The sequence below is a fragment of the Atractosteus spatula genome, chromosome 3 (assembly GCF_055471065.1).
Source record: "Atractosteus spatula isolate fAtrSpa1 chromosome 3, fAtrSpa1.hap1, whole genome shotgun sequence".
Lineage (NCBI taxonomy): Eukaryota > Metazoa > Chordata > Actinopteri > Semionotiformes > Lepisosteidae > Atractosteus > Atractosteus spatula.
Genome location: NC_142708.1, coordinates 39,032,002 through 39,176,180, shown reverse-complemented (window position 1 = coordinate 39,176,180; position 144,179 = coordinate 39,032,002). Strand labels below are relative to the sequence as shown.

Here is a 144,179-nt window from a genome sequence, read left to right as displayed (position 1 = left end):
TTCGGAACTCACGTTCCTCTGAATCATCCTTTCCATCGCTATCTCCAGCCGGCCCAGCAAACTATCCTCTTAGGGATCGCCCCTCGAACTCTCAATTCTTACTGCACTGCCTGGAAGGGCTTCCAATCCTTCCACCTCTCCGCGAACAAGATTCCGTTCTTTCGACATTCTCACCGTATCATCCTTCGTTTGCTATCGTAGAAACTCACTCAAGGTACGAGCATCCACCGCCAAAGTATACCTGTGCGGCATCCACTCCTTTTCGGCACGATCTGTCCATCCCTTATCCACCCTCAAATTACTCTCCTTAAAGGCTTTCAGTGGCTTGAAAAAACCACTTCCGAACCTACGCGCACCACTTACCTCAGACATCCTTGAATCCTGCATCTACGTTGTCAGGTCAGGTTACCACTCGCCCTGGGTCGACCGCCCTCTTGAATCTTTATTCTCGTTAGCCTTCTTTATCTTCCTAAGGTGCTCCGAAATTACCGTTAATTCCACATCCTTCGATCCTTCTTCTCAACCCTGCTTATCCAACATCTCCATCTTATCTTCCGAGACACTGACCTTCTATCTCAAGAAAAGCAAAACCAACCAACTCGGATCCGCCACTCTCATCTATTATTTCAAACTCTGTTCCTACATAAGCCCTTTCGAGCCTCTATCCCATTACGCACATCTTCGCACCTCCGCCGGAGCTTCGCCTACTGTCCCTCTGTTCGCAAACGAGACGGGCCGTATCATGATACCCTCCTAAACAATTCTCCGGATCAGGGGCCGCATCCTCCGCCGCTCGCTAAGGCATACCCGAGTATCTCATCAAGCAACTCGGCCATCGATCCTCTGAGGCTTACCATGCATACATTAAAACTAACCCCGGTATCCTCAAGCAGGCACTTTCTCTCCTCAGCTGAACTGGCCCAATAATCTTTTGTTTTTGTTTTTCTGCACTGGTGACTGGGGGTCCCGCTTGTTTCTTTTGAGGGGTCCTATCCTCCCCGTCCGACGGCCGGGAGGTTGGCCCTCAGCCAAGCGGGTTACGCCAAATCTCCACATCACAATAAACGATTCTAATTTCTCCCAAGCTTTCGGCTGCTGTCATTCCTCGTGAAATCAATATAAATGTTTATATTGTAACGCATAGGTGACTATTCATTGTTATTAAAATGACTTAAATTCGATCATGTAGTGATATTTAGAAATATAAATTTGTTTGGTGCAAGTGAAGTTTTATTTACAGCCACCACTCCCGCAGAGAGGGGGGTTGTACTTAAAGTGCATCGGTATAGATGGGAAAGCCAGAGCCGACCGCTACGCCGCCCCCGTGTTATGCTCTTCGTTAATGTCTAAGCCGGAACACATCATTATATCTCATTTTGTATTTCTTTAAAAAAAAAATCGTTTGCCCAGCCTAACAGTATTGTTGTTATCGTTTTTATCCTGTAAAGCGCTTTGAGGAGCCACCTTTAAACGCGCCATATACAATAAAGTTAATTATTATTACTATTGTTAATTTGCTGGACAGAGAGGTGAACATTATTACGCAGAAGACAAAGATAGTGATTTACGTTGCATTGTGCATTGTGCTGCTGTAATACAGTTTTAAATAATTAAAAGTCTAAATAGTATCAGCTTTATTTATGGGTTTTAAATAAAGGCGATTTAAACGCGATTTAAATCAATATAAATGTTTATATTGTAACGCATAGGTGACTATTCATTGTTATTAAAATGACTTAAATTCGATCATGTTGTGATATTTAGAAATATAAATTTGTTTGGTGCGAGTGAAGTTTTATTTAATCTCTGAGCCAGGGAAACGTTTTATTTTTTCAAAGAAATGTCTGTTAAAAAAAAAGTCATGGCTTTAGCTGGATTCAAACACCCAACATGTAATGTGGGAGTCAGGAACCTAACCCACAGCGCCACATGAGGAGTGTTGAAAAAGCCCTACAAACATTATCAACAGACATCGTACAGCGTGTACTATTCTTGTGTTGCGGTACATGAATATAATTATATCGTTATTAATTTCTTTAGATACGTGATTCCATATTATATTCCCTTTTAATCAAATTCTAAAAGTATGCTTGTTGACTCCGGTATCACGTTAGTTAAAGACTTTGATGCTTAAAATGTTTAGGGAGAAATGGAATACTGGTGTGTATGTTTTCTTTAAAGTACCGAGACCAGCCATATACTGTATGTTAATGTTCCAAAATTAATATCGTTTATGGCCTTCACACGCGTTACAGTATGCTCCTATTCTTTTTATGCTCAGCTACTAAGATTTCCCTTCAGTGGTAAAATTCCATATAAATATTCAATACTAAAACGGGCACAGTAAAGACATTAAATATACATATACATACTGTATACAGTACAGTTTGCATACAGTAATATGTTTATGTTCCAAAATCAATCTCTTTTATTAGCATGTGAAAGGCACGGTGAATCTGAGATTCTCAAAAATTACTGTACTTTGCATGATTGGAAACAAATGCGTGATTGCGAAATGCTGTGATGTTACTTTTACAAAGACGGTCAATGAAAAAAAGAATGTGGACCAGGGCAATACTTTGAGTTTACAGCTTGTCCAAGGTCATTCAGCATGAGAGGTTGAGCTTTATTAGCTCCACCTTGCGGAAATTCCGGATACTATTATTTTTCTTGAGGTACTATACGAGAATTTACGGTAACTCGCGGCAGACTGCGTAAAGCGCACCGCAAAATAATACGGTATCACCCGCTTGTTTTGAATGGCTGCATCTGTAAGTGTAATGTTTAAAAATGTTGTTCATTACTCACACTGCAAGCTTTCATTCATTGCTGATTTTTATTTCAGTTTCTAGAATGTTTCAGACAAGGTTTATGCATTACATTGGAATGATTAATAGGAAAGTAATCATTCTGTTTTTATACAAATATGTGGATATTCTGCTTATAGACAGAAAATATTAATGTACACTATCATTTACTTACGTTGTCATGTCCTGGTCCCTATTACAGTTGAAATACATTGATTCTTATGGAGAAATATGTTGCATTTAAAGTCCTTCAGGGAATACTTATACCCTTCTGTTTCCTTTCTACCAATTATTTATAATAGGAAATAATTCCTTGCTTAACATCCATGTTTTAAGTACTGTAGTTCAGGCGGGTAGCTGTATCAGCATGTGTAAGCTTCAAAGGAACAAGCAATAGGTATATTCCATGCTGAAAAGAGAAGAACAAAAACAACATTTCGGCTGTAAAGCCTTCTTCGGGTGTGATGTATCCATGTTTTAAAGTCCCTATTAAGGATGTTAAACAAGATCCCCGTATATTGTTATATTTAAGATACAAATAAACCATTCCTTTTCATCAAAAGTCAAGGAACAATTTAACTCTACATGCCTTTTCTGAGATATGGAAAAATCTCCTGGATATAGAATTAGTGTAGCTAATGTGTCTTTGACTCTGGTGCACCTCTATTACAATAGGATAATAACAATTGGAATTATAAATGGTATTTATCAAAAAGCAAAAAATAGGGGAATTTTAGTTTTTACAGACATATATTTTAAATGGATAAAACATAACATCTGATTTCTTTTAGATAAAATGTCTACTTAAAAAAACAAGTTAAATGGTAATTATTTGTAATTGCATAATCACCATTGATCACTGAACCAATTCAACCATGCACAGAAATGGAAGGAGGTTTGTGCACCTTCAGCAAATTATATTTAAAAAATTACTGTGAAAAAAATATCTACTTATCAAAAATATCTACTTCATCAAAATATTTATATATCCATGAAGATACAAGCGTTATCTTCAAATTAAAGTAAATTCCAGAATTTCCCATTTTGAAAAAACAAAACTCATGCAACAAAAAGGATGCATTAACTTTTAAGCATTTTTTGTAAAATAAGTGGTTTCACCACTGAAGGCCTTTCACAACATAACAAAACCACAGGACTGAATGTAAAAAATAAAAATAAAACTGAAACCTATTTCTGAAATCTTCACGTAAATCAAATGCAGGAAATCAAGATCATATCCTAATGATTATTAAAATGAATATGGGCAAATAAAAACAAAAACAATAATTTAAAACACAGAAGTTAAATGATATAACTACCATACCTTTTACTACCTACCAGTTGAGATACTTTAATGTATAGAATTGTAATACCCAATTCATTGAAGGTCTACAAATAATCACATCTCTTCTGTTCAGATTTTTCTTCAAAATAAGGTACATCCTGAGAAGTATCTCCATTCTTATGTCTACATGCACTTCCTAAAAATAATTAAATCAGTTATAATGTACTTACAGTACTTACAGACAAGGGAAACTACAGATGCAGCCATTCAAAACGAGCGAGGTATGCTGCGGTACAACGCGGTGGGCGTGTCACATCCAAACGCGTCATATCACGTCAAACCGCATTATACCACATGCAAAGTTATAGAGGAGACACGTATCACCTCTTTTTACACTTGTAAATGAGAACATTACACTCAGTGGGTGATGCATTGTTATCTCAATCACCTGCTAATTTGTTTTACACCACGGAAAGACAGAAGAATGTGATTGTACTGTATCTGTACGGAATGTGTGTTGCGTTTACAAAATTAAAGTGTATAATTAAAAAGTTTTAAAAAACCAAAGCTTACACAAAGATTTTAAGATGATCACGAGGAAGTGTATTGCATGTCTAATGGTCTAACCCCATTACCCCCTATTTTAATTAAAATCGTAAACGCGTGTTTAATTAAATGCCTTTATTGATTAACAAACTGACAATGCAAACCAAGGTAAAGTTAGCTTGAAGTTCGAAAAAGATTTTGGCATGCCTGTAGCATTTTCACGAAACCTCCCAGAATTGTGAGAACACTTGATTTGTGTATGAAGTACATTGTGAATGTTTTCACAACCTTTACTTTGTCATATTTATGCCATTTTTTTGACCACGCACGAATATTCTTATTTCCATATCTTCGCAAGGGAAACACAGAAAGCCTTCAAACCAAATGCATTTTAAAGACCACGCGTTGTGAAACTTTTCACAACCCCTACATAAACGTATCAGTGAGCTAATTATTTTTTTCTGACACTCTGGGAAATTCTGGGTTTTGATTGATGCACAATTATGCACCATCTGGAACATACTGGGGTAAAGTTAGCTTGAAAATGATTTTGGCACGCCTGTAGCATTTTCACGAAGCCTCCTAGAGTTACGAAAACAAAGTACAAAGTGTGTACAAAGTATATTGTGAATGTTTTCACAGTCTTCCTAATGTCATTTTACATTTATACATTTATACGTTCATTTATATGTTATTCTTATGTCCATATCTTCGCAAGGGAAACAGTGCGAATTGTAATACTAATTAAATGACCGCGGGCAATTTCCACCCCCTCTACATTCTCAGAGTAGAATAGGCTAACCTTCTAATGAAAGACAGTCCATCCTCCCCCACCACCACCAACAGGAAAAGTGCCCGCAGGCACTTAAACTTAATATGGTTAGCAACAGTAAACAGTAACATGGTCAGAAGGAGCACGTAAAAACGTTTCCGAAATAACCACATGTAAGACTTTGATGCTTAAAATGTTCAGGGAGAAAGTGGAATACTGGTGTATATTATTTCTCTAAAATACCAATACCAGTCATATACAGTTTACATAATATGTTTATGTTCCTAAATTCATATTGTTTATGACCATTAGATGCGTTATGCTACTCTTCTTTTTATGCTCAGCTACTAAAATTTCAATTTAGTTGTAAAATTCCATATAAATATTCAATACTAAGTGGATTAAAATGTGCACAGTAAAGAGATTAAATGATTAAATCTTTTCACTAACAACCAATGCACCACGAGTGCCCCTGTCGGTCATTTTGGCCAGCCAATCACGTACCGCTGTACGCCACGGTGGCTTTTGGGTAGTTGCATGTGGTAGGGGTTTGTACCGTGCAGTTTGAATGGCTGCATCTGTAGCTGAATGTTATGCACAGCAATGAGTAATATTGCAAGCTTTGAAACAATTAATAAAAAAACTACATATCTAAAATACATTAATGACAACCAAGCATTGTGTCAGCACAACCTTTTAACAATGAAGAATGAAGAGATAAGAGAGATGCCCAGGAAGTGGGATAATAATATCATTTTCATGTTTTTGTATGTTTTTTGCAAACTATGCAGTCTAGTGGCTTGACGTAGGCTTTGTGCTCAAATGTATATAAAGATGCTGCCTGTCCTTGGTCAGTAAGATAAGGGCATGTATTTGGTAAGCTGGCTGTATGCCCAGAATATGAAAAGAACTAACTGTTGTCTAGTCTGCAACAGGTGTTGCTGTTTTATCATTTGTTTAGAATATGTCATAGTAACTCTTTGTGTTTTAAGGTATAAAGGACCATCTTCAGCTACTTATTTTTTAAGTCTGGTGGTCGCAAGCTGGACTTCCATATGCATATGAATAACGGGACTTCTGCTTCACAGACACCTGAACTTTGTCATTTGTTTGACACTACAATTTGGCGCTGCGGAGCAGGGTACTCCCAGCTGAGGGAACTCTGACAGAGAGGTGGAGAGGAAAAGCTAGGCGGCCGCTTCTAAAAAAAGGTAAAGACTCCTCTTTTCTAAAAAGTCCCTTATCCTCTCCATGCTGCTGTCGAGGGTTTTTTCTGAAGCTGAAGCGAGTACAAAAGAAAAATGAGTTTATGGTGTATGTGTTTGTAGACGCCTGTTTTGTGAAGGTGGGGTAAAAAAAAAAGAGAGGGATTGCTGAAGGAATAGCGTGTTGCCCTGCCTGTGCGGAAAAATCCAGGTGTTGTATCGTGGTCAGGTGTTGTATCCCGATACGCGGAAATCCAGGTGTTGTATCCTGGTCGGGTGTTGTATCCCGATACGCGGAAAAAAATCCGGGTGTTGTATCCTGATACGCGGAAATCCAGGTGTTGTATCCTGGTTGGGTGTTGTATCCCGATACGTGGAAAAAAATCCAGGTGCTGTATCCTGGTCGGGTGTTGTATCCCGATACGCGGGAAAAAAATCCAGGTGTTGTATCCTGGTTGGGTGTTGTATCCTGATGTGTTCTTAAAGCCAGGACTTGGAACCTGGTCCGTGTTCCTGAATTGTGATAGTTCGTCAGTTTGTCTCGACTGGAGGTTTTCGCAGGGCGCGTGGGAGACGAGAGAATGGTCTGGTGTGAAGAAAAATTAGAAAAAGAGGTGTCTGACTGGGTGTCAGAAAAAAAGAAACTAGATTAATGCAAAGTGAACCTTAAAAAAGAAATATGGACTGTCAGACGGAATTCAGTCTGAACAGGAATGTAGAAAAGTGTATGAACATTGGGATAGGAATAAACAGAAGGGTTTTATTTTAGAGGAATATTTAAGAATTCAACAGTTATATATGCAGAAAAAGAAAAAGCAAAAGAAGTAATAGAACGCCTTAAGAGAGAATCTGGGAGAAGGGTGGGAATTAGTGTGGAGATTTTTGAAAGAGCATTACCCACCGAAAACTGATTGGAGAAAAGAAACAGCATGTCAGCAGAAGGAAGTGAGGATGTTTCAGATTTTACAGAAAGGTTTATAACTTTATGGATAGTATACTCGGGGTTAGCCGATGAGAAGGAAGTGAATGAAGATACTTCCACAGTAATAAAACAAATTTACTTGAGTGGGTTAAAACCTGATGTTGCCAAGAATGTACAACTATGCTTTCCTGATATTACGGAGAGCGGAGACAGATTTGATTTAATAACTCACGAAGCATGTATGCAGAAGTGCGAGCGCTGCAAATGGGAGGTAAAAGGAGCCGCCAGTTTGTCGCAATTATACCTATTATTATTATTATAATACCAATTTGATATTATACCAAGATATAGATATTATACCTTCAAGAAAATAATGAGGACTTGGATAAATCTCCTGATTGGGCATATCCAGAAGGGGGGTGAGTTAACTAGCCCTGGGGGAAAGGGGGGCAAAACCCCAAAGACAAAACTACTAATAAGCTGGTGTGCAGTTACTAAAAAAAAAGAGGGTGTTTTTTGGAGAAATTGTAAGAAAGAGGCTTGATTTCATGTTTAAAGAACATGTCAGAAGCTGTAACGTGAAATAATAGATTTAATCTAGTAAGCCCCTTTGTAGCCTTCCTAAGTTTATCTCAGGATTTAAATAAAAGTGAAATAATCTTACAGTGTGCAGTAACTGGGGGACACAGGACACAGGAACACAGCTGTCCTGTTTTTAGACTAAAACAGCATAAAGATGTGATATAAAGTTTTTTAACAGGTAACAGGAGAAGGGGGGCAAGGGTTGTGTTTAAAGCAAATACAAGCTGTCACAGTATGCTTGGGAAAAGATGTACAGTTTCAACTACTGATGTGGGTTGGGGACACCCCAGACCTATTGGGCTAGGATGCCCTGCAGCATTTATAAGGAATTCCTGTATGAAATAGCATTTATGTGAACTACCTCAATAGAGCAACAGTATGTGATATTGTGATTGTTTTACCTAATGAGGGAATCCATAAGGCCAGGCTACTCCAAGTATTAGATCTTCGGATGGAAAAAAGGGTATAAATCCAACTACATGATAAAGCCAGGGTGAATGCTTTCTCAGAACAAGCTCGCCTGGTGACGAACTGGCTAAAGGGAGGTAGTGCAGTCTAAAGACAAAACTGCCTTGACCCCTGCAGCAGAAACCGTTTTTTAATGTTTTGAAACAAGCTTTCTTGCAGGCACTGGCTCTGGACTGGATTCCCTCAGACAGATCATCTGTATGTAATCTGTATGTAAGTGAAAGAAATGGGTTGTGAGCTGCTGTGCTGGCTCAGGAGCATGGAGGTAGGCATCGTCTGGTGGGTTATTATTCGATGCGGTGGCCACGAGGCCGTGTTTATGTGTTGTGCAGGCTACCTGCCTGGCTGTATAAACTGTGAATAAACTGGAGTAGAACCAGCAGACCGAATGAAAAGATTTAATTGAAACTTGTAAATATGCTAAATGGAAAATTGTATCAATCTATCTATAGACTGTATATATACATTTGGTGTATGCCACAATTTTGGATGGCGGTGGAGGAATAGGGACTTCCTCAACATGGCAGGGACTCCAGTTAAGAATGCTGGGTTTGTCTCTGAACTGTTAGAAGCTTTGCAGCTGCTGACTGAAGTAGCTGTGGTAAAGTGTAAATCACATAATAATGAAATGTTTCCAGTAACTCGAGGGAACAACTTTGCAGATGCAGCTGTCAGGTGAGCAGTCCTGGTAGAGCTGCAGTCAGAGACCCCTGTGAAACCTTTGTTGGTGAAAAGGGGACAGCTACAGGACATTCAGGCTGAGACCTCTAAAGCAGAGAAAAGGACATGGTTAGAAAAGAATGTGGGGCTGCATGATGATTGGGTGTGGTGCTGCCAGCACACTGGATGCCCTGCATGCCCTCACAGCCTAATGCCCTTTGTAGCCTGACAAAGGCACTCTGTCGGACACCCAGGTGTGAGTCAAATGGTGTGACTTTTACCCAAAACTGGGTGGGGACCTGGTTTGAAGCAGTATCCACTTATGCGGTATCTCGATGTGGTGCTTATCAAAGGAACTCAACTACAGTTCAGGTGCGGGTACAACAGCTCAAAAGGCCTGCTCCTGAGGAACCTTTCAAACCTGGCAAATTGACAATTGTAAAGGGCTCTTATAATCTGTTTTCCCAGTGTGTTGATGCTTATCTCCATCATCAAGTGTGGAGATGCTTATCTCCATCATCAAGTGTTTGGTAGACACAGAGGCAGTCTCTGTGTCTACCAAACACTTGATGATGGAGATAAGCCCTCGGTGGGCACTGCCCTGCCGCTTGTATTATGATCAAGGGACACACTTCACAGGGAAAGTGTGTCAGGCTTTGGCTGCATTGTTCAGGGTGAGATGGACTGAGATCACCCTCAGACTGCTGGAACAGTGAAACGAAAGGAAATGACCTCTGAAAGATCAACTAAACATCAGACTATAGGAACACCATGGGTAGATGCTCTGCCTGCTGTCCTGTGTAGCCTGCGGGCTGGATCAAACAGAACTGTGTAACAGAGCCTGTTTGATATCATCACGGGCCAACCAACGGAACTTCCTGGAGGGCCAAATCTGCTAATGGATCATTGAATTTGCTATCTCATTCTCTATTGTAGTATTGTAGGTTGTTAATTGAAGCAGTGCATGGGGCTGGTGAATAGGTGCTGGACATTTGGGGACCTCCAGTAGAGGGAAGACACGACCTGATACCTGGTGAGTGGGTGTGGGTGAGGAAGATATACCCTGCCAGATGTTGCAACCCCGCTGGAGAGGGACCATATCAAGTGCAACTGACTACCGACTCTGCCATCTGAGTGACAGGATGAGATCGCTGGATCTACATGTCGCACTGCCACCGAACCACTTCACCAGAGACTGAGTGAACATTATTATGTTGTTACTGTTTCTGTTTGTTGAGTTTCCTGAGGGAGGCCGACGGTGTGCCTGTTAAGTGTTAAATGGGGATATGGAATCAATACTTTATCAATCAGCCACAAATAATAATCAGAGCTCATGTTGGGTTTGTATTAATATAAAAGATGCTCATGGGAGTAATCCCCTTTGATAGAGGTGATTATTTAGGTTTATTGGCATGGGTAAATAGTTCTGCTTTTAGTCTGACTGTAACTTAAATGTATTAGAATGGAACGAACCATATGCTTCCTGCTATAATCACAGTTCTAGACCATCCTCTATTAAGGTGATAGACAGCTGTTTAGGTGAGCGAAGACTAAGCAGTACTTGTATTCCAGACAATTCTGAGCACATTAATGACTTAGCACAGCACATTTATGATGGAGAACAAAAAAATAATCATAATTATAACCCAGAGGATTGGGGCATTGGTGCGTGGCTACAGTCTGTGCTGTAGATGGGGAGGGTCTCTGGTTCAATACATATTTGTGGGTCTGGTATTATTCATAATGATCATATTGTTAATATCCTGCTTGAAAACATGTGGACTAAAGCTGCTGCTTCTGTGGTAATTGTACACCATGAAGGGAACAAAGAGGTCAAGAATGATTTCCTGGGAAAGGTTTCTACATCTCTTATCTAGAGGTAGAACATAATTGGTAGAACAATAATGTTCTAAGGGAGGACTGAAGAATGAAGAGATAAGAGAGATGCCCGGGAAGTGGGATAATAATATCATTTTCATGTTTTGGATGTTTTTTGCAAACTATGCAGTCTAGTGGCTTGACATAGGCTTTGTGCTCAAATGTATATAAAGATGCTGCCTGTCCTTGGTCAGTAAGATATGGGCATGTATTTGGTAAGCTGGCTGTATGCCCAGAATATGAAAAGAACTAACTGTTGTCTAGTCTGCAACAGGTGTTGCTGTTTTATCATTTGTTTAGAATATGTCATAGTAACTCTTTGTGTTTTAAGGTATAAAGGACCATCTTCAGCTACTTATTTTTTAAGTCTGGTGGTCGCAAGCTGGACTTCCATATGCATATGAATAAAGAGACTTCTGCTTCACAGACACCTGAACTTTGTCATTTGTTTGACACTACAACAATAAACACTATCAGAGAATCAACAGAATGAACAAGGTTGAAATTTTTAAGTTTTTCTTTTTTTCAATTAAAAAATACAGATTTGTTTCAATGTACAAAGCAGACAGTTAAAATTCAATGAGCGAGGTATGCTGCATTGCAACACGATGGATGTGGCACAATATACCGCATCATACCGCATGTTTTTTAAAATAGAATAATAGCATCCGGAAGCACCTTGTAAAACTGCTAGGTTTCAAAGCATTCCAACAAAGCCTAAAAAGGCATTATTATACTTGGGAGGTCTACAAACCATAACAAGGATAGTAGAGTGGGGAGCACAGACATTTAAAACAAGGTACTGAAATGAAGAGGGCAGAGGTACAGTAACAGGACTCATGCAGAAAAAGAAATTATAAATAATAATTATGCACTCACCACAGCCAGAAGGGTGAGATTGCTCAAATAAACCATAATATGGAGGGGCAATCTTGTTAAACAAGAAACTGTCATTGGGTCTGTGCCAGGCTTCAGTCAAGCATGGGAAATCAAGTTTTTTTTATCGTTGATGAAGTTGATTAGTATGACTGCCTTGTTTATTGTTTATAGACTGGGTGTTGTTGGAAGGCAGCATAGACTGGTTAAGTCAGCAGCATTGTGAGACATTCTAGCAGCCTGGCATTGAAAGACAGGCTAGAAGAGGTAGGCAGAAATCTGTCTCTGGAGGTGCGGTGGATGTATTGTGTGGGTCCAAATATCCCAGTAATGCTCAAAGGTAGATTTTTCAAGGAAATAATTACTTCTGAGATGCAGTAATTGCAACAAGGTGTACCTTACAAGCATTATGGTGAAATCCAGGAGATCAAGACAAAAACTGGGAAAAATCCTGGATCGGGAGATTGCAGGTAGTTTCGAAGAGCACCTTGATTCAGCTGTGTGGTATGTAGGAAGTCAGCAGCGGAGATGAGAATCACAGTCCATTTGCAGAGAAACACCAATAAACAAATAATGTAATATTTAGCAGTGAATGTAAAGATTTAGTGGTAGGAAAATGAGGAAGAAAATAATAGTATAAGTAAATAAAACAAGAGAACAGAAAGTGGTGAAAGCTGCAGCAGCCAAAACAGGCCAGCATTTCCCCTCAACCAGAACTGGAATTAGTGTTAAATCATTTAAGTACTACACCTGTAGTAACTGATGGCAACCTGACAGCGTGGCACAACATTATGGACTCATCCAGTAATGACAAAATTCTAGCAGAACACTGCATATCTTTATTTTGCTTACGTCACCAAGGCTTTCTTGTAAATTAAGAACTTGAAAATTATGCTGTGGATGCTTCACTCGTCAGACTAGTTATTAAGAGAACTTTGGAAGTTTGTGGAGTGTAGCGGCCAAACTTAATTCATGTACTTTAATAAGCCTGGCCGCTACATTTCCCCCCTTTTTGAAGGTCATGAAGTCCAGAGACGTTGTTGTCTTCAAACCAAAACAGGGTTAAATGATGTCCCTTGTTTCATTAGAACATTAACCTTAAATGTCCACATTACTCCTCGAGAATTCATACAGGAACCAGCATTGGATACAAACATGATGAATAACATCTGGAGTAAGTATAAACAAGGTAGGAGTCATCGTCTCCGTCTAGGCATTACACATCAGGAAGTTCACTGTCAATATCTGATACCTCTGTAGCAGGCATATTTGGGAAGAAGTCACTTCCTTTCTTTGACATGCTACCTTTGACTCATTCATGCTACCCAGAGTACATTTTCATGTAAGAGTATAGCATTCAGAGTACCCCATCAGTCATGATCCAGCTACCCAGCAGCAGTGTTAGAATAACCACAGTTCCTGTTCCCAGCCCCCTGATGAACCACAACACTGTATTTGGTACCTACCAGGGTGGTTTGGAGGTTTGTTCCATTAAAAGCAAACTACCTGTACCTCTTCAAGGCTTACTGTTTCTTGGATTTCTATCCAATTCAATAGGGTGGCACCTGAAGGCATCCACAACCTCAAGTTTGGTCTTATTTGTCTGGTTCCAGACCGTACAGTGTTAAGTTACCAAGCTGCACTGTGGCCTCCTCGGGAACTTACAGGCAACTGCATTGTGGTAGCTGTATCATGCCTGTCATAAGTCATAGTGACAGTTAAATGTGGTGTGCTGACCAGCCATTTACTTCCCACCTGCTCTCCATGGGGTTCATTAACCTCCCTCTGTTAGTACCTTTACACCCTTCATTGGTGGATCAGTTAGACACAGCCAATGGATAGCTTTGGAAGCCATACCCATCTCAAGATTTGGAACCGAATTCAATCTTGGATCGCCTTCTGGGTGAGCTACGAGAGGGGGTGGTTAACGTCACATGCTCCTCTACTGAGAAGAGTGGAATCAAGTGGGTTGGGAATTGTGCCATGGCTAGACTGGCTACAGTGGCACTAAACTCCCTTAACAGGTCTTGCGTCAACATTCTGGCCTGTTGCACACAAGCGTAAACCCACTGTATAACACCGACAATCATGTCCACTGGGTGGAGGATAAGATTCAACCCTGTTGCATAGAAAGTTGCCTGTAGGGTTTTCCCTAGGCTTTCCAGCTTTTGCTGCTGTTGTTACAGCCTGTCACTACCCTCTGGCATCTCTGACACCTGCCTTCTTGGGGCAGGGTGAGAGTGCCAGTAGAAAAAAACCCTACCAAAAATAGCAAACACACAACAGTGGCGGCAGCAATCAGTCCTCCCAAAAATCTTTTAGGGTGCCTGATCCCAGTCATCTCCTTCTGAGTGACTGTCACCTTTCTAAGGTGGCCCAGCGTTTACATGGTGTCTTTCTCAGTATGCCATGTGGCATCCTGGGCAACAACATCCTGGAAATCTGGGGAGATCTGACGCAGCTGCTGATGCTGCTCCTCCATTTCCAGGGCATCTGCTTTTCCGATCTGTTCATGCCTGTGCTCTAGGAACCCCGCTGGGGGTGGTGCAGCGGTGGAGCACGCCTGACCCTCGGCTGAGTGGTCATCTGGAGCACCTGAGTGATCTGGGATTGTTACCCCATTCTCGCTGTTCAGGTCCATCCTGCATACCTCCTGATTGAGGAATCCCTCTATCGGCATGTTTGCAATCGTTCGCTGGGCGTAGGTGTAGGACACCTGCTCGCTCCCCCTTTCCCTCACTAGGGGTTCAGGGAGCTGCCCCAGCACTGGGATAGCTAGTTCACAGTCTTTGAACTCGCTATCACCCTCCAGGCCCATGTCAGTGCGGGCGGGGATTCTGACACTCCCCTTTGCCATGTTCTGTACTGGCAGGCGGGTGGCTTGACCATCCAGCTCCAGTCTGCGTGAGCCAATGTTGGTCAGTCTCAGACTGACAAACTGAGCTGGTGGCTGGAAGAAAACCTGCTTGGCTTTCATTCTCTGTCCCTTCATGGGGACTGGGTGTATTGGAAACCCTGCTGTCGAGGTAGGAACAATCAGGTCAATCTCATTCACTACCTGGTAGTTCTGAGAAATAATGTTACCTGACTGCAGGTTCCCTGGGTCGCAGCAGAGGGAATCGGCATCTGGGATCAGGTGTGTCCACAGCGCAGTAGTCCCAGCGTCCAGCTGGGCTCTCTGTCTAACCTGTGAATGTTGCACCAAGGGCACCTGGCGGTGGCCCTGTGACAGCTGCTCAAGCAGATCCTCACTAATAGAGGACCTCTCAGAGCTAAGGGTGAGGACTACATCACCAACCTGATCTCCTGCCATCTGGATCCCTTCCACCACTGCGGGGTGGTGGTCCTGACCCCTCTTGGGTGCCAGGGTGCACAGGGAAAGCTCCTTTTCATCACCAGGTGGGGAGATCCGATCCTCTTTAGGGATGTAAAAGGGGTGTGGTTTACCTGGTGGATCAGGCAGCTGCTTGGCAGGGAGGCTGTTGGGATCTTGGCCGGGGCCGGACATCCCTGTATATCCGGGGAACAAGAAAATATTTTTTTTTCTTGTCCAGAGGGAACAGAAGGGATCTCCGCATCTCTTCTGTGTTCGGTGGGCACTCTGTGAGCACAGTATGCCTCTTGGCCCCCCTTTCCTTCTGTACAGAAGACTTAGGGGCCTTGACCTGATCCCACAATTTACCTCGCTGGTGATCCACCAAAGGTTCCACTCTGAGTCGCATGCCCTTTTCTTTTTCTATCCGTTTGAGCTTGCCGTATGACATCAAACACCTTTCAACCTCAGTGTCAATCAGTGTCTCACTGGGTAAGACATCTCCCATGGCAACCTTGAGGTAAAAGCTTCCTGCTTTTCCTCTTTGTTTTAACTTCTCCAGAAGTCTGGAGCCTGCCTGCTCTCTGACTTCAGGGGTGGAGTCAGCACTCACTTGGGAGTGGCTGACCTCATCCAGGCAGGAACCCTTCTGCTCAATCAGATAGACTGAGAGAGGGGGCGGGTCTCTGCCTCCTCCAGTGGAGAGGGGCGTGGCCTGCTCTCCTGAGGTGAAGAGTTCTAGCTCATTCATGTTTCCGGCAGCCTTGGGGAGTGTTTGTCCCTGTCCTAATAAAGCCTGTTCAGGCCTGGCCAGGCGGGCGGCTATTGAGTCTTTTTGCTTAGCCTTTTCGCTAGCTTTCTCTAGCCCTTTCCCTCCCCCAGTGTTCTCACTGCATTTAGGATGCTGGGTGCGGTGCTCTGTGCCTGCTTTGGACCGGGGCTTAGCCAGCTCAGGAGCTTCTGCTCCTTCGAGCAGGTGGGAATTAACCCTGCTGGCTCTGACGGCGAACACAGCCGCTTTAACACCTTTTTGCTCAGAGCGATTTTGAACATCATACTCCCAGGCTTTCTGCGCTAATCTCCTATCATCAGTCATTTTCATGGTCTGTGCATAAGATCATCTTTCTGACTGACAAGTGGAGATTGGCAATGAATAAACCCTTGAAATTTGTGTTCTCTTCGCAACCCTCATCATTTTGCCCTGAAAAATAAGTTCGTCTAAGCCTCTCATAATATTCGTGAGGGGACTTGGCTCTCTCATGCTTAACGTTAAGGGCGGCGGCTACGGCAGCCGTCAGGTCAATAAACGCACTGTGTTCTTGGATAAGTGCTTGACACAGCTCCTCAAAGTCATTACAGACTTCTTTCATCTGCCTAGCCATCCACTCATGTATGGCTCTGCTGGTAGTTTTTCTGACCAGAAACACTTTCTCCTGTTCTGTGGTGTCTGGCATGAACTGCAGTGTGTCTCTGAGGTCCTAAATATAACTCTCGGCATTATTCTCTGACACTGCGGGGTCAAATCTCTCTATGTCCTTCGCTAGCTGTCTCAAAGAATGGAGGTTTATTTTTCTAGCTTCTCCGCTGACGGAGAGATGGTGGAGATCGTGGTCTGGGGGCACACGCCTTAATTGACTCGGCTCTCTACCCCGCAATGACCCAGTTACAGATCCCGGCCGGGAGAGCTCTCGCTCAGGTGGAACCTTTTTCTCCCGGCTAACTGAGCGCTCCGGACTGCTTGGCGGTGAGGAACACCTGCGTTGCAGCTGCTGTCTAAGCAAGTTTTTATCCTCACTGACACGCAACAAGCCCTTGCACATTTTATGGTTACGTTCGCATAAACTCTCCAATTCCCTTTCTTTTTCATGCAGGCTAGCTTCTACCCTTCTCTGAGTTCTCTCAACGCTATGCCAGTAGTCAGACTTTTTAACTATCATCGTTAAACTTAAAGAGTATTACTTTTAAGTACGAAATCACAGTTCTACCACAGAAAACCACAAGATCAAATATGCAATCAACACGTTAGATCACAAAAATCAAGCAGAGTAACTTAAAGAGCAAGGGGAACCTTTTTTCTTTCGGCTTTAAGCACACTCCGTATTGTCGTGCATGGAAACCCGCGGCGTTTTCTTTTTGAATTATTCCGCTTGGTCGACACATTTCATTCTAAACCATCTTCTCACATGGGGCACCAATAAATGTAGGCATCTTCTCACGAGGCAACGGTAAATGTAGGGGTTTGTGCATTTACTGGGACAATTATTAATTGTAGTAGTAAGTCACAAAATGATTCTTTTGATGGCTATTATAATCAACCTTGCGGGATAACTCAAACAACGCACACACATGGATACTAATACACGAGAATACATTTATTAATACATAAAATGTGCATATAAACATAAAAGATCTTATCGTGAGGATTAGCAGAATACAAAAGGCATATATTCAGTCACAAAGAGTTACAAATACTAAGAGGGACATACGTTCAGTTAATGACCTTAAGACACGTTTTGCATTTAGACCATTTCGTAAATGAACTTCGATTACAACTTGTACACTAGATACTCAAAAGCAAGTACATCACTCATAGGAATTAAATTGATATCAACTCAGGTTGAGGTAACAATTGAATTCTCGAGCTGTAATGCAGAATGTTGAATACTCATCCAGTCTGTGTGGATTCAGATCTCCTGGAGACACAAAGAAGCAGTGGCAGACTTGTTGCTTTCCAATCAGCACTCTAGCAGAGTTTGTGCACAGGAGAAAAGTGACTGCAGGTCCCACCAGGTCACGCTCTTTAGGCAGGAAGAAAACCGGTTTGTTCCCGATGAAGCGCTAGTTCTGAATACTTATATTCAGCTGTCCACAGTTCCGACCGTAGTTCACTTGTTGATCAGGTGAGCTTTCGTGGTGGGTTCACGAGGCTTTGCTGCTGGCTAACCTCGGGTGGATCCTTTGGTTACGCGCTGGCAACCTCCGTTCTCGACTCTTAGAACAAAGTAACGTCCTGGCACTCGGACACACTGGCCGTTACGTGGTTGTCCGGGCTGAGTCTGAGGATGTTCAGGAGGAGCTCTGAGGCTGATGTGTCTCAGCCTTGGAAGTTGTTCCTTATCAGGACACTCTATCAGCTAGAAAAACACCTTAATTGTGAACCAAATGGAATGCCCTCTCTTTATCAAGCACCACTAAGATGAAGGAGAGAGGGAATGGCAAGGGAGCAGCAAACTTAATTCCTGTACTTTAATAAGCCTGGAGTATGCTGGAATGACTTGTTGCATCTAGGCCTCAGAAACCCACTGCTCTACATTCACTAACGTACATGTTTGTACAGGCTCTACAAGAGGAATAGGACAAAATCCTAAGACCATCTGCAGCCTGGTGCAAAGTAGGAATTTGAAGATGTGCAGTTTGTTTTGCTTGTAAGAGTAGTTGCAGACTCGACTTATGTGTTGTTTTTACAGTACACAATCTTCTGATTAACCCTGCTGATGACAAATGTTAATCAAAACAATGATTTACTAACATCATGTCTATTCAACTAAACATCACTGCATCTGCTAGAAAAACAATAGTCATTCTCTTGATAACTTCTGTTACAATTATAAGGGATGTTTCTTTGGATGCTTACTAAACATTAAAAACCCTTTCCTAGAGATACGCATTTGGGAGAGCTTTGAACATTTGATAGTTGTAGTATCTATTGGATTTGAGCAGTGAGTTACACATACAAGGTACTCTACCTGAAAGGTTATATCATCCATTATGTGGAACCTGTCCTCTTAATCTCAGATTTAAGAGGTAGACTAAATTCCTAAATCAAGACCTTAAAATGAATTATTTCACGGATGGAAGAAAGATACCCTTGTGATATTCTAACATCTGCTTGAAATTATAACACAGGGTCAAAAGTACATAAAACATAGATATCCAGATATCCAGTCATGGATAGATATAACATAGATATCCAGAATGACCTTTTAACATTCTTCAAAGGTCTGATTTCAGCACAATCAGCAACACCAAATTCACCAACGTTATGAAGCTGTTGGGAGCATATGAGCAAAAACCATTACAGTTTAGCTTAAGAAGGTTCTTTTGCGTCCACATCTTAATGTGAGACAGACATGCATGATGTACAGAAACATCAGCAATAGTATCTGATCTGCAAATAAATCTGGAGTGTCAGCAGCACAGTAGAGAAACCCAGTTCTATGATGACAAATTAACTAACAGGTGGTATGTAAATATTACCTGGCCACAGGACAGAATTTTTCTGACAAAGTGGGATGACATCAGATTTTTGAGAGAATTTGAAACAGAATGATATTTGTTAAATAGTGTTTTTTTAAAACAAATGTGATTTAAAACAGCAAGAAGCAGACTTTAAACCAACTGGAAGAAGACAACATTTCATGGTGTTATTTCAGGTCTTATTTTATCTATTAACTGAGTTAAACAGATGGCATAAACAGCTGTAAAATTATCAAACTCAAACTCGTGAAAGTGGAAGAGGATTAGGTTGTCATGTTTCCAGGAAGTGATGTCAGTAACTGCATAATTTTATATACTGTATTATGTTATGAAATAACTGCATGGATGTATTACACTATTTAGTCTTTACTGGAATGCAACGTTATTAGCAGGTTGCTGCATTTTACTGATGAAGAAGAATTAGTACAATCCCCCCCCCCACCAGGACTCAGATATAGAATCAACAGAATCCTCAAGCAAAAAATAACTACACAAGGTGAAATTTTTTAGACTGGCACTACAAAACCTTTTAAATTCACCAAATTCATTCTACAGGGGGCATTGCCTATTTTCTATTAGTTGAAGGGACAGTGAGATCTAGGAAGTCTACTTTGTGGTCAGAAATGCCAAATTCAAATACTTGATATTTCCAATCTTTCACACCACAACAATTACTTAAAATCTAATGTTTAGCCATACTTTATGTGTTAGGAAATTAACATGCTTAAAAAAGACAAATCACTTCAGGGAAGCTAGAAAATCACCAGCAATGAAGAAGTTAGGAGAATCTACTTATATTCTAAAATCATCAAGAAGTAAAATACTTGTATAGGCTGGGCAAAGCACAGTTAGACGAGTTAGCAGCTCTGCAATCTCAGGAAGACACCCATTATTATGTTTATGAAGATGGTAAACCTAAGCTACTAGTAAAGTCTGAAATCCATCCATTAATTTTCTCACCACTTTATCCATTACAGTTTCGCAGAGAAGCTGAAGCCTATCCTGGCAAGCAGGGACAATTTTCCCAGAAGCCAATTAAAATTACAGTAATATTTGTAATCTTTACAGTGTCTTTGGACTGTGGGAGGAAACCATAGCACCTAGAAGAAAATCACTCCATCTAAACCTCTCTCTGCTGAATTGTATGCCCAAATGTTGGTAAGAGCAAAAATTTGTCATACATGACCAAGGGTCAAAGCACTTCCTGAAGCACATTAATATTGTTATTGGTTGTTATTATTTGATACTGCTTTAAGTTTATAGTATAAAAATGTTTTGTTGTTGTAAAATTGTCATTTTAAATATGAAGAGTCCTGAAACAGCATGGCCAATTTTCAGAACTGCTGTGAAAATGTGACTTGTTTTTTAATGTAATTTACATGTGCTTAATGGTCCATTACGTCACTGTGTATTGGAGTAGCAAGGCAACATGGGAAAAAAAGGTTACATCATAAACATTTATCTCTAAGACTGCAACCCAAAGGCTGTGACCAACCACACAATGACAAAGGATTAGCTAAATTCTTATTTTAATATTTACATAGGGATGAAGCTCTGAAGGTGGAAGTGTACATGGAAGCTAAAGAAAAATTAACTGCATCTGCTTGCACTGTCCTGCATAGATAATGACACATAATCAAGTTCACCTCTTCCCTAAAACAATCTTAATATGAACATAATGGAACATCTTTAATCATATAAGAATCCTCATAATATAAGAATCATATAATACTGACTCTGAAAGAAAATGTATTTTCTGATGTTCTTGTTGGAGACATCCGATTAAATATGATGAATGCCTTGTAACTAGTAATTACATGCCTTCTGCTGGTTTAGCGGCAGCTAAATGTGAGCAGAGCCTCTCCCAGCATTGTTTGAATGAAAAACATACTGTCACTGTCAGCGCAAAGCAACTCACCACATGTCAGCCTGTTGGATTACTGGCCCATTCCCACTAAATCTGCACTGCATCTTTCCAGACAGCCAGGTCAACAGCTGCCCTACTACAGTGCAAGTGTCTATTTTTTATTGAGAACAAAGGGAAATGAGAGATTAAGAGTCATTTCCTGTCCAATGCATAAACATCAATAATAAATCACAGAATTAGGTTAAGACCTTTCACTTGTTAATCATCTATGAGCAGTATTTTATTTTTACATTATCAAGAGGCTTAGAACCCTTCTTAGTATACTCTTTACACCTAGATAAGAGAAAACTAGGTTAGATGTCACAGCAGCTGTTTTTTGCAACAATTTTAAAGCATTGTAGCTCTAAAGAATTTAATTATCAGTATTAGTAGAATAAAAGCTAACCTGTTTAGACTGAAAGCTTTTTATAAATGGTTTAACTGTACTAAATGACAAAAGGACAATGTTAAAATTCTATACACAATGATCGTAAGCATTTATATAAAGAAACCAGTTGTCTTATTTTTGTATTATTTTTGATAACTGGTTTTGGAAAATCAGAACAGTGAGGTCTTCACAGCAGTGACAAGATTTTTAAAAGCTGCATAAGTTACTTTGTGATCAACTGCAAATATTAAGCATGGAGCATTTTCAATAAAATATCTACATTAGATGGCTAGTGCACACCTTTCTGGTGGGTATTTGACTTTTTTACAGCACAAATGTAAAATAAATTGTTGTGTCAGAAAAAAGAAAGAACACTCTCATGTGTTAAAATAAAATTACACTTATCTTAAACCAAAGAACATTTTAAAGCAGAAAAACATGCATCAATACAATGGTCAGCCACCATGACCACAGCATCAAAATGTTCACATACTTTTGTATTTGAGGTTTTACCGCTGCTTAAAATGAAGACACTAAATGCCTCATCCTACATCACTGTTTACTTGTTTTCAGAATCTGTGCACAGCCATGGTGCAGTCTAATCCATATTTTAATCATGCAACTCTAGCCAGATAAACTTTTTAAGTAGAATACTATGATAATGGATAAAAGTTCATCAGTAGACCATTAGGACTAATTCCTTTTCGTCCAAATCAATCGTAAAGACCAAATCAATCTTTATGACCGGTAAAGATTGGAGGAAGTTATTTTCTTTGAACAGCTTTTTGATGGTTCAAAGAAGTTGGTTTCAGTCAAAAGTCATTTAACATATCAAGGTATATAAAATATATTCCCAAATAATTATTTCTCATAAAGCGAAAATATGCTCACAAACGATCTTAAAAGTTTCCAACAGTTCAAAGTGAATCAAAATGACCTAACCAAATTTTCCTAAATGTACATTAACACTCCCAACATACAGTAGCTAGTGCTTATAGTTCACTTCTAGATAAAATTGTTTTGCCATCTCATTACAAAACAATGGTACTCTGTTCAAACCAGGGGTGCAATCTATTTTATGTTGATGTTCTCCCCGTGTTTGCATGGGTTTCCTCTAGGAGCTCTCATTTCCTGCCACAGTCCACATATTGATAGTTTAATTGGCTTGGGAGAAAAAAATAGCCCTGGTGTGAGTGTGTGCATGTTTGTGTGTGCCCTATGATGGACTGACGTCCCATCCACGGGTGTAACCCACCTTCCACTCATTGCTTGCCATGATAGATTACGGCTGCCTTGTGATCCCATATTGCATTAAGAGATGGATGGATAAATAATATCTAGAAATTCAAAGAAAATATTATACTGAATGCTCTTTCAGAAGAACAATAAGCTGCTTGCTAGGTGCTAAAGAACAAGTAAAATTTAACTGCATGCAAAACAGAAAAAGGCTGTTTTGACTCTGCAGCTTTTAACACAATGTGTGGAAGAGAGAAAAGAGATAATGACAAAAAAGAAGCCACGAGAATGGGTAGAGTAAAAGTGAAAAGGGGGGCTAAAATGATGGATAACTTTGTGTCAAAGTAAAAGACAAATGTGAAATTATAATCTGCAAATGAAATCTATAAAAGGAGAGATATACTCAATGTTGGTCAAGTACTTGGTCAATGTGTGAATCAAATTTAAGAATAATTGTGGCTTCTGACAACTTTCTAATATAGGAGTCCTTCAATCTCTGTGAACATAGGTAAAAAGAAACGTCAATTTAATCACTGTCAGGTAAAATAGAAGACTATCGGTTTAGAGAAAACTTTTGATTCTCACTGCTTGTGTTTGCTGTATTACTTGACACTTTCGGTTTATCTCTTAACATTTGTCATACCACTGTTTTTACCTCCCACTACCTCACAGTTTCACATTTTTCGTCTTTCCTTTCTCTATCCTTTGCTTCATTTCCTGCTGTCCTTCACGCACCGGACAAAAGTTCCACAACTGGTCCATTTTTTAGAATGTTTTGTTCCTTTTATAAAGATATGAAGAAAAATACACAAAATATATACTTAAATTAGCCTATATCAACATATTATTGCATGTATAAATGAACACATGCATTCATCTGTACACTGACACAAATCTATTCACATACAGATGCAGCCATTCAAAGTGCGCGGAACAAACCCGTACCGCGGGCAACTCACTATGTCATAGCGCGTCTTAACGCGTCATACCGCGGTACGTGATTGGCTGGCCAAAATGACCAACAGGGGCACCCTTGGTGCGTTGGTCGGTCGTGGAAAGATTTAATCATTTAATGTCTTTACTGTGCACGTTTTAATCCGCACGTGTGTAATTTTTCTTTAAATTACCAAGACCAGCCATATACAGTACAGTTTACATACAGTATTATGTTTATGTTCCTAAATTAATATTTTTTATGAGTATGTGAAAGGCATGGTGAATAGGAGATTCTCAAGACTTACTTTGTATGATTGGAAACGAATGCGTGATCGGATCAACGAAATGCTGTGGTGTTACTTTTTGTGAATGTCTTTTCGTTTACAAAGATGGTTACAAAGAATGTGGACCAGGGTAGTACTTTGAGTTTACAGCTTGTCCAAGGTCATTCATTATTAATACTATTAGTAATATCTTCGGTAAAGACTTTGATGCATAAGATATTTCTGCATAATTAAAATATTTATGATAAAGGTGGTAGGTTGTGTACTTTTGTCCAACTGAGCAATCTTACTTTCACAAAATATACCAACTTTTTAATGTATAATGAGTAACATGCTGTAATACACAGTTTAAATTTAAAAGTCTGAAGAGTATACAACTTAAATTCTTAATTGAATAAAGATTGTCCCTCAGCAGTGATCGGGATTCAAAACCGGATGTTTTCTGGTGACAGCTCAAATGCTGTACAGGAGAGGTTAAGCTTTATTAGCTCCACCTGGCGGTTTTACAAGGTGATTCTGGATACTGTTAACATAATCTAATTTGCATACGATATGATGCGGTGACATGCCCACCGTGTTATACCGCAGCATACCCGCTTGTTTTGAATGGCTGCATCTGTACATATACAAACCTTAAGATTCAGAATACTGCAACAAGTGTTTGCACAGCTTAGGGAAAGGGTTAGTAACATTTATATTTTTTTAACAGGCATTTATATCATAGTTGAATACAATTATATCTATAAATGTTTCATTTCTGAAATATTTATTCTGTTTATGTTTAATTTGACATTACAATTTTTAATATTATCTGAATTGTACTTCAGAAACGGTATGTATTTGAAGTATTTAGCAGTTTACACTATAAAATGTTTCTCTTCCTTTTGACAAGCTATACCTGAATCTCTGTACATTTGCCGTGTTGTAATGCGTCACAATTCTTTTGATATCAATATTTACTATAGTGAAATAGGCAACCAAAAAAATTACCTTGTACAAATAATGCAGTGGTGGTCAGATACCGGAAGATCCTCAAGTCAGTTCTCTCTCCAAAATAACCCTTTTTCAATAAAATAAAAAAAACCTCACTGTTTTGGAATATTTTTATTTATTAAAAAAACATTCAATAAGACATTTTCATACAGCTTCAATTACAAATGTTATTGTTTAAAGCATATAAAACATATATGTATATAGTTTAAAGTAATAAGATGCTACTCAATGTTCTTATATACAGTGGTGTGAAAAAGTGTTTGCCCCCTTCCTGATTTCTTATTTTTTTGCATGTTTGTCACACTGAAATGTTTCAGATCATCAAACAAATTGAAATAGTAGACAAAGATAACACAAGTAAACACAAAATGCAGTTTTTAAATGAAGGTTTTTATTATTAAGGGAAAAAAAAATCCAAACCTACATGGCCCTGTGTGAAAAAGTGATTGCCCCCCCTGTTAAAACATAAATCAACTGTGGTTTATCACATCTTTGGAAAGCTGAGTTCAATTTCTCTAGCCACACCCAGGCCTGATTACTGCCACACCTGTTCTCAATCAAGAAATCACTTAAATAGGACCTGCCTGACAAAGTGAAGTAGACCAAAAGATCCTCAAAAGCTAGACATCATGCTGCGATCCAAACAAATTCAGGAACAAATGTAAAACAGAGTAATTGAGATTTATCAGTCTGGAAAAGGTTATAAAGCCATTTCTAAAGCTTTAGGACTCCAGCGAACCACAGTGAGAGCCATTATCCACAAATGGCAAAAACATGGAACAGTGGTGAACCTTCCCAGGAGTGGCTGGCCAACCAAAAGAGCGCAGCGACGACTCATCCAGGAGGTCACAAAAACCCCACAACAACATCCAAAGAACTGCAGGCTTCACTTGCCTCAGTTAAGGTCAGTGTTCATGACTCCACCATAAGAAAGAGACTGGGCAAAAATGGCCTGCATGGCAGAGTTCCAAGACGGAAACCACTGCTGAGCAAAAAGAACATAAAGGCTTGTCTCAGTTTTGCCAGAAAACATCTTGATGATCCCCAAGACTTTTGGGAAAGTACTCTGTGGACTGACAAGATAAAAGTTGAACTTTTTGGAAGGTGTGTGTCCCATTACATCTGGCATAAAAGTAACACAGCATTTCAGAAAAGGAACATCATACCAACAGTAAAATATGGTGGTAGTAGTGTGATGGTCTGGGGCTGTTTTGCTGCTTCAGGACCTGGAAGACTTGCTGTGGTAAATGGAACCATGAATTCTGCTGTCTACCAAAAAATCCTGAAGGAGAATGTCCGGCCATCTGTTCGTGACCTCAAGGTGAAGCGCACTTGGGTTCTGCAGCAGGACAATGATCCAAAACACACCAGCAAGTCCACCTCTGAATGGCTTAAGAAAAACAAAATGAAGACTTTGGTGTGGCCTAGTCAAAGTCCTGACCTGAATCCAATTGAGATGTTGTGGCATGACCTTAAAAAAGCGGTTAAGGCTCGAAAACCCTCCAATGTGGCTGAATTACAACAATTCTGCAAAGATGAGTGGGCCAAAATTCCTCCACAGCGCTGTAAAAGACTCATTGCCAGTTATCGCAAACGCTTGATTGCAGTTGTTGCTGCTAAGGGTGGCCCAACCAGTTATTAGGTTTAGGGGGCAATCACTTTTTCACACAGGGCCATGTAGGTTTGGATTTTTTTTTCCCTTAATAATAAAAACCTTCATTTAAAAACTGTATTTTGTGTTTACTTGTGTTATCTTTGTCTAATATTTCAATTTGTTTGATGATCTGAAACATTTTAGTGTGACAAACATGCAAAAAAATAAGAAATCAGGAAGGGGGCAAACACTTTTTCACACCACTGTACATGTGCACAACAAGACATAAGTAGTAAAGCTATTTGGTAAAGAAGATAAAGGAAACGAGGCACTCTTGCTCAGCCCACCACCCATGGATGAAATGCTAAGAATTAGAAAATGTAAACAAGAAAATAAAAGGTAATATTGTATACAGCTGTCTGATCTAAACCATGCACATACTTTATTTCCCTGTTTTCATGTACATAAATTCTGAGTGTTGTAGCGGCAAGGCTTATTAAAGTACAGGAATTAAGTTTGCTGTTCCCTTGCCAGTCCCTCTCTCCTTCATCTCAGTGGTGCTTGATACAGAGAGGCCAGTCCCTCTCTCCTTCATCTCAGTGGTGCTTGATACAGAGAGGCCATTCCATTTGGTTCACAATTAAAGGTGTTTTTCTAGCCGATAGAGTGTCATGATAAGGAACAACTCCCAAAGCTGAGATTCTCCAGCAACCCTAATAAATGGTCATCTCTGGTGCCTCACTGTCTGGGAGATTCCAAGGAAAGTCTCATCCCAAGTTGTTTACAACTCTAAGGTCAGAGTGCATTGTTACTCATCGTCAGCCAATCAGGAACAGGTAGGGCAGGTTAACCCCACGTGGGTCTCGGATGCCCATGAAACTTTCAACCAATGAACGACCGTGGTTCCTCCAGGTAAAACATGCGGCACCGAGCTAGAGAGCGCCTCCTGGACATTCTCAGACTCAGATCGGACAATCACATAACGGCCAGTGTGTCCGAGTGCAGGACTTAACTTTTGTTCTAAGAGTCGAGAATGGAGGTTGCCAGCGCGTAACCAAAGGATCCACCCGAGGTTAGCTCTAGCAGCAAGCCTTGTGAACCTTTGATCTATGATCAACAAGTGAACTACAGTCGGAACTGTGGACAGCTGAATCTAAGTATTCAGAACTAGCGCTACATCAGGAACGAACCGGTCTTCTTCCTGCCTAAAGAGTGTGACCTGCTTGGACCCGCAGTCACTTTTCTCCTGTGCACAAACTCTGCTAGTAAAACCAGAACTAACTAGCCGGTCTTCAGAGAGCATCAGCAGCGCATCGCAGCAGAAATCTCTCGTAATCCACCACGTCGTAAGCCGCAATAGCACTGCATGGCACCGAGCCAGAGAGCGCCAATTGGACACAGCAACAAGCCTGCCACTGCTTTGTCTGCAGGAGATCTGAATCCCCACAGATTGGATGAGTATTCAACCTTCTGCATTACAGCTCGAGAATTCAATTGTTACCTCAACGCCAGTTGAGATCAATTTAATTCCTATGAGTGATGTACTTGCTTTTGAGTATCTAGTGTACAAGTTGTAATCCAAGTTCATTTACGAAACGGTCTAAATGAATGATATACTGAATGTATGTCCCTCTTGGTTTGTAACTCTTCGTGATTGAATATATATCTTTTGTGTTCTGCTAACCCTCACGATAAGATCTTTTATGTTTATATGCACATTTTATGTATTAATAAATGTATTCTCGTGTATTAGTATCCGTGTGTGTGCGTTGTTTGAGTTATCCCGCAAGGTTGATTCTAATAGCCATCAAAAGAATCATTTTGTGACTTACTGCTACAATTAATAATTGTCCCAGTAAAAGCACAAAACCCCTACATTTACTGGTGCCTCATGAGAAGATGCCTACAATGTAATTCTGATGCCTAATTTTTTTTTAATTCTTATTCAGAGGTTAAGAGGAAAGTTGCATGCATTAAACTGTTATTCTGCGATCTGCCCACCAATTCACCACTAGCCCGAGACATTTTTTAATATGGCTGGCTTAAATACTTTTCCTTTTTTACACAATCACCAGGCTTCAGAGATTTCTGAGTGAAAGCTGAAGTTGTAATAAAATGAAAATATATGTATTATGGAGCAAATTAGAAACTGAAACCTTTTAGAAATAACCTACAGTTAATTTGCCTTTAAAAACTAAACACGTGATGTACAAAAATATATTTCAATGAAAAGCAGCTTACTTTACGTAACTTACTAATCATTGAGATGCATAAAAATGGATAAGTCAATGTCACAAAAACTGGCAAACAATTTACAGTTCTTTATATGATGTCTATCAAGCTAAAACTGATTTTGAAGTAAATGTAGATAGATACTTTATTGATCCCGTGAGGGAAATTGCAGTGCAACAGCAGCTTAACACAGACAACACAGCCACAGTGTAACGAATGATACAATAATAATAGTAATACAATACATACAATACAATCAGTACAGTGAGGGGTGCACTAAAAGAGTAACTCACAGTCCAGGACACACAAAGAACAAACTAGAACAGAACAGTAGGCAGAAAAATCGTATTGCACATACAGATGCAGCCATTCAAAGTGCGCGGCACAGACACGTACCATGGGTAATTGGCTACGTCCTCGCGCAATACCGCATATTGTGCCCGTTTTAGTATTAAACATTTATATGGAATTTTACCACTGAAGGGAAATCTTAGTAGCTGAGCATAAAAAGAATAGGAGCATAATGCGTGTGAAGGCCATAGACAATATTAATTTTGGAACATAAACATATAGTATTACAGTATATGGCTGGTCTCGGTACTTTAAAGAAAAAATACACAACAGTATTCCACACCGGATTGAACACCCTATATTGTAATGAGCTGCTGAGCTAAGAATAGGAGTTTCTGCTGTCAGAGGGGGTGGAAAGTGCCCGCGGTCATTTAATTAGTATTACAATTCGCACTGATTCCCTTGCGAAGATATGGACATAAGAATATTCGTGTTCCTTATTCCTTATATTCCTCCATTAATATAAGTATCGAGTGATATTAAATAAATACAGCTTTTTAGTATAGATTACACTTTTCTAAAATATATTTAAAAAATAAAAACGATTACAATCTAATCTTTCACATTTGATCCCAAAATCCCAAGAAAATTAAATCTAAACGGGGAGAAAGCTATGCTGAAAGTTTATTTTAAAAATCTTAAGATTTCTATATTTGTCTTTATTTTGTGGTTTCATTAGTGACAAAGGCTAAACTTTCTTGGAAAAGTGTCTTTTATGTAATGTTTTATGTAATGTTTGCTATTAATTCATTTAGGGCTCACTGACAGAATAGCTTTTTTTTATGCATGCCAAAAACTTTCGGTACCGTCGTCTCCACCTTAAAGGTACCCCTGTGCTGGAAGAATTTGACCTCAGAACGTTTGCCCAGCGTACTAATATAGGCACATCCCGGAATTTTGACTTCACTGTGTAATGAAGAAATTTTAAAGACTACTTCTTAGCATAGATAAAAAAGCTTGGATTCCCATGGACAGTATCTTATACACATATCTTTTTCTGTTGTCTTTGTTGATCTCTTGAGGATCCTTGTGATATTTGGAGCTCTCGTTGAACGATAAAAGTGTCGCAGTTTAAATCATTTTTGTTGTTAGAAATTATGAAACCCTCTGTTAAAAGCAAGGGAGTTCATTATTTTATTTGCTTTGGCAACACTGATTGTACCCATCGGTCATGCTAATGAAGCACCTTGAATTGAATTGGGGGGGCGAACGAGCGAGAGAGAGAGAAACACCCAGGGGTGCAGAACCAGGGAACTATTTACATATTAAAACTATTTCCCAAATTTGCTTTTCTATATTTATTGTCAATTAATTGTCCATAATATTGCTATTCTATTTTTTCAAAGAAATGTTTGTTAAAAGAAAAGTCATGGCCCCAGCTGGATTTGAACAGCCAACCTGGGAGTTACTAATCCAGCACTTAGACCACCAGGCTACCGGCAAGGTCGCATAAGCAGAGGTGAAACAGCCTTACACATACAGAATCAACAGACATTGTACAGCATGTATTACTGTGTTGCAGTATATGAATATAATTATATCGTTATTAATTTCTTTAGATATGTGATTCCATATTATATTAGCAGAAAAGCTTAAAACTACCACTTTTTATACACGCTATTTCACATGTTAGTTAAAGACTTCAATGCTTAAAATGTTTAGGGAGAAATGGAATACTGGTGTGTATTTTTTCTTTAAAGTACCGATTCCTGGAATCTGACTGGCTGACACCCTTCTGAAGTGGTACCATAATCTCTGGTATATGGAAAAGAAAGCGTAGATAAAAAATCTTGGATTCTCATGTATCTGATACAAGTATCTTTTAATACAGTCTTTGCTGTGCTCTTGAGGATCCTTGTGATATTTTGAGCTCTGGTTGAATGATAAGTGTCACAGTTTAAATAATTTTCGTAGTTAGAAATTATGAAATGCTCTGTTAAAAGCAAGGGAGTTTTTATGTCCGTTACAGTAAAAGAAAATGCCTGACTAAGTAGGGCTAGGACAGATTACAAGTGCTTGTACAAATGTGCTAAAGAAATGAGCAAAAAAAGTAATTTATTCCTTTATCGTATTGGTTAGCTAATGTCCTGTCCTCGTTAGTTAGATCAACGAAATGCTGTGATTTTTGTCAAAGAAAAAAATAAAAGTATTTTCATTTAAAATGATGGTTAGAAAGAATGTGAACCAGTGTAATACTTTGAGTTTACAGCTTGTCCAAAGTCATTAATTATTAATACTATTAGTAATATCTTTGGTAAAGGCTTTGATGCATAAAATATTTCTGCATAATTAAAATATTTATGATAAAGGTAGGTTGTGTACTTTTGTCCAACTGAGCAATCTTGCTTTCATAAAATATACCAACTTTTTAATGACTGATGATTAACATGCTGTAATACACAGTTTAAATTTAAAAGCTCAGATGCTGTGCATGAGAGGTTAAGCTTTATTGGCTCCTCCTGGCGGTTTTACAAGGTGATTCCGGATACGTTCCGGCATGACGTCAAATGACGCGTTACACCGCGTGATACTGTGTTTTCATGCTACAAGCCCACCGCGGTGTACCGCGAAATACCCCACGCGTTTTGAATGGCTGCATCTGTATGAATATAAATATAGATGTAAATATAGATATAAATATAAATATAAATGTATTGCACGGGTCCCTGGCATATATTGCACAAAAAACGGTTGTAAACGGGAAAAGAAAAAGAACAGATGTAGCAGTAGATGTGTAGATGTGTTCAGTCCAGAAACAGGTCACTGTCAATGTTGCCTCTGCCCAGACGCAAGGTGGATGCGTTGTACAGTCTTATGGCAGAAGGCAAGAATGACCTCCTGTAGCGCTCCCTGTCGCACCATGGATGAATCATTCTATCGCTGAACGTGCTCTTCATTTCTACAAGCCTGTCATAGAGGGGATGGGAGTTGTTGTCCATGATGGCCTCTAGTTTGGACACTATTCTCCTCTCAGCCACTGCCTCCAAGGGGTCCAGGTCCGACCCAATGACAGAGCTTGGTCTTGCCCAAAGAGATTCACAGATCAAGAGAAATGCTTCAGGGAAGTCTTCTAGATCCACTGGGAGATGATCAACCCTACTTATGCTCTGCTCCCACACCCAAGCTGCTTGCCATTTCTACGTATTTGTGTATTTCCAGCATTCTGCATTTCACTTCCAGTGTCGCACCCCAAGAGTTATCAGATAACCTACAGGTAACCCTTTCTCATGTCATCATGTTTTTGAACATTCATGAAAAAGTTGCCAGCTGTGGATATGTGACCTAAAAACATCCATATGGCTTTATTTATGGGTTGCAATTTAAAAAAAGGCAAAAACCACACTCAAAATGCAAGAGTGCCTTTAGCGTTTTCTGGCAAGAGAAGACACCCAAATTAATAATGTAACAAAACCAACTAAAATAACAAGTTTATAAACTTAACACTAAAATTAAAACTTGTCATTTTCTAGGGTTCAAGGCAGTGTTTTTCTCTCTGTTATTGTCACTTAACATGACGGTGTGTTCTTGAAGAGGTTGGTAGAAAAAGATAAAGAATAATACAGATGGAGGTGCAGCGTTACTGAGTTAAGGAGAGCTGACAAGCATCTCCTGCTGCAGCTCTGCCTAATCAATATCCCAGAAAGACACTGTCCTGTCCCTGAGGGATTTCACAAAAACTCTCAATCTTAACATTACATTTATTGAACACTGATTACACATTTATTTTTTTATTTCACAAAATGCCCTTGAAAAGGTGTCCACATACCCATAAAAATTAAGATAAAAAATTTGAATCTGGCCATGAGAACTGCTTGCATTTGTACTATATGGAATTCTCTATGTTATATTTGAGGAAACCATTAATTTATTCAGTTGGAATTAGCAAGCTAATTCCAACAAAGCAAGCTCTCATAATGAGAATAAACAGCGATCTGAGGATAGTAAATTACGTGCATGTATTATATAAAAACCTATGTAATCTATATACTTCCTTTTCTTGTTACAATGGAATATTTCCACCCTTTAGTAACAGATAAGAGCTGTTACAATTGCTGTTAAAGCCACACCTTCATGCATATTGCAAGCAGAATATCTTTCCCTGAACTGATAATAGCGTTGATTGATGTGGTACTGATGGATATCTATAAATATTGAGAACAAGTGACGATGCAAATTTTACCAAGCAAAGCGAAATATACTGTAGTATAAACTGAGTTGCTTTCCGTTTAAGATAATGACCAGAGTCCCTTATCATAAAATGGGATTTCTAACCATTACCAATTCTGAATACTGTAAGTTTTTACTAGAACCTATTAGTCCTACTGTACCAATATAGAAAAGCACATATTAAATTTGGGAAATTTGGTTTCAAAAGTCCTCATATCAACAATGCCTATACTGTTTTCCTCTACAGTATGTTAATCTATCATTCTGTCCATCAAAACCTGTTTATATGTGACCTTTCAGAACACCTATCTGTTTTCTTCCTAGCACAATTTATAAGCACTCTGTGATTAAATTAATTCTCATTTCATTATCATTCTCACTGTGCATAACAAGGAAGATTAATAAACATAAGGTTGTTTAATGACAATCTATTGTATATCTCATGGCTAAATAGTCAAGTCTAGCCAAAAGAGAAAACATCAACTTTATTTAAACTCCAATGAAAGTATTAATGGTTTTTAATTACCATACTTTTAAACATAAAAGCAAGCTTCATTAGCAGATGAAATACAAAAAGAAAAGCTGTTTCCAACTTTCAATGAAATTCACTGCCTGACTGAGGGACCTTACGGAGATGGGTGCATTTATTCTGAAATCATGTAAACCAATATTGTTACACACAGACAGAAGCCACTAAACCAATCGGTATTGTTGTGCACCTGAATTAAATTAGTTTTGACAAGCAAAAGTACTTAAATAAATACTTATGCAATCTTGACTTTCCCATTTTTTCTTTTCTGTTAATTACCTATTTACATCTATCTTTTTATTTTTTTGCTTTGAATGTGTAGAGTAAGTTGTGTATGTACAAATATTAATTGCTACTTCAAAGCCATGATTGCAAGCTTTAAAGTACCATAATGTGAAAACAAGGTCTGAATAATTTTGTAAGAAACTAGATGATTTGTCAGTGTTATCAACTTTGGCAAAATTAATTTCAGTCTTGTGAAATGAATAATGGAAGATGAAAGGTGAACGCTGTTCTGTATTCTCATGTTGCAGTGGTTCATCAGTATCTTTTGTTCTAAATTTTTATGTACATAAGAGGTGGTAAATAAGAGGCGGCTATTTGGCTCACTTGGTAGTAGTTACTTAAAATACAAGATTCACATACATTTCTAGTGCCCTTAACATACTATATACTATATCCCAAAAAAAAAACATTTTTAGACTCACTGATTTAATTCACTCTTGACAAATTTGCTTGTGTTAGCAATGCTCACATTGGCTTAATATGGAATGTATGGTCTAAATGAAATGTATTCTTTGATTACATAGACTGTACAACAAAACTGTGGTATAATGCACAATAGCAATGATTTTTTAAAGCAAACCCTACTGTGAAGCTTTTGTATAGACACTGACTAAAGAAAATGCAAAATGACCATATTCTTGTTGCCTTAGATACAAGCCATTCACAATACCTCACATTTAAAATTATTTACTTGATACTGTAATAAGTCTTTTTCTGGGGTTTGTCTATGCTTATGCATATGAATCATTTGGTTACAATAACATGGATATCAGGAGTGCTTATGTGTCTTATTAATTATATCCCTTTTCACATTTCTTCCTTTCATTCTATATATACTGTATGTGTAATATTTCATCATCACAGAGAAAGAGAGAACGTCTTTCATCCATTCACATGACATGCAAATAGCAACAGGGGACTGTGAAATTCCATATTGCCTTCTTGGAAAACCTCCCAATTATCTCAAATGCAAGTGTGTCATTCCCCAGGGAAAAAGTCTGCCAACTTCCCTTTGCGTCAGCCTTCAGTTTGGCAAAGTGCCAGCATGCCAGCTGAATATTATATGATTTGACAGAACTTTTAACACCCAATGATTTAAAAAGGCAGCCATTTCTAACCTCATTTCCATTGCTTTCCAACAGGCCACTCATCTTTAGGCAGGAAATAACACCTGAGCCTGCTGACATAAAAAGTATTGTTTTTTTTAAGTGGTGAACCCCCCCAATGTCTTGCAGCTTTCACCAGAGCCTCTTACTAATAGTTTATGCTAACACCTAACTTTCTTAACACGAGAAGTACTACTGTAAGGAAAAAAAAGGGTTTTTTTGGGGGGCAGTATTTCTTGCGTTGTACAGCTTTTCAGCTAAATATATTTAACGCTTATGCCTGACATTGGAGGTGCTCACCTGCGTGGTGATGTCACCACATTTCCCTCTACGGGGAATAGCTACTGAATAGGCAGTAAAAACATTTGTCTGTCTTTCCGTGGGGGGAAGGGGGACTGTCTTTGATTGGAAAGCACGACTATTCTACTCTGAGAATACCTGTTGTCTTTTCACTGATAAACTTGTGTTAACAAAAACCACAGTATGCTTAAGAGTTGTTAAACCGGTTTTTATTTATTTTTTAGCACAGCCAGCCGGCTGTCGAGTGGTCACCACACAGGCGGGCACCTCAAATGTCAGGTGTAAGCGTTAAATATATTTAGATCTTTGAATTAATATCGTTATTGATTTCTTTAGCGTCACAGCATTGTCCAATAATACTCTTCTTCTGTCTAATTTTTAATTAAGCAGGATTTGAGCTACAGACCATAAAAACCACGCTTTTTGACAAACGCTCGAATATTCTTCTGTCCATATCTTTGGAAGGGAAACACAGAAAACCTTCAAACCTGTTAAGTTCTCTAAAGCTTTCTCAGTCAAGTATGTTTACCCAGGGAGCTGTGTAAGCATGCGTAGGCAGCAAAAGATCAGCTAAGCTGGGAAGATGCGACACCGAAGATATTATTAATAACCTTTTAAATCTGAAGGGAGATCTAAAGGGATCTTAATGCTCTTAATACCCTTTATTAATAGGGATCAAGTGAATTTGCGCCCTACCACTGTGTACATACAGTACAAACATGCTGTGATATTTAGAAATATAAAAAATGTCAATATAATGCCAATAATATTAGCTATTTTTTTTTTAAAGACATTTTTATTTGTTAAAAGAAAACCGATGGCAACAGCTTGGTTTGAACACTCAACCTCAGGTGTACAAGTCAGTTACTTATGTGATCACGCCACGGAGGCAGTCATGTGATAAGCACATCTCAATGGAAAGTCTTATACTACTGTTTGTGCAACAGTGCATGAATATAGTTATACTGGTATTTCTTTAGATACGCAATTCCATATTATATTCCCTATTAATCAAATTCTAAAAGTAAACTTTTAAACGCACAGTGACATGGTCAGAAGGAGCAAGGAGCACGTAAAAACGTTTCCAAAATAACCACATGTAAAACTTTGATGCTTAAAATGTTTAGGGAGAAATGGAATACTGGTGTGTATTTTTTCTATAGTTTACATAATATGTTTATGTTCCTAAATTAATATAGTTTATGACCTTTAGATGCATTATGCTCCTATTCTTTTTATGCGCAGCTACTAAAATTTCCCTTCAGTGGTAAAATTCCATATAAATATTCAATACTAAAACATGCACAGTAAAGACATTACAATAAATTAAATCTTTCCACGACCAACCAATGCACCACGAGTGCCCCTGTCGGTCATTTTGGCCAACCAATCACATACCGCGGTATGATGCATTATGACGCATTATGAAACGTTATGATGTAGCCAAATGCCCGCGGTACGTGTTTGTGCCACAAGCCCTTCTATATTAAAACGATCATCCCAAACAAAGTGAAACTTTTTTGGCTTCCCCCTAACCCAAAGAGCATCTGTATCAAGCCCTGCAGATGCACACAGGCAAGCTACTAGACACTGCTTTTTTCTATCTACTGTCACGTTTGTAAACCCCTCCTCTTAAGGATGCTCCAGCCCTTCCTTGTTTTTTACTCATCTCCCACACCTGCTCCCTGTTCCAGCCCCCTTTTCAGTTCCCCTTAAAAGGCAGACGCTGACTCTGTTCGGGGCTCTGCATTGGCTCCTTGTTACGACCCCAAGTGTCTAGGGGTGAAGGGGTGTAACATTTAGGATAATTCTTTTGGAAGCAGGTGGGTTTTCATGAGGGACTAGGAAGCGTGATAATAAGGGTAAGGAACTAGAGTGGTGCCAAAGAAAAGAAAATAACAAACAAAATGGAGCTGGCTAGGACAGTGAGGGAAAGCTAATCTGCCTACAAAAGAAAACCCAAAACACACGGTCTTCGGCGTACCCAAAACCACACAAGACAAATGGCACTCACCCGTACTAAACTAGTGTACTAATACAAAGTCAACTAAGTGTGTAAAGTGTACCCAACAACCTAAACTAACCTTATATACAAAAATTCACACAAAAACACAAGTGAACCAGGAATACAAATAAGGGAAAACAAGAGTAATCAACAGGAACAGGGTACAAAAGAACACAAAAGTTGAACATGTAACACTGGGGCAAGGTAGTGGCAAAACAAGGATAAACACAAAAACAAACGAAAGTACAAAGAAACTAACAGAAAACCAACAAAACAACAAAGCCGAAGCTATACAAAAATACACACACAAAAAGCAAACAACAAACCAACAAAGCCGAAGCAATAACCAGAAGCGAAGCGAAGCGATAACCAAAACCAAACGAGACCGAAGTCAAGCGAAAGGCCTCTTCTTGCTGAAAACCTCCATGTTATATGCTGAATAAGATGTGTCCTGATTGGCGGAGAGCTAATTGATGATGATGTCATACTGAAAGTGTGGTATAATGGTGGGCCAAGGGGAAGGGAGAACAATCAAGGGTCAGCAGTGTGGACATAACAGAAAAAACACACACAGAACACACACTGGGACGTAACACTGGAAGCGCCTGGTCCCGTCAAGGTTTTAGTTCCTGTTCCCGTTCCCGTGCCAGTCCCGACCCGGTTCTTGTTTTAATCTCGTCTGTCTTGGATGGATCACCTGGCTTTGGACTTTAGCGCCGTCTTGAATTTCCCCCTTGGACTTATTTCTGGATTGTTTGGTCTGCCAAACCTTTCCCGAACACCAGCGCACAATGGACACGCTCCCTGTTTTCATTCCCGACTCCCGCATGCTTTTTCCCTGTGTTCTGCTCACTGTACCCCGAATCGTGTCATCTGCATAGAGTCCTGAAAGAACGTTTCGTTACATCTACTCCATTTGGGTTTGGTGTTCAGTCATGGTTACATACTTTAATGTAACATTTTACAACATTTACAACAACTCTACAACATCCTCTCACACCTGAAGAAGGCTGCACGGATAAAACTTTGTGTTTTCTTTCTTCTCTTTTCAGCATAGAATAAACCTATTCTACAACAACAACAAGCAAAAGCCAGCCTTGCAAGTTAGTAACTCACACCAAATGAATCCCAGTAGATGAAGATCCAAAAGTACAATAAGTAAATGTAAAAAGTTAATAAATCTGAATGTAAGTAAAAAATCACAGATGTTGAGACTGCTAACTTAGGATGTACTAGTTTTCATTACAAATGAGCTTCCAATATCAGTTGAGGGGTTTTACCTGAGTACAACGTTTAGCATCACAAGAACGGCCATTTGTCTGGATAAAAAGTGAACATGAATGCAGGGATGTCTATCTATTTCAGGCTGACTGTGTTGTAAAGATTACCACACACTAAATTATATATTAAAAAGTACCACAGTGATAATTGTCAGTAATGTACAAGGAACAAACAGGCAAATAAATTGTCAAAACAACTTGCCAAAATGACATAGCTTGTTCAATCCAGAAGAGGGCATCTGTTGTCTTCCTCAATAATGTCTGTTGAATCAAACATTCAGTTTTGGATTTCACCATATATTATTATTTTTTAACATATGTGCACACCATTGAGCAACAAGGATGTGCAAGTCTGTACTTCAATGTTTTTCACAATACAATGCATTACTAGACTGTCATAAAATGTACCAAACAATCTACAAACAGTTGGTGATCTCTGGATGGAAATGACTATATTCTTCTCTTTTCAGCATGGAATAAACCTTTTACTTGTTCCTTGGCATGACTATATAGAATTTATTATTATTAAAATTATTATTCTTAATACTCTTATTCTTATTATTAATATGGATTTAGTAGTCCTTATAGAAATATTAAACTATATGCAAGATTTCCTTTTTTAATTGGTGGTACATGCAGAAAGTCTAAATGTTTACTGTTTCAATTGTGATCAAATAATTAAAGTCACCAATAAGGTGCAGTAGAAAAACAGACAGTCAATGTAGAAAAATTTAAAGAATTATTTGGTTAAGGCAGATTTGTTTTTCTCACCCAAGCACTTCTGACATTCTTGCCTGATGATGGGTATTAATGTGAATCTCGTGCTTAATGTAATAGCACAGTAAAATGATTCCTTCAGACATCCTCACACAGGTAATCTAAAGGTGATCTAAAAAGGATCTATTTCACACAATATACTTGGTAGACATTTATACATCTCTTATCCATATGGAAAAGTATCAATGTTAAAACCAAAAGGAAATTGAAACTATTAAAATAATTGAACACTATAGTTTCATAAGGTGTCATAAGCTATACAGTGTATACTCATTTTGTTGAAGTTGATCATGCAATTACCTCTCTTAGATACTGTACAGATCCAGCCATTCAAAAAGTGCTGAGAACGCTGCGTTAAAACATTGTAAAACAGCCAGATGGAGCTAATAAAGCTTAACATCTCATATACAGCACTTGAGCTGTTGTCAGAAAACGTCCAGTTTTTCCAATTAAGAATTTAAGTTGTATACTCTTTAGACTTTTAATAATTTTAAACTGTGTATTACAGCATGTTAATCATTAAACATTAAAAAGTCTGTATATTTTATAAAAGCAAGATTGCTCAGTTGGGCAAAAATACGCAACTTTCCACCTTCATCATAAATATTTTAAATATGCATAAATATTTTATGCATCAAAGTCTTTAACTTGGTAACTTACAGTGGGTTTTGGTTTTAATGTGCTTGTTCTAACATTATTAAGCTTATACTCTCTAATTCATAAAAAGTTATAACGTTTTTTCCTTTTCTAAGAATACGTAGTAAGAACACCACTTGCTGTTATTGTAAAAAAAATGTTGTAGTGATTTAACATCACTTGATAGTTATATTAATATGGAATCATGTAACTAAGCAGCTAAAGTATCACAAATGGACGTTTTGGAAACATTTTGACATTTGTTTCTTTTTTAAAAACTTTTATTGTCCTTGTAGTGGTAATGGACAAAGCACTGCACCCAATGATTTAAAGCGCGATCAGAGTATTATTTTGGTTTGTTTCTTATATAGTGAATACATAAAAATAGTCCACTATTATAACTTGTTGTTGGTTCTGGCTCTGGCATGAATTTGTGTATCTGGATAAATTAAGTGATGGTTTTGTGAATAAGGATTTCTTCGCAAAATTCTTTGTTAAACAAAGGAGGGAAGAAGGGTTATTTTTACAATTGGCACACTGAGATTCTGACTGATTTAATTCCACTCATTTAGCTGAAATGGATAAAGAAATCATGCAGTAGTTATATGTATTGGAAAGCGCTCTGTTTTATTAACAGACACTCAGACTCAAACCTGTGTCGTACAGTGATATAGACTTGGGTAATGTCATCCCCATTAAACAATGTGCTTATCGTGCAAATCCTGCTAAACTAGAAGCATTGCAGAAGGTGATGAACTGTACATTGTTTACTGGAGAGCAGTTGAGTTCAAAGAAGGAAGTCTGTGAAGCCCCCCCCCTGTTTATTGGTACCAAACATTGATGAGACATCATGGTTCTATACAGATTACAGAAAAGTGTATGCTGAAACTCCACCAGACATTATAATGTACTGTTTAACCATAGTCAAGGGCCGCTGTTCTCTTTTGTAACAGGGTTACTCCCTGGATATTAGACACAGGAAGAGTATTATTGGTCAGTTTTGTTTTCTCTGTAAACTGAAGAGTTATAGAGGAGACATGTTGTGTATCGCCTCTTTTTACACTTGTAAGAACATTCCAATGTTAATGCGACACTGTTTAATCTACTTCACACCTGCATGTCAAGATCATGGTTTCAAAATAGAAATAAAATATCAAACCTTTGATTGGACGATTGTCTTGATTATGTCTCTAGGATGTGAAACATGACAATTTGTTACATTCACCATCAGCAGAAAAAAAAGTTTTTATTTTTTATTTATTTGTGGCTGCTACAGTTGAACCCTTTGCAATGGTTGGATTGGGAGATGTCCTTGACAGCTGACACTCCTCCATACGCTTAAGTGAAAAATTAATAAAAACACCAATGTAAACATCATATTTACAATTTATTGAAAATAAAAATGGTTGTAAAGTTCTCTAAAGCTTTCTCAGTCAAGAATGAGAATTCACGTGGGGAACTATAAGCATGAACAGGCTGCAAAAGATCAGCTAAAGAGGGAAGAAAATGCTTTCAGAGAAAACAATGTTTCAGGTGTGAAGAATACAGATCCTCAATTCAATTGTAGCCTAAATGTTTCCCCACACACCCTGCCCCCGCTGTGATTGGAATATACACAAACAAAGCACTGAAAACTTTATAGTAGATGGTCAGGTGTTATGTAGGGATAGTGTGTAAATCTGGCTTTATGAATTCACACCTGGGGTTCGATTAATCCAAAATAAGTTGTATTTTTTAAATTGAACCAGGTAGTAGATCTTGTTTACATAAAAGTTATATCACTGGGCAGAGTGGTGGAGACTTAAATAAATGACAAGCACTACCACTTTTTTCCCTTCCCTCTGGCACGAGATGATAATGTGCTGACTGGCATGAAACATTCCCTCCCATTTTTAAGCATTCTGCGTCCGAATCAAAGGTGAGAGAGAGAGTAGGAAGAGACACAGAAAAAAGTGTATCCTGTCTTAATATCAAATTATATTTTTTTACTTTATAAGTTTGTATTTTACTTATTTTGTGATAGTCAGATTCAACATATATTTGAACAAATTCTTTTAAATGTTAAAAACAAAGTTTCATCTACAGTATACAAACGCCACAGACTATTCTAAACTGTTTTTTCTGAATGTCACACTTACTTCAATATTTTATTTACATATAAATAAAAAAGTCAGGTGTAAGCATAAACTATTAGTAATCAATAATATTAAAATTCGCAATGTAATAATTTGTTGCATTTCTTCTACATCTTCTAAAAACATTAATTTACCTGATCTCGAAGTCAGACTGAAACCAATCAGCCCCAATCAGACTAATGTTTTTAAAAAATAGAGGCTGTAGATCGGTCTTTACGGTTAGTGGACAGTGCGCTATGATGTCAGTAACCTGCTAATCTGCTTAACACCTGTAGAAAATATGATTTTATTTATATTTTTTAAAAATTAAAGTGTTTAAAATGTATAATTAAGAAGTAAAAAGAACTTTGATGCAGTATAAATAGATGTATTTCCCATAAGCTGTACTGTAGTGGCTTTAAAACTATACAACATTGCGCTGTTTGCTTGTGGCACGTCTTTATTCAAATTTTAAAACTACAGTATGGAAAAACGAGTGTGAAGAAAAAACAGGACATTTGATTGCCGGTTGCCTTATGTTAAACAGCAATGACTTGTGCAGCAACGACCGATTTCCAGAACCAAGCCCTCAAAATGTACTTTTTTCATCAACAGAAGATACCCTAACAGTGTTATTGACAGGGCCCTTGCCAGAGCCAAAAACACCCCTCGGACCATCAACTCGAGCAGGAACTCCCACTGTAACAACTGCATTCCTTTGGTGCTTCCCTACCACCCCAACACACTTTCTATCCTCAGGACTATTAACGACAACTTTTCCATCGTACAGGATGACCCCTCCATTGTAGCCTTCTTTTCTGACCGCCCCATCATCTCATATCGCCGACCACCTAATCTGCATAACCTTCTTGTTCACAGCTTCCTTGACCGCCCTCAAAAAAACATCCACACCAGGCACTTTCCCTTGCAACAGAGCTCGCTGTATCACCTGTAAGTACATATCTAACACCACGCTCATCCAAGGCCCCTTAGGACAATTCCGGATCACTTAGATGACATCTTGTACCTCCAGCAACATTATTTACTGTATCTCTTGTAGTAAATGCCCAGGCATCTACATTGGGGAAACAGGAAGGAGACCCGGAGACCGTTTCAGAGAAAGTTTAGGGCTGTGAAGATTAAAGATTTCTCCAAGCCTATTGTTTCTCATTTCACCTCTTATGGCCATGATCACACTAATCTCTCCGTCTGTTTTCTCGAAGATGTTTTTTCTAACTCCTACGTCAGAAAGACTACAGAAACTAAAATGATCCTCCTGCTAGGATCACACCTTTCCCCTTCTCTCAACGACAGACTTATTTTCTTCTAAATTCTCTCTATTCATTGTTGGTTTCATTTCACACCTCTCTTCACCTATCCTGAATTCACACTATCTGACTGGCCACTCTGTCTGTCCCCTGATCCCACCTCCTGCCCCTCCTCTCTCCCTGCTTTTATTCTCCTATGCTACATTACCTTTGCTTACTGCCCTTTCTCACACCTGAAGAAGACTCCACAGCTAAAATGTTGTGTTTTCTTTCTTCTCTTTTCAGCATGGAATAAACCTATTACTTGTTCCTTTGCAGTGTACACATGCTAATGTAGCTACCCACCTGAACTACTTCATACTATCAGCTATATAAAGACATATTAGATCCTTAAATTAATATTGTTATTAATTTCTTAAGATAAGTGATTCCATATATATTCCCTATTTATCGGATTCTAAAAAGTATAAGGTTTATTACTGCAATAACGAGCACAAGTATTCATAGAAAAGGATAAAACATTATAACTTTTTATGAAGCATATAAACTTAATATAGTTAGAAGGAGCAAGTAAAAATCTTTTTCAAAATTACCACAGTATGTAACCGAATGAAAGACTTTGATGCTTATGAAGAAAGTGGAATATTGGTGTGTATTTTTTATTTAAACTACCAATACCAGCCATATACAGTTTACATAATAGGTTTATATTCCTAAATTAATATTGTTAATGATGTTCAGAGATGTTATGTTCCTCTTCTTTTTTTGCTCAGCTATTAAAATTTCCCTTTAGTTGTAAAATTACATATTATATTAAATATTAAGCAGATTTAAACATGCACAGTAAAGTGATGAAATGAAGGAATCGTTTCACTAACAACCAATGCACCGCAGGTGCCGCCTGTTGGTCGTTTTGGTCAACCAATCACGTACTGCGGTATAATGTGCTAAACTGCAGATAATTTCGCGCAGTACAGGGTTTTACCAAGAATTTTGAATGGCTGAATCTATATTTAGCAACATCTGATGTGCTTATATTTTCTGACACATTTGTGTTTGATAAAATATGGAAAATCAGCATATTATGAGTATGCATTATCAAAAAACTATGTAAAGCCAATTACAGTCATAGCTGAATGATAGAAAAATACAATTAATCTACTAAAAATAGGACTGCAACTTTCATTTGTACTTTGGCTCAGTAGATTTTAAAATAGTTTGTTTAAAAAATTGCCATGTAATCTGCAACATAGTGGAACCAAAACATTGAAGACAAAACAAAATGAATAAAAATTCACATTGTTTAAAGTACAAGCACAAATAAGATAGGTAGCTCGTTTCAAGGCAGATGGTGCTACTACCTTACCTTGATGTAATACGTTTCCAGACAATGCTTGAAAAAAAAACAACAAATGAAAATTACATAACTTTTTTCTTAAATAAAATCTCACAGCTGTTAACAAGGATTAACATATTAAAATAACACTGCCCATCAAAAATGTTGGGAGTTCTGTCTTTGCAATTTCATATATTGTGGGTCTGTGGTGCACAAACACTGATTCTCATAGCCCTTGCAGCTCTGCCCTGAGCTCCCAGTAACTGTGGTTAATTGAAAAAAAAATTAGCTAAATGGAAGAAAGCAGGAATTGTTACAGGATTTTAAGCAGGTGTCACCTTACAAATACCCATAAAACCTATCCTCCAGTAAAACCAGTTTTCCCATCACTATTTTAGGCACTGCTGCTACTAGATATTTAAAAAATAGGCAATATAAAAGTGAAAGAATATCATCTAAAATGTACGTTAATTTAACAGTACAAATGATTGGTATTTGTGCCATGACTGGTAAAGGCCAATGGGAAATTTGGCCAGGATGCTGGGGAAACACCCCTATTCTTTTCGAGAAAAGCCCTGGGGCTTCTTAATCACCACAGAGAGCCAGGACCTCGGTTTTATCTCATCTGAAGGACAACACCGTTTTATGTTATAGTGTCCCTGTGACAATACTGGGGTATTAGTACCCACACAGACCGCAGGGTTAGCACCCCATACTGGCCCCACTAACAGCTCTTCAGGCAAAACCTTAGTTTTCCAATCCAGGTACTGGCCAGGCTCCCATCAGCTTAGCTTCAGTGGATTGTCAGTATGTGAAATATATGCGAAATCTAAAGCAACTGCTATAAATTCTCATGTACTTGCATGATTCCATTAGATCAGAATGTTTGTTGTGTACAATTTATTTGTTATTATTATTAAGTTTAGCCTGCAGTATCTATGTTTTTTCTCATTTCATCTAGCCTGATTGTCCAATTTTAAATAAGGAAAAACAGATGATACGATATGATATGTCAGTTGTAAGGCAAATAAATGTACAAATCACTGCACATATGTACATCTTTCTTTGTAATTGCAAATTATTTTATTATATATCTTCCTAATTTTTTTGCCTACTTCGCCAACTCTTTGGCAAGACACTGTCCTACATGGAACAGAAATGCATACATTTGCATTTGGCATTTACAGGATCTGCAGGACATTGAGCTCAAAAAGGAAAAGCAGCTTTCAATGTACTTTTGTCACTGCAAGTCAACAAGGGCATTGCACAGTGTGACAGGAACCACTGTCTGATGGAAAACTGAAAGGACCTCTGTCAACTAATTCCTATCCTTCCATTACTGCTCAGTCTTTTGTATGGCACTGTGTGATCAACGACCCCAATGTGCTTTTCAAGTGAGTGCCTTTATTGGTTCAGCCATTTGGAATTCCCTGAACAAATTTTCATGATTCATATTATATGTTTGTTTTACAGTACAAACCCAAACAAAATCCATATCTTGTTCTGTGCATGAAATTAAAAACTTTTATTTGTTTATTTGTTTTAATTTGTTTAGGAGGACAACTATTTCTTATGAGAAATGCACCATGTGACTTTTTTTAAGACATAATTAGAGTGCGATATGTAGTCGGGAAAATCAAAATAAACACCCTCTTACACTAACAATTATATTAAAAATGGCAAAAGAAAGTAAATCTCAAAATGAGTACAACACATTCCCCATAGATTTTCTGTACCAATAATTAATTATAAAAAAGAAAAAAACACTGTCTCTGTGGTTCATATACAATCATTATGGGTAAAGTCCAAGTTCCACAGTTTACAAAAATACATGGAGTGAATTATAGGCAGAACATATGACCACAATGCAGGTTTAATAAGTTTTACGTGAAATCACAAGCTCTATTTGTTAGAAGTGACATTGAAGGTGAAGGAATTAACTAAAAGTTCTTACTAAAAGTTTGTATTATATTTTGTTAACTATGTATCTTTTTACTTATATTTTACTAAATCTGTCTCAGGATATCTGGTCTCAAAAGATAACATAGCCACATGATGTCTTTATGCACAGCTGACATAATTCTCAGGGAAATGACTGAGTGACCTCTCCTGGAACAAATGGTCTATTCAGCAGAAGGAGCTGCTTGTCACGCAAGCCAGTAGTAAAGAATATATATGTACGGGTCAGCTTTTTAGAATGACCATATATAGCCATAAGGCAAACAGAGAGTCATGTGGGAGTGTATCTTGTATTGTTTGTTTCACTATGTAAAGGAGCACTGTAATCGTTGGTTTTTAAGTCTTGTTCCACAAGCAAGACTTCCATATGCATATGAAATAAAGATGACTTTCAACACACAAACGCTCAGCTGATGCCGTTTTTTCTGGCACAACAAAGGCAAAGTAAAGCCGTCATGTATCCCATCATAATAATATAAGCATATAATGAAAACTTATGTCCAATTAGTTTTATTTTTATTTCAATTGCCAATGATCCTATGTTACCTTCTTAAAATACAGACTCTATGATACCTTCTATAACAAAGATGTTTTATTCATAAGATCAAAATTAGAAAGAAAAAATCTGAACAGATTAAAAACATTGGTTTGATGCCAAGATTATCACAAAGCAAAAATATTTTTGGCTAAACTGTATTGCTGTAGAAGCTGAAATTCAAAACAAAAACAATTCCCCCACTGAAACTTTATAGCTGTTATGGTTGGGGGGGGGTTAACATTTGTGCTTCAAAGCAATGACAAGACAGGTTGGCAGAAGTAGAGAGCGAAAAACAGACAGAAAAGGAAGACAAAAGAAGAAGAGAGGTGTATCAAGCAAGGGGACCTTGTTCGCATCAATCTTGAAGACCAGATATTAGCTAAGTATCTGAACCTTGTTCAAGAGAACTTGCCATTCTGATATTGCAGGAAATTTCAAGCTAAAGATGTTCTCTCCAGGTTAGTGATGCATTTTTAGAAGAGGAAGATATCCACTCCATTCACTTAGGAGCATTCGAATTTATAAGAAGGGAGATGTTAGCTCTGCATCATATTCTTCTTTATTTAGGACACAGGCTCTCTTTCCATAAATCTGGATTCCCCAGAGTGAATGGGAATCTATCTCATTAACCTGGAGTGAACATCTTTATTTACCAAGGAGTTAATTAACGAGGATAAAAACACTAAACCTTTTGATCGTCTCCACCTACCTACCACCCAGTAAATCTCCCAGCCATAACACAGTTGAGACCATTTAAAAATAAAATTACATTGGTTGCAAATAACTGGCTCATTTATTCATTAGATGCTATATTTCTACAACCTCAGTAACAAATCACATACAAAAGCAAAGCATGTTCTATTGTCCACATTAATAGATTCTAATAATGTGTTCACATCCAAGCTGACAACATTTTTAATATACATATCAACTGTACTAAAACATCCATTATTTGTAAACAAAAATGATCAATTGTATACTAACATTTTCTTCTTTATCATACTAATGCTGGATATTAAGTGAACCTTCAAAAAGAAAGATGGCAAACATTTCTAGTTACCTGAATAATTATCAAGTACACTTTAGATGCCATGGCAACTATTTTGATTACTGTGGTGTGTAGAATTTAAACCTATTTAAATGTGTTCAAGGTGTAGTAAGCCTCTTCATTAAAAATGTCCCAAAGATAAGACATAACAGTGTTTATTTCACTGTTGATAAAGTGCCCTTTAAAGCTGAAGATTGATTTAACTTCACCTGGGAAAGACAAAAATTGGGGAGAAGAACTACTTTGCTGGAAACCTATTTGACAGTTTTTCTTTTTCACTAAAACTGCTACAATTTCACCTCACAAGACTGCAGTAGTGAAAATGGTCTGCTTTGATTTATTCTCACACTGCTAGTAAGTAAAAATAACAGATGTAAAAATTGCATAGCATATAGAAATAGACACTGAAAGCAATAAGAAAATGCATTTTTTCTTAGTTAGTAGGGTTGGGATCTTTAATAGCGTTATTGTTTTTCCAAGCATACTGGTAAATCATTTGTTTTTTGATCTAGAGTAGTAATACAGAGGAATTCATACAAGTTCCAAGTCCTTTTTTCTTGAAATAATTTTCTAAATTTTTTTTATAATATATAAATGTGGATTTCATGGAAACGTGCCCATGTTATTGTCAATAAAAAGCACCAATAACTAGGGCAAATATATATAAATATTATGCCCTTTACTGTAAATTAAAGTATTGACATTAGTTATTCAACGCAAGCATGTCTTAGGATTTTTTAAAAAAGGATCCCATTCCTAATTTGGTAACAAGCTTGAAGAAGAAAATACAATGCATGTTCAAATATTAAAAAGGAGTTGACTACCAAAAATCAGTTTGAAGGCAATACTTCACTATTGCTGTTAATTCTGCATTTTGACTTTACATCTGTACATATCCGTAGGAAGAGGCTCCAGTCTTCCCGGTTAGGGTCCACTACCTCTGGATGGGCAGATGCAGGCCATTGACAGATGGCAGGCGTGGATGGAGCTCGAGCTGGGTCAGCAGTGTGAAGTGGTCTGAGGGGATGTGGGGGTGAGGACAGCCCGTGATGATGTTGTCTATGAGCCACTGAGGGTCCAGAGGTCCCAACAGTCCAAGCACACTCATGTGTGTGCTGGAGTAGAAAATGTAGTCAATCACACCCTAAGAATACATATGGAAAGACAGTGTTAAGGTAACTTCAGGAATATACATGAACTATGGTACTACAGTTGGTTAAACCATTATGATGCCTGAAATCTAATGAAAATATGATTTTCTTAAAAATCTAAATCTTTTGGGTGATTGCTCAACCTAAGGTGATGTTATTAGTGGAGGTGTACCAGGAATATAGGAGGAACAATCACTGTAGAAGCTGTAAAAGAATTTCAAGAAGATGTACTGTAGATAGAAGACTGGGCAAACACCTGGAAGATTATGTTTAAAGAAAGAAAAATGGAAATTAACCTGAAGAGGCCAAGTATTAAAAAGACCTACAGAAGATGTTTAAATGGATAATCATATATAGTTTCTAAACGGTCTCTCAGCAGAGAATACTTTGAAGGAAATGGTAATGATAAATTCAATTGTATTTTTTTATCACCTTAGTTATGTGGTGGTTTTTACTGGAATTTTTATGTCAATATGCATTTCCAGCTCCATTTAAATTCTACCTAGATTAATTTTGCTCATACCAATAAAAAAACTTCATGTAATGAAAAAAATTGTCCCTTATTTACATTCACTCATATTACGGTACTGCACCAAACTGACTGTCCCCATTCAGATTGCTTCAGTATTGACTTGTTTATAGTGAAATATATATTAAATGCTAAACTATAAAATGAATAGATTATCAAGACATGGAATGTTGAAATGAACAATTTCAAACAGTAATGAAAAAAATTGAAATGTTATAATCTAGCCAGCAAGAAAGTAAATAAAATATTGAGCTCGCGAGATGAGAACACAAAGGCTCTTGTGTTGGCCTCAATAAGTGAGGAATTAATGACACACATGGTTGGGCACCATGCTTGGGAATAAGGCTAGAAAAGTGAAGTGTGTTGATGATGATCTTAATGACTGAAGCAAGTTATCAAAAAAAATATTTTGTTCTACAACCAGACGAGTATATGGCACTACTGAACTTCTTAGTGTCGATAATATTTATTGTCAGTAATAATATCAGTAGTAGTAGCACACTTCTTATGGGTGGTTGACCAGGAGTGTACCAGGAGCCAGACTGGTCAGGGCACATGCCAGAGACCAGCCCAAACGTAGAGTGCAGGGCAGACTGTAGGAAGACCGGTCCAAAAAGTACAGTAAGTGGGTGCCTGCTTCTATTGGACTGGAGTAACTACAAAAGTTGCAGCAGTGTTTGGCTGTGCCATTTTTACGCCATTTTTTTTCCCACGCAAAAATATTCTTATGTCCATATCTTTGCAAGGGAAACACAGAAACCTTCAAACCTAACGCATTTTAAAGACCTCTACTTGTGAAAATTTTCACAGCCTCTACATAAAACTATCAGTGAGCTAATTCTCTTTTTGTAAACCTCTGGTTTTTCATCGATGCATAATTACACACTAACTGGAACCCTGTAAGCATGGGAATAAAGATTTGTTTGATTTCTGAAACCCTTTCTGTCCTGTTTTCATTCAGGTAAAGGTCAACTATAAACACAATGCTACTGACAGCAGGAAAAGTCCTATTCTTTACTCAGCAGCTCATTAAAAACAGCACCCATTATGTTCAAACCAATTTTTTGCACAGAAGACTGACACAGCTTTGCGTTGTGAATCTCTTTTTCTAATTCACTGGAAAAGTCTTCCTAATGACTCAATAGCTATTTGAGCATAACATTCACAATGCTGCAACCAAGTGTTTTACACACCAGAAAGCCCCCCTCACCATATACAACCTCGCTTTGGGTTGTGAAACTTTTCCTTATTTTTTATGTTTTTTTCAATATGGCACCATTAGAGAGGCATTACACGGGGATAGGGGGGTGCTATTCATGAGTCAATAGCTTTTCAAGCACAACATTCAAAATGCTGCAACCAAGTGTTTTCCACTTTAGACAGGCCCTCTGACCTTTCACAACCTTGTGTTGGTTTGTGAATCTTTTCTGATCCTTTTCTTCAAGATCCTTAAATTAATATCTTTATTAATTTCTTTAGATAATCGATTCCATATTATATTCTCTATTTAGCGGATTCTAAAAATTATTTCTGTATTTCTGCGAATGCGCTCGTTATCGGAGTAAACAAAAGCATACTTTTAGAATTTGATTAATAGGGAATATAATATGGAATCGCGTATCTGAAGAAAGTATCTAAATTATCTAAAGAGAGTATCTATCTTGCCAGCGCGGCGATGTCACTGCCTTTTCCTCTGCCTATCTTACCTCTTTTTTGGCTGATCTCTGGCTGATCTAAAGAAATTAATAAATATATAATTCTATTTATATACTGTTTCTAAAATAATACTGCAGGCAGTGAAAACATTTGTCAGTCTGTCAGTGGGGGGAAGGGGGACTGTCTTTCATTGGAAGGTTTGCCTATTCTACTCTGAGAATGAAGAGGGTGAGGAAAAGTGCCCGTAGTCATTTTTTTCACTGACAAAGCTGTGTAGTCTTAACAAAAACTACAGTATGCTTAAGGGCTGGTAAATCGGTTTAATTCCAAACACTTTATCCAGTGGGGCAATTTAACAGACACCTCAAGCCTTTGAAAGGCTTCTTTGAAAAACTAAAATAGCAAATATTATGGACACTATATTAACATTTTTAGAATTTGATTAATACGGAATATAATATGGAATCACGTATCTAAAGAAATTAATAACAATATAATTATATTCATATACTGTAGCTAAACTAAAAATTAGACACAAGAAGAGGACAATGTTGTGAGGCTCTGATGGACTTTCTCTGTAAACTGAAGAGTTAAAAGAGGAGACACTTGTAAAAAGGAACATTCCAATGTTAATGCGACATGGAAGATATTATTAATAATGTAGTGCTTTCGGGCTCACGTGGGTTTGCGCCCTACACTTTGTGGGACCGCTGTGTACATACGTTCACAATGCGAGAAATACTGCTCAATACGAGTTCGTGCGAACAACACGCATAGGAGATATTTAGAGATATATATTGTAGTATTTTCAGGTTCAGCGAGGACAGTGATTCAGACACTACTCTTCTTGTGTCTAAATTTTAGTTTAGCAGGATTTGCGCGATAAGCACATTGTTTAATGGGGATGACATTACCCTATGTAAATAGATGATGTCTATTATCACTGTACAACACTACTTTCAGGCTGTGCCGAAAAATAAAGCGCTGTTTTTCATTCAATGAGTGTGTGAGTCACTGTGTCTGTCCTTGACGAACCAAAAAATGCCACAATATTATGAACGCCCTTAGGCTGAGCAAACAACTTTTTTAATTTTAAAAAAGAAATCAATAATGAGATATAATAATGTGTTCCTGCTTAACTTACATTGCATGATTTTAAAAGCTATAAAAACAGGTTTGAGAGTTAATAACCATTTTCTGTGCCTGAAAAAATGGGAGATCTTTCTTTCTCGTGATCAGCCTAGAATCTTTGTGTACGCTGTAAGTTTAACTTTTTTCTCTTTTCTCACCCGCTACGATTTGGGCACAGAAGGGTTAAAAAGAAATCAGACAGGCAGAGGGAAGGGGGAGGGGTGAAACTGTTACCTGTCCTGGATAAAGTGGTTAAAAAATAGGTGGATTTACACCTGTGAAAAGCTTTCCAATTTAAATGCGATACAGAAGACATTTTTCATAATAAATCATCTTGTATGGTCTGTAAACTGAATATTTATAGAGGAGACACATTGAGTATTGCCTCTTTTTACACTTGAAAGAACATTCCAATGTTAATGCGACACTGAAGATATTATTAATAACCTTTTAAATCTGAAGCTGTTAACTCTACTTCAGACCTGCACACCTCCACACCTGCATGTCAAGATCATGGTTCATCATGCGTCAATGAGTCAAATTAAAAATAAAACTTGTTTACCAAGAAAGTGGAATACAGTAATCAGCCGGGGACTCAAACCCAGGCCTTCAGCATCACAGCTAGCTGTGTCAGCCAGCTGAGCCAAAGGGAGATATCTCCTTTGCCTGATGGCTGAGGTCCCTGCTAGCAATTCATAGGAAAAGGCGGTGATGTCACCACACTAGCGAGCAGGCACACCCTGTAATGTTGGCCATGTGTGTTAAATATATTTAGATCTTTAAATTAATATCGTTATTGATTTCTTTAGCCTCAGAACATTGTTCAATAATACTCATCTTGTGTCTAATTTTTAGTTAAGCAGGATTTGAGCTACAGACCATAAAAAAACAGGATTCATTTTTTTCACATATTAAACTTAATATGGTCAGAAGGAGCACGTAAAAATGTTTCCGAAATAACCACGTAAGACTTTGATGCCTAAAATGTTTAGGAAGAAAGTGGAATACTGATGTGTATTTTTTCTTTAAACCACCAATACCGGGCATATACAGTTTGTAACATAGGGATTTCTATATTTATGTCTTTATTTAGCGGTTACATTAGTGACAAAGGCTAAAATTTTAGCTTCGGTAATGCGTACGCCATATGGCTGACATTACATACATGTTTGTAATGACAATATAGTAAAGGAACAAGTAATAGGCTTATTCCATGCTGAAAAGAGAAGAAAGAAAACACAACGTTTCAGCCGTGGAGGCCGAAACGTTCTGTTCCCTTTCTTCTCTTTTCAGCATGGAATAAGCCTATTACTTGTTCCTTTGCAGCCTACGCATGCTGACGCAACTACCCACCTGAACTATGACAATATAGTGTCGATAATACTTATTGTCAGTAATAATATCAGTAGCAGTTTGAAATTATTTGTTGTTATTAATAAATGAATTAGCTTCAAACATGTTGTGATATTTAGAAATATAAAAATGTCAATATAGTATCCATAATATTTCCTATTTTAGTTTTTCAAAGAAATGTTTATTTGTTAAAAGAAAACTCATGGTGACAGCAGGGCTTGACCCACAGACCTCAGGCTTATAATGCACATGCTTAAAGCCATCACGCCGCAGATGCAGTCACATTGAAAGCAGTGAAACAGAAGTACATATATCCATAGAGTCTTATACTACTGTTTGAGCAACAGTATATGAATATAATTATATTGTTATTAATTTCTTTAGATACACGATTCCATATTATATTCCCTATTAATCAAATTCTAAAATTATGCTTTTGTTTATTCTGATAACAAGTGTATTCGCAGAAAAGGTTAAAACATTATCACTTTTCACAAAGTATATAAACTTAATATGGTCAGAAGGAGCACATAAAAATGTTTCCAAAATAACCACATGTAAGATTTTGATGCTTAAAATGTTTAGGGAGAAAGTGGAATACTGGTGTGTATTTTTAAACTACCAATACCAGCCATATACATGTTTACATTTTTATGTTCCTAAATTAATATCATTTATGATAATCAGACGCATTATGCTCCTCTACTTTTTATGCTTAGCTACTAAAATTTCCCTTTACTTGTAAAATTCCATATAAATATTCAATACTAAGCAGGCAAATTTTACAAAGGCACTGGATGAACTTCACTCAACAGACACGAGAATACACATCCTGAGGGGCCATTCATCATAGCGGGTGATTTCAACGGTGTGAACTTGAAGAAAACAATGCCTAATCTACATCAACACAATGACTGCCCGACGCGCAGAATAAACACGTTGGACAATGTTTACACTACCTTCCAGGATGGTTACAAAGCCCTCCCCCGACCTCCTTTCGGCAAATCTGATCATGCCTCCATTCTGCTACTTTCTATTTACAAGCAGAAGCTTAAACAGGAGAGGCCAGCGTTAAGAACCATTCAACGTTGGTCGGATGAATCGGATTTTATACTAAATCACTGTTTTGCTACCACTGACTGTCAGATCTTCCGCGAAGCTGCCGAAAATGCATTGCAGTAAATGCATTGAAGACGTGGTTCCCAGGATTACTGTTCGCACATATCCCAATCAGAAACCATGGGTAAATGGCGAGATACGTGCCAAACTGAAAGATAGGACAGCTGCTTTTAATTCTGGCGATATGGATAAATACAAAAAATCCAGATACGACCTCAGGAAAGCTATCAAAATAGCTAAATACAACTACAGAGTAAAATTAGAGTCATATTATCACGGCTGCAACACACGGACCATGTGGAGTGGTATACGCACCATTACAGACTACAAAGTGCAACCCAGCTATGTCTCACAACAGTCTGCCTCTCTTCCCGATGAGCTAAATTCATTCTATGCTCAGTTTGAGGTCAGTAACACAGATCCAGTCAGGAAGATTCCAAAAATCCAAGATGGAAACCCACTGATCATATCCAGAGCAGATGTGTGTGAAGTCTTTAAAAAGACCAATCCACACAAGGCTCCTGACCCTGATGCCATCCCTGGCCGCGTTCTGAAGGCATGTGCAGACCAGCTGGCAGATGTCTTCTCGGACATATTCAATCTCTCCCTAGCTCAGTCTATAGTTCCTTCCTGCTTTAAGAAAACCACCATTGTCCCCGTTCCTAAGAAACCCAGAGTCAGCTGCCTAAATGACTACCGCCCTGTTGCACTCACATTAGTTATCATGAAGTGCTTCGAGTGGCTAGTCAAAGCATATATCATCTCTTCACTGCCTGACACCCTAGACCCACTGCAATTTGCTTATCGCCAGAACAGGTCAACAGAAGATGCTATTGCCACTGCCCTCCATACTGCCCTCTCACACCTGGATAAGAAAGGAACATACGTGAGAATGCTGTTTATTGATTACAGCTCAGCATTCAATACCATAGTGCCCTCAAAGCTTGTCATCAAGCTCCAGGACCTGGGACTGAACACCTCCTTCTGTAACTGGATCCTGGACTTCTTGACAGAACGTCCACAGGTGGTGAGGGTGGGCACCAACATATCCTCTACCCTTACTCTAAACGCTGGAGCCCCCCAAGGCTGTGTGCTTAGCCCTGTCCTCTACTCCTTATTTACTCATGATTGTGTCGCCAGGCATAACTCAAATTCCATCATTAAGTTTGCGGACAATACAACAGTCATCGGGCTGATCACAGATGGTGAAGAGTCTGCGTACAGGGAGGAGGTTGAAACCCTGGCAGCATGGTGCCAGGAGAACAACCTCTCTCTGAACATCAGTAAAACTAAGGAGATGATTGTGGACTATAGAAAACACCAGGGAGGAGATCACACACCTATCTACATCAGTGGGACTGCAGTGGAGAGTGTCAGCAGTTTTAAGTTCCTGGGCGTTAACATCTCAGAGGACTTAACCTGGACCCACCACACCGACACCATGGTCAAAACAGCACGGCAGCACCTATTTTTTCTCCGTAGGCTAAAAAGGTTTGGCATGCCATCACATATCCAGGCCAACTTCTACAGGTGCACTATTGAGAGCATCCTAACTGATTGCATCACTGCCTGGTATGGGAACTGCTCCGCCCAGGATTGCAAAGTACTGCAGAGGGTGGTGAAGTCAGCGCAGCTCATTACCGGCTGTGAGCTACCAAACATCCAGGATATCTACTCAGCTAGATGTCTGAAGAAGGCCAGGTCCATTCTCAAGGACCCCAGTCATCCCAGTCACAAACTGTCTTCCCTCCTACCGACTGGTAAATGGTACTAAAGCATTCGGTCCAAGTCCAACAGACTACGGAACAGCTTCTACCTCCAGGCAATAAGACTGCTAAATAGCCAATGTACAGCTCCTTTAGCATTAAATCCCCTGTAATGGCTACATGGACACACAGTTTTCACTGTATTCAGCATAACCGCACTACTTGTATATACTGCATACACCATGGACACATAGCAGCTCTACTCATATTGAGTTTTATTCCGTTTTTATTACATCTATTATTATGTTACCTTATTTTCATAACCTCAAGTTTGTGATTTTTGTATTTTTGTGATTCTTGTGATTTCTGTGATTCTTGTGATTTTTGTGAGCTCGCAGAAAAGACATTTCATTGCCAGCAACTACTGCTGCACGCTGTATTGTTGTGCATTTGATAAATAAACTTTGATTGTATTTGATCAAAACGTGCACAGTAAAGAGATTAAATCTTTTCACTAAAGACCAATGCACCACGAGTGCCCCTGTCAGTCATTTTGGCTAGCCAATCACATACCACGGTACGCCGCAGTGACTTGTGGGTACTTGCATGCGGTACGGGTTTGTACCGTGCAGTTTAAATGGCAGCATCTGTACATTTAAAGCAGATATTCCAAATTCAATACACTGGGAACTAAACATGCCTGCCAACAGTAGGCAATACTTTAAAAATAGTAAATTTTGGGGCGTGGCTATGCACTAAGAGGAGAAGGACGTGTATCTGTCGAGCTCCTCGCCGAATTTAGCAAAATAGGCATAAAAATACAGTCTTTTAACACAAAATACCAACATAACACTCTTACAGTGTAATAATGTCACTTGCCGACTATTTCGGACAAACCCCTCTCGCCCAAAACCAAACAAAAGCCTCAAGAAAGACACAAAAGACAACAGAAAGAAGGCGAGCAAGATGGCGAATTCATTGGGGGAGACGGTACAGTTGAGACCAACCTAATCATAGAAAAAGTAACATCAAACATCGCCGAAATATTAGATTCAAAACTCGCAACGATTTGAGAACCTGTTGCTGCTATATCCATTAAATTGGACATAGTGATTAAAAGAATAGATGAAGTGGAACAGCAAGTTTCGGGCCTGGAAGACAGCAGTGTAACGGCGGGCAACAGGATACGGGTGCTTGAGACAATCTGCGCAAGCCATTGGATCGTCTTGAAGACTTCGAAAATAGAAGCCGGCGGAAAAATGTGAGAATCCTCGGCCTAAAAGAAAACATAGAAGGAAACAACCCAGTTGGGTTTTTTGAGAGATGGATCCCTGAAACACTTGGCACGGAAATGGAGACTAAATCCATTTAATCTGCTGGATGATGAATTCAGAAAGTTCCTTAATGAACAAACAAAGCTATATTGTGCAATGTGCAATGACATTGAAGAAACCGATCCTAGGGCAGTATGGGAGGCTTATAAAGCTTACATGAGAGTTATGATAATTTCTTATACCAGTAAAAAGAAAAAGGAACAAATCTCTTTGCAATTAGCACTTGAGAAAAAAATTTCAAAATTGGAAGAAGAGTTTTACACTGCTAAATCTGAGAAAATTCTAATTGAAATTAAAGAAGCTAGGTCTCAACCTAATAACCTAGTGACAAAAAAGCTGAAAGAGATGGTCTATATGCAAGACAGCGTCTATTTGAAAAGGGCAACAAACGAAACCACCTCCTTGCAAGATTGGCAAGGATGGCACCATCCAAAAATTTTATTTCTGCCATTAAAGATGAGAATGTCCAGCGAACACTGGAAAATAAGAAAATAAATGGCATCTTTAAGAATTTTGTTGAGAAGCTGTATAGCTCAGAAACAGATAAAAAACTGCTTCAGGAGAGCACTTTTTTAAAAGGCATAGACATTTCTCAAGTCAGTGATACACAGAAGGAACTTCTAAATAAACCTATGTCCAGTAAAGAGATTAAAACAGCTATCATATCACTACAGTCAGGAAAGACACCAGGACCGGATGGCTACCTTGTAGAATTTTTTTAAATAATGAAGGATCAGATCTGTGACATTTATCTCAAGGCCATCAATAAATCTATTAAAGAATCTTCCCTACCAGAATCTATGAATATTGCCAACATAACAGTTATTCACAAAAAAGGAAAAGATCCTGAACTATGTAGCTCATATAGACCCATAAGTTTACTAAATGTTGATATAAAAGTGATAGCTAAAATATTGGCAACACGCTTAGAGAGAATAATGACTAGCATTATTGACCCAGACCAGACAGGGTTTATTAAAGGAAGAAACTCATTTAATAATACAAGGAGATTGTTTAACATAATGCACCATCTTGACCAGCTACAGGTTTCAAGGCTCCTTGTGTCGATGGATGCGGAGAAAGCCTTTGATAGAGTGGAGTGGGAATATATGTTTGATGTTATGAGGAGATTTAATCTAGGTGAAGACTTTATCAAATGGACTAAGTTATTATAAAGTGCACCTAAAGCCACAATACAAACTAACAGTTTCATCTCCCCCCCATTCAGGCTGCACAGGGACACACGGCAAGGGTGCCCCTTGTCACCCTTGCTATTCACTATAGCAATTGAGCCATTGGCTATATATAAGATGTAATCCAAACATCAAGGGGGTCCAACTGGGGGGAAGACATCACAAAATTATGCTGTATGCTGATGATGTTATAATGACAGTAACAGACCCTGTTCACTCCCTGCCTGAAATTATTACTGGTATAAAAATGTTCTCAACCATATCAGGCTATAAGGTAAATTTCAGTAAATCTGAGATTATGCCTTTAGGAAACATGGGAAAAGGAAAACCCGCCTATATTAAACCATTTCACTGGAATCCTAAGGGTATCACATACCTTGGGATTCAGGGGACCCCAAAATCTCACATCTGTATTCTGTAAATATAAGACCTCTATTGATACACTTAATGGACAACATGAACTGGTGGACAAATTTACCAATATCTTTCCTGGGCAGAATTAACCTGGCAAAGATGATAATATTACCTAAACTTCTCTATCCTTTATCTATGATATTCACTCCCATGACTAAAGCTGACATAAAGGATCTGAATAAAGCAATATCAACATTTGTATGGAAAGGAAAAAAAACAAAAATCAAATATAAGACTTTGCAGTTACCCAGGGATTACGGTGGATGTGCATTGCCAAATCTGAAATACTATACCTGGGCAATACAAGCAAGAATCCTCCAGCAGTGGATTCATGCACCACCAGACTCCACCTGGGTGGATATGGAGGCTGAACACGGTAAACCAGCCTCTCTTGTAAACCTCTTAGGCAGGAAAATGACTCGTGTAGCCTCACTAGCTAAAAAGAACCCTTTAATAATAAATGTACTGAGAACATGGAGCAAGATAACTAAATTCTTTAGTTATTATCCCTCTCTTTATATGCTATCTTCACTTGTGGGTAACCCGGACCTACCTCCTGAAAAGACAGGCTCCCACTTTACTAATTGGCAAACAGCAGGTATACATAGAATTTTTTACTTATTTGAAGGGGGGTATTTAAATCATTTGAGTGTCTTCAATGATGAACTGGAGCTATGTCCAGGGTGTATTCTGCCTTGCGTCCGTTGCTTACTGGGATAGGCTCCAAATCCTCTGTACTGGATAAAGAGATTAGAAAATGGATGGAAGTAAAGGCACTGTGTGGATGGAACTATACACAGTGTTAGAAACCCACTGTGAGATGGCAGCATCTCACTGAGGATAAATTATTTTATAGTGCTGGCTTAAGGAAACAGCCTTTCCACCTCTCTTGCACATCAGTTTCCATACCTAGTTAGTTATTTAAACAAATTGCCTCTAAATGTAAACATCTTAAGATGCTGGCTCTGTGGATCAGCATCAGCTATGTTTGCCCATTCCTTCAATTCATGTGCATCCAACACACAGTTCAATGCTAGCAACAACACAAAATCTAAAATACAATCCTCATTTCAGTATCTATGTAAACATACAGTCTGTTAACTTCATCATCTTCGTCAAAAGTATGCCTAACCCCATTAGGAAGCGTTCTTGTTATCAGTGTATTCCTCAACTTTCCCCAAATTATCTTTTTCCTACCAACATCTCTAGTCTTATATCCTGCAATAACTCAGCCAACACTTAAATCCCCAAAAGCTGCTTGAGTGAATTTCTTTAAATCACAAATATCGTATGTAAATACTGGCCATGTAATACTCAGCATTGTGGATTAATCGTTTCTTTTAAAGGGAACTAGAGAAACTAGGAACTAGAGAAATCAAGAAAGGCTTTTTTTCTAGAATTAATAAATGCACATCCTGTTTACTGGGGAAATTAAATTCACACTGAGCAATCTCCAATATGTTCAGAATTTGACAGCCAGAATCCTGATCAGGATGCATTAAGTCCTTGCACTGGCTTCCTATCAGGTTTCGAGTCAACTTCAAAATCCTCACCCTCATTCAGTACCTATCTGGCTTATTATCTGTCTACTCCCCACCTTTGTCCGTCTGACTCTGGACTTCTAGCTGTCTGCGAGAACATCTACATTCTCTAGCTGCACCCCAGAGCTCTGGATTTGTATCCCCAGTGATATCAGTCACCTACCCTGAGTGCATTTAAATCTAACCTCAAAACCTTTCTTTTCAGAAGACTTAGTGTCTGTATCTGCTTCATTTTTTAATTTTGGTAGCTCTTCTAAGTGCTTGTCTTTCTTATATGAATTTACTTTGTACACTGTGGTCCTTATAACTGTTTTTACATCTACTGTATCACTTTGAGGTGCCACTTTCAAAGGTGATATATAAAATAAAGTTTTTTATTATTGTTATAGAGAAACATGATCAGATTTTCCCTGTTTCAGAAAAAAAGATCTAAAGTATACTAGTCTGTCACTCTTCTCACACCCTCTTTGCTAAATGGCTTTTCATACTAATCTGATCAATCTAACTGCCTATTTTCTGTGATTTCTTTATCCTGCTAGATTTATAATTATTCTGAAAATTTTCTTCTTGAAATGACTCATTTCTAAATACCTGTATTCACTGTTAACATCTTGTAGCAACTCTGCGACAAAATATACACTTAGCTCAACCTGACAGTTTATATTTATGTCTTTATTTAGTGGTTTCATTAGTGACAAAGGCTAAACTTTCTTGGAAAAATGTATTTTATGTGTTGCGAAAAACTGACTTGCTTTAACAAAATATACTTACAAATCCTTTCGCCTGGTAATCTACGTGAATGCCCAACTATCTGAGAAGCCCTCCATGAAACAATGTTTGCTATTTATTTAATTAAGGCTCTCTGGCAGAATTGAATTTCAGGATTGCATTTTCTATTGTAACATACACCTTTCTGTGACTTTTTTGTATATCTAAGCAAGTGTTCCTGCATCCCTCTTCCGCACTATGTCTAGTCATGGCTTTTTTCTGTTTCCTTATTTCAAAGTAACACCTGCTCCATTTCTAAAACCTTTTGCTCATGTGCATTTTTGTATTTTTTACACCTCTTAGCACTTTAACATCCTAAATTTTCATTTGCCTTAATTTGTAGACTGAATTTTAGTTTTAGCCTTAAAGAGCTTAAGTTTTTACTATCTTTTGTTTCTTGTCCTACAACTGTAATTATTGATCACCGAATTATTGTACTTGACATGATTTCATTACCCTTTCCTGAACGTCTATGACAGGCAGAGATAATGCTGTCTCTGGTGCGATCTTTTATACAGCTGACATTTCACTGTTTTAAATGAATAAGAAATTAGATTGCTCATAAATCTAATCATTTATTCTACATAAACACACTGTAATTGCTCTCTGAAAATGCTTTTTTTCTTGTTCGTTTTGGAGACCTTGATCGAAACTGATTTGAGATGTCAGAAAGGATTTATTTTCTCTGTGTATTTCTGTGTGCGCATTTCCTACATTGCTTTGTTTGTCGAGATTTTAACTTTATATTTAGGCTCAGATTTCAACTATAAATCGTACACTAATTTCTAGCAGTAAATACTGATGTTTGCTCCCTCTTACCACAAAAATCTATATGTATTGTAGCTGGGATGAACTATTTAGTACATGTACCTACTGCTATTCGGACACGGAACGGTTAAAGATGGCGACAAGTCAGGCACCCAGAGGGATGGGGAGGGGGGGGCGTCTTCCCGCCTCCATAACTAAAATGCCAGATAGGAGTGGCTTAAGCGACATACACAGTCGTGTAACTGACAGATTGAGGTAGCCTATCGTGTAAATTTCGCTTTGTTGCTGATAGGTTAAGCTTTCGAAACTCAGCCCCAAAGTCATGTGACTGATTTTTCACCCTGTTTCATTGTGTGACTGGAGACTCCGTTTCCAGATCACCTGGCACTCGTGAGGTATCCACATGAACACATACACACACACATATGCAAACATTCCACTATCAAAACAAAGGCGATAACACTGGTTTCCTACAAAAACAAACTAGTCTGGAATTAGGGGATAGCTTTGCTTGCTCTGTGGGTGCACACACAGAGTAAAGTAAGCTTGTTCCCATATTATCAAAATTAATCATTAACTCAAACCAAACACTTGTTTCAGAAGTGAAATGAACCAAATTGGTTATCAACTCACACGTTTCAAATAAATAAGCTGGTTGGATTTCTCACCGGCAAAATGGTTTCTCCCGCAAACCCATAGGACCCAAATTTTGGCATGGCAACAGGGGCTGGCTTAGTAGTGCCTATTTCAGGATTGCGCATGCGTGTATTGATTTGTATGAAGGTACCATTAAAAGGGGGTAGTATTTTCTAAAATAACAGTTATGTACGAAATGGAGTATGATACTGTATTTTTGGTAATATGTTCATTGTTTAGTTGTATATTTAATGTATATTAGAATTCTGATTATTATTTTCTCAAATTATTTTTTGTGCTCTATAGTGGAATATTCTAGGGGGAGAAGTTTCACCTAGAAAAGGAGCTCTTCAAGATAGGAGAGGAGGAGTTAGGAGAAGGTGGATTGTGGGGGTAGAATTGGAGCTGCCTACAACAATCTAGTGTTTTTTTGTATAGTAATTAATGTATATATTTTGTACTTTGTGTTGTTTTTTTTCTGGTTAGTTTGTGGTTTTCACTTTGTTTTTCTGGGGTGTGGACTTTGGGAACATAGTTCCTCATAATAAACACCATTGCATATCTTTGCAATTGTGGCTGTGCCATCATTATTGTTATCTTCTATCTACGCCTCTAAACTCTGCAAGGAGGAGACTGTGACACGTTGGTTAAACGCAATGATCACAAGCACCACCATAGTAACTGAGATGTGTAGTTTTTAATTCAGTTTGAATTATAACTGTACGTACTGTCTTCATATTTGGCCAGGGCTTTAAAAGAGAGGGCATGCCAAAAATTTTCGGTACCCCCGTCCTGGAAGAATTTGACCTCGGAACGTTTGCCCAGCGTACTTCAAGTATTGAGTGCAATAATTACAACATGCATGACAAAATGCATTTTATTTGCATGTTTTCCAGAGGTATTCACAGGTCAGGGCAACTGCAGGCTGTTAGTGGGGATCTAAGTACAATACCAAAAGAACAAGTGAACCAACATGTAGAGGTGAACTAACTCAGAGTAACTTTCAAAGGTCCAGAGGCTTCATTCCATCATTACTGTACAGTGGATCTAAAAAGTCTACACAACCTTATTGAAATTGCAGGTTTTTGCGATTTTGAGCCAGAAATCAAGGTGAATCATGTCAGACATTTTTCCCATCTTTAATGTGACATTGCAACCAAAAAAATTCAAGAGAAAAACAAATAGATAATTATTAGGAAAAATAATTGAAATTAAAAAACCTAGAACACCCTGGTTGCATAAGTGTGCGCACCCCCACCCAACTTATACTTTGTGGAAGCAACTTTTGCATTTATTACAGTAGTAAGTCTTTGTGAATATTTCTCTATTGACTTTGCATTTTTATCCCACCCTTCCTTGCAAAAAAGTTCAACCTCCTTCATATTGCCAGGGGATCTCCTGTGCACAGCCCTCTTTAGGTCATTCCACAGGTTTTCTATGGGTCTGGGGTCTGGGCTCTGACTGCCCATTCCAAGACTTTGATCTTCCTTTTCTGAAGCCATTCCTTGGTTGACTTGGATGTGTGCTTTGGGTCATTATCATGTTGGAAGGTGAAATTCCTCTTCAACTTCAGCTTTCTGACAGAGGCCAGAAGGTTTTGTGCCAAAATATCTTGATATTTGGAGCTAGTCATTATCCCATCTACCTTGATTAGAGCCCCTGTCCCAGCTGAAGAGAAGCAACCCCAAAGCATGATGCTTCCACCACCATGCTTCACAGTAGGTATGGTGTTCTTTGGATGATGAGCTGTGTTGTCTTTGCACAAAACATATCTTTTAGAATTAAGGCCAACAAGTTCACCCTTTGTCTCATCAGACCATAAGACATTTTCCCATGTTTTAGGGTGATTGAATGTATTTTTTTGCAAAATTTAGACAGGTTTGGATGTTCTTTTTTGTGAGAAAAGGCTTCTGTCTTGCCACCCTACCCCATAGCCCAGATGTGCAGAATATGGGAGACTGTTGTCACATGCAAGGAGTGACCACTACCTGCCAGAAATTCCTGCAGCTCCTTTAATGTTGCTTTAGGCCTCTTGGTAGCCTCCCTGATAAGTTTTCTCTTTGTCCTGTCATCAACTTTGGAGGGTTGTCCTGATTTTGTCAATGTTCCTGTGGTGCCACATTTTCTCCAATTATTGATGATATTCTTCACAGTGCTACATGGTACATCCAATGCCTTTGATATTCTTTTATACCCCTTTCCTGATACTCTCTGAGAACGAGAGTGAGGAGGAGTGAAGACCGAGCGACACAAATATAAGGACGCAGAGAAAGGAGAATTAATATATTATTTTAATTTCTTTAGATTTTATTTTTTAAAATGATCCCGTAGATGTTTTGTCAGCTCCTTGCAGACTATGGCTATCCCAGTAGGATGCAACCACGAAAGTTTCAAGGAAATCTTACATGAATAGCTGATTTTTGTTTGGGGTTAATCAGAATCACTTTCATTGATGGCAAGTGTATGCTACTTACCTTTGGACACGATTTTGAATGTGATTGGTTAACTTTGAACACAGCTACAGCCCATTACAGCTATATTATAAAAGGGTGTGCACAACCAGGGTGCTGTAGGTTTTTTAATTTAAATTCTTTTTCCTAATAATTATCTTTTTGTTTTTCTCTTGAATTTTGTTGGTTGCAAGGTCACATTAAAGATGGAAAAATTATTGATCTTGATTTCTGGCTTTATATCACAAAAACCTGCAATTTCAATAAGGGTGTGTAGACTTTTTATATCCACTGTATATAAACTGATAATTTAAAATAGAATAAATACTGTTCACAGAGAACATTTATAGTGTTTATTCAGATGCAAGTGAACCTTGGACTAGTTTCCTGGGCCCAGAGGAGGGAATGGGACTGGGCAGCATAATTAACAGGATGATTAGCAAGTCAAGTGTAAAAAACTTTGTCATTTCTGAAATTGAGGGAAAAAAAAATCCAGATTCTTTTATAATTAAAAGTATTTTATATATACAGTATACACATAAATTTTGTTATGTTTGTATATGTAGCTTTTTCTTTCTAGTAACACACTCTGGATAGTTAATAACTACACCTAAGATTCAGTAAATGGTTGATTTACATGACAAAGACACAATTATAATATTTAACTTACTATGTTATATAAAACCAACAAAATGTCAATTTAGTTATATATATATATTACTGACTGCATTTATTGTTAGAGAAAGTCTTAGATATCCCAGTTTTGTAAAAAAAAACAACTTGCACATGGGCTGGTAATTAAACTCAAGTCACTAGCGTGACAGGCAAGAACTTAAACTAAAGCATTACCCTGCTTGAACAACCTAAATTTAAAATTAAAACCGTATCATTTTCCATTACATTCCAAATAAGTATTATATATAGTATATAAATATATACTGTATAAACAGCACACACTTGAAATGACTGAAGTTATAATTTCTTGCAGAAGAAGTGAAACCAAAAGAACCAGAAGTCTGTTTTATTTTGAAGTGTTTGGAAATGAAAGTAAGAATGGCATGTTATAAATCCAAAACATTTTGTTGCAGTTTTTTTTGTGGCAAGATTGTGGTTTCCTTAAATTAATATAGTGCAGACTTGTATTTGCTCCAATGCAACTTACAGTATGCAACTAAGTCATTCAAGTTTTATTGGTGTTACTGTACAGTATGATTAGTGCAGGAAAGCACTAACGCAGTGTTTCTCAACCTTGGGGTCGCGGGAGATTTCTATGAACTGTTATTATGGATCCCACCGGAGCTCTAGGCAGGGAAACCTGAAGCACTGTACATTAAAAAAAAAGTTAAAATTGGTTTTGAAACATACCATAATTTCAATATATTCAATTTGGAGCTCCCTCATTCTCATGAAAATATAAAGTGTGAGCCCTATACTCTGAAAGTAACCATGACAACTTGCACAACTGCTTGTGACCCAAATGCAACCTGTCAAACCAACCTGTCAAACCAACTGTTCCACGCCATATGGTAGCTGGCGTTACGCATTTTAGTTAATAAGCCCGCAAAATGAAGAAATTCCTTCGTTCAGCCGTTTCTACCTCGACACCGACATCTGCCAGTGAAACCGATGTTGAACCTGAGATTCCGAAGTGTAAACAAACACGGAAATATGACAAATCGCTTCTTCAGTATGGATTTACGAGTATCCGGGAAAACAACAAGGAAAAGCCTAAATATCTGCTGTTTGGTAATGTACTCTCCATAGAGAGTATGAAACCAAACAAACTCAAAAGACACCTCTAGACCACTCACAAGGAATACTTGGGCAAGATAAAATCTTTTTAGAAAGAAAATGCGATGAGTTGAATAACGTGCATATGCAGTTTAGAAAAGCCATGACCACATTGCTACAGCTATGAAGTCACATACCATTGCTGAGACTCTGATACTGCCAGCAGTTACTGACACAGTAAAAACTATGTGTGGGGAGGTAGAGGCACAAAAATTGAAGATAATACTGTTCAATCAATCAAAGTTTATTTATCAAATGCACAACAATACAGCATGCAGCAGTAGTTGCTGGCAATGAAATGTCTTTTCTACGAGCTCACCAGAGGGGGGGGATCACAAAATTAAGGTTACATAATAATAAATAATGTAATAGAAATTAAATAAAATAAACACAAACAAAACTCAATATAAATAGACTATGCCAATATTTGATCTTATGTCTATAAGTGTTTGTCGGTCATATCTAATCACCGAGCAAACAGTATGTGCAGTTAGCAGTACGAAAAACAACAAAAAATAAAGAAATAGACAAGGACGAATGGGAGCTCGCAGGACGGCAGCCTTCCCTGTCGGCGCCATTTCAGTAAAACAGACAATTGACGCCATTGCCTACAACCAGGAAAGCACCCTCACTAAGCGACTTCTAGAATCACCAGCCTATGCCTAACAGATGGATGTTAGCATGGAGGGGAAAAATGCTCTCCTATTGTCCGTTACATCCACGAGAACACTATTCATAAGGACATTCTGTATTTCCGACAACTTCCTGGGCCCGAGACAGCACAGGAAATGTTTGATGTTCTGCATGACTACATGGAGGGCAGACAAATTACATGGAATCCGATGGTTGGATTTTGCACTGACGGAGCTCCCGCCATGGCAATGGGGCAGGCCTCTGTACACTGATCAGGGATGTTTCACCCCCTGCCATATGGACTCACTGTATGATACACCATGAGCAGCTTGCATCAATGGAACTGAGAATTGCCCTTGCTGATGATTTAGAGCAGGTGATTACCGTTGTCGACTATATTAAACCACATCCACTACGTGCACATTTGTTTGTAAAACTGTGGAGTGACATGGACTCCGAGCATGACAGTTTGCTCCTACACACAGAGACAGAATTGCTTTCAAGGGGGAGGGTGTTGGAGCATTTTTTGAGCTGAGGGATGAACTTTTGGCATTTGTCATGGATGTGAAAAAAACAGAATTTGTCAACTTTTTGTGCGATCAGCAGAAAATGTACCTTCTTGCCTATGTAAAAAATATTTTTGGGAAACTGAATGAACTGAACGTTAGCATGCAGGGAAAAAATAAAAACATCCTGCAGCTCATTGACGTATTCAGGGGGATACTAGCATTCTGGAGAGAGAGGCTTTCAAAGGCTAACTATGACCCATCCTCTCAAAGTTTCTGACAGACAATGTTATCGATGATCACTGCCCCACAAAAGCAATGAGTGATCATCTGAGAAGCCTTGAAGAGCTTCCCTTACTTTCTTGAATTGGACATGTCAAAGTTTGACTGGGTGAGGCATCCATTCCACTGCGAAGTGGGCAGTACAAACCTGCCTGCCAGCGCTGTAGAACAGCTGATCGAATTGTCATGTGATAGGACGCTACTAGGACTGTACTCCTGGGTATCACTGGAGGAATTTTGGTTTGGCATAAAAGGTGCCAAAATACCCAAAACTGTCATTATATGCCCTAAAACTGTTGGTCCCCTTTCCAAGCGTCTGGTTTTGAATCCCTGTCACTGCTGAGGGACAATATTTTTCAAATAAGAATGTAAGTTGTACACTCTTTAGACTTTTAATAATTTTAAACTGTGTATTACAGCATGGTTAATCAACATACAATAAAAAGTCGGTGTATTTTATAAAAGCAAGATTGCTCAGTTGGACAAAAGTACACAACCTTCCACCTTCATCATAAATATTTTAATTATGCATAAATATTTAATACATCAAAGTCTTTAACTTGGTAACTTACATGGGTTCTGGTTTTAACGTGCTTGTTCTAACTTTATTAACCTTATATTCTGTACTTCATAAAAAGGTATAACGTTTTATCCTTTTCTAAGAATACACAGTTAAAACACCATTTGCCGTTATTGTAAAAAGATAAATGTGACAGTGACTTAACATCCCTTGACACAGATGCAGCCATTCAAAGTTCACGGTACAAACCCAAACCGCAGGCAACTATGCATGCGCCACCATGCCGTACTGCAGTAGGTGAGTGATTGGCTGGCCAAAATGACAGACGGGCACTCGTGGTGCATTGGTCGGTAGTGGAAAGATTTAATCATTTAATCTCTTTACCGTGCATGTTTTAATCCGCTTAGTATTGAATATTTAGATGGAATTTTACAAATAAATTGAAATTTTAGTAGCTGAGCATAAAAAGAAGAGGAGCATAACACATCTGAAGGTCATAAACAATATTAATTTAGGAACATAAACATTTTTATTATGTAAACTGTATATTGTACAGTATATACTATATAGTACAGTACAGTATATACTGTACTTTACAGTATATACTGTATAGTCTTGAATGACTACAGACCAGTGGCACTGACATCACACCTAATGAAAACTCTGGAAAGGCTTGTAGTGGACCACCTCAGAACCCTGGTGAGTACAGCACTGGACCCCCTGCAGTTCGCCTACCGGTCACACTTGGGAGTGGAGGATGCAGTCGTCTATCTGCTACACAGAGCTAACTCTCATCTGGAGAAGACGGGGAGCATTGTGAGAGTTATGTTCTTTGACTTCTCCAGTGCCTTTAACACCATCCATCCACCTTTACTGAGAGATAAGCTAAAGGCGGCGCAGGTGGACACTCCCCTGCTGTCCTGGATTATAGACCTGCAGTTCTGACCTGCAGGCCACAGTATGTACGGCTACAGAGCTGTGTGTCCGAACAGATTGTTAGCAGTACTGGGGCTCCACAGGGGACTGTCCTTGCTCCATTCCTGTTCACCTTTTACAGCTCTGACTTCAGGTACAACTCTGAGACATGTCATCTGCAGAAGTTTTCGAAAGACTCTGCAATTGTGGGGTGTATTAAGAGAGGGGAGGGAGGAGGAATATAGGAGCTTGATTACCAACTTTGTGGAGTGGTGTCATCTTAACCATCTCCAGCTTAACACCAGCAAGACCAAAGAAATGATCTTCGACTTTCGAAGGAATAAGTCTCCGCTGAACCCTGTTTCCATCCAGGGTGAGGACATAGAGGGCGTACATTCCTACAAGTACTTAGGGGTACACCTGGATGATAAGATGGAGTGGTCTGGTAACACTGACACCCTGTACAAGAAAGGTCAGAGCTAACTCTATTTTCTTAGGAGACTCAGGTCCTTTGGTGTTTGTGGAACACTGCTACACATTTTTTTAGGAATCAGTGGTGGCGGCGGGCATCTTCTACGCTGTTGTGTGCTGGGGCAGCAGCATCATGACAAAAGATGCAAATAGGCTCAATAAACTTATCAAGAAGGCTGGCACTGTGTTGGGGATGAGCCTTGACCCCATGGAGGTGGTGGCTGAGAGGAGAATGCTGACCAAGCTCACAGCCATCATGAACAACACCTCTCATCCGCTTCATGGGACTGTTACTGGGCAGCGGAGCACTTTTAGCAACAGACTGCTCCAGCTACGGTGTTCAAGGGAACGTTTCCGCAGGTCTTTCCTCCCGGCGGCTGTCAGGGTGTGTAACGCTGCCCTAGGCTAGGACTGTTAGCCCTTCATTTGCTCGTCTATGGACAGCATGTTTGCTCCATTGTACTTTTTGGACAATCAGTCTGTATAAACCTATGCACATTTTGCACATATTTTATTGTTTTTACCGTGACTATGATCATCACATTTTGCACCTATGTTTTTATTTATTTTTTATTTATTTTTATTTTTTTTGTTGTCTTTTGTTTTATAACTATGCTGATGTCTGTTTTTGCTTGTCTTGGGCTGGACTGCTGTAACACATCAATTTCCCTACGGGATTAATAAAGTATTATCTATCTATCGCTGGTCTTGGTAGTTTAAAGAAAAAATACACACTGGAATTCCATTTTTCCCTAAACATTTTAAGCATCAAAGTCTTACATGTGGTTATTTTGGAAACGTTTTTTCCGTGCTACTTCTAACCATATTACTGTACATTTATATACTTTGTGAAAATTGATCGTTTTAACCTTTTCTGCGAATACGCTCGTTATCGGATTAAACAAAAGCATACTTCAAGAATTGGATTAATAGGGAATATAATATGGATTTGCGTATCTAAATAAATTAATAACGGTATTACTATATTCACGAACTGTTTACATACAGTAGTATGTTTATGTTCCTAAATGAATATCTTTTATGAGCATGTGAAAGGCATACTTTGTATGATTGGAAAGGAATGCGTGATCGGATCAAGGAAATGCTGTGGTGTTACTTTTTGTCAATGAAAAAGTATTTTCGTTTACAAAGACGGTTACAAAGAATGTGGACCAGGGTAGTACTTTGAGTTTACAGCTTGTCCAAGGTCATTCATTATTAATACTATTAGTAATATCTTCGATAAAGACTTTGATGCATAAAATATTTCTGCATAATTAAAATATTTATGATAAAGGTGGTAGGCTGTGTACTTTTGTCCAACTGAGCAATCTTGCTTTCATAAAATATACCAACGTTTTAATGTATAATGATTAACATGCTGTAATACACAGTTTAAATTTATGTCTAAAGACAACTTAAATTCTTAATTGAATAAAAATTGTCTCTCAGCAGTGATCGGGATTTGAAACCGGATGTTTTCTGGTGACAGCTCAAATGCTGTACAGGAGAGGTCAAGCTTTATTAGCTCCACCTGCCGGTTTTACAAGGTTATTCCGGATACTATTAATATAATCTAATTTGCATACGGTACAGCGCAGTATACTGCGACACACCCACTGCGTTCTACCGCAGCATACCCCGCTTGTTTGGAATGGCTGCATCTGTAGTTATATGAATATGGAATTGTGTAAATAAGCAGCTAAAATATCACAGGTAGACATTTTGGAAATATTTTGACATCCATTTCTTTTTAAAAAACGTATTATCCTTGTAGTGGTAATGGACAAAGCACTGCACCCAATGGTATTGTGATTAAGGATTTATTCGCTAAATTCTTTAAGTTAAACAAAGGAGGGAAGAAGGGTTATTTTTACAATTGGCACTCCAAGATTCTGACTGATTTAATTCCCCTATTTAGCTGAAACTGATAAAGAAATCATGCAGTAGTTACTGTATATGTATTGGAAGCGCTCTGTTTTATTAACAGACACTCCGACTCAAACCTGTGTTGTACAGTGATATAGCCGTGGGTAATGTCATCCCCATTAAACAATGTGTTTATCGCGCAAATCTTACTGGACAATGTTGTGTGGCTCTGGCAGAATTTCTCTGTAAACTGAAGAGTTATAGGGGGACATGTTGTGTATCACCTCTTTTTACACTTCTAAGAACATTCCAATGTTAATACGACAAGAAAGATATTATTCATGACCTTTTAGATCTGAAGCTGTTAACTCTACTTCACACCTGCACGTCAAGATCACGGTTTCAAAATAAAAAAAACATCAAACCTTTGATTGTATGAGAATGTCATGATTGTTTTGCAAGGATGTGACAATCTGCTACAGTTACCATCAGGAGAAAAAAAGTTTATTTTTTATTTATTTGTGGCTGCTGCAGTGGCTTGTAATGGCTGGATAGTTAACACTTCATATGCTTAAGTGAAAAATTAATAAAAACACCAATGTAAACATCATATTTACGATTTGTTGAAAATAAAAATGTAAAGTTCTCTAAAGTTTCTCAGTCAAGAGCAAGAATTCATGTAGGGAGCTGTGTAAGCATGCGTAGGCAGCAAAAGATCAGGTAAAGAGGGAAGAAAACACTTTCAGAGAAAACAATGTTTCAGTTGTGAAGAATACAGATCCCCAATTCAATTGCAGCCTAAACCTTTCCCCACACACCCTGCCCCCACTGCGATTGGAATATACACAAATGAAGCACCGAAAGCTTTAAAGTAGATGATCAGGTGTTTCGCAGACGTAGGGATAGTACATAATTCTGGCTTTATGAACTCACACCTGAGATTCCATTAATTCATAAGTTTTTAAAAAAAAAACTGCACCAGATATTAGATCTTGTTTATATTAAAGTTATATCACTGGGTAGTGGTGGACGGTTAGTGAATGGTGTGCTATTTTGTCAGAAACCTACTAATCTGCTTAACACCTGTAGAAAACATGATTTTATTTCTGTACGGAACGCGTGTTGCGTTTATAAAATTAAAGTGTTTCAAATGTCTAATTAAGAAGTAAAAAGAACTTACAGCTTACACCAAGACTTAAAGACTATAAGTGCATAAAAAGGTGTTTTTAACTGATTTATATATAGTCTTTTCATGTTGATTTATGTGTCCCTCTTTCAGTTGGATTGCATGATTATTGTTATGGTTTCTCTATTATTATCAAATCCATCAATTCATTCACTTGTGATTATTTTGGAAATATTTAGACATGTTCCTTTAAACTCGGAGTTCGTAATGTCGGGCGCTCTGAATGAGTTAAGTTTTGATGCAGTACAAATAAATGTATTTCCCACAAGCTATACTGTAGTGGCTTTAAAACTATATAACATCGCACTGTTTGCATGTGTCTTTGTTCATGTTTTAAAACTACAGTATGGAAAAACAAGTGTTAAGAAAAAGCGGGACATTTGATTGCAGGTTGCCTTATATTTATTTTTAAAAATGAAATCAAAATAAGATACAATGACGTGTTCCTGCCTAACTCAAACACTGCGTGACTATAAAAGTAAAAAATGGTTTAAATAGCAGAAAGTCATCTTGCTCTTACAAGCGGCTCTGTTAAGCAGAGTTTGTGTTAACACAAGACCCCATATAAATGAGTTTTAATCGAATTTGTCTGTCCGTGAAAAAAATGAACGCGGGCACTTTTCCTTCCCCCCTGGTGCGATGTGGCAACTTAAGCTGTAGCTGAAAAGGGCAGGCAAAATGTTTTCATGTAATCATGGGTGAATGCGTCAAATTGATGCAAATGTTTATAAAGAAAGTGTACTACCATGATAATTTGAGCTATATGAATATAATTATATTGTCATTAACAATATTATTGTTATTTCTTTAGATGCGCGATTCCATATTATATTCCCTATTAATCAAATTCTAAAAATTTTCTTACTGCGATAATGAGCGCAAATATTCATAGAAAAGGTTAAAACATAACTGTTACGACCCCAAGTGTCTAGGGATAAAGGGGTGTAACATTTAGGATAATTCTTTTGGAAGCAGGTGGGTTTTGGTGAGGGACTAGGAAGCGTGATAACAAGGGTAAGGAACTAGAGTGGTGCCAAAGGAAAGAAAATAACAAATAAAATGGAGCTGGCTAGGACAGTGAGGGAAAGCTAATCTGACTACAAAAGAAAACCCGAAACACACGGTCTTCGGCGTCTTCAACACCCTACCTAACCTGCACTGACTACCCAAAACCATACAAGACAAACGGCACTCACCCGTACTAAACTAGTGTACTAATACAAAATCAACTAAGTGTGTAAGTGTACCCAACAACCTAAACTAACCTTATATACAAAAGTTCACACAAAAACACAAGTGAACCAGGAATACAAATAAGGGAAAACAAGAGTAATCAACAGGAGCAGGGTACAAAAGAACGCAAAAGTTGAACATGTAACACTGGGGCAAGGTAATGGCAAAACAAGGATGAACACACACAAACAAACGAAAGTACAAAGAAACTAACAGAAAACCAACAAAACCACAAAGCCAAAGCTATACGAAAATACACACACGCACACAAAGTAAAACAAAACTAACCAACGAAGCCGAAGCGATAACCAAAACCAAACGGGACCGAAGTCAAACGAAAGGCCTCTTCTTGCTGAAAACCTCCATGTTATATGCTGAATAAGATGTGTTCTGATTGGCTGAGAGCTAATTGATGATGATGTCATACTGAAAGTATGGTGTAATGGTGGGCCAATGGGGAAGGGAGAACAATCAAGGGTCAGCAGTGTGGACATAACAGAAAAAACACACAGAACACACACTGGGACGTAACAATAACTTTTTATGAAGTATATAAACTTATTATAGTCAGAAGGAGCACGTAAAAACGTTTCCAAAATAACCACAGTATGTAACCGAATGAAAGACTTTGATGCTTAAAATGTTTAGGAAGAAAGTGGAATACTAGTGCGTATTTTTTATTTAAACTACCAATACCAGCCATATATAATTTACATATTATGTTTATGTTCCTAAATTAATATCGTTTATGACCTTCAGACACATTATGATCCTCTTCTTTTTATGCTCAACTACTAACATTTCCCTTTAGTTGTAAAATTCCATATTAATATTCAATATTAAAAGGATTAAAACATGCACAGTAAACAGAATAAATGATTAAATTGTTTCACCAACAACCAATGCACCACAAGTGTCCCTGTCGGTCATTTTGGCCAGCCAAAAACGTACTGTGGTACGTGGTGAACTGTAGATAATTTCCCATGGTACGGGGTTGTACCGTACATTTTGAATGGCTGCATCTGTACCTGCATAATTCTATGGTAAAAATGTTTTATTTTCCGTTACATATTTATGGATATGGTTTAAAAGCACTGTGTTTGGTTGGTTGTTACCTCTACCTTACCTGTGTTTTGTGTGGTATGGCTACTTATGTGCAATTGTTATTCATGACACAGTTAAAATAAAAGGAAAGGGATTGATATGCTTTAATACATTTAATAAGTCTGTTATAGTATAATACAAAACTGTTATCTATAGTAGCCTTTTGTTGACAAAATATTCTGGCTCGGCCAGCAAACCCCACATGATTTTTCTATTTGGTCCACTTGTTAGTTTAACTGAAGAGCCCTGCTCTAATTAATGGGGTCATGAGAATATTGGGACCTAAAAACAGGGTCACTGTCCAAAAAAGTTTCAGAACTCCTGCACTAATGGGTTTAAACTCATAATGCCTACAGAGGCCACATAAGAGATAAGCTGCCTTCTAACTAAATACAAAGAAACCTTCAGTTAAATCTCTCTGAACCCCAAATGCCACCAGATAAATGGGAGCCTATATCCCTACAAAGTACACCCAAAAACACAGAACAGCATGCTCCTCTAACAAGGTTTGGTTTGGATGATCATGAAGTAGGGGCTATCGTCTGGCACAAGCTTCAAGTCCCAACTCCTCCAGACTCTTGTCTCTCCTTTCCGTGTACCCTGCTTCTTGTTTTTTCCTCTCTGTGTTCTGTGAACTTACATTTTGTGTGTCTGTATTGCTTCTTGACAATCATTAATCCACAACTTATCTAGGTATATTAAAGTAAACCTTACAATTTTTTCTGCTCATGGGACCTCCCAGACCTCAGCAAACACCCTCTCTGCTTTGAAGTTAGAACTGTTTATTCTTTCAAGTGTCACAAACTATATCTAAAATCTGAGAGACACTTCTCAGTCACCTAAAGCTGTAACAATACATTTAATTTTTATTATTAAAATAACATTTTCTGTATCTGACAGACACAGCTGACACTTGTTACTTTAAGGATTCACTGCATCACCTTGCAGTTTTACAGAAAAGTAAAACAGTAGTGGGCATAGTATTATAAGGAGGGAAATGTTAGTGGAAAGTGAGAAACACATTTAAAGTAATTCAAATTTTCTTCTTATTGATAATAAAATATTAAATTAACAATTTCATATTTTTTATTACGTTATTACTGGCATTAATATGAAGCTTCTTCTTATTCTAAAATTAATTTAAGGGATCTATGTCAACACATAAATGTTAAATAGCATAAGTGTCACATCATTATAATAAACAAACTGGTTAACAGAAAAGGAAAAGACAGCTTTATAAAACAATTTTGATGGGTTTTTCCACATTGAATCTGCATGTAAAGAAAGATACCAAATCTTACCTTGAACACATAAGTGTAATTGGTATAAGGCATCAAATTACTTTCATAAGCGCTCTTGAGCTGGAAGTTGTGTGTGAAACACCCATCTGAGTTCCCATTTTTTCCATTGCAACTGAAGTTCATTAGACATTCATTGTATCTTAGCTCCTTGAAATCCTTGTGATTTTCGGCTACTCCACCATTGCTCAAATATTCAACAACACCTTAAGGAAAAAAAGAATAAATGCACAAATTTGGCTGTTTCTTAATTCTACTATCAAAACATTAGTAAAACACTATAAAATTATAGTCTTTCAGCAATAATGAATGTAAAAAAAATTACAACTAGATATTTATGAAATTAGAATACAACAACAGTATTAAAAAGTTTTCTCTTAATTTAAAAGGGTTCTAAGACAGCCAAGACATTTCATTCAATGCCTGAGCTCTGTGAAATTCATTGTTGTCACCATTCAATCATTTTTTGCTCTACCATGTAGTAAAATTGAGCAGTTTATTGTGGGAGGACTGTACTGCTGCTGTCGAGTTACTCAAACTTCGGAATCAATATGTTTGTCCTGAAGTTTAAACTACTTCTTTGCCTAACATACCTGAATCTGGCAGTGAATTGAGATCTGCACAGAGGACTATTGGGATGGATCCAGGGTCACAAGCAGAGTCTGACTTTGCAGAATTGGAGGCCTTCTCCACAATGTTCTTCAGTTCAGAGATGAACATCATTGTCTGAATCAACTTCACATCTGAGTACTCAGGGTCCCAGTGCATGTGCGCATTAGCCACTAGAAGGAGCTGTTTCTCAGGAAAAGGTTTCATACCTATTTCCAAAAATCAGTGCAATAAATCAAACAATTAAATGACTCAAAAAATGAACAAAACTTTAAAATGTATTATCTTTAACATTTACTCCATCAACTTTTATGTATCTCATTTGGGGAAATCTAAATATAACTAATAAATGAATAAATGTAAATGGAAATTTTCAAAAGTTTGACACTTTAACTGACTGCCTCACCGTAAAAAAACAGAAAGATGTTAATACAATTTCAAAAATTAAAAAAAGCTCTAAAAAATACACCTAGCCAAACCCTGTCCCATTAACATACATTCTTCTGACTCATCAAAGCTACCATAGCAGTTTTCATACCATGTTAAATCAGTATTACTGTCTTAAATGAAAGAAAAAAAATCCTACCTCCTACAAAGATTTCCTTCACCTCCAGCAATACAGCAACACCAACATTGTCTTTCGTCATAACTCGATTCAACATTACTTCAGAGCCTTCTGAGTTTGCCATGGCTACCTGATTGAACTCTACTGTGTGTTTCTGCACAAGTTTAAATCTGAAAAACAAAATGTATCAACTCATCAATCTTTGTGCACTGACATGAAACAAAGTACAACAATCTTTTTCTAGGATGAAAATACACCGAAATAATTATTTGTAGAAATTTTAGATAGGATGGTAATTAAATTCATAATAACATAATATGTGGCTAATGACAAAATATATTTTAAGGTCTTAAAACAAAAATAAAAATATCAATGCTGTTTTTCTTTTGTACCACGTCATGTATGCACTTCTATTGGAGGGTACAATGTCCACTGTTAAAAATCAAATCAAATTATGGTTTATAAGCTTAAATTGTCTATGCATCACTAGTGATCCTCACATATGTCTTCCGATAATAGTTTACACTAATAGTTCTTAAAATATTTAATTATTTATACAGTAAATCCCCTTTATTTGCGAGGGTTCGGTACCTTGAAGACTCTGTGAATTGCAATATTTAAGACCTTATGGAGAAAATAAGGTATGCCTAACAAAACAAGCATTTTCAGACTAGTATTTTTCCTATAATAATTTCAGAAATAGTGTTGGGATTTTCTGATAGGATGTTAAATAGAAATGTATACTGTAAACGTAAAACAAAACATTGTTTTCCCTCCTGTAAAACAAGTTACTGCATGTGCAAACAAATAAATTAGATGACTGTTTTGATATTATAACTTTCTTTATATACAGATGCAGCCATTCAAAATGGGTGGGGTATTTCGCGGTATACCCCGGTGGGCGTGTTGCATCAAAACGCAGTATCACGCGGCATATCGCGGTATTTGACGTCATGCCGGAAAGTATCCGGAATCACCTTGTAAAACTGCCAGGAGGAGCCAATAAAGCTTAACCTCTCATGTCTCATGTATGGCATTTGAGCTTTTAAATTTAAACTGTGTATTAAAGCATGTTAATCATCAGTTATTAAATGGTTGGTATATTTTATGAAAGCAAGATTGCTCAGTTGGACAAAAGTACACAACCTACCTTTATCAGAAATATTTATGCATCAAAGCCTTTACCGAAGATATTACTAATAGTATTAATAATGAATGACTTCGGACAAGCTGTAAACTCAAAGTATTACGCTGGTCCACATTCTTTCTAACCGTCATTTTAAACTAAAATACTTTTATGTTTTTCTTTGACAAACACCACAGCATTTCGTTGATCTAACTAACGAGGACAGGACATTAGCTAGGCAATACGATAAAGGAATTACTTTTTTTGCTAATTTCTTTAGCACATTTGTACAAGCACTTGGAATCTGTCCAAGTCCTACTTTGTCAGGCATTTTCTTTTACTGTAACGGACATAAAAACTCCCTTGCTTTTAACAGAGCGTTTCATAATTTCTAAATACGAAAATTATTTAAACTGCGACACTTATCATTCAACCAGAGCTCAAAATATCACAAGGATCCTCAAGAGCACAGCAAAGACTGTATTAAAAGATACTTGTATCAGATACATGGGAATCCAGGCTTTTTTATCAACGCTTTCTTTTCCGTATACCAGATATTATGGAACCACATCAGAAGGGTGTCAGCCAGTCAGATTCCAGGAATCGGTACTTTAAAGAAAAAATACACACCAGTATTCCATTTCTCCCTAAACATTTTAAGCATCGAAGTCTTTAACTAACGTGAAATAGCGTGTAAAAAAGTAGTAGTTTTAAGCTTTTCTGCTAATATAATATGGAATTGCGTATCTAAAGAAATTAATAACGATATGATTATATTCGTGTACTGCGACAGGGCTGTGTAGGGCTGTTTCGCCTCTCTTCATGTGACTTCCCCAGTAGCCCACTGATCTACGTGCCTGATTACTAACCTACAGGTTGTGTGTTCAAATCCAGCCGGTGCCGCGACTTTTATTTTAACAAACATTTCTTTGAAAAAATAGAATAGCAATATTATGGACAATTAATTGACTTTTATATTTCTAAATATCACAACATGATCAAATTTAAGTCATTTTTGATAACAATGAATAGTCACCTTCTTCCCTTCTGACAACGGTCCCTGCTTCTGCTTCGTGCTTCTATTGTGTGTGTGTGGGGGGGGATCCCTTTAGATCTCCCTTCAGATTTAAAAGGTTATTAATCATATCTTCGGTGTCGCATCTTACCAGTGCAGCTGATCTTTTGCTGCCTGGGTCAACTATCACAAAGCTTTAGAGAACTTAACATTTCTATTATCAACAAATTGTAAATACGACGTTTACATTGGCATTATTAATTTTTCACATGGGTGTATGGAGGATTGTCAGCTGTTACTGACAGTAGACCCCCCCTCTTAGGCTGCGCACACGATCTTTTAAATTTTTATAGAGAAATGGAGGCTGTACAGTATGCGTTTCAATATAAACATTTATATTGATTTAAATCGCGTTTTGATTTAAACCACAAACGCGTGTTTAATTATATGTGTTTTTTTAATCATAATCAGACAAATGCAACATATATTGATACAGTATCTTTGTCTTCTAATTATCTTAATAAACTTTCAGCATAGCTTTCTCCCTGTTTAGATTTATTTTTCTTGGGATTTTGGGATCAAACGTGGAAAGATTAGATTGTAATCGTTTTTATTTTTTAAATACGTTTTAGAAAAGTGTAATCTATACTAAAAAGCTGTACACCACCTGCTATATAGATACATATTGTAATACTTTCGGGTTTGGATAGGACGGACACAAGAACTCAGACTTGCAGAGGTAAAGGAAGTGAAAGCCTTTATTTTTCTTCTCCATCACCACCTGCTAGCCCGGCTCTCCTGCGCCCCCGCCCACCAACAGCGCGAGCCAACTCACCGCCCGCATGCCCGAGAGAGAGAGAGAAAAGAGAGAGAGAGTAAGACCCAGGGTTGCAGAAGCAGGGAACTATTTACAAGGAAAAAGGATACCTCCCCAGACTGTACGCCCGCTTCACTGTGGGACAGCCGCACTGGTCAGCGGCCTTCCTAAACCCCGCCCTGACCACTTTCACTCCTGTCCTGCTCTTCCCCGCGCACCCCAGCCGGGCGCTCTTCGGCCTCTGCCCGGGGTGAATGTATATTTTGATATTTAGACCCGGCGCGGCACCGAGAGAGCGTCTGCATTTATAACTTAGTTTTTAAAATTAGTCAAGCAATATGAAGCATCTCTTTTTACTTTTAAGTCCCTTAATTATCATTAAGCACAGCTTTCTCACCACTTAGATTACTTTTTGATACCATCCTTAGACAAAGCAGAAACTTCTTGTATTTTCCGATGACATACAAGTGGAAAGATTACAGATTTTAATCGTCTTTAATTTTGTTACGTTATACGTTTTAGGAACATTTCATCTATACAAACACCACAAAACTATTCTCGATTGTATTTCTGAATGTTATGTTACACTTAAAGTAGTTCACTGTTTTAAATACATCTAATTAAGAAAGTTAGGTGTAAGCATAAACTATTAGTAATCAATAATATTGAATTTAGCACTGTAATAAGTTGTTGCACTTTCCCCCGCATCTTGTAAAAATATATTTTCATTGTTCAAATATACATTAAATCTGACTATCATATAATAAGTTAAATACAAAACCAAAGAAAAACAGAGTAAAATATAATTCAAAATATTTTGCTAACAATGTTAACTGTTTATAAATAATCAATTGTATTAACTAAGGAGTAGGATGGCACAGTTCTTAGTATGCTTTTTGTTTTGTTTCTTTTTCATAAATACAACAGTAGTACCTGATGACTCAGTGCAGATCAGTAAATCAAGGAACAAAACAATTATTGCGCCCGGCTCCTCAATGGGCTTTGACGTGCTAATGCGTTGGTTTCACAGTCCGAGTGTGGCAAGACTCTAATGTCTCCCGACTTCGAAGAGAGAGGTGAAACAGCCCTGTCGCAGTACACGAATATAATTATATCGTATTAATTTCTTTAGATACGTGATTCTTTTAATACAGTCTTTGCTGTGCTCTTGAGGATCCTTGTGATATTTCGAGCTCTGTTTGAATGATAAGTGTCGCAGTTTAAATAATTTTCATAGTTAGAAATTATGAAACGCTCTGTTAAAAGCAAGGGAGTTTTTATGTCCGTTACAGTAAAAGAAAATGCCTGACAAAGTAGGGCTTGGACAGATTCCAAGTGCATTTTTGCAATTTACGTTGCATTGTGCATTGTGCATTGTGCTGCTGTAATACAGTTTAAAATAATTAAAAGTCTAAACAGTATCAGCTTTATTTATGGGTTGCAATTTAAAAAAAGTCAAAAACCGCACTCAAAATGCAATTTAGAGCTTTCTGGCAAGAGGAGACACCCAAATTAATAATGTAACACTGCCACAGGGTTATACTGCTATTTCCTTAGGTACTTCATTCAAAAAAAAATTTTTTTTTGAATCCCCAGCGGAACCGGGCATCCATAAGAATCAAGTAATAGGTTTATTCCATGCTGAAAAAAAGAAGAAAGAAAACACATTCCATAGGAATAAGCGCTTTTATATAGCGCCTTTAAAGGTGACTTCTCAAAACGCTTTACAGGATAAAAACAACAATAACAACAACAACAATATTGTGTTTCACTGCACTTTGACAGATCGTCCTTAAATCAATTGTTGATCAATTGTCTCTGTTTACTACTTGTATGGAGTGACTGAGCTCCGCTCTGTACCACACAATGATCCCCCCTGAGTCTCTGCCCCAGGTGATTTGGGTTTTTTTGACAGAGGGCAAAACCCTCTGTCAAAAAACCCCAAATCACACCTTGCTAATACATTTGCGGTCTTTTCAAAGTATGTGCTGTCCCTTGACAAAACAAGGCTCGCCAGATAATGTGAATCGAAACCTGTTTTTCTAGCTTTTAAAGTCGTGCGATTTGTAAGCAGGAACACATCATTATATCTTACATATGAAAAATACATAATATAGCTCCCAAACAAACGCAAACGTGTTTCTAATAAAATGCTTTTATTCACTCAATCTGACAATTTCAGGAAGACTAAGAAAGGACTAAGGAAGTTGTCATCTGTTGTTGAAGCTCTGTGAGCTTGGTGACTTTGAGACCACTTGTTATCCCAAGTTGTTTGAATCGCCACAATTCAAATAGAGAAAAAAGAGCTGACTGACAAGATTTAAGATGTGGCTGTCAATGTTGGATTAAAAAAAACACATTGCCCAACGTTAGTTGCGTTGCTTGAAAAATAATTTTATTTCGAGAGACTGGATAAGTAATTCAACTGTTTTTTTTTAACTTCCTGAAAAACAAGTAATAATTTAACAATAAGTGCAAAAGTTTATGATATGTCGCTGTTGTGAATGTCTGTGGAGTGTATCTTATTTGCCTGTCCTGGCTGTGCTCTCTCGCTCGCCCTCCCCCCCCCTCTCTCTCTCAATTCAATTCAATTCAAGGTGCTTTATTAGCATGACAGATGGGTACAATCAGTGTTGGGTATTTACTTTGTAATCTGTGGTCCTTTTAACTGTTTTTACATCTATTGTATTGCTTTGAGCTGCCACTTTTAAAGGTGATATATATAATCAAAGCTTTAACTTGCTTTAACTCCGCAAGTCTGAATTCTTGTGTCCATCCTATCTGAACCCGAAAGTATTACAATATGTATCTATATAGCAGGTGGTGTACAGCTTTTTAGTATAGATTACACTTTTCTAAAATGTATTTAAAAAATAAAAATGATTACAATCTAATCTTTCCACATTTGATCCCAAGATCCCAAGAAAAATAAATCTAAACGGGGAGAAAGCTATGCTGAAAGTTTATTAAGATACTTAGAAGACAAAGATATCAATTTATGTTGCATTTGTCTGATTGTGAATCAAAAAACACATATATTTAAACACGCGTTTGCGATTTAAATCAATATAAATGTTTATATTGTAACGCATAGGTGACTATTCATTGTTATTTAAATGACTTAAATTTGATCATGTTGTGATATTTAGAAATATAAATTTGTTTGGTGCGAGTGAAGTTTTATTTAATCTTTGACCCAGGGAAAAGTTTTATTTTTTCAAAGAAATGTTTGTTAAAAAAAAAGTCATGGCTCCGGCTGGATTCGAACACCCAACGTGAGATGTTTGAGTCGGGAAGCTAACCCACAGCGCCACTGGCAAGGTCACATGAGGAGTGTTGAAAAAGCCCTACAGAAACATTATCAACAGACAATGTACAGCGTGTACTATTCTTGTGTTGCGGTACATGAATATAATTATATCGTTATTAATTTCTTTAGATACGTGATTCCATATTATATTCCCTTTTAATCAAATTCTAAAAGTATGCTTGTTGACTCCGGTATCACGTTAGTTAAAGACTTCGATGCTTAAAATGTTTAGGGAGAAATGGAATACTGGTGTGTATTTTTTCTTTAAAGTATCGAGACCAGCCATATCGCAACACCCATCCCCCCACTGCCACACGCTCCCTAACCCTTCACAGCTGCGACTGCCCAATACCTCCTCCATCCCCCCACAAACATGGCCGCCTACAGCCACAACCCCCGACGGCTACTCACCCACCCATCCCCCACAGCTGCCACTCTCCAACACCTCCGCCATTAACACCTGCAGCACTGAAAGCAGTATGAGCACCATCCCCCAGGCCAGGCTGACCATCACAGCTGACCAGGTGAAGAAGGAGCTGAAGAGGCTGCACGTGGGTAAGGCCACAGGACCAGATAACATCTGCCCCAGAGTTCTGAGGGCCTGTGCTGATCAGCTGAGCGGAGTGCTCCAGCGACTGTTCAACCTGAGCCTGCGCTTGGAAAGAGTCCCGGTGCTCTGGAAGACATCATGCCTGGTCCCGGTACCAAAGAAAGGGCGCCCCTCTGTCCTCAACGACTACAGACCAGTTGCACTGACTTCCCACATCATGAAGACACTGGAGAGGCTGGTCTTATCCCACCTGAGACCCCTGGTCAGCTCATCACTGGACACCCTACAGTTTGCCTACCAGCCCAGTGTTGGTGTGGAGGATGCGATCATCTACATGCTGCAAAGGGCCTACTCACACCTGGACAGGGCTGGCAACACTGTAAGGATCATGTTTTTCGACTTCTCCAGTGCCTTCAATACCATCCAGCCCTTACTTCTAAGGAGGAAGCTGGAGGAGATGCAAGTCGATGCCTCCACGACCTCGTGGATCACTGACTACCTGACAGGCAGACCACAGTCTGTGAGACTTCAGAACTGTGTGTCTGAACAGGTAGTGAGTAACACAGGGGCACCTCAAGGGACAGTTCTTTCTCCATTCCTCTTCACCCTCTATACTTCGGACTTTAAGTACAACTCAAAGTCATGCCACCTGCAGAAGTTCTCAGATGACTCTGCAATTGTGGGATGTATCAAAGGTGAGCAGGAGGAGGAGTACAGAGGACTGGTCAGCAGCTTTGTGGAGTGGTGTGGGGTGAACCACTTGGAACTGAATGTGACGAAGACAAAGGAACTGGTGGTAGATTTCAGGAGGAAAAAGGTCAAACCTACTCCTGTCTACATCCATGGGAGTGGCGTGGAGATGGTGGACTCGTACAAGTACCTGGGAGTGCACATCGACGATAGACTGGAATGGTCTAAGAACATCGAGGCCATCTATAAGAAGGGACAGAGCCGACTCTACTTCTTGAGGAGGCTCAGGTCCTTCAATGTGTGTAGTAAGATGCTACACATGTTCTATCAGTCGGTGGTAGCGAGTGCCATTTTCTACGCAGTGGTGTGCTGGGGCTCTGGGATTAGAGCAGTAGATTCCAAAAGGCTGAACAAGCTCATCAGGAGAGCAAGCTCTGTCATTGGGTTTGACCTGGACTCCTTGGAGGTAGTGGCTGAGAGGAGAATGAGGTCCAAACTAGAGGCCATCATGGACAACTTCTCCCATCCCCTCTTTGACAGGCTGGCAGGAATGAAGAGCACGTTCAGCAATAGACTGATTCATCCACGGTGCGACAGGGAGCGCTACAGGAGGTCATTCTTGCCGTCTGCCATAAGACTGTACAACGCATCCACCTTGCGTCTTGGCAGAGGCAACATCGACAGTGACCTGTTTCTGGACTAAACGCATCTACACATCTACTGCTACATCTGTTCTCTTTCTTTTTCTTTTTTCTTTTTCCCGTTTACAACCACTTTTTGTGCAATATATGCCAGGGACCTGTGCAATACATTTATATTTATATCAATAGTTACATCTATATTTATATTCATATGTGTGATATGAGTGTGATACGATTTTCTGTGTACTGTTCTGTTCTAGTTTGTTCTTGTGCGTCCGGACTGTGAGTAACTCTTGTATTGTATTGTATGTATTGTACTATTATTATATAATTCGTTACACTGTGGCTGTGTTGTGTGTGTTAAGCTGCTGTTGCACTGCAATTTCCCTCACGGGATCAATAAAGTATCTATCTATCTATATACTGTATGTTTATGTTCCAAAATGAATATCGTTTATAGCCTTCACACGCGTTACAGTATGCTCCTATTCTTTTTATGCTCAGCTACTAAGATTTCCCTTCAGTGGTAAAATTCCATATAAATATTCAATACTAAAACAGGCACAGTAAAGACATTTAAATCTTTCTACGACCAACCAACGGACCACGAGTGCCCCTGTAGGTCAACCAATCACGTACCGCGGTATTTTGCGTCATCGCGCGTCACGATGCGCGAGGCCGTAGCCAATTACCTCCGGTACGTGTCTGTGGCGCGCACTTTGAATGGCTGCATCTGTACCTTGTATTAGAGTTAGTTTCTTACTAAAGTGCATTTTCTGTACTTTACACATTGCTAGAATTAGGGGGGTTATGAAAATAGAGAACTATTAGAAAATTACCAAGCAGATTAATAAATACATAAATAGTCATAACCCCCAACTTTTTTTTGCCAAGAATATACCTGAGCGGTCTGTATAATTAGAGGCACGTGAGCTCTTTGTTCTATGGAACAGCTTGGGGGTAAGAGTATAATAATTCAGGCACACTGGGATAAACAAATATTTGTTGACATTGACAATACTCACACTAAACAACTCACTACATAAACATACAATACACAAATTACTCTATGTACAAATTGTCAAATAAAGCGTCCCAGAGGTCAAAAGTCTTAACCACCCATAAAAACACCCTACCAAGTATTCCATTGATAAGTAATGTCTATTAAGGCTAAAACAAGATAAGATGCTTTTTAAACTAAACAATACAACCCGCTGTTAAATCTCTCTGTAAACCTGGATGATACAAAATCAATGGCAATTTCTCTCCCCACTAACAAAGGAGAGGCCATTTTAAAACCAAGGGATTGTTCACACAGGAAATTAAAATTCCTAACAACAACAGAATAGTAAGCTCTCTTAACAAAATTCAAATACTTAGCTCCAATCTAGTCTTTCCAGATAATCAGAAGCACTTGCCTTCCTCTTCTTGTACCTCTCCCTTTTCCTCTACCTCTGTCCATCATCTCCTGTACCTGCTTGTTTTATGCTGTCTTCCTAGACTGTTCATCAACACTTAATGATTTACCCAGAACTTAACTAAGGTAAACCACTGTAAACCACTGTAAACTTTATGATTGATTTTATCACTGAATCTAGGACCACTGCATCTCAGCAAACATCCCCATGCTTTCAAGCTGGAAATATTGACACAAGCCCATTGTATCTAGATTGACTTCATAACATGACTTCATCTTGTTTTTATTCCTATAATAAATGCAGCATTACTGTCATATAATAAAGTTTATTACAGCACAGGAATAACAGAATAGAAAGTAAATTAAACATACTCACTTCCCACTCAACCAACATTGTTCCTGAAGTGTATACTCTTCAAATTTATTTTCTTATTAACTGCCAGATACAGGAAAACTGAGACTGATAACTCAGGGGCCAGTGGAGGTTTTAATTGTTAACATTACTTTTAATTTGCATACAGGCATTACTCTCATAATAGTTCTACACACAACAAAAATCTAATGATTTCGTGATCGAACCTGAATAACTAAAAGCATAATCCATGAAGGACTTCTACATAAACATTAACTCTTTGTTAACAGAAGTCGAAGCAGACAGAAGATGCGCAAGGGGGCATCCACATTTACTCTCTTTACTGCGCAGCCTACAAATAGGCAATTTTGATCTGCGAATGCAGAAAAAATTGTGAATGCAGAACTCACAAATATTGAGGTTTTACTATAATCCAAAACCTCTTTAATTCAAAAGTTCACAACCAACACTGGGATATGAAAAAAACAAAAAATAGACAATTAATGAGTTTTCATGCTGTGCAGCAATAAGTTTAAGAACTAGCACAAAGAGCACAAGAAATACGCTACTGTTATGCTAAACATAATGCAACATATTTCTAAATAATACATTGTTTTCATGGCATGCACTAAACTGGAACTACAAATCTGAATTTTTGATCAACTATATCCTACTGAATATTCAATCTACAGAATTATTCATAATAGGTGAATCAGAAAGAAGTGCAAAAATACATTAAGGAACATTTTTAATCATAATATGCATATGAAATGTCTCTTCTAACTTTTTTTACTGGCATAAAAACATTTATTTACAAAGAATTACAAAGTGCAAACATTCTTACTTTATAAACATTAAACATAGTGTAGTACTGGTTATTATTCATGATAAAATGCTACTGAGGGTGGTACACAAGACAAAAACATCTGAAACACCATTCTAAAAATCAATACTATAAAAAGTATTGGGTATATAGGAAATATTGATTTTTACTCACTTGTCTGTTTTGAAGAATATCGCACAACCATCCACGTGTTTCCTTTCCTGCTCCGACACCAATTTGGCACGAGATTTTGGACAAAAAAACCCATCATATCCACGTTCCTTTAATGCTTGCAGAAAAAGAGTGTAGTATTGCTCTGTTTCAACTTCCTAGAAAACAATGCTGTTAGTCAGTTTTCACATTCATTGCAACAAAGTGTAAACATAGGCTAAAATAATCACCTTTAAAAGCATATTTAAGTCAATACTGAAAAAAGTATATTGTGTGGAACTAGAATCATACCTGTAACCATACTATAACTTGCTTGAGAAGACCCAAAGACGTCTGTTCCAAGAGCACAATTAAAATTTTAAACTCCGCTATTGTAAAAAAAAGATTATTAACTACTTGAGGGAGAACACTGTAAAGCATGAGAGCTAGAGAGGTCAATGAGTGTTAACCTCTATAAAGATAATTTATGAATCAGGAAAAAAATACATCTGATTGTGGATCAAAACTGTGCCTGGTTTTAGCTTTACAATTCTATTTAAAAGCAAAGAGTAATTTTCTTTTACTCATTTAGGGACAAATTTACAGACATGGAAATTTAGTCTAATATTTCAACCAACTTTTGCCATTCAGGCTTAAGTAGTATCTTACCTGAAGACTTATGATATCTGCATCAGAGTTGACTATTTCCTCCATAATTCCCTTTTTTCTGTACTCCCAATTCAGTGCCCAGGAAGGACAGTAGCCATATAGCTGCCTTGTGGCATATTTGTCACATAGCACATTGTAACACATGACTGTGAACACAGCTGTATGGTGGAAAAAAAAAAGTGTTCCAATTCTCTTGCACATGTAAGATGCAATGAAATTATTATAATTAATGTGAGATTTGTTATGTTGTCAGAGAAAACAGAATATATGGTACAACTACCAATAAAAGCACCATTCATTTATTTAGTGCTAATCTTTACAAAGAAATCTAAAGCACTTCACATTCAGGAAGGGCTTCAACAAAATGTATCTCTTGTAAGAGGTGTGACTGCTATTACATACCAGCAATTCCCTTCACAATAGAATAGTTTGAATAAATGAGGAATTCTGGATGTCAGACTGAGATACCCTGAACTGGGATACAAGCAGGGCACTGGGTTAACAGCCTGACTCTTCTGAAATGTGCCAAGGACAGGTATTAGTTTAACATCCCAGCCTAAAAAGACTACCTCCTACAGCCCAATGTCATCAAAATACACTGATATAGAGATGTGAATCTTCATTTCTAGAGTCTTGTTCTAACCTGAACGGTAAATTCAACAACTTAATTACTTTAGAGACTGGATAAATTTACTGCAGTTAAGTTGGTAATTAAATCAAACAGACCAACTATGTAACTGACGGCTTGGGTATAACAAAAACCAGAAGACACTAGGCTAGGGGTGTCAAACGTACAATCACAAGGTGGGTCCAGCCTACCTAGTGTTTGGATAATATGTCAGGTAACTTCAGAGGATTAGTCTAGATTCAATTCACACCTTTTCTGAGCCTTCATAGGCCACATACCAGGCAAGTGTCTTTGGTGTTATAATTGCATGCTTTGCCAACACAACACTCTCTGTAGTTTTCTACCTTTATCCTATTGCTCCCTGTTTGATACTGTCAGAAAACTACTCTGACCGGGGTATGTCCTTGCATGAAAACACTAGGAATAAATGGTACAGCAAAACCTGGGCACTTCCTCTAAACTAATGCTAAAAAATTCTGGAGCATCCTCACTGACTAAGTCACTGTGGGTCAAACTGGACCTAATGGGTTTTTATGATCACAAAAGAATATTTCTTGAACACAGTGATAAGGGCTTTCTAATTTGCAATGTGGTTGAAGAGAAATGGAGAAATCTATATTTACCTGAATGGAAAGTGGACATTTGACATGTACAACAGGTAGATGTTGTCAAAGACCAATAGCAATAGTTGTACAAGTCAAATTCATTGCTCTTTTATATTAAGAATGTCTGGCAAATGTTCATTTCTGGTATTTATTTCATATTGTTAGACATTCCTTTAACCTGGCCTTTTGATTGTATCATTTCAGTTAAAATGCTAAAAATCTGTTAAGAAACAAGTTAAGTGAAAAAAATACTTCTCACTTGTCATCACAGCCCCTATGTTATTTGTACCAGTTCCTCAAAGCTTACATTAGATTTCTGATTACTAATTCCAGAGCCTATATAACTCTTGAATTAAATCCTATCGATAACAATTGATAAACTAGAGTCCTTTAACTTTTTCGTCTTTTTGTGTTAGTTCCTTAGTTTCTTGCATTTACATTAGGATTTTTTTCCTCTTATCTATAGACCATATTTATGTTCATTTATTATTGGAAAAAATAAATATTAAAAATGGTATCACATACAACAATGAACAGATGTGAACAATCAGCATGATATGGCATACTTGGTACCTAAACAAACTGTATTAAGTCCAACACTGATATTAAAATAGGAAAAGAAGAGAAGAAACAAAAAAATAAATCAGGGGTGTAGAAGAGAAAATCAAAGAAGGGAAAAGAAAAAATGCAGTGAAAGGACAGAAGAGGGAAGCCACAGTCCTTAAAGTCTGTCAAATGTCTGGGTCAAACTGCAAGCTCTTAAAGGGCTGCTAGGCAGAATCTTTTTTTTTCATTAGGGCCACAGAAGGAAAACCTAATTCTTTCAATTTTTTTTTTCAAGGTGGAGAAAGTGCATCATATTCCTTACCCAATGAGTGAAAGTGGGTGCAAAAGGTTGTTTCCAATGGAGCAAAATCTAACATCTCTTAGATAAAATTATAAGGGACACCAAAGAAAGCAGTAAGGCTCAAGGGGCAACATATTACATTTTTGAAAGATACTTAAATCTCTTTAAAAAACTTTAGATTTCTAAAATAGTTACAGTGCAGGACAAGACCAGTATATGTGGAGGAGAGAAGCAGGGGCCTGCTCGCCCTTACCAAACTTAGGATAGATGTTTGGGGAAATTTTAGCCAGTTTAACCTTACAAAAGTAGGTTCGGTGAACTATTTTGAACTGTATTAAATAAATTCTTGAACATATAGATGAGGAATGTATTCAAGACTATACTTTTCCATATCTCTTTACAAAGTTCAAATCCTAATTCCTGTTCCCACAAAACGTTTACCAATGTAACCAATGTAGTGCAATCCGGAGACAATATAGAGAAGTACTGTACATTTGGGAAATTTGGCACTTTGTTTCGGATAGTGTCTGATCGGAAGGTAACAAAAGAAGTGTGATTTTGGTAGCTTAAATTTGGCCGATAGCTGCTCAAACAAAGCAAAACAGCCATCAATGATCTCTACAAGAGGTAACACCTCTACTGCCCCAAAAGAGGAATGCTTGGTCTATAACAGAAGGAGGAAACAAATGATTTACACGGAGAAGAGCACAAACACTGGAAGACTGAAATCGAAAGTGTTTCCTAAACTGTGCCCAAGTGCTATGAGACTTCCTAACCAGGTGATTACTGCTAAATTGGGAAATTGAGAGAGGAAGGGAGGGCAGGTAGTGATGAGGAAGAACAGGAAAAAAGTTCCACATGCAACCAAGATGGGCAGTGCAACAGGGAATAGGAATGCATCCAGTAAGAGGTCACTCATTAACAAACAAAAATTTGGGTAATATAAGGTCCCCATCCTATTTTGATCTTTGATGAAATCCTTTACATGATCTCAGGGACTTATTATTCCAAATAAAAAAGATGTATTTTGATCACGAGATCTTAAAAGGGATTTGGGAATAACTATTGGGATGTGCTAAAATAAGTAAAATAAACATTTTGGTAGGATGCTCATCTCAATAGTGTTTATGCATCCAACTAAGGACAAAGGTAATGGTAGAACCAATGAGAACCAATGTAAAGTGCATTCTAATAAAGGCAAAAAAAATTGATTTAAAAAGGGGGACAGACTTACCTTTATGCCCAGATAGTTAAAACCATTTTTCACAATTCTAAAAAGAAACTAAGAGGAAGTGCATACGGCACACGGAGACTCCAGTAATCTGCAACATGGTGAGTTGTAAGAGTCCCCATAAAAATCAAAATGACAATAAAAGGATACATGTCCATTATTGTCACTGGATCCCACTGGTATTTTTTGCCATGTGCGTTCCTCTTTTTGCCATTGCTATTTGTGTTTGTGAATAAAACAGCAAAAAACAAGTTGAGCGAGGAATATTGTTTTGTAGTGTCCAGGTGTGCTCCCGTGCCGGGAAGAAGGAGTGCTATACCAATTCTATATCCTCTTCATGCTCACTCTCCTATCTCTCTTCAGTGTATGTAGCTGGGGGGGGGGGGTACGTGTTTTTGCTGTCCTGTGCACCATTGATTTTGCAGCCTGGAGTGGGGCACTATGTGGAGGAGGGGTGGGAATCATTCTCCTTCTTTTCCCAGAAGGGACATCTGCGTTCTCACTTGTAGAGGCAGTGATGGTTTCTTCAAGAATCTCACGGTAAATAATAAAGAAAATTGAGAAGAAAATTATGAAAATAAGATCATAGAGCTACAAGACAATCTGGTTTCTAGACTGTTAGCAATGTGAAAATTTGTATAATGAAAATTAAATGAATCCAGGGTATATACTGTCTTGTACCCATTGCTTGCCGGATGAGGCCCTACTACCTGTATTGGATAAAGGACTTAGAAAATTGATGGATGGATAGAAATTCCCGTTACTTTACATGTAAGAGCTTATGACTCATTTCCATGTATTAAAAATCACTCAATATTAGTCAAAATGAATGATCAAACTAAGAACTCTATTGCATGTGTATAATAGCAAAATCAGTTAACAAGACACACAAATGTGTAAAAATTGTAACTTGTTGAATGTCAGCATAGTGCAACTAAGTTAATAGCTATGCAAATGACTTTCAACCCCTCTCATTTTTAATCCTTTAAGCCTGGGAAATGCTTTCCTTATTTTGTTTTTATAATATCTAAATCACTTGGAATATACTGAATACTAATACTGAAAATAAGGAAGACGACAACATTTTCTACAACTAAAATCACTAAATAAACAAGATCACAACAGAAGCAGCCGTGAAGGGAAATGTTCCTATACCAAGGTGTGGATATATATAGTAGCACTTGTTTTAATGGATGTTGAGTAAGATATATTGACAATATTCTTTTCAACACAAGACAGATTAAAATAGTGTACGATGATAAATATATTTTAAATAATTAAAGTTAATTTAGCTAATATTGCTCAGGATGGAATGAGTAGGTTTTCGCTAAACCATTTAAATCAAATCTGCCCCACCACAGCAAAAGAGTTTGACACCCCTATACTAGGCCCTTCAGGAACTGAGTCCAACACCACAATTTCAGAACTTTCAGCACTGTCTTGAAGGAAGAGGGTCACCTAGTAGTTCAATTTACAGCACCAACTGTTTCACCATCCAACTACTGACCTACGTAATACTAAAATAAGGTTTATGTCTAAAAATTATATATAATACACTTTAAGACATAACATATAATGCTGTAATGATGATATGTACTCCATATGATCATTTAATATAAAAAAATAACAATGAAGTGATAATTAGACTATTTTTTACAATAATGTAGTACAAAATCCTATATTTCAAAACTCAAAAATTACAGCAACATAATACATTACAACCCAGTTCCCCTTATTGCAGTACAACTGCCGCATTGCTTCTTCTGGTCAGAGGATATTTACCAACCAAATACAAGATATTTGGTGAAAAGATAGATAACCACTCTTTGTCTAATGAAATACATATAGGAATGTCATAAATCTATTTAAATACATACACAGACTTGGTAGTCGAACAAAACATCAGACTGAATAACTGTGCTAAAGAACACAATTGCCATAATAACATGGTATGTTAAACATAGAGTGAATAAAAATACTACAACTTAAAAGCAGTAATGATAACTTTATTCTCCCAAAAACTAAATGAAAGTAAAGTGTAAAAAAGTCGGGAATTTTTGTTTAAAGGTCCGGTTTGTTTTGCTCCCATTGCTACCAAACATTTAACATTAGCTTATCATGATTTGCTAAATCTTGTCCTGATTAAAGCAGGATTTAAAAATGAGAAGTGGAAAAGCAGCAACTGCTGCAGCTTAACTGTGTAAACTCCTAGATTTCTTTAAAAAATGGTATGGAATACCTATGTGACAAAATGTGGCAGCAATCCAACATGTATAGTGGGGAAAAATATTACAGATGTACAGATCCAGCCATTTGGAATGAGCAAAGCATATGGCTTCATAAATGCTGCATTACAATGCATTTTAATTCTCAACACCATTTTATTTTGTTAAAATAATCTGATGCAGGACTGTACTACTTTCTAAAACCATCAGGTGGTGCAGTGAATGCTTAATGTGGCAAGTGGAAGATTTCTGGGCTGTCAAACGAAACACATGGGCTTGAATCCTGGCAATTGCCCACCTGTCTGATAATAAAAAAAAATAACTTGCATATCATATAAATGTTTTTCTGAATTTGATATATCATAGTGTAAAATATTAAATTAATATTAAAAATAAAGGTAGGACTGTTTCACTTAGCAAGATTTCTCAGTTGGATATATAAAAATCTTATCACTGTTTTTTTTCTTCGTTCTTTCTTTTGTTTCTGTTCTTAGTCCTCAGTTTCCCTCTCCACAATGTTCACGTATAGAAATTATGATCCACAAACACTTTTAGACATCGGAACAAGATCCGCAGGACTATCACTTAGTCTGGAAGATCTGGATTGCATCAGCTCGTACAGACTTCTCCGACAAGGCCTGGAAACCATGGTATCACCTGAACAAGGTAACCAAGCCAGGAAACGTCGCAAACGACGTGAACGAAAACGGAAACGCAGTAAGCAAGCTGGGCTACAAACAAGACTAAAGACCGAACAGAACAAACATCCTTTACCAACCATTTTACTCGCCAATGTCCGATCCCTCGACGACAAACTCGATCTCAGACTGAGACTCTACACACAATGACACAATGAAAAATTAAAGAATGCTGCGCTTTTATTTTTACTGAAACATGGCTAACAGACAGTATTATGGACGCGGCGATACACCTAGACAGATTTTCTGCCTTCCACATGTACAGAACTACAGAGTCCAGTAAAACCAGGGGTGGGGGAGTGTGCATTTCTATTAACAACGTGTGGTGCAACAATGTATCTACCATCACGAAACACTGCTCACCTGCTCTGGAATCACCACATCACTCTAATTCTCCTCCCGGCATACAGACAGCTGCACAGGCGAGTGAAACCAGTGGTCAGAACGATGAAACTGTGGCCTGAAGGAGCTGAATCAGTCCTGCAGGACTGTTTATAATGCACTGACTGGGGTGTGTTTAAAGAGGCTGCCACACAGAGATCATACACCGACATACAGGAATATGCATTGTCAGTCACTAGTTACATCAGGAAATGTGCTGACGATGTTACACTCACAAAAGAAATAAGAACTTTTCTTAACCAGAAACCATGGATGAACAGTGAGGTTCGCATCCTAATCAAAGCAAGGGATGCAGCATTCAAATCGGGCAATAAATCAGAACTAAGGTCAGCCAGAATCAATCTAAACAATGGTATTAAACATGCAAAAAACACACTCAAACAGGAATTAGAGGAACACTTTACCACTAATGACCCAAGGCGCATGCGGCAAGGTATACAGGGCCTCACAGACTACAAGAGGAAGAACATCTGTGCACCTGCCCATGATGCCTTCCTGCCTAACGAGCTCAACACCTTCTATGCTCGGTTTGAAGCCAGCAACACAGAACCAGTCAACAGAGCTGCACCCTCCGCAGCTGACCAGCTGCTCTCACTGTCTGCAGATGAGGTGAGGAGATCTCTGCTAAAAGTGAACACACGCAAGGCTGCTGGACCCGACGGCATACCCAGTTGTGTCCTCAGAGCCTGCGCCAATCAACCAGCGGGTATATTCACAGACATTTTCAACATGTCTCTGGCCCAAGCTGTAGTCCCCACTTGCTTCAAGACAACCACCATCATCCCAATACCGAAGAAAACCACAGTGACATGTCTTAATGACTACCGACCGGTGGCACTAACACCTGTCATCATGAAGTGCTTCGAGAGGCTGGTCATGAAGCACATTAAGGACCCCATTCCAAACACACTGGACCCGTACCAATTTGCCTACCGGCCCAACAGATCCACAGATGATGCAATCTCCATTGCCATACACACTGCCCTATCCCATCTGGATAAAAAGAACATATACACAAGACTACTATTCATCGACTTCAGCTCAGCTTTTAACACTATCATTCCAGAGAAACTAGTCAAGAAACTCAGTGCACTGGGTCTCAACACCACCCTCTGCAACTGGATTCGGGACTTTCTGACAGGCAGACCAGGCTGTCAGGCTTGGAAACCACACCTCCGGCACACTAACTCTGAACACTGGGGTCCCCCAGGGGTGTGTGCTTAGTACATTGCTCTACTCCCTCTACACCCATGACTGTAAGGCCAAACACAACACCAACCCCATCATCAAGTTTGCCAATGACACCACAGTTGTAGGTCTAATCACAAACAATGATGAGAGGGCCTACAGGGAGGAGGTCAATCTCCTTACAACGTGGTGTGAAAACAACAACCCCACCCTCAATGTCAGCAAAACCAAGGAGCTGATCGTTGATTTCAGGAAACTGCAAAACTGACATGCCCCTATCCACATCAACGGGACTGAAGTAGAAACGGTCAGTAACTTCAAATTCCTTGGCGTCCATATCACCGAGGACCTCACATGGTCTCTCAACGCCACCTGTCTGATCAAGAAAGCTCAACAGCGCCTGTACTTCCTAAGACGGTTGAAGAAGGCTAAGATATGTCCCCAGATCCTCACTTACTTTTACAGATGCACTACAGAAAGCACACTGACAGGTTGCATCACAGTGCGGTATGACAACTGCAGTATTGCTGACTGCAAAGCCCTACAGCGGGTGGTGAAAACTGCCCAGTTCATCAATGGGCTTGCCCTTCCATCTATAAAGGACATTTATGACAGACGCTGCTTGAGGAAAGCTCTAAGCACCATCAAAAACCCCACGCACCCCAGCTACAGACTGTATGACCCTCTACCATCTAGAAAACGGTACTGGAGCATTCGGGCCCAGACTACCAGACTCAGAGACAGTTTTTACCCCCACACTACCAAACTATTAAACTCCCAGCCTCTCTCACCTCACCTCTCACCTATGATCTGAACCTCACAGTGCCTTCTTTCTTACCAAAAACTCAAACACACATTGAAATCTACCTCTTCCTTACATGTCAAAAAGCTCACTCCCCATTATTTCTATCCTTTTATTTCATTCTGTTGATGCATGTTTTTGCACATCTGATGTTGTTTTGCACATTACCTGTTACCTTTTGTTGTTTTGCACATTGCCTGTTGTTGTTTTTGCACACTGCCTCTTGTCTCTGTCTTTCTTTTATTATACAATTGTATTGTTGTTTTTTTGTACTACTTATCGTCTGAGAGCTAGCTAAATAGCATTTCGTTATACCATATACCTGTATATGAGTATAACGACAATAAACTTTTTTTTACCCTTTATGGCGACACTCCAAATTGAGCTTCACAGTTCACAGTGCATGGCAGAGTAAAAACCAAGCCCTGAAGTCCAAGGAACTCTCTGCAGACCTCTGAGATAGGATTGTGTCAATCTGTCAATCTGGAAAAGGGTATAAATAAAATTGGCAAAGCATTGAAGGTACCCAGGAGCACAGTGGCATCCATCATTGTCAAATGGAAGAAGTATGGAATGACCAAGACTCTTCCTAGAGCTGGCCGTCCAGCCAAATTAGGTATTTGGGCAAGAAGGGCCATGGTCAGGGAGGTGACCGAGAACCCAATGGCCACACTAACAGAGCCTCAGAGTTCCAGTGTACAGATGGAAGAATCTCCCAGAAGGACAACCATTTCTGCAGCACTCCATAACTCAGGTCTCTATGGTAGACAGGCTAGACGAAAGCCACTCCTGAGTAAAAGGCATATGACACCACACATGGAGTTTGCCAAATGGCACCTAAAAAGGACTCTGAGAGCATGAGGAAAAAGATTCTCTGGTCTAATGAGACAAAAACTGAACTCCATATCCGGCAAAAACAAGGTACAGCTCATCATCTGGCTAATACCATCCCTATGGCGAAGCATGGTGGTGGCAGCATCATGATGTAGGGATACTTCACAGTGGCAGGGACTGGTAAAACTGGTCAGGATTGAGGGAAAGATGAACAGAGCCAAATACAGAGAGGTCCTTGAAGAAAACCTGCTCCAGAGCCCGCACAACCTTGGACAAGGGCGAAGATTCACCTTTCAGCATGACAACAATCTGAAGCACACAGCCAAGACAATGCTGGAGTGGCTTTGGAACAAGTCTCTGAATGTTCTTGAGTGACCCAGCCAAAGAGTGGACTTGAACCCCACACAAGATCTGTGGAGAAACCTGAAGATTCCAGTTCACCAACGCTCTCCATCCAATCTGACAGAGTCTGAGAGAATCTGCAGGAAAGAATGGGAGAAACTGCCCAAAACCAGGTGTGCAAAGCTGGTAGAAGCATACCCAAGAAGACTCACAGCTGTAATCGCTGCTAAAGCTGGTCCTACAAAGTACTGAATAAAGGGTCTGAATACTTATGTAAATGGGAGATTTCAGTTTTTAATTTTTTATAAATTTGCAAAAATTCCTAAAAACGTGTTTTCATATTGTTATTATGTGGTTTTGTGTGTCAATTGATGGCAAAAAAAAATTAATTCATCCATTTTAAATCCACAAGTCCACAACACAACAAAGTTTGGAAAAAGTGGAGGGGTCCGAATACTTTCTGAAGGCAATGTATATGGTATATACTGTATATTTATATACCAATTAGATCATACTGCAGCTAATTTACCTGTTCGGTAATGAATGGTTATCTGCGGATAGGACTTCATGTGATTCGTGTGCGTGGCAGGTCGGAAACTGTAGTCTTTGTTCACGTATTCAATTCACATGGCCGACATTTTACATTCTACAATACACGCTGTGAAGGAAATTGACTGTATCTGACTGTACCTTTAATCGTACAATCTTACAGTCTTTGTCCTGCTTTCATCTCAAGATATAACTGTTATAACCAATGTTGTACTGTTTAATACAGTGCCAAAATAATACATGAAATTACGGTATACATTGTTGTCATTAACTTTAGTTTCTAAACTAACATTTAATAGTACTCTTTTTGTGCTGATTTGTGCCGTTTCCATTTCCGATTTTTTGGGGGGGCTGGGGGAGAGGGAGATGTCACTAAGCCATGCTATAAAGGCGCAGGAGAACCAAACAATTCTCTTTTTGTTAGTGTTGCATTTGTCCCATTGAAAGTAGTTCAGTGGAAATGGTTCATTTCCAGGGGTACTCTCTGTGTGGAGTTTGTATGTTCTCCCTGTGTTCGTGTGGATTTTCTCCTACAATCCAAATGCATTCTTGGAAGGCAATTGTTTCTGGGAAAATAAGCCACAGTATATGTGTGTTTGGATAAATTATTTTACATGATGGTTTCCTTATTAAGAAACTTGCAAAAAAGCCATATTAACACTTTATTCTTTTCCTGATCTTGAGTAAAATGTTTCTCTTAAGTGGCTGGTCGCTGTGCATAGTGGAATTTCTGTGCCCCTCCCCTCGATTTGTTCTGTTACTTCCTACATCATTTTGTAAGTTAGTCCAAAAATAAAATAAGACCGAGTCAACGGTCTAGTCACAATATTATACGCAATACTGATTTTGGCTTGCTTTAAGTAACCAGTGTCTTCTAGAAAATAAATAATAAACTTTTATTTTATACAGCACCCTTAAAGTGGCTTCTCAAATTGCTTTTACAGGAAGAAAACAAAAAAAGTTTGGGTGAGGTAAGGTCAGTATACACAGGCTGCAAAGGAATAGGTAAAGGTTAATTCCATGATGAAAGGTAAAGAAAAAAAACAGTTATGGCTGAGGAGTTTTGTTCAAGTATGACAAGAAAAAAAAAAGCCCACAATGAGAGATGTGATGCAGACTTCAGGAAACCCAGTCGGTTTTGTGGGAACTGGAGTTCCTAAGCTAATGCAATGCCTGTGAACGATCTACTTCAAACCTGCAATACTTCTGTTATTTTTCCTTTTTTAAAGCTTAAATGGCAGCTTTATTGGTTTCATTAAGATATTGCAAACAGATCTAATTTAACTATTGATGCAAACACACAGAAAATGCTTGAATGCCAATGCAAAACATCCACCCCAACCCCTAGTATTTTAATATTTAACATACTCATACTAAAGCATGATCTGTCTCTCTTTTTTCATTTTTGTCCATCACACAGCTCCGTGAACTTGCCCCACCACCCCCATCTTCTATTTCAGGGTGTGATATCACACTTTGAGCATTGAGTTAATTTGATCACCAAATCCTAGCGGTGTTTTTCATTGTTCAAAAATAACCCTCTTCATGCACTTAGTCAGTAAGGGGGTGACTGCCACCAGTTGAAAAGTCACCCAATGCTTTTGCGTTAAGTTTTTTCAGATACAGATATAGTAGTAGAAACTTTCCACATATTTGGTACAATACAACAATCAAATAGTGCCAGATTTAACCGAATTAGAAATTCCCAAGTTAATTAGCACACACCTTCAGCACTTTTCCCACCAAATCATCAGGTTCTTTGAATTGCCTATTTAAAAAGGATATAGTGAGAAAAGGATTACTTCTTCAGTTCTAGAAAGTAAAAAAATATTTATTTTGGAAAATATTGTCAATTGGTGGCATTAAAGAACTGGAGATTGTTGGTCTGATCCAGCTGGTAGAATTGGGTTTTACTCCTGCCATTGTCTGTATTCACGTTTGTTCATTCACGTTCATGAAGTTATTAATATTAGTTCAGGTAGGTAGCTGCGTCAGCATGCGTAGGCTGCAAAGGAATAAGTAAAGGTTTATTCCACGTAAAAAGAAAAGAGACACAATGTTCCGGCTGTGGAGCCTTCTTTGGGTGTGAGAAAGAAAGGGAAGTCAGCAGTTGATATAGCATGGAAGAACAAAAGCCAGGAGTGGAGAAGGGACGGGAGCAGGGGGGAGGCTATTAATATTATTTTCATATCTCCAAATACATATTTAATTTAATTAATAAAGATCTTGAAAATATTATATAAATTTAATTTAAATATTACATGAAGAGTTTATATTTCTTAAATGTACAGATAACATTTAAGAAGCGAACACAGGACCTTCTGGCTCTCAGACAATAATCCTACCACAGAACCAAATCATCACTCAGTTTGTTTGGACAAGCTTTTCATTTTCCATTGCAACAAATCACGACAGCAAAAATATTGTCAATGACATTCAGACACTTTATTTTCAGCTACCCAAATTTCTTTGGTTACATAATTCCACATTAAGTGGATTTAAAAAAACTTTTTTTTACAACAATAACTACAGCGAGTATTCACAGAAAAGGTTAAAGCTGTATAGTGTTTTATTAAAGTATAGCAAATTTATAGTCAGAACATGCACATAAAATTTTTCCAAAATAGCCACAGTAAGTGACCGAGACTTTGATGTATGAAGGAAGTAATATTGAAGGAATATTGTTGTGTATTTTTATTTTGAGCTACCACTACCAGCCATATATAGTATGTATAATATATTTATATTCCTAAATTAATATTGTTTATGATGTTCAGAAACTATTTTTATTCTTAGCTACCAAGACTTCCCTTTAGTTACATAATTCCTAATTAATATGCCATATTAAGTGGATTTAAAGAGATACTGTAAGAAAACAGATTAAATGAAGCAATCGTTTCACTAACATCTAACGTACTACAAGTGCTACCTATTGATCATCTTTGGCGAGGGGAAGTATACTGCACTGTGCTGCGGAGCCTCTACAGCACGTTCTGAGTGGCTGCATCTGTATTCTGTGGTCAACCTTTTGCTAAAATAAAATATATATTATATACTTATTTAGAATTTTTTTTAACATATCCCCAAAAATTTAGAGGAATTTGTTTTGGAATAAAATAACAAAACCTGTTTACCTGTTGGGATCATTTGGTCTCGTTCTTTCACTGTAATCCACGGCCTTTGAGGAAGTTGTTCTGGGTGAACTAATGAAAAAATAGGATACACGGATACCTCAGACATCTCAGGACCATTTCTGGCTGTTCACAAATTGCTGGCATTTCTCTTACTTAAAATATGGACCAGATTTTTAACATGACATTTTTAACAATTTTAATTTTTGATATGTTATTTGAGTAATTATTTTAAACAATTTTCAGATGTACTGTTAGGTTTGTCCATAGTCTGGCCCTTTTCATAATCAACAGTATATAACAGCAATCACAGCAATAATAGCACAGCTTTAAAAAGATGTTAACTCCCAACAAACAGAGGGACAGATTCAACACAAAAAATGCAAGTTCTGAAGCATATAAATATAATTTAAAGATTACCCCTTGAAAACAGAAATGTATGTAATTATTTTATTATTGTTATTGTGCGGTTTACAACGTTTAGTGATGTACACTCCTGTAGTACTGATTTTTTAATTGAGATGTTAAGCAAACTCATTCACCTCACAACATGCAAGGTAAAGCAATCAGTTTTCTTTATATTAAACATTAGCTAGAAAAACACTGGAGATTGTTTCTCAATTCACATATTCATAATTTAATGAAGGATGCAAAAAATCAGCTCTTGATTCTAAACATGAAATGAGTACATACCTGCTAGATTGTCAAGCATATAATTCAGTAGCTTTCTTGTTCCATTGGGTTCTTGGTATAGGTTAAGAATATCCTGTGACAAAGGATTACCTGGAGCAGATTAGAAAAAAACACTCAAAGTTTTCAAATACATTTTAAGAATGTTTACTTTTTTTTAGTAATTGTTTTATACTTACAAATGTCAAATACAATATTATATTGCTGTTTGTATTATTTTTGTAGTTTAAATACTGGATAAGGTCATGGTCTATGATCTCAATCAGTATTTGAAAAATGAAAAAAAAACTTAAAATATTTATTGGTTTTAAGTTAGGTTTTCCTGTTTTGGTGAAATAAAAGAGTAGCAAAGATGTGAATAAAATGATACAATTGTGAATTAAAATCTACCATAGGCCCCAGTGATTAATAATACAATAGTATATTTTTAATATACAGGCTGAATTTTACCATAGCTCCAGTGATCACTAATAATACATTAATAAACTTTTAACATACAGGTTGAATTTGTTTAATAAAATAAGCACCCATTACCTTCTTATTAACACAGCTCAAGCAGTTAATATGAAGCTCTCCAATATACTACAACCGTTACTGGCATCACTGAAAACAACATCCTGATAAATCAAATTGCAAATGAAACGTACCCACTTCATTAAAGTTATATTTTGTAGCACTGAATATCAGTCTCCTCTGTCTTCTAGGCATTAATGAAGTTGTCTTAAGTGTGTCACTAGCCAAATTGATCCTGTTTTTGCTAGGAAACTTGTTAAAGTTTTACTTGATAAATTACTTTTTTCACATTTAAATTACTTATTACTTTAAATAAATTACTTTTTACATTACAATGTAGGACACTCATTCAGCCCAGTTTTAAATCTTTTGTAGTAAAAGTATAACTTAGTGTTGCCAGTCCACTGAAGACAAATATCTTAATGGGGGCAATAAGATCCAACCAAGATGGAATGAAAAGCAGAACTAAATACAGCAACAAAGTGCAAGAACTGCCTAATCCTGCTTTAGTGCATAAAAGAATAGTAATATATTGCCTTCCTGATAAGTGATTCTATGGGAGGGGCAGTCAAATTTGGTACCTGGATTACATACCAGCGTATAATTACGGCATTCATCTTCCAAAGAGTTCAGCACTTCTGAAATAATGTCTTAATTAACCTACAGATACAGCCATTCAAAGTTCACAGTACAAACCTGTACCATGGCAATTACGCGTGCCCACCGCGCCGTACCGCAGTACGTGATTGGCTGGCCAAATGACCGACAGGGGCACTCTTGGTGCATTGGTCGGTAGTGGAAAGATTGAATCATTTAATCTCTTTACTGTGCACGGTTAGTATTGAATATTTATATGGAATTTTACAACTAAAGGGAAATTTTAGTAGCTGTGCATAAAAAAAGAGGAGCATAACGCATCTGAAGGTCATAAACGATATTAATTTAGGAACATAAACATATTATGTAAACTGTATATTGCTGGTCTTGGTAGTTTAAAGAAAAAATACACACCAGGATTCCATTTCCCCCTAAACATTTTAAGCATCAAAGTCTTACATGTGGTTTTTTCGGAAACGTTTTTACGTGCTACTTCTGTCCATATTACTCTACCTTTATATACTTTGTGAAAATTGATCGTTTTAACCTTTTCTCCGAATACGCTCTTTATCGGATTAAACAAAAGCATACTTTTTCTGGATATTGGATTAATAGGGAATATAATATGGATTCGCGTATAAATAAATTAATAACAGTGTAACTATATTCATGTACTGTTGCACAAACAGTAGTATAAGACTTTCCATTGATATGAGCTTGTCACATGAGTGCCTCGGTGGCGTGATAGGTTAAGTGACTGATTTATAACCCTAAGGTCCAGTGTTCAAACCCAGCTGTCGCCATCAGTTTTCTTTTAACAAAAACATTTCTTTGAAAAACTAAAATAGCAAATATTATTGGCATTATATTGACATTTTTTATATTTCTTAATATCACAACATGTTTGTACTGTATGTACACAGCGGTACCGCAGGGTGTAAATCCACGTGAGCCCGAAAGCCCTACATTAACACTTTCTCTCCCTCTCCCTCCCCCTCTCTCTCTCCATTGTTTGTAAACAAACCGGTTTCACAGGTATTTTCAAAGTAGAATAAGTGCTAGTCCAGCTTCCCCCACTGACATATTTTCTTAGAAAAACAGATTCACAACGCGAAGCTGTCAGTCTTCTGTGTAAAAAAATCGGTTTGAACACTATGGGTGATGTTTTTAAGACGCTGCTGAGTAACGTATAGGAATCTTCCTGCTGTCAGCAGTATTGTGTATATAGTTGACCCTTACCTGAATGAAAACAGAACATAAAGAAAGGGTTTCAGAAATCAAATAAAGCTTTATTCCCGTGCTTACAGTCTGGGTAATTGGAGGCTGAAAGGCTTTTTCAGATATAAGATATATTATGTATTTTTCATATATAAGATATAATGATGTGTTCCTGCTTAGACATTGCACGACTTTAAAAGCTATAAAAACAGGTTTCGATAGTTAATAACCACTTTTTATGGGCGAAACACGGGTGATTTTTCTTCCTTCTGATCAGCTTAGAAATCTGTGTACGCTGTAAGGTTTTTACTTCTTAATTAAACATTTAAAATACACGTTTCGAAGAGAAAAAAATCATATTCTGTTGTCTTCCTGGTATGTAGATCAGATCAGCAGGTATTTGTTTCCCCAATCAGAGGCTCACCACAAATCACACTCAACCACATCACAGATTTACCACACACATACGCCTCAGGACGGTGACGTCACTGCCTTTCATATGAATCCTTTCATATGGAAACATTTTGACACTGCACTTAACAATCTTGGAAAGATCACAAAACAAGCCTGTTAGCCTGGTTTTTGCCTCAAAAAATCCCACCCGAGAAAGTGAGGTAGCATTAACTAGCAAAGTGTTTCGCAGACGTAGGCATAGTACGGAATTCAGGCTTTATGAACTCTAATAATTAATAACCCTAATTAATCGAATCCCAGGTGTGAGTTCATAAAGCCTGAATTACGTGCTATGCCTACGTCTGCGAAACACCTGATCATCTACTCCAAAGATTTCAGTGCTTCGTGTATATTCTAATCGCAGTGGGGGCAGGGTGTGTGGGGACAGGTTTGGTTGAAATTGCATTGGGGATCTGTATTCTTCACACCTGAAACATTTTCTCTGAAAGCATTTTCTTCCCAGTTTAGCTGATCTTTTGCTGCCTATGCATGCTTACACAGCTCCCTAGGTAAATTATCATACTTGACTGAGAAAGCTTTAGAGAACTTTACATTTTTATTGTCAACAAATTGTAAATACGACGTTTACATTGGCGTTATTAATTTTTCACTTGAGCGTATGGAGGAGTGTCAGCTGTCAATGAGAGCAGACCCCCCCTCTTAGGCTGGGCAAAGGATTTTTTTAATTTTTAAAAAAGAAATAAAAAATTAGATATAATGATATAAACATTTACTGCAATACATTTACTTTGGTGGGTAGCCGCGTCAGCCTGCAACGTTTCGGCTGTGAATCCTTCTTCAGGTGTGAGGGTCTTCAGCTCAAAATGAAACGCTTGGAGTTTGTAATGTAGGGCGCTCTGAACAAGTTAAACTTGAATGCAGGAAAAATGTATTTCCCAGAAGCTATACTGATTCATATGGAAGCCCGTTTCCACCAGGGAGTAAAAAAAAAAACACGTTATGGTGTTCTCTCCGATGCAGTGCAGTTAAAAAAAAATATCTCTGATGCTGTTTCTAAATTAATATCGTTTATGACCATCAGATGCATTATGCTCCTTTTCTTTTTTCCAATGGATTGAACAGGGAGAGGCATTTCATGATGTACTTTTCACTGCTGAAACAACAGTGGCTCTGGAACAGTTTTCAACCATGCCGTTTTATAAAAAGGGGAGATATGTGAACAAGCAAAACAAACATGTATATTATACAGCGTACGCGTTACTGAAGATAAAAGTTTAGCCTTTGTCCCTAATGTAACCAGTAAATAAAGACATAAATATAGAAATCCCTACATTACAAACTGTATATGGCTGGTATTGGTATTTTAAAGAAAAAATACACACCAGTATTTCACTTTCTCCCTCAACATTTTAAGCATCAAAGTCTTACATGTGGTTATTTCGGAAACGTTTTTACGTGCTCCTTCTGACCATGTTACTGTTTACTGTTACTGACCATATTAAGTTTAAGACTTAAGACTTTTTCCTGTCGGTGGACTGTCTTTCATTAGGTTAGCCCATTCTACTCTGAGAATGTAGAGGGGGTGGAAAGTGCCCGCGGTCATTTAATTAGTATTAAAATTCACACTGATTCCCTTGCAAAGATATGGACATAAGAATATCTGTGCGTGGTCAAAAAATGGCATAAAAACGACAAAGTGAAGGCTGTGAAAACATTCACAATGTACTTTATACACAAAGCAAGTGCTCTCACAACTCGAGGAGGTTTCGTGAAAATGCTAAAGGCGTGCCAAAATCGTTTTTGAACTTCAAGCTAACTTTAACCCAGTTCTCATTGTAAGATTGTGAATCAAAAAAGGCATTTAATTAAACACGCGTTTGCGAGTTCAATCAATTACTGTATTGATGGAAACACACATTCCGTACAGATACAGTACCTGTGTCACATTCTCCTGTCTTCCCGTGGTGTAAAACGAATTAGCAGGTGATTGAGATAACAATGCATTGCCCACTGAGTGGAATGTTCTCATTTGTTCTCAAGTATAAAAAGAGGTGATAATTCTTAATAATTCCGTGTCGCATTAACTCTTCAGTTTATTCCGCCTGACAGTACATGAATATAATTATATTGTTATTAATTTGTTTAGATACGCGATTCTATATTATATTCCTTGTTAATCAAATTCTAAAAGTATGTGTTTGTTTAAGCTGATAACGAGCGAATTCACAGAAAAGGTTAAAAGACTATCACTTTTCACAAAGTATATAATCTTAATATGGTCAGAAGGAGCACATAAAAACGTTTCCGAAATGACCACATGTAAGACTTTGATGCTTAAAATGTTTAGGGAGAAATGGAATACTGGTGTGTATTTTTTCTTTAAACTACCAAGACCAGCAATATACAATTCAGTTTACATAATATGTTTATGTTCCTAAATTAATATCGTTTATGAGCATGTGAAAGGCATGGTGAATCGGAGATTCTCAAGACTTACTTTGTATGATTGGAAACGAATACGTGATTGGATCAACTAAATGCGGTGGTGTTACTTTTTGTCAATGAAAAAATAAAGTATTTTCGTTTACAAAGATGATTACAAAGAATGTGGACCAGGGTAATATTTTGAGTTTACAGGTTGTCCAAGGTCATTCATTATTAATACTATTAGTGATATCGTCGGTAAAGACTAACAGCAGGAACATTCTATTCTTTACTCAGCAGCTTATGAAAAACAGCAGCTTCACGTTGTGAATCTCTTTTTCCGTGTTTACAAAGAAAGTGGAATACAGTAATACTACCTGCTATATAGATACATATTTTTAGATATTTAGATCCTTAAATTAATATCATTATTAATTTCTTTAGATACGTGATTCCATACTATATTCCCTAATATAAAACAGATAATTACGGTCCTGAAATCTGATTGGCTGACATACTTTCGAAGCAGTGCTATATTCTCTAATATACGCACACCCTGGAATTTTGACTTCACTGTGTGATAAAGAAATTTGAAAGACTACTTCTTAGCGTAGATAAAAAAGCTTGGATTCTCATGTATCTGATATCTTTTTCTGCTGTCTTTGTTGCGTTCTTGAGGATCCTTGTGATATTTCGAGCTCCGTTGAATGATAAGTGTTGCATAGTTTAAATCATTTTCATTCTTAGAAATTATGAAATGCTCGGTTAAAAGCAAGGGAGATTATGTCTGTTATAGTGGACATAAAAACGAGAGTTCGCTGCGGCGTTATAGGAAACCCAATTTAACAACAAGTTGCTGGCGTTATATCCTAGAAGGCACTGAGACCAGGACCAGTAGGAGCGCTCCCGCAGCGAAAAAGAAAATGCCTAACGAACTAGGGATTGGACAGTTTTTCAGTGCTTATATATATTGATGGAAATGTTCAAATAAATGTGCTAAAGAAATAAACAAAAAACAAGTAATTTATTCCTTTATCATATTGGCTAGCTAATGTCCTGTCCTTGTTAGTTAGTTACTTGTGGCTGTGACTTACTTTGTATGATTGGAAACGAATGCGTGATCGGATCAAGGAAATGCTGTGGTGTTACTTTTTGTCAATGAAAAAATAGTCTTTTCGTTTACAAAGACGGTTACAAAGACTGTGGACCAGGGTAATACTTTGAGTTTACAGCTTGTCCAAGGTCATTCATTATTAATACTATTAGTAATATCTTCAGTAAAGACTTTGATGCATAAAATATTTCTGCATAATTAAAATATTTATGATAAAGGTAGGTTGTGTACTTTTGCCCAAATCTTGCTTTCACAAAATATACCAACTTTTTAATGAATGATGATTAACATGCTGTAATACAGTTTAAATTTAAAAGCTCAAATGCTGTACATGAGATGTTAAGCTTTATTAGCTCCTCCTGGTGGTTTTACAAGGTGATTCCGGATACTATTATCATAATCTAGTTTGCATATGGTAATTTCCGGTATGACGTGAAATGACGCGTTATACCGCGTTTTGATGCGACACGCCCATCGCGTTATTCCGCAGCGTACCCTGCTTGTTTTGAATGGCTGCACCTGTATATGCTGCAGAAAAAAACTATAAATAATTAAGGATTAGATGGAGCAAAGACTTGCAACTGCATAGAATCCAGCTGTCGATATTTAGTACCTCAGGTCTAGAGATCGTTGTGTTGAACAGAAATTACCAATGCTGGTCCTGGAGGCCCATGTGCCTGTTGGTTTTCATTCCATTTGATCTTAAATATCTTAATGAAGCCTTAATTAAACACAAACTGCTTGATTGGAATATTTGAAATATTTTTCTACTCAAAAAGTTTGGACTTTTTAAAAATAGCTAGAAGGCAACCTCCAACATGTTTAAAAGCTGAAAACGAATCAAATCTATTAGGACAATTAAGATTTCAGATTGTGAAACAAATTTTTCCTGGGGCAAAATTCAGCAGGTTTATGGGCCTCCAAGTCCAAGATTGGGAACCCCTAGTGTAGATAAATCATCAGAATTGTTCTGTTCACAGATGTCCCCCCCACCACAATAATCCTGAAATTTTGAATTGTACTGAACAGTTTAAAAGGTGCACTAAATTTAAAAAAAATAAAAGATAAATACCTTTCAAACCCAAAGTTTTCAACTGGAAGAGCCGTCCAAGTTCATAAGGCAAAACACGTAACAGATTGTTATTTAAAAGCAATTCCCTGAAAGAAAATAAAACTTATGCGTGACACTTGTGTTTTTTTTAAAGAAAAAATAGCAACAGAACTTAGCCACACATGGGTGTTACACTTTTAAAACCATAACAGCTATGTTTTATACAATTTCCCTATCTCTATGTAATTATATTATTTATATATAATTTAGGCTACCAAGTAAGAAAGTTTGCAGAGTTTTAGAACACAAGAAAAGTTACAAATGGGAGGAAGGCAGTCAGGTTACCTTGCTTCTTTAGTTACTATTAGTGTAATGTTTTGAGAACTTCAGCTTTAAGAACTTACTATGGAATTAAGAATTCCATAGTCAGGTTTATCTCCAGAACTTGAGAACGAATCCCTTTCTGGCTTGAATTTTCACGTGCAATCTTGGAAGGAGATAGAATTGAATACAAAGATATTAGCTACTTCTTCTACATTAAGAGTAGTTTGCAGGATGTTTTTACTATAGGCAGGAAGGTTAACAGTTTTTAAGCCATTTTTAATATTTTTGCTTCAGCTGGATGCACAGAAATAGGATGTGGTAGTATTTCAACAAAAACCACCACAGAGATTTTCCGTTTTGCTTATTATCTTACTCTTTAAATTTATTGTGCAGATGCTTTAACTATGCTGGATCCAATAAAGACTTTGTATCAGTTGTAACCATATGGGACTCCCTGTCACTAGTACATATAACATTGTCTATGCTTCTAGTAATTGAATCCCCTACTATTTCTGATTCTTCTGTGTGTACCATAAATAAGTAAAAGTACAAAAAGTAACAAAAAAAGTAAAACTATAAAGGGCACAGTAAAATGTTTCAATACAACTGGAAGATTCTTAAAATGCTGAACTACTGGACATAAAGAATGGATTGAGATCCAGACGTTCTTGCTAGTTCCTCTATTTGAAAAAAGTTATTAATGTAACATGGCAAATTCAATAAACCAGTTTTTATTAAGCCATACAATTAGGAAAGAATCTAGAAAATTATTTCAGATTTCACAAATTTTAATAAGATTTATAACTTTAAATTATACAAAATATAATGAAAGGAAACGCAATTTAGTTGTTTGGCTGATGTGTAGTCCTTTATGAGATGAGGCGAGACAATAAAAAATGTTACGATGCAAGGAAGGGTGCTGCAAAGAGAATGCCTCTGAGGTTTTTCTAAATATTTATTCAGAGATCTCAGGTCTCTCCATTGGTCCAGCCACTAGGAATTTAACAGCCTTAGAAGGCACTAACGCCCCAATGGTCACTGTACACCTCCTACCCTCAGAGCTCAAAAGGGCTCAAATGATTCAATTCCTTGAGGAATTTCTCAAACCACAAGAACCCAAAAACCTATTGCTCTGGAGACTGCAAAGGGGCGTTTGAGTACCAAAAGCCTCAAGCTTTAATAACCTTCAATCCTTAAGGCTTTGGGGAACATTTTGTACTTCATCAAACTCAAAGTCCTGAAACTAGTGAGTAAACAAGGATCCTGAGACTGACACACCTAACATCTTAAAACCAGACTGAATACCTTGAAATCTAAGAGCCTAAGACTAGCATTCCAAGCCTCTAGGACTCTAGTATTCAATCCTGTGTGGTTCTAGCCTCACAGAACCTCACAGATCCTCAGTTGTCACAGATGGATGCATCCCAGGCATCTTGCAGAAATGTCACTCCAAGTTTGGAGGGATTCAACAAATATACAAGGTGTTCCAAGACACAAACAGCTTTCCCTATTTGCACAGAAACAGTCCTAGCTCCACTCCACCTCCAGCGGGCTTCCCCCTTCCCCGTTCTATCAATGATGGACTCATCTCCTCCTAAATCTTCTTTATTCATTTGCAGATTTTGGCTTTCCACTCCTCTCCTCCCATTCTCCCCGAGTTTGGACACTCATTTTCAACTGCCCATTTGCTCCCTGCACCACACCACACCCCTTCTTAACTACTCTGTCTTTTGTTCTCTGATGCTTTACTTATCTGATAGTTTACCTCTCTCCCTCACACCTGAAAAAGGTTCCATAGCTGACACATTGTGTTTTTTCTTTTCCTTTCAGCATGGAATAAACCTTTACCTGTTTCTTTCCAATGGGTTTGCATACTTGATTATTCAGATAACTGACACCTCCCGTGATAGATCAGGCACTCTACACACAGGTGTTTCATATGCTCTTGCACCTGATGGATCATGAGCTAGCAGTGAACTGGAGGAACAGCTACAACACCCTCACAATGCACCTTAGGTATATCCCTATTTTCCAAATCAATGATGTAAAGTTGATTGCAGCTCAAACGTTAGGTGCTCCCTGCTATTCTCATGCTTCAAAATCAGCCCATTTCTATGAACCTTCCATTTTTAACAGTTGCTTGGCTTGATAACGGCAAACTGCCAGATCCCCCTATCTTACATGTGAGCTCACACATTGTGGCTCAACCAAAATTACAACACTAACCACTAGGTAATTACCACCTGCTCCACAAGCTGGGGATATTTTGCACAAAACGTGCAGAAGGCTTCTTGGAGTGGTGCACACATATTAATGTGCTGCAGTTGGGAACAATTGTTCTGGTGCTCCTTCTGGACCTTGCAGCTCCTGTCATTCCAGTAGCTTGTGTGCCAATTTGAGCGAGGCAGAAGGTACCTACCTCCAGTATTTGCGTGAATAGAGAATATTTGTCTCCTGCTGCACTATCAATATCTATTGGTGTGTATTCCTAACGATTATCTCTGCATTCTACAACAAAGGGTAAAGGGAGCCTGCTTGCTCATTATCTTGATGCCTAGTTTTTCAGTCCCTGTGAGAGTAGCCTTTGGAATCCAGAGCCCCTTTGGAATACAGTTCTTTAGCTCTTTTTGAGCTCCTCCAAGAAGTACAATGCCACAAATCCACAAATACAGCAAAGTAAAATCTTATTTTTGCTTTTTAGTCAAGCAATTTGCATTTATGGTCATAATGTGAATAAACACAATATAAGTTTAATCCTATTAGATAAAAAAATACACCAGTGATTTTAAGATACTATAAACATCAGGATACCTTCATTTGAAGTTCAGAGTATAAAAAGTGTTTGTTTGCATATCTGTTTAAGAAAATAACTGCACGAAGTTTGTGAACCATTGAGATTACCACACAATTTGAGATGCTGTTTAGCAGGCACTTTTAATTTCTTGTCTACTTGTGAGGTGGTATGATTTAAATTATTTCTTCAGCATTTAAAATCCATGTTCAATTGCATTTAAATCTGAAGACTGAATTATCCAGTGTAAAATTTCCCAATTCTAAACTCCACGGTTACACTGCCCATATGCTTTTGGTCATTGTGATGTTTCATAATGGTGTAAGTAAGCATGGAAGCATTTTGGTTTACAAAATATTTCTGGAAACTTCAGAGGTCATGCTGCTGCTACTACCATTAGTCATATCATGAGTTTTGGACAGCTATCATTCAGATCATTTTAAGGTGACATCTCCAGATTCACAACATTGGCAAAAAGTTATCTCTGACAGCCAATCTTAACTCTTTTGAGGGGAAGAAGAGCAGAACTAGGTGCTGTGGCAGAGTCCAGTTGCAAAATTTTTGTATACCGTCTCAGCGATAAAGCAGTGACATAGCATTTCCTATTGAAGATATTTATAAACATCTCACACACTAGTGGATATTAAATAAACTAAGAAGCATTTAAAAAAAGTTAGTAATGCTGTTTTCCCCACTACCCCACTCTGGTACACAGAATTCCACATATACATGACTACATAACTATCTTCTGACAATTTAGCAATTCAAGGAAAACAATGTTTCCAATCCCTGACAAACTGTCCTAATCAAATCGTTAGGAGTTGGTATAATAACTAAAAAAACATAAGTGTAAACATAAATGCTTAAATAACATGTAAAACTAGGTGTTTTAATTTATGGAATTCTACCTCAGAGAGCACCATTCAACAGGTCACCATTGAAAGATCTCCCAGCAAATATGCTAATATATCCATCATGCAGACAGGAACAGAGAAAAATATTTTCTCACATATATTTAACCCTGTAAACTTCACTGAAAAAAAAACAGAATGGCCATGTCACTTGGGATACAATTAGAAATTTCAATACATCAATTTACACAGATGAAAATGCTTTGAAACTCATTAACACATCACCTGTTAATTACACCAGATTAGTGTCATTTAAGCATAAAGCTGAAGGTCACAATTTCAAATAAATTCCTAAATGAAAAGAGCATTTTAAATAACATAAGATAAACTGCATTATCCTTTTTAAAAAATAAAGGGTTCACAAATAATAGCTAGAAACTGAAGCTGTCAAATGTTTAACTTCTGAAAATTAAAATACAAAATCGGCGTTTGTTCTTTAAATGAGCTACTGTAAATATATTTTTCTCCAAATAATATAATTTTATATGTGTAAATTTCAAAAATCCCTTGCGTCTCTAAATCTTAACCCAAATAATTGCATGAAAAATTGTCTTGATCATTGTCATCTTGAAAGATGATAACGGATAATGTATTATAAAAAGAAATTTTCTTCAAGAATTTGACAGATATGCAGTTCAATCAATTTCTTTGGGTTTCATTGCTTATTCTATGCTTACCTGAGAGAGACCATATTTCCAAGTTCTGCTGGCAGACTATGGAGTTTATTAGACGACAAGTTCAGGTAAACCAAGTTTTGGAGCTTAGCAATGTCTGGTGGAATGCGGGTAAGGCTGTTGTCATTCAGATGTAGTGCAGTTAAATGTGTTAACATCCATAGTGAGCTACTCAAGCTCCTCACCCGTCCTGTAATTATAAAAAATGGTTAGTTTTTACATATTTAAATGGTGCATAAAGACTAAAAGCTGTATTTCTGTACTATTTATTAATAAAAAAGACTAAACAATAATGGGGAGTAAGATCATTAGTAGGATCCTAGGTGAAACTCAGGAATGTACTACTATTGCAAAATTGCCTAGACTCAAGGCAGATATAGACTGTCTGATGACTATCAGTATACAACTTTCTGATCTTAAGGTCAGTGTTTTTTACCCAGGACTTGAGATTACTACAGTATAAAAAACTGTACTACACAGCATATAGAACTGAAATACTATGTACTTTATTGCCAGAAAAAACACTACTAATTTCCTACTCACAGGTAAGTCAGCTAAACGTAATCACTTAAAAATGGGATAATCATCTTGTGAGGTAAGACCTCAAGTGGTGGTACAGTTTTATGCATATGTTCGGGCACCCCTGGCCAAATTACATGTTTTGGTGATTTTCTAAGTGAAAAGAAATTAACACAACCTCTGTAGCAAACAAACTTAAACTTGACATATATCTGCAAATGTTAATGCACAGTTACTTTTTATTTACTAAATTTAACAGATTGAGGAAAATAAAACATTAAATGTGGCATGTACAAAAGTTTCGGCACCCTTCCAGGTGATCCACTAGTGTTATTTTTTTGTAAGGTCTCAGAACTTAATTGACTCATTAGGCCTTAATCCAAGCCAGGTGATGACAATTACAGAACTTGATAAATTCTCTGACTCTTTGAACTTCTCAGGGTGTTGGGATACACCCAACAACAGGCTCCTCTAAGCAGCTAACTGAGGATCAGAAAATAAAGATAACTGACTTTTACAAAGCAGGGGAAGGGTATAAAAAAAGATATCTAAATGCTTGCAATTTCCACTATTTGAAATGTCATAAAGAAATGGAAGTTAAGAAGAACAGTTGAAGTCAAGACAAGATCCAGAAAACCAAGAAAAATCTCCAATAGAACGTCTCCAGCAGCCATATCACCCTGCAACTCACAACTGGCAACACACTGAAGCTAAGCAGGTATGAGACCTCCTGGGAAACACTAAGGTTGCTGTTGGAAGAGGTGTTAGTGGGGCCAGCAGGGGACGCTCACCCTGCGGTCCATGTGGGTCCTAATGCCCCAGTATAGTGATGGGAATACTATACTGTAAAAGGCGCCGTCCTTCGGATGAGATGTAAAACCGAGGTCCTGACTCTCTGTGGTCATTTAAAATCCCAGGGTGTTTCTCAAAAAGAGTAGGGGTGTAACCCCGGCGTCATGGCCCTTACCAATCATGGCCTCCTAATAATCCCCATCTATAAATTGGCTACATCACTCTGTTCTCCTCCCCACTAATAGCTGATGTCTGGTGAGCATTCTGGCGCAATATGGCTGCTGTCACATCATACAGGTGGATGCTGCACATTGGTGGTGGTGGAGGGGAGTCCCCATTACCTGTAAAGCGCTTGGAGCAGAGTGTAAGTATAAGCAATTATTAAATCATAAATTAAAGGTACGTTTGGAGGAAAAAAAGGAGAAGCACCTTACCAACTGTTAAGCATGGGGATGGATCTGTTTTGCTTTGGGGTTGTGTGGCAGCCAGTGGCACAGGAAATATTGTGTGGGTAGAGGGAAGAATGGATTCTACTAAGTATCAACAAATCCTGGAAACTAATGTCCCACAGTCAGTGAAGAAACTGAAACTGAAAAGAGGTTAGATATTACAACAAGATCAAAATCAACCATTAACTACTTCAAGAAATGAAAGATTAAGGTTTTGGAATTGTCTTCACAGTCCCAAGACTTGAATATTACTGAAGATCTGTGGGTAGATCTCAAACATGCAGTGCATGACCTAAGAATATTTCTGAACTAGAAGCGTTCTGCAAGGAAGAGTGGGAAAAAATTCCAAAAGCGAGAATTGAAAGACTGTTAGCTGGCTACAAGAAACGTTTTGAGGCTGTGATTTCTGCCAAAGGGGGTGTTACTAAGTACTGACAGATAGGGTGCCCAATCTTTTGCACATGCCACATTTACCATTTTATTTTTTTTACAATCTGTTAAATTCAGCTAATAAATAGTAACTGTGCATTAAAATTTGCAGAAATATGTCAAGTTTAAATTTGTTCACTGCAGAGGTTGTGTTAACTTCTTTTCACAAACAAAACATGTAATTTGGCCCAAACTTTTGTATACAACTGTATGTGAATACTGCTTAAAGGAGTTGCTGAATATAGTTAACGTATTGTTGTAAGCACATCTGCAAACACAGGTGACCCACAATACAGAAAAACAAAAATAATAAAATATACCACCTGGGCCAGATGTACTAAAAAAAACAGGGCTCAATCTGATCTGCTGTGGGTGAGAACTTAATCTAAAAATGTTTTTAAGAATGTGAGGGAAGTTTAATTGATCTGTGCGATACATTCTTGCAAAGTAAAAGTAAAAATGAAACATACCAAAATTTAAATAAAGGTCCCATGGAAGTAGATCTTTTGGTGAGGTGAACATATGAATACTCTATAGATAAACACCTTCAACAGTTAATATAACAGAAGTAACCAAGTTTGTAATATGTCATGATGGGCGCAAGGGACAGCACAGCGATTTCAGTGGTCAGCATTGAATCATCAATTAAGTTGGGGTGCTATCAGCATGGAATGTTTACAGATGCAGCCATTCAAAATGCACGATACAACCCCATACCGTGCAAATTTATCTACAGGTCAGCGCGTTATACCACAGTACGTGATTGGGTGGCCAAAATGACCAACAGGTGGCACTCGTGGTGCATAGGTTGCTTCATTTAATCTCTTTACTGTGCATGTTTAAATCCGCTTAATATTGAATATTAATATGGAATCTTAAAACTAAAGGGGAATTTTAGTATCTGAACATAAAAAGAAGAGGAGCATAACGCATCTGAAGGTCATAAACAATATTAATTTAGGAACATAAACATATTATGTAAACTATATATGGCTGGTATTGGCAGTTTAAATAAAAAATACACATCAGCATTCCACTTTCTTCCTAAACATTTCACAACAAGGTTGCCCCAAGGCGCTTAACAATACAAGTGACCATACATTTTCTCAATACAGAACAGAAGACCACAGAGGAGAGGAACCAAAAACTCCTTAGTAAGGAGAAAAAAAAACCTAGGGGTCCAAGGTCAACTGGTTGCCCAACCCCTTTGGGCATGCTAATATTAGATAATGAAAAAAATAAAAATTAATGAGGGTATTAATCCATCCATCCATCATGTCTTCTGTTTTAGTACTCCATGCAGATCTCTGTAGACCAGTAAATTCCTCCTAAACGATAGCTATATCCACAATGTCCCTCTTGGATCCATGGCAGTGATGCAGCATCCAACTCAGATGGTGCCCAACCCGGGTGCCATCCGGACATGTGGGGAGAATAGGATGGTTTGGTCAGAACAGATGTATCTACCTGGTGGGCCAACATAGAGACACACAATGGCATGTACAGGCAGCACCAGCAGCCATGGTTGCAGCAGGCTATAATGTAAAGTGTGAGTAGGCTAGGCTAAAGTAATAGGTTTTCAGTCCGGATCTTAATACCGAGGTTGCCTCGGCATCCTGATTATGGGGTGGGAGACTGTTCCATAAGCTAGGGGTCCTGTAACTAAAGGCTTTACCGCCAACTGTTATTTTATTAATTCGTGAAATATGAAGAAGACCTGCATTCTGTGATCTAAGCAGGCAACTTGGATGGTAAATATTAATAAGTTCCATTAGATAGACTATTGCCTGACCTCTGAGAGCCTTGTAAGTAGAAGGATTTTGAAGTCCGCCCTGTATTTGACATGAAGCCAATGAAGAGAGCTAAGTATGTATGTTATATGGTCATACTTTCTGCTCCTATTAACAATTCTAGCTGCTGCATTCTGAATTCGCTGTAAGGTGCTGAAAGAGTGGTAAGTGCTCCCTGATAGTAGGGCACTGCAGTAGTCTAACCTGCTGCATGCAAGTGCATGTATTAAATTCTCTGTCTTGAGTGGAAAGAAACTTTAGTTTAGCGTTAGTTTTGCAATATTTCTTAACTGTAGGAAGCATGTTTTTGATACTGTTTTAACATGAGAGTTAAATGAGAGCCTTGCGTCTAATATGACACCTAGGTTACATGCTGAGTCTTTGAGGCAAATTTTTAAATCCTCTGAGTTAAGTGCTGAAGTTATAGTAGTCCTATCAGTATTGTATCAGTCTTCACACACACAAGTCTTAACTTCATTAATGTGTAGGCATCCTCTCACAAGGCACCAATAAATGTAGGGGTTTTGTGCATTTACTGGGACAATTATTAATTGTAGCAGTAAGTAACAAAATGATTCTTTGATAGCTATTAGAAAACCAACCTTGCGAGATAACTCAGCCACGCACACACACGGATACTATTACACGATAATAAATTTATTAATGCATAAAATGTGCATATAAACATAACAGATCTTAAGAGTGAGAGTTAGCAGAATACAAAAGGTATATATTCAATCACGAAGAGTTACAAACCAAGGGGGACATACATTCAGTATACCATTCATTTAGACCGTTTCGGAAATGAACTTGGATTACAACTTCTACACTAGATACTCAAAAGCAAGTACATCACTCATAGGAACTATATTGATATCAACTGGCATTGAGGTAACAATTGAATTCTCGAGCTGTAATGCAGAAGGTTGAATACTCATCCAATCTGTGGGGATTCAGATCTCCCGCGGACACAAAGGAACAGTGGCAGGCTGTTGCTGTGTCCAATTGGCGTTCTCTGGCCCGGTGCCAGGCAGTGCTGGTTCGGCGTGAGAGAAGTGGGAAAGATTCCTGCTGCGATGCTCTAGCAGTGGGCTCTCTGAAGACCGGCTAGTTAGTGTTGGCTGAAACTAGCAGAGTTTGTGCACACGGAAAGTGACTGCGGGTCCAAGCAGGTCACACTCTTTAGACAGGAAGAAGACTGGTTCGTTCCTGATGTAGCCCTAGTCCTGAATCCTGAGATTCAGCTGTCCACAGTTCCGACTGTAGTTCACTTGTTGATCAGGTGAGCGTTCGCGGAGGGTTCACGAGGCTTGCTGCTGGGCTAAACTCGGGTGGATCCTTTGGTACGCGCTGGCGACCTCCGTTCTCAACTCTTAGAACAAAGTAAAGTCCTGGCACTCGGACACACTGGCCGTTATGTGATTGTCCGAGCCGAGTCTGAGAATGTCCTGGAGGGGCACTGGAGGAGCCCTCTGCTGCCTGTTTTACCTGGAGGAACTATGGTCGTTCATTGGTTGAAAGTTCCGTGGGCATTCGAGACCCACGTGGGATTACCCTGCCCTACCTGTTCCTGATTGGCTGAGGATGAGTAACAATGCACTCTGACCTTAGGGTTGTAAACAACTTGGGATGAGACTCTCCCTTGGAATCTCCCAGACAGTAAGGCGCCAGAGATGACCATTTATTAGGGTTGCTGGAGAATCTCAGCATTGGGAATTGTTCCTTATCAGGACACTCTATCAGCTAGAAAAACACCTTAAATGTGAACCAAATGGAATGGCCTCTCTGTATCCAGCACCACTGAGATGAGAGACAGAGAGACTGGCAAGGGAGCAGCAAACTTAATTCCTGTATTTTTAAAAAGCCTTGCCGCTACAAATGCAATTAACAAAAGTGATAATAAAAGAGTTGTCATTTGGTGTAAACAAAATGTATATTTGAGTGTCATCAGCATATGAATGAAAGTTAATATTATGTTTTTGTATTATCCTACCTACCAGCAGCATGTAGAGAGAGAACAATATTGGTCCCAGCACTGATCCCTGTGGTACCCCCTAATTGAACTGGTGACATGACAAAGCATATATATATTTGAACATAATGAAAATGATTACTTAAATATAAAGTAAACCACTTAAGAACGGTTCCAGATAAGCCAACCTCAAACTCAAGCCTGTGTAACAAAACAGAGTGGTCAACCGTGTCAAAGGCAGCACTAAGATCTAGAAGCACAAGCACTGTTGCATTCCCCGCGTCGGTAGCTAACAGTCACTTGCGACTCTTGATAATGCAGTTTCAGTGGTTTCCGCCCAGGCCACATCAAATTTAAATTTCTCAAGTATATTATTTGAACCCAGATACGACTGAAGCTGGGCCACAACTATTCTCTCAAGAATTTTAGATAGAAATGGGACGTTTGAGACAGGCCTGTAGTTGTTAAGAATTTATGGATCCAAATTTGACTTCTTAAGGAGCGGTCTAACAGCTGCTACCTTAAATTGGTCAGGTACAACGCCCGATGCAAGGGATGTGTTCATTATACTATAAAGGTATACTTATAGGTCCTGCCAGTACTTCAAGGGAATCTTTGAGTAGCTGAGTGGGGATGGGATCTAGCGGACTGGTGGTTGACTTTGTGTTAATAATTAATTTCTTGTGTTCTTGTTCATTAATTGAAAAACCTAAAGAGGTGTTCATATTGTTTCTGTACCAGACTTCTTTGCGGCTTATTTGTGTTTGAAGTTCATGAAATCATCACTACTAAAGTTACATGGTGCTATAGAATCGGTCTTATTTGTTAGATTAGCTATTGTCTTAAATAAGTAGCAAGGGTTATTTTTATTACTATCTATAAGTTCAGAGTAGCAAGTTGAACAAGCTCTATATAGGGCTTTTTTATATTGTTGCAGGCTATCAGTCCATGCCGACTTGAATACTTGCAAACCAGTAGACCTCCATTTGTGCTCTAGTTTGCAGCACTCCTGTTTAAGGGATCGTGTGTGATCATTATACCAGGAGACTGTCTAGTGGTTTTGACTACCTTAGTCTTTAACGGGGCAATTTCATCAAGGGCCTGTCTGACCACTGTATTATAGTTATGTGTGATTTCGTGAATATTACTGAAGATGAAGCTAGCATTGTTCATCGTGTTCATGAAATTAAATGAAGTACCCCCGTTTATGTGTCATGTTGCAATAGTCTTCTCCTTGGCAGCTATCAAGGGCAGTCGAATCTCAAAAGCAAAGAGTGGTCAGAGAAAGCGTTACTGACGGGATGGACTAGTACATGATTAATTTTCGCTCTATGAGTGATAATTAAGTCTAGTGTATGATTGTATATGTGTGTTGGTCCTGTGATATGCTGACTACAACCTACAGAGTCAAGGAGGGCAAGAAATTTTTACTGAAAGTGTCTTGTCTATATGTCCATATGATGTTAAAGTTACCTAATATTACAACTTTGTCTAAATTAATAACTAAATCAGAGAGCAGTTCACCAAATTCGGCAAGAAACAATGCATATGGTCCCAGGGATCTGTACACGAAAAGAATGTATGTAGATGATTCGGGTACTATTTTAAGGAGCATTGCTTCAAATGTGTGAAAGTCATTTATAGTTTTTAATTCAATTCTCAGAGACTCACTGAAGATGGCTGCAAGGCCAGCTCCACGCGCTGAGCAACGAGCTTTCTGTAAAAAAGTATACCCATTACATGAGGCTTCAACTAAAGAAATAGTGTCTGTGGGCCTAAGCCAGGTTTCTGTTAGTAGGCACAGGTCAGAGTTGGTGTCAAGCACCTTATCATTAACCAGAAATGATTGTTGTCTACTGAGCGAACATTAGTGAGCATTTTATGGTAGTTTCATGTTTTAACTGATTTAGGTTTACCAGTGGAATGGAGATTAAATTGTCAAATCAGGAGCCCAAATTTACCACAAGGACAACAGAAGTTTTTTAGAAACAAATGTCAAAATGTTTAAAAAATGTCCACTTGTGATACTTTAGCTGCTTAGTTACATGATTACATATTAATATAACTATCAAGTGATGTTAAATTACTACAACATTTATCTTTTTACAATAAAAGCAAACAGTTTTATTACTACTTATTCTTAGAAAAGAATAAAATATTTATGCATAATTAAAATATTTATGATGAAGGTGGAAGGTTGTGTACTTTTGTCCAACTGAGCAATCTTGCTTTTATAAAATATACCGACTTCTTAATGTTTAATGATTAACATGCTGTAACACACAGTTTAAAATTATTAAGTTTAAACAGTACACAACTTAAATTCTTAATTGTAAAAAGACTGTCCCTCAGCAGTGGGGATTCGAAACCGGGCATTTTTTGGCGACAGCTCAAATGCTGTACATGAGACATTAAGCTTTATTAGCTCCACCTGGTGGTTTTACAAGATGCTTCTGAATAATATTATCATATTTCAATTTACATGCGGTATCATGCGCCACGCCCACCACTTTTTAACACAGCATACTCCACGCATTTTGAATGGCTGGATCTTTATGTGCTCCCCAGGATCACGTTGATGTGGGTTTCCTCTGGAATGTTGACTGTTACTCACGGAAACTGTAATGTCGACTGTTATTTTATATACAGTTTTAATTTTGTCAATACGTAGCCTTCATATACAGAGCCGTGTCAAGTAGGGGAAACTCAGGGTTTTTTTTCTCGCTCAGCACTACCATCGGGGAACGAAAGGAATTTCCGACCACGAGCCTAGCAAGGCTACTGTGCAGGGGCAAGACACTGTGAACACATCATGGCTCATGGGGAAATCTGCCCCCAACACATTCCTGTGATGAATAACCAGCCAGACACTGGGAATCTACCTGGCTTCTCATTTTCTACCACAGTCTAAAGACATACTGGCGGATTAACTGATTTCAGGAAAAACTGACAATGATGTGAGTGTGTGTATGTCCATCTGTGTGTGCCCTGTGATGGATTTGCATCCCATCCAGAGTATATCCTGCCTTGCACCATTTGCCTGCCAGGATAAACCCTGGCTCCTTCATGACCCTGAACTGGAGAAAGCGTTAGAAAATGGATAGATGGGTGTGTAGCTGGTGTAACCTGCCTGCATACAGTTAAAACTATTAAGAATTTAGGAATTTTGACATGGCCACATTCCAGCAAGTTGTGGGTAACATTTCATGTGGATAAATAAACAGCAAGTCAGGTAATTCATACCTTGTTTACAGATGTGCTTAATAGATATATTAAGGCATTCCTTCCCTGTAGACGTGTCAATCGCATTGATTTATATTTTTAATTTGGAACCTCCAATTAAAAGTTGTCCATATTTAATGAAAAATAATCTTTTATATATCTTCAGATTCACATAATACTTTCAAAAATTAAAAAGACCTTTTTCTGCTACTCTGCTTGACTTCCCTTGTTGGAATCGCAATGCAAATCATAAAAGACAAATGTGTCTACAGAACATAAATGTTCAATCTAAGTCAAATTGTATTATTCACACAACTTAGAAGTATTAAGTTTTAGAAAACAAATCAGATGCATCTGAAAATTTCTCAAAAGAAGATTTACGTAACCTAGCAAACCAATAAGTGGTGAGGTTTATCTAAACCTAGACAATTTCATGAGATTCAGTCACAATTATCAAAATAAATGCAACAAAGAAACAAACATTTACAGGAAACAAAATTAGTACATGTGGTGTATATGCCATAAAATTAAGGTTAAGATTATAAGATTAAGGTTATAAAAGTAACTGTTAAAGACACTGTTACATCATTCCCAATTTCAAAGCAAAGAGGATGTTTGCTGAGATGTAATGAGTCCAGACTCAGCGATAAGTAACCAAAGCAATTGTAAAGTATACCTCGGTTTACCTTAGTTAAGTTCTGGGTAAATAAGTGTCAATCAAGAGTCCAGAAAGATCAATAAGATTAGATCAAGACAGAACAGAGAAGAAAGGGGAAGAACAGACTACAAGAGAGAAAGGAAACAGAACAAATAATGTGCCAGGTGATAGGGCCTTGTTCGAGATCTTCCAAGAAGATCTGATTGGAGCTAAGTATTTGAACCTTGCTTAGAGAACTTGCTATTCTGTTCATTTTAGGGAACTTGGAATCCTGAATGAAGAATACTTCAGTTAAAAACGTCCTCTCATGCATTTCAAAATAGGGAGATAGATTCCCATTTATTTTGTGGCATCTGGGATTGCAGAGAGAGAGATTTGACCATAGGTTGTATTCTATTTAACTTACAAGGCATCTTATTTCTTATTCTGGCCTTTGTAAGAATTAAGAATTGAATACTTGGGTAAGAGTGATTTTCTTAGAGTTGTCTTAAACTACCAAGTCTTAGGTTATAATAAATACATTATTCAAAAAAGGTTATTTATAGCCTACGACATATAAAGTTATAAACGCATACACGAGATTATAGTGAATGTGATTTAGCCGTTCTCTTTGGAATTCATGCAATATTAGATTACATGTGTGGTGTGAGCTACCATTCAAGAGGTCACTAACAAAACTTCCAAACTTTGAAACCAGTCCAATTAAACTTTCACGAAGAGAAAATCCTGACAGCCACCCATGATTCTCCAAATTGTCAGCTCCACATCTGCGATGTATTATGAATTGAGAACAGATTCCATCATTTCTACTATATTTGTGATTGGATGACTGAAGAATTAAAATTAAAATGTACTGCAAATTGTCTGGTTCAACCCTTAATCATTTCCATCTGGTTGATATGCATTTGATTCTAATTAACATGTTTTGGTTTCAGGTTGCCGGAGATTATGTTTTGGTTTCAGATTGCCATGTGCGTGTTTCCTACATTGTAAGTAAACTGCACTTGGTTTGTACCTTGTGTGTCTGTTTTAGGCCTGCATTTTTTAAACTCCCATTACCACACACCCAGTATGGTCTCACAGAGGTTACTTAACTGCAGTATTTGATTTATGAAATTGTAGAGGCAAGACGCATTACAACACTGTTATTAAAGATTTCTAATCTTTCAGTAGACCCGACAATAACTCTAGCAGCTTGGGCCTCTGTGTAAAGCATTAGAAATGCAGCTGAAAGGGATATCTCTGAGAAACAGGATGTTCTCTAACACAGAACACTGTAAATTCAGTCCATTTTAACACTTCCCCTAAATATATAGACTTGACCCTCGACTCCTCTTAGTCTGGAACACACCAAGAGACATCTGGACTGAGACCCTGGGTCAGCGGTCATAGTAAATTGTTCAAAAGACCAACCAGCGAGGAAAATTCAGGGTGGAGAAGGACACTGCCTGATGACATTACCTGAAGCCATAGGTAATGTCAATTTATGCCTGAAGCTATAAATTCTGCTCACTTTCACTTTCTCGGTTCTGCACTCATAATCAAACCCCGGCAATCTGACAACATAGCCAAACACATAACCTCAACCATTGCTATCCAAGTCTCAGGACTTTTCTCCAAGATGCCAGGCTGAAAGTGAGACCATACAAAAGTAGAATCTTGCCCCAAATTCTCACTACACAAGGAATATTTTAAACTAGCTATTTGACTGTGATTTTGCTTGATCACTGCATTTAATATGGATAGATTTTTGATGACACACCTGAATATTCACATGAATATGTCATGATCTGAAGTAACAGCTACTTCTCTCCACCTATCTGATTTGGTTGGACTAAAGTCAGAACTTATGCAGAAACTACTGAAAAGCCAAACTACTGGAACTCAGCAAAACAACTAGGCAGGAATTGCTTACAAGAACTATATTCAGCACAAAGCTAACAAACACCCTTTCCCCATACTACAGGACATCCCTAGCACAGAGCCACCTGAAGGACACTGGACAGCTACAACAAGCCCAGCCCAGCTCCATCTATCAGCAAGTATTTTCAAACTGCTCAATAACACAGATTAATTATGTCAGATAACCTTCAGATTAAAAAGGTCAAAGGATGTGAAATTTTTGATAGATTGATTCACATATGTACTATTACTCTTATTGTTTTACTGTATTACTGTGCATGTTTGCTTTGTTGTTTGGTTGTGGTAATAGCATATAATATATTTTGAATCTATGTTCTGATATTGCTTTTTTTGTGTGAGCTAAGTAGTAGCCATAAAAGCAAATCATTTCAGTGTTATAATTTCTATTTTTTCAAGTAAATTGAACCACTACAACCACCACTACAAAATGTTCAAAACTACTGAATGAGCTAGAACCTTAAGGAGACTTATTTGCTTCCTCTGCCAGTCAAACCCAGTTTTTAAAATAAAGGGTTTATATCAACAACTTCTACATTATGTATTGTTTAGAGGAATTGAAGCATGCAATAAAAAAGAAACGGGTAAATTAGAATTAGTGCATGAGCAAATGTAAACGAACCACAAGTTCATCAGTACAGTCGATGAGAAGTATATACAAGTGCTAAAATAACTGGGTAAGAAGTTAACCAATCAAAGAGCTAAACACCAAGATGATGTCCGGGAGGTCCTCTACTATATAAAAGTAAGAAACATAGGTTAATTTGGTCTTACTCATATAAAAATTCATCAGTCTACTGTAAGACAAATAGTCTACAAATGGGGAAAATGTAAGACCTCTGTAACTTTACCTAGATGTGCACGTCCTTCAAAATTATCCCACTGAGGAACAAAAAAAACTCATACAGGATGTCAAAAAGAACCTCAGGACCACATCCATGGATTTCCAGGCCTCTCCTCAGCTGTAGCTGATGTCCATGTTCATACCTCAAGAATATGATGCAATCTGAACAGCAATGGCATTCGAGGGAGGGTAGCCAAGAGAAAAACTTTGTTCTCAAAAAAGAACATCGCTGCTGTTTGCAAAAGACCATCTGGATTATCATGTAGATTTTGTAATGATATTCTCCAAAACAGATGAGCCTAAAATTGATATTTTTGGCCACAATTAAAAAAAACGCCATGTTTGACAAAAACCTACCACCGGAATAGTTCACATAGGTAGCTGCGTCAGCATGCGTGGGCTGCAAGAAGTTGACACCCGAAGAAGGCTCTACGACATGGAGTAAACCTTTACTAGTTCCTTTACATACCACCAGAATTACCTTATTTACTGTCAAGCATAGTGGTGGGTGAAGTCATGGTTTGGGGCTGCTTTTCTGTCTATGGACCAAAATGAGTCTTTGAGGTGAGTATGAATTCAGAGTCATAACAAAATATTCTGGAAGAGTAGTCAGGCCCTCTGTCCATGAGTAGAGTATAAGCTGAAAAAGGATTCTCCAACATGACAATATTTTAGCACATCAAAGAATTGGTTAAGAGGAAAGAAATTGTTTTGGAATGGCCAAGTTAAAATCCAGATCTCAACCTCAAGAAAGGTTGTGGCAAGACCTGAAACAGGCTGTTCTTGCAAGACGGCCAATCTGAAGCAGTTGAAGCCATTTGGGCAAAAATTCCACAAAGCTGATGTGAGACAGTTGCTAAAGAATGTGCCACTGCTTAATGAATTAAATAAACATGTTTTAACAAAAAATAAAATAATATAGATTTTGGATGTGTGCCCATTATTCTGGTTATCTCCATTAAATATTGGAGTTCAGTTAAAAAAATTTTTTAAGATTTGTCTTAAAGTCATATTAAAGAATTTACATACTTTCAAGCAGCACTGTTTATTATTCATTGTATCTATACGTTTACATGATGTCATTCGATCAGTGGTCAGCACCCATGTTTATGTAACCAGGTGATGAGGTGTGGGGCCAGGAGTCAGGAATAGTGCCTCGTGCAGGCTAGGAGTTAGACCCTTGCTACCAGCCTGCTGTACGCCTGACTTATACATATCTGTGAAAACCCTCCCATGTTTTTTTCTATTTTTTTAGGTAAGACCCGTAAACCCGAATAATAAGGCTTTTTTTAAAAGGTCTGTAGTTTTATGTTTACCAGTGTGACTGTTTTGGGTTAAGGGTTACATGTTTATATTTCTTTTAAGGAAACCAAAAGTGTACTCAGGGGCGGAAGGTTGTCGGAGATGAATACAGAACTTAGTAAGCTAACCGTGCTATGTCGCCAAGTGAAAAGTGTCTGTGTTGTGAGTTAAGTGTATTGTAATAGTAACATTAGAAATTATGTTTTGTTGTGTTTAAATGTGTTATGTTATAGTAAACATTTCAACAGGGGAAAACAACACATACGAGGGTAGTAGTTTGACCCTCGCTACCGGCCTGCTGTACACATGACTTGTACAGATGCAGCAATTCAAAATGCATGGTACGACCTCGTACCGTGTGAAATTACCCACAGTTTACCACAGTACGTGATTTGGCTGGCCAAAATGACCGACGGGCACTTGTGGTACATTGGTTGTTAGTGAAATGATTTAATCATTGAATCTCTTTACTGTGCATGTTTTAATCCGCTTAGTATTGAATATTTATATGGAATTTTACAACTAAAGGGAAATTTTAGTAGCTGAGAATAAAAAGAATAGGAGCATAACATGTCTGAAGGTCATAAACAATACTAATTTAGAAATATAAACATATCATGTAAACTGTATATGGCTGGTATTGGTAGTTTAAATAAAAAATACACATCAGTATTCCACTTTCTTCCTAAACATTTTAAGCATCAAAGTCTTTCATTCAGTTACATACTGTGGTTATTTTGGAAACGTTTTTACGTGCTTCTTAAGACTATATTAAGTTTATATACTTCGTAAAAAGTTATAATGTTTTAACCTATTTTGCTAATACTTGCGCTCGTTATCGCAGTAAAAAACGCATACATTTAAGAATTTGATTAATAGGGAATAAAATATACAATATAATATAAAATATAATATTCATATAATGTAGCTCAAATTATCACAGTTGTGACTGGAGACTCCGTTTCCAGATCACCTGGCACTCATGAGGTAGCCACATGAACACATACACACACATACATAAACATTCCACTATCTAAACAAAGGCGATAACACTGGTTTCCAATATAAACAAACTAGTCTGGAATTACAGGGATAGCTTTGCTTCCTCTGTAGGTGCACACACAGAGTAAAGTAAGCTTGTTCCTGTATTATCAAATTAATCATTACTCAAAACTAAACACCTGTTTTCCTTTGTTTTAGAAGTGAAATGAACCAAACTGGTAATCAACTCACCTATCTCAAATAAATAAGCTGTTTGGATTTCTCACCGGCAAAATGGTTTCTCCCGCAAATCTGTAGGACCCAAAATTTGGCATGGCAACAGGGGCTGGCTTAGTAGTGCCTGTTTCAGGATTGCGCATGCGTGTATTGATTGGTACGAAGATACCATTAAAAGGGGGGGAGTATTTGCCAAAACAACAGTTATGTACATAAAAGGAGTGTGATGTTTTATTGTTGGTAATAATATGTGCATTGTTTAATTGTATATTCACTGAAGAAATGTTTATATCAGAATTCTGATTATTATTTTGTCAAATTTTTTTTGCTTTATAGTGGAATATTTAAGGGGAGGAGTTTAACCTAGAAAAGGAGCTCTTCAAGATAGAAGGAGGGGAGTTAGGAGAAGGTGGATTGTGTGGGTAGAATTGGAGCAGCCTACAACAATCTAGTATTTTTTTGTATCATAATTAATGTATATATTATCGTACTATAGCTTTGTGTTGTTGTTTTTTTTCTGGTTAGTTTGTGGTTTTCACTTTGTTTTTTTTGGGGTGTGGATTTTGGGAACATACAGTAGTTCCTCATAATAAACACCATTGCACATCTTTGCAATTGTGGCTGTGCCATCGTTATTGTTATCTTCTATCTACGCCTCTAAACTCTGCAAGGAGGAGACTGTGACACAGTAGTACACTTTCTTTGGTGCTAAAAAAATCACACCTGGCTTTTCAATAACAGCAGACAGATCAGCTAAACAATTATCTGCTGTCTGCTGCTGAGACTGGGAGAGGAAATCACACCCGGCTTTTCAAAAGAATTGCATTAACTTTCTAATGCATCTATCACATTTCCTGGCGTACTGTGTTAATTTTCAGTATTTTATATTCTGTTCAATTCGAGGAAAGAAACATTTCCCAGATATTAGCTCGTCAGTATAGTACACGTTTATCTGTACCATTTGTCAGGACAGACAATTTACTGCACTACAGCTTTGGTACGGAGACGGACTATGGCCAAAATCAAGAAGACTCTCTCACACCAAATAATGAAGAGGAAAAGTAACAGGAAGTTGACAAGAGACAGCTTGTGAAAACTGGGTGAAAACTCCAGCTGAATCCCCAGATATAAAAGCAATAGAGACAGTATGGCATTCCCTACTCAAACAAGTGTTGTACAGTGATATAGACGAGGGTAATGTCATCCCCATTAAACAATGCGCCTATCGCGCAAATCCTGCTAAACTAAAATTTAGACACAAGAAGAGTATTGGACAATGTTGTGAGGCTCTGGTGGAATTTCTCTGTAAACTGAAGAGTTATAGAGGAGACTACTGACTTATTTAGTGTCCATCTCTGCTTCATTTTCTAACTTCGGTAGCACTTCTAACTGCTTGTCTTTCTTATATGTGTTTACTTTGTAATCTGTGGTCCTTATAACTGTTTTTACACCTACTGTATTGCTTTGAGATGCTACTTTTAAAGGTGCTATGTAAAATAAAGTTTTTTATTATTGTTATAGAGAAACATGATCAGATTTCCCTGGTTCAGAAAAAAAAGATCTAAAGTATACTAGTTTGTCTTCTCACACCCTCTTTGCTAAATGGCTTTGTATACTAATCTGATCAATCTAACTACCTATTTTCTGTACTTTCCCTATCCTGCTAGATTTATAATAATTCTTAAAATATTCTTGAAATGAGTCATCTTGCAGCAACTCTGCGCCAAATATACACTTAGCTCAACCTGACAGTTCATTCTGCTACCAACATTGAATAAAAAAATCTTTAGATTTCTATATTTATGTCTTTATTTAGTGGTTTTATTAGTGACAAAGGCTAAACTTTCTTGGAAAAATGTATTTTATGTGTTGCAAAAAACTGACTTGCTTTTACAAAATATATTTACAAATCCTTTTGCCTGGCAATCTACCTGAATGCCCAACTATCTGAGAAGCCCTCTATGAAACCATGTTTGCTATTAATTCATATAATTCACAGAACTGCTATTTTTTATGTGTGCAAAGTTTCTGATGACTGCACAGCCAGAAATGCACCTGATTATTCAACCCCCCCACTCTCTGCCAAATCTATTTCATGTTTGCATGTTCTTTTGTAACACACACCTTTCTGTGATTTGTTTTGTATGTCTAAGCTTTTGCAAGTGTTCTGGCATCTCTCTTCTGCACCATGTCTAGTCATAGCTTTTTTCTGTTTGCTTATTTCAAAGTAACATCTGCTCCATTTCTAAAACTTTTTGCTCATGTGTATTTTTGTATTTTTACATTTATTTACACCTCTAGCACTTTAGCATAGTAAATTTTCATTTGCCTTAATTTGTAGACTGAATTTTAGTTTCAGCCTTAAGAAGCTTAAGTTTTCTCTATCTTTTGTTTCTTGTCCTACAAATGTTATTATTGATCACCGAATTATTGCACTTGACCTGACTTCTTTCATTCACCCTTTCCTGAACATCTATGACAAGGAGAGATAGTGCTGTCTCTGGTGCGATCCTTTGCAGCTCAAATGTCACTGTTTAAACGAATAGGTAATTAGACTGCTCATGAATCTAATCACTTATTCTACATAAACACAATGTAATTGCTCTCTGAAAATGCTCTTTTTCCTGTTCGTTTAAAGTTATACTGGGCAGTGGTGAATGGTGCGCTATTTTGTCAGCAACCTGCTAATCTGTTTAACACCTGTAGAAAGCATGATCTTATTTCTGTACGGAATGCGTGCTGCGTTCACAAAATTAAAGTGTTTCAAATGTTTAATTAAGAAGTAAAAGGAACTTACAGCTCTTAAGTAAGTTCTGTAAAGTTCTGTAAAGAACTTACAGAACTTACAGTGTAAGAAATTAATAACGATATAATTATATTTGTATACTGTAGCTCAAATTATCACAGTAGTACACTTTCTTTAGAAATGTCTAAATCAGTATAACTCATTCCCACGTGATTACGTGTGTGGTGTAATGGCTTAAGCGTGTGCCTTGCGTTCTGGAAGTTGGGGGTTCAAACCCAGCTGTCACCATGAGATTTCTTTTAACAAACATTTCTTTGAAAAACTAAAATAGCAAAGATTATGGACACTATATTGACTATTTTTGATATTTCTAAATATCACATGTTCGAAGCTAAGTGATTTAATAATAACAACAAATAATTTCAAACTGCTACTGAACTGCCACTACAGTATATGTTGTGGGAAATACATTTATTTGACCTGCAGCAAAGTTTAACTCATTCAGAGCGCCCTACATTACAAACTTTCTTTGCAAAATTCTTTAAGTTAAACAAATGAAGGAAGAAGGGTTATTTTACAATTGACCCTCCAAGATTCTGACTGATTCAATTCCCCTCATTTAGCTGATAAAAAATCATGCAAATTAAATAAAGAAAACTAGTCAGAAGGAGCACGTAAAAACTTTTCCAAAATAACCACAGTGTATAACCGAATGAAAGGCTTTGATGCTTAAAACGTTTAGGAAGAAAGTGGAATACTACTGTGTATTTTTATCTAAACTACCAATACCAGCCATATACAGTTTACATTATATGTTTATGATCCTAAATTAATATCGTTTATGAGCAATCTCCGGGAAACTAAAGCGGATCCCAGGTGCAAGTGACTTCATAACGCGAGGAGGCATTATGCTATATTTTTTATGCATCAGTTGAAGCCTTCTGACAATAAAAAAAAAAACAGGATTCATTTTTTTCTATCTCTTCCTACTCTCTCTCACTTGCTGCGTTTCGGGCACAGAATGGTTAAAAATGGCAACAGGTCACACAGGCAGAGGAAAGGGGGAGGGGTGAAACTGTTACGTGCCCTGAATAAAGCGCTTAGAAAACAGGTGGATTGACACCTGTGAAAAGTGTTCCGATTTAAATGCAATATGGAAGATATTATTCATAATAAATAACCTTGGATGGTCTGTAAACTGAAAATTTATAAAGGAGACATGTTGTGTCTCTTCTTTCCAGCTTGGAATTAACTTTTACCTACTAGTGTATTCCATTGCAGCTACTTTATGTAAAGCAGCTCCATACTTCTCACAAAAGCTAGGACTGTCCACACCCCTCTGTGTAACGTAATAGAATAGAACAGAACACTTCTGGGGGATGGGAAGGAATTTTCAGTAGCATGCAATGCTGTCATTGTTAAGGAACAAGTAATAGGTTTAATCCATGCTGAAAAGAGAGAAAACAATGTTTAGTCTGTGAAGCCTTCTTCAGCTTTTTGCAAACATTCCTGATACATTTTATGTATGCATTGTTGTTTTTCATACTGTGACAGGAGAATACACACTATTAATTACTGTTGCTGCTGGGTTTCGAGCTTTGAGTCGCCTACTTACTTCTTCGACTAGCTTGCAGAGAAAGTCATTGCCCTGCTTTTTGTCTATCCCACTGCATTCTGGGGAATGTAATTTTGACAGGAAACCTCCATCTATCACTCTCACAATTCAACATGCGTGATTGAGTCAAATTAAAATACAAAATGTGTTTACAAAGAAAGTGGATTACAGTAATACTACCAGCTATATAAATACATATATTTAGATCCTTAAATTAATATCATTATCAATTCCTTTAGATACATGATTCCATATTATATTCCCTAATAATTAAATTCTAAAAAGTATGTGTTTCTTTTACTGCAATAACGAGCGCAAGTAGTCATGGAAAGGGTTAATCACTTAACTCCCTTAATTTTGAACATTTTATGATATTTAGAAATGCCAACAAATTCAATATAGTATCGATATTTACTATTTTAAATAGAAAAAGAAATGTTTATTAGTTAAAAGAAAACTCATGGCGACAGATGGGTTCAAACCCCCGACCTCAGGCATGTAAGGCACATGCCTAAGCCATTATGCTACACATGTAGGAATGAGTTAAACTGATGCAGACATTTCCAAAGAAAGTGTACTACTGTGATGAGTTGAACTACAGTATATGAATATAATTATATCCTTATCAATTTCTTTAGATACGCGATTCCATATTATATGCCCTATTAATCAAATTCTAAAAGGTATGCGTTTTTTATCGTTTTTATGAAGTATATAAACTTAATATAGTCAGAAGAAGCACGTAAAAATTATTCCAAAATAACCATAGTATGTAACTGAATGAAAGACTTTGATGATTAAAATGTTTAGGAAGAAAGTGGAATAATGGTGTGTGTGTGTGTGTGTGTGTTTTTAACTACAAATACCAGCCATATACAGTGTACATAATATGTTTATGTTCCTAAATGAGATGAGAAATCTCCGAGACACCATTATAGGCATGTTGAATTGGAGATTCACAAAACTTACTTTGTATGATTGGAAACACACATAATCGGATCAACGAAATGCTGTGGTGTTACTTTTTGTCAATGAAAAAAATGAAGTATTTTCATTCACAAAGACAGTTACAAAGAAATTGGACCAGGGTAATACTTCGAGCTTACAGCCTGTCCAAGGTCATTCATTATTAATACTATTAGTTATATCTTCCGTAAATACTTTGATGTATAATACATTTATTCATAATTAAAATATTTATGATGAAGGAGGAAGGTTGTGTACTTTTGTCCAACTGAGCAATCTTGCTTTTATAAAATATACCGACTTTTAAATGTTTAATGATTAACATGCTGTACACAGCTTTAAATTATTAAAAGTCTAAAGAGTATACAACTTAAATTCTTAATTGGAAAAAGATTGTCCCTCAGCAGTGACCAGGATTCGAAACCGGACATTTTCTGGCGACAGATCAAATGCTGTACATGAGACGTTATCATAACTGCGGTATGATGAGTTATGATGGGTTGTGATGCACCACGCCCATCGCTTTTTAACGCGGCGTACTCCGCGCATTTTGAATGGCTGGATCTGTACATATCTCTGGAAACCATACTTTTTTTCTAATTTTTTAGAAAATTAACTTTAAAAAGGGGTGTCCTGTGCAAGTTATTCATGCACGTGCCAGTGAAAACCCACGCTCAATGGTGAAGCTGCCAGCACTGGGAAGGACCCACAGCCGTCACCACAGCCAGGCAGAATAGGGACTGTGATGTAGACACCGTCAGAAACTCAGGCAGTGCGTTATGGGATTTGTAGTTCATAAGCCAACGCTACGTCCGTGAGCACGTGAGCAACTAAAGCCAGTTCTAAAACCCAGCTCCCCGTAAGAGAGGGTTACATTTTCATTACTGTATTAACTAATATTCTTACTTTGGCATTGTCAACATCCTACATTTTGTATTTGTTAGCTACAGTTAACATCACTCTTGAAATTTTGAGACATTTTACTATAGCACCCAACACAAAACTCTCTCCTTAATTACCACATGCTGTGCTTAATATTCGTTAATAATAATATGCTTAATATCTATTTGAGTATGATCTTAATCCACTTGACTGAACAAACTTTTTTTATGATCCATCTCAGTTTGGCCTGGATCTCACCCCAGGTTTATATCTGTGTGGTATAAGTAGACCCCCGCTATTGAATTTCAATTTCATTTCCTTTTAAGGATGTACAATAATATTTGTAGCTTGTACTAGTTACCAATGGAAGAAATGTTCTGTAGATACAGTCCTAGCTCTATCGCTTCATCTTCTCTGTGAGGCATTTATTTTTTAGTTTGAAATAAGCGATTACTTATAGATGACTCAACCTGGATATAAATACCAAATATATATAATTTTTTAGAATATTTTTATATATATACAAACATTTCTAGAGATCTACTTTGAAATGAAACATGACTCTTGACAGTTAATTAACAAAGGTACTTGGGTAAGAAGGAAAGAAATTAGGATATGTAACTTTTTTCCAAAAAATATTTTGAGCATCAAAATTAGCCAATCACTTATAATTGCATAACTGCAACTTTTACCACCAATAGATGCAAAACAAGTTGTCCATCTGTGATACATCCTCTGAACCAGTTTGCAGGGACAGCCTTGTGGGACTCATTTCTTCTAGTAAAGCCTGCTCAAGCATGTACTTGTTAACTGGTCTCTGAGCACTTGATGCTACACATTGTATACCCACAAATGTTCACGCGAGCTCAAGTGTAGAGAATAAGGGCACTGTTATATTGTTATATTATTATATATAAATAGTTATTATATTCTTATCTCACAAGAAAACCACTGTTATATAAGTAGCATAAAGACATACTCTTATTGGAATACCATGTCTGGATTAACACACTGGAACACGTTCCAGTAAGGCCCTGATACTTGATCAAAGCAGTGCCATCCATTACAAGTAAAGTTAATGGCAGCTCCACTGCAGACAAGTCAACCTAAAGTTTTGCTACAACATGCAGACGGCATAAAGGAGTTGTTCTCTTAAGTGAAGCGAATATATTTTTTAAAATGTTATATTTGTTTTTTAATTGGCATTTAACAGGTCAAATATTCTTATAACATGTATAAATCTCTCTTCTGCAACAGACAAAATCACTTGAATGTATCAGGGTCAGACATTAATTAAATTTTAATCAAAATCCATGTATTTTTCTAAAATATGCAAGCAAAAGTGATCAGGTTATTTTAATGCTCATTATACAACACAAAATAATACACAAAAGGTTATACTTAAAGTATACATGTACAGCAAAACACTGATGCAGTTGAAGGTAAAAGGTAAAAAATGACCAACCAGAAATTTCTAATTCAGCCCAGTGTGACTTCTTTCCATTGGCTGCCTCCTCGGCTGACATGATGGTATATAATTTCTGGAGATCATATTTTTCCTTTGGCATACCTATTAGTCTGGAAAAAGAAAACATATGGCAGCATGTTAAATCAAAAAAATTATTCAAAAGATTTTAAAACTCATAATTAAGATGGTGATGTTAAATAAGACATACAAAAGAATATAGCATTGTCCATTCATCCTGTGGCTTTTGAAAATTTAAACTGAATTAAAGACAACCAAAACAAAAACTGAACATATCAAAAATATCATATCATAACTGTCATATCAAACTCTAATTATAGCATCACCACAGCTATTAAAATGTCTTTTGCACTGTCTTAAACCAAAAACTTTATCATTAATGCAAGGTCCAGACTTTAAGACAAACGAGGCCCTCTCCATCATCTTCCTTTTCTATATCACTTTTCTTGCTCTTTTAGACATTCTCTCAGCCTTGGTATTCCAGAATTTCTATATATATTGGGGCCAACATTTACAACAACACTTACATCAAAAATAAACCCTTCAAACATTTATTTTTAAAGGATACTTTCAATACACTGTTCACAACCAATTAAAAATAACCAATCAATAACCAATTAGAACTAAGTTCAATAACAGTTTCTTTAAACAGCCCTATTAAAGCCATATTATAATTTACTCCAAATGCAACGTACCACATGTAACAATTGCCTGAAGGTATATTCGTTACTTCGTCCAGTTTAAAAACAGGAAACTACCACAATCCACACTGAGACAGATTGTCTGTGATGTTACTTGTCATGAAAATATGCACGGGTCGCTGATGTCTAGTATCGAGTATACTAACCTACCCCTGACAGACACCTAAAGACTGAAGTCTGTTGACATCAATCAACACAGACTTGTAAAAAATGCGTTTGGGGTCATATGCCCAAATGGCGTTGCATGAGGCAATGTAGGAAGACCAATCAAACACTTGGAACTCTTGATCACCATTCAGTTACTAACATAGCCAACATAGTCTGGGTTCAAAAGCATTGGATATATATATCCACATAGATTACATTTTCAAGTATGCCTTAAAACACCATTAAAAAGAAAGAGGAGCATAATTATAATTTTTTGTAGTAACATCTTCAGAAGGATATAGGCAGAGTAAAAACATCAATGTTAAACAAGTTGATGTATAGCTGAGAATTTAACTGTATTGAAAGAGTGAAACAGTCAACAAAATCACAGAAATTGTTTTATTTCATTTAAACTATATTTTACATACAAATAATTTTACTTCTGCCTGGAGACAATCGGTAAAAAAAGATATCTAGTCATACTCTACATTTCACTCTCAGAAAGCACCACAAACATTGAGTAAATTGTCCTGTAGTGTGTTACATTTCTCTGTGAGCTATCTGCTTGTCAAAGCAGTTGTCGGCAACCTTTACACAAACCCATGCAGTGAAGCCACAGACCTTTCTAAAGCCATAGGCCTTTTTTCCCTTTGAAACTAAGCTTCAAAATGCTTATGTTTTAAAATGCTGTTACCATCTTTAAAGGATATTTTAGAACACGTTGTTTAAGAGGAGCGTTTATTTTCTTATCGAAGTATATTTCCATAACCAGAATACTGCATTTTAAGTTAGAAAGTTAGAAATAAAAAACTCCTCTAAAGAATGCATCCCGTTTTATTAAGACCCTCTCGTAAACTCCATTTTAAATTGATCATAAAGACAGAAATATATTACTCCATCTTTAAAAATTAAACTGTGAATAAGTATATCAAAAGTAGTTACATTATTATAAAAGGTTAACGTTAATTTCAGTTCAAAATACACCGAATAATATGTATTTTACACATAAAATACAAAGATGTTTGAAGAAACATTAGAAATCAGACATTTAAAAAAACTAACAAGATATCCGAGGTTTTTAACGCATGACGTACTCATTAGAAGCGTCTCAACAAAAACGTTTGACTAAGCACTTCCCTTCTTAAGTTCTGAAAGTTCTATTGCGGTATGCGTATTGTGATGCTTTATGAAAAACGGCAAAAGACGCTGGCATTCTGTCAAAAAGCCTTGTGTCTTGTGTCCTTTCACAGTACGAGGTGGTGGAAAAGAAACGGTATTTTATTAATTAATATTAATAATAGTTTTATTTTAAAATATTAAATTTCCTGTCAGGAAACAAATGGTACAGACCTTTTTTTGTAACTTTGTCTTCTCGATTAACATTTGAATAGATTTGCAAAGATTACAAAACATGGAATCAATATTTTCTTTCGTTAAATTCAATTATGTAGTAATGTCCCAAAATATAAAGTAAATAGACTAAAAGATAAATTGCATTTATTAAAAAGGTAAAAAAAATATACAATTTGCTTATATCTTATATTAGAGGTTCGATAGCAAATACCTAGAAAAACACAATTCGTCTCACCTAGTTTCTAAAATACGGAGTACACATCGGGCCTGTTTATTCGAGCCAATAAATTAAAATAACTCTTGACTGTACTTACTCTAAAGTAAAAGTATCACGCAGTCTTTAGCATAAGAATAAAATCATTTCTTAACCTAAGTTAAATCATAACTACTGTTTTACTTTCCAAGAATTCCCATCTTCAAGTTAAAACCTGGGCCTTGAGCACTAAATGACCCCAGCAAAATAGATCCCTCCATCCAGTCGAAGGGAAGGGAGAAAATAGCACTAAAGTCAATGCACAAGCCAGAGAACCCGAATTCGCTACAGTATCATGGATCCAAAACTACAGCTATGGCTATATTAATAATAATCTAAAAGTTGTCACCCTACCTGCATTCAGTGAATAGAGATGATTTAGCGTTGAATTTACAGGCATACAGACGGCTTTTTCTAACGTCCTGCTCCTGAAAGTTACTGGAAGGCTAAAGGAACCACGACAATCATGGCTGCTGCTCGTTCCTGGCTACCCCTCCCCCTTTTGCAAGTTCCTGTGAGAAATGTAGTCTCATTTCTTTGTAAACGGTTCATGTGCACGTCAAACGTATCTAAACATTTTTGTTACTTAGTGAAGCAATAAATATTTGGACTTTGTTATGTGCAACTTGCATGTGACCTGTCTACTTCAGCCACCAAAAAATTCTGAAACAAAAGCATATTGTCTCGATTCTCCTTTTTATCAGGAGAATATTTGCAGAATGACAGGGAGAAGCAGCTTCAGGCTGACAGGGAGAAGCAGCTTATGGCTGGCTCCAAATCTTTGTCCCTCGAGAGCACGGGTGGATATGCTAAGCAAGGAAAGGTGTAAAGTGTTTAGATAAAGAGAGAGATACATATGCTAAACGAAAAACAAGGACCAAGAGGAAAAGAGAAAACTCCCTTCCTTATTATGGTGGGGAAGAGGTAAAAGTAAGCCTGGCTAAAGGTGACAGAGTGAAGATCAAGGGGCAGAACGCTACACAATCTAGAGTGAGGACTGAGGTCTTGAGAAGCACCTGGATAGTTTACGGTACACAGTAAAAAGGGAAGCCTCGCCTTCATCAGTAGACATCACGGGGCCCTCAAGGTCTGACACATTCTGTAGCTGGTTTCACTCACCTGCTCAACAGTAGTGCACAGTCCCACCAATCAGGTGCTGAGTCTTGGATAGCATCTTCCATTGAGGCCCATAGACTCCGCAGGTCTTAGTCATGTTGAAGTAGCCTATCCCATGGTCCATGGTGGGTTTGTAACACCTCAGGCCACAGTGCAGAAGGTTACACAGCACTCCACAGGAGGCGATGCATCCAAGGCTGCTCAAAATCCATACTGACAATTTACAGATCTGGCTATTCTGCCCACTGTACTTTCATGGAAAGAGGGTGTCCCTTGATTGGTATGTTCCACCATCACCTAATAATGGACCAGCTTGAGTTCCAGATTGATCTCCTGACTGTGTTCCCAAAAGGATTCAGATAGCAGGGTTTGGCAGATTATGGATGGTGGGGGACAGGACTCCAACACTTGCTCCTTGTACTCTCAGTGTGCATAGCTCTTCTCTCCACACAACCGCAAGGATACC

General features: G+C 37.7%; 1 protein-coding gene across 3 annotated transcripts; it reads right to left on the bottom strand.

The window, feature by feature from the left end:
• Positions 1–46,798: 46,798 nt before the first annotated feature.
• On the bottom strand, positions 46,799–143,099 carry cnot6l (CCR4-NOT transcription complex subunit 6 like). Of its 3 annotated transcripts, none has more exons than XM_088910252.1 (12): positions 142,952–143,099; positions 140,123–140,235; positions 117,337–117,523; positions 112,655–112,740; positions 105,306–105,395; positions 104,616–104,684; positions 91,131–91,288; positions 90,486–90,640; positions 79,592–79,740; positions 78,990–79,214; positions 78,400–78,602; positions 46,799–49,983 (listed from the first exon to the last, which is right to left on the bottom strand). In XM_088910252.1, exons 2-12 carry the CDS (start codon positions 140,223–140,225, stop codon positions 49,774–49,776), a joined length of 1,635 nt encoding a protein of 544 aa, XP_088766378.1. In that variant the 5' UTR covers positions 140,226–140,235; positions 142,952–143,099; the 3' UTR covers positions 46,799–49,773. The 3 variants fall into 3 exon arrangements, with proteins under 3 accessions (XP_088766378.1, XP_088766379.1, XP_088766380.1); XM_088910253.1 differs by lacking the exon at positions 142,952–143,099 and adding an exon at positions 119,079–119,233 and having other exon boundaries at positions 140,123–140,211; XM_088910254.1 differs by lacking the exons at positions 112,655–112,740; positions 117,337–117,523 and having other exon boundaries at positions 142,952–143,095.
• Between the last annotated feature and the right edge of the window lie 1,080 nt (positions 143,100–144,179).

Bases quoted from the DNA above. Each gene is read 5' to 3' on its own strand.
- cnot6l (XM_088910252.1), bottom strand. From the start codon at position 140,225: ATGCCAAAGGAAAAATATGATCTCCAGAAATTATATACCATCATGTCA. The intron at 105,396-112,654 runs GTATTTATCTTT...AATCTGCTCCAG, and splicing joins GAAAACTTTGGGTTTGAAAG to GTAATCCTTTGTCACAGGAT. The intron at 104,685-105,305 runs GTATGTACTCAT...TTTTTTCATTAG, and splicing joins TATGCTTGACAATCTAGCAG to TTCACCCAGAACAACTTCCT.